Source organism: Microtus pennsylvanicus, chromosome 2 (genome assembly GCF_037038515.1).
Source record: "Microtus pennsylvanicus isolate mMicPen1 chromosome 2, mMicPen1.hap1, whole genome shotgun sequence".
In the NCBI taxonomy this organism is placed as follows: domain Eukaryota; kingdom Metazoa; phylum Chordata; class Mammalia; order Rodentia; family Cricetidae; genus Microtus; species Microtus pennsylvanicus.
Genome location: NC_134580.1, coordinates 129,722,910 through 129,866,045, shown reverse-complemented (window position 1 = coordinate 129,866,045; position 143,136 = coordinate 129,722,910). Strand labels below are relative to the sequence as shown.

General features: G+C 44.8%; 5 protein-coding genes across 9 annotated transcripts; 2 read left to right on the top strand and 3 right to left on the bottom strand.

Moving 5' to 3' along the window:
- The first annotated feature begins 12,360 nt into the window (after positions 1–12,360).
- On the top strand, positions 12,361–23,016 carry E2f1 (E2F transcription factor 1). Its single transcript, XM_075962624.1, has 7 exons — positions 12,361–12,742; positions 17,811–17,901; positions 18,221–18,440; positions 19,131–19,283; positions 20,968–21,082; positions 21,177–21,396; positions 21,496–23,016. Exons 1-7 carry the CDS (start codon positions 12,488–12,490, stop codon positions 21,738–21,740), a joined length of 1,299 nt encoding a protein of 432 aa, XP_075818739.1. The 5' UTR covers positions 12,361–12,487; the 3' UTR covers positions 21,741–23,016.
- Positions 23,017–23,418: 402 nt separating this feature from the next.
- Necab3 (N-terminal EF-hand calcium binding protein 3) lies at positions 23,419–37,922 on the top strand. 2 transcript variants are annotated; one of them, XM_075962590.1, is made up of 13 exons: positions 23,419–23,655; positions 25,283–25,307; positions 26,415–26,523; positions 27,135–27,160; positions 27,306–27,403; positions 34,768–34,904; positions 35,161–35,279; positions 35,440–35,519; positions 35,605–35,655; positions 36,002–36,114; positions 36,273–36,350; positions 36,994–37,085; positions 37,173–37,922. In XM_075962590.1, the coding sequence occupies exons 1-13, from the start codon at positions 23,554–23,556 to the stop codon at positions 37,199–37,201; spliced, it is 1,059 nt and encodes a 352-aa protein (XP_075818705.1). In that variant the 5' UTR covers positions 23,419–23,553; the 3' UTR covers positions 37,202–37,922. The 2 variants fall into 2 exon arrangements, with proteins under 2 accessions (XP_075818705.1, XP_075818706.1); XM_075962591.1 differs by lacking the exon at positions 23,419–23,655 and adding an exon at positions 24,869–25,040.
- Actl10 (actin like 10) lies at positions 28,487–29,944 on the bottom strand. Its single transcript, XM_075962592.1, has one exon. It carries the CDS (start codon positions 29,780–29,782, stop codon positions 28,778–28,780), a length of 1,005 nt encoding a protein of 334 aa, XP_075818707.1. The 5' UTR covers positions 29,783–29,944; the 3' UTR covers positions 28,487–28,777.
- Positions 32,041–34,793, bottom strand: C2H20orf144 (chromosome 2 C20orf144 homolog). 3 transcript variants are annotated; one of them, XM_075962595.1, is made up of 3 exons: positions 32,990–34,793; positions 32,652–32,750; positions 32,041–32,471 (listed from the first exon to the last, which is right to left on the bottom strand). In XM_075962595.1, exons 1-3 carry the CDS (start codon positions 33,113–33,115, stop codon positions 32,064–32,066), a joined length of 633 nt encoding a protein of 210 aa, XP_075818710.1. In that variant the 5' UTR covers positions 33,116–34,793; the 3' UTR covers positions 32,041–32,063. The 3 variants fall into 3 exon arrangements, with proteins under 3 accessions (XP_075818710.1, XP_075818709.1, XP_075818711.1); XM_075962594.1 differs by having other exon boundaries at positions 32,041–32,750; XM_075962596.1 differs by lacking the exon at positions 32,652–32,750.
- Positions 37,923–45,217: 7,295 nt separating the features above from the next.
- Positions 45,218–142,923, bottom strand: Cbfa2t2 (CBFA2/RUNX1 partner transcriptional co-repressor 2). Of its 2 annotated transcripts, none has more exons than XM_075962622.1 (11): positions 142,754–142,923; positions 83,378–83,521; positions 79,720–79,961; positions 74,844–74,933; positions 68,544–68,725; positions 67,200–67,453; positions 63,868–63,953; positions 61,294–61,489; positions 56,654–56,722; positions 53,813–54,003; positions 45,218–49,583 (listed from the first exon to the last, which is right to left on the bottom strand). In XM_075962622.1, the coding sequence occupies exons 1-11, from the start codon at positions 142,785–142,787 to the stop codon at positions 49,287–49,289; spliced, it is 1,785 nt and encodes a 594-aa protein (XP_075818737.1). In that variant the 5' UTR covers positions 142,788–142,923; the 3' UTR covers positions 45,218–49,286. The 2 variants fall into 2 exon arrangements, with proteins under 2 accessions (XP_075818737.1, XP_075818738.1); XM_075962623.1 differs by having other exon boundaries at positions 53,813–54,000.
- Between the last annotated feature and the right edge of the window lie 213 nt (positions 142,924–143,136).

Below are 143,136 nucleotides of genomic sequence, written 5' to 3'. Positions count from 1 at the left end.
AAAGAAAAGTGTTTCCCCCCTTCCCTTGTCTTGTTTCAGATTCCTAGGGGGAAAATGTCTTACTTCAGCCTTGAAGGCCATTTTAGAGCAATGGTTCTGACCTTAAGCAGAGGCAGAAGAGGCCAAACACGCCCAGGAGAGGACAAAGGAAAGCTGAGCTCTCTTGTGAATGTCAGACTAGAAATCTCATCTAAACACAAGGCATGGGGACCTGGCTGCTTTGTTTTGTTTTTTTTCCTTTCACCAGAGACTCTGCTCAAGCGCTCCCATGGAAGTCGTGACTTAGACAGAAAGCAGGCAGAACTGCATGCCAGTTTTGGCGTGAATGTCACAATCTTCTCTTTACTCTTCCAGGCTTCTCCCTGTGGGCTGGGTGTCAGCTGAGAGTCAGGACCAGGGCCAGGCCACATCAGCTCTTTAGATGCTTCTTTTGGAGTGCCTTTGTTTATGTCATGAATTCCTCTGGCATCCGTGGGAGCCTGTCATCCCCTCTGACGGTGTTGTTTCCAAAATCCATGCAGTCAAGTTCATAGAGCCAGACTTGACAGAGGAGGCCGGTCTCAAAACAAACAAACAAACCAAAACAACAGAACTTAAGAACTAATGGAATATCCAAAAACTGTGACTTTAAAGATGTATTAATCTCAAGCAGTGTCTTAGAAAAAGCATGCAAGCAGGGCACGCGTAGGCGGAGCTGTGAGCGCCTTTATGTGTGTATGCAATGCTGGGGTTTGTACCTGTACAAACCCTCCTATCTGTTAGACAAGAGTCATCAACTGAGCTATATCCCCAGCCCTGGAAGAACTGTAATTTCTGTTGCTCGTGTGATTTCAGCATTCAGGAGGCAAAGCAAGGTGAACCATGAGTTCACACTCATCCTCTGCTTCGTGCAGTGAATTTGAAGCTAGTGGCTTAGATTTTTATTTCAGTGATAAAGCACCACAACCAAAAGCAACTCGGGAGGGAAGTTTTTATTTCATCTTCTGACTACTCAGGTCACACCCAGTCACTGAGGAAGTCAGGCAGGAGTGAAAGGAGAAACTAAAGGGGAAGCCATGAAGGAACGCTGCCCTGGCTTGCTCCCCTGGGCTTCCCCACCACCACCACCGCTAGCTTGCTCAGTTTGTTATCTTGTATACCCAGGACCACCTGTCCAAGGATGGCACTGTCCCCTCCCAGGTCAGTCATTAATCAAGACGTGCCCTATGGACACGCGCCCACAGGCCAATCTGATGGAGGCATTTTCTCAATTGAGCTTCTTCTTCCCAGAAATTTGAGTTTGTGTCAAGTTGACAAACAAAGAAAAACACACACAAAAAAACTAACCAGAATAGCCAGTCTGGCCTATATATGGCTGTCTCAAAATCCAAAATCAAAACCAAGGGGTTTAGTAGTTAAGAGCTTGTAGTACTCTTGCAGAGGACTGAGTTCGATTCCCAGCACCCACACCTGATGCCATGAGCACCCGCACTCACAGACACACCTTCCCCTAGATATACACAAAATTAAAAACAAAGTATTTTGAAGGATGGGTATCATGCATACATATGCCTTTAATACCAGCATTGGGGGATGGGCAGGAAGTTGTGAATTCAAGGCCAGCTTGGTCTGCATAGTGAGTTCCAGGACAACCTGTCTCAAAAACAACAACAACAACAACAAAAAATTCTCTTTGGGGTTAAGGGTGTAGCTCAGTGGTACAGAATTTGTTATCTGCCTAACCAGTTGTTGTAAGTTGAGACTGTTTGTTTGTTTCTCAGCTGCCCAGACCCGAATAATCACACAGAAACTGTTTTAATTACAACACTGTTTGGCCAATGACTCATGCATACTCCTAGCTAGCTCTTATATCTTAAATTAACCCGTTTCTATTCATCTGTGTATCACCACGAGGCTGTGACTTACCTATAAAGTTCTGTTCTTGTGTCTGTCTCCTTCGGCAGCTACATGGCATCTTCTTTACTCCGCCTACTCTCTTTCTATATCTCTGTTTGGATTTCCCACCGGGCTTTGCTCTGCTAAGCCATTGGCCTAAACAGCTTTATTCATTAACCAATGGTAATAAAACATATTCACAGCATACAGAGGGGAATCCCACATCGAGTTGTGACTTATGGATATTTATTCCTTTTATTGTTTTAGTTTATTATCATTGTTGTTGATATTTTGAGATAAGCTCTCACTATATAAACCTAATTTAATTATTTTAATTAATATAATTTAATATGTAATTGATCTAAAACTTTGTTAGACCAGACTGTCTCTGCATTCAGACATCCTTTTGCTTCTGCCTCCCAAGTGCTGGGTTATAGTCAAACACAATACACCCTCTTCTTCCTCCTCCTGCTCCTCCTTTACATTAAATAACAAAATCCAGCTGGTTGCTGTCATACACATCTATAATCTCAGGGTTCAAGACTAAAGAGATGGCTCAGCTGCTAGAAGCATGTATTGCTCTTGCAGAGGACCCAAGTTCAGTTCCCAGCACCTACATCAGGTGATTCCCAAGGACCTCTAACTCCAGCTCCAGAGGATCTGGTGCTTTGACTTCTATGACCACCTATATTTATATGCACATACCATCCTAACACACGTACACATAACTGAAAATAATGGATGATCAGTCATGGAGGTGGTGGCCCATATCTTTAGGAAGGGAGATCTCTGTGAATTTGAGACCAACCAGGACTATATAGCAAGTTCCAGTCCAGCCAAAGTTACATAATAAGACGCCATCTCAAAAAGTACAAATATAAAACAAAACAAGAGGGTCAGTGGTGGCATACGCCTTTGTCCCAGCACTCAAGGAGGCAGAGGCAGGCGAATCTCTGTGACTTTGAGGCCAGCCTGGTCTACAAAGCAGGTTCCAGGACAGCCAGAGCTACACAGAGAAACCCTATCTCAAAAAACAAAACAGAAACAAAAAAGAAAAGCAAAACAAAATAAGCAAACAAAATGTATATATAATCCCAGGACCTCCAGGTGAGGCCGGAAGATCACAAATTTGAAGCTAGAGCATCAGTAGCAAGATCCTATCTCTTTTTCTTTCCTTTTTTTTCAGATTATGTTTTTGTTTTTGTTTTTGTTTTTTTGAGACAGAGTTTCTCTGTGTAACAGCCCCAGCTCTTCTGGAACTCACTCTGTAGGCCAGGCTGGCCTCGAACTCACAGAGATCCACCTGCCTCTGCTTCCCAAGTGCTGGGATTAAAGGTGTGTGCAAGCACTACCCAGCACAAGATCCTAGCTCAAAACACAAAAACAACCAATAAACTAAAAAACTAACAAAAGAAAGAAAAAAGCCCAGGCATGGTGGTATGCCCTTGTAACCCCAACACTCAGGAGGCAGAGCCCACATGCTTGAGGCCAACCTGGAAGACATAATGAGTTCCAGGCCTGGACTACATAGGGAAACCCTTTCTTTTTTTTTTTTAAGATTTATTTGTTTGTTTGTTTGTTTGTTTGTTTATTTATTTATTTATTTATTTATTTATTATGTATACAGTATTCTCAGTACTCTGCTTGCAAGCCAGAAGAGGGCACAGATCTCATTACAGATGGTTGTGAGCCACCATGTGGTTGCTGGGAACTGAACTCAGGACCTTCGGAAGAGCAGGCGGTGCTCTTAACCACTGAGCCATCTCTCCAGCCCGGGAAACCCTTTCTTAGCACAACAAAAATCCAAACCAAAAATAAAATCCTCTGTGACTTAAAGGCCTGATGAGCCTAGCCGTCACCCTGGATACCTGCAGCGCGCATGACGTGCCTAGGGAAAGCACCGGGCCTGCGCCAGGGAATACCAGTGCCGTGTGAGTAGCTTTGGCAAAGACTTTTCTGCCTTCACAGGAGGAACAGAGCACAGGAGCTCGGGGTGCCCGCCAGAAGCCCTGTGGTCCAGGGTGTCCACAGCTTGTGAAGGAAGAGTGGGTGGGTCTGGGGTGTCCTTGGAGAAGGGCACAGAAGGGTGAGAGAGATGAGGGGGCAGTGAGTAGCCCCCATGTCTCTCTGCTTTGGAGTTTGCCTCTGGCCAAGAGAGAGGCCCTGGACCTAGTGCCCCTCCCCTGTTCCTCTTCAATCCTCCCCTGCCCTTCATGGCCCTTCTGAGGCCAGCCGCCTACCAGACCCCTGGCATGCCAGGCTTCGCAGCTGGCCCTGATTGTCATTGCTCCCCAGGGAGTCATGGGAACACACTCCCCCTGCCCTCTTCACCCCCCTCTTCCCAGACGAGGCCAGGCCCTAACAATGCCCCCTCAGCCAGCCAGTGGCCTGGACACAATGCCCCTGTTTCGGTTCATTGCCAGCCCCAGGAGCCCTGCTGGGTTTCCTGGCCTGTTTGGCATATATATAACTCTGGCTTCCAGAGGAGATTTTTTTTTTTATTTAAAAATAGTGTGTGGGCGGGCATGGGGGTGCTGGATGGCTCTGGCTTTTCCAGTGAATATCTTAATATATTCTAAAACGTCTTTCTTCCCGGCGCTTTGCCCTCTCCACTCTCCTTCATAGCTGCAATTGTCCTTCACCTGTCGACCCAACACAGGTGTCAGCTACAAAATGGTGGCCAGCATCTGCTGACGCTGAAGACCATGGTGGTAAACTGAGGGCTTACGACATGGCAAGGGCTGGGCCCTGCACATATGTGTCCAAGGAATAGAAACCAGAGTCCTGCAGGGAGCGAGCTTGGCTTCTCCCACCATTATCACTCCCAGCCCCAACAGGCATGTGCTGTAGACGGTAGCTCACCACCTCTAAGAAGCCACTCAGGACCTGAGAAACGTGATCATTCTGATTCCCTAACAAGGAAAACAGGGCTGGGGTCTAGCTGAGTACCAGAGCACTGCCTAGCATCCAGCGTGCACGGGCTTCCGATTCTCAGCACCAGAAAAGAGAGGAAGGGGAGGGTGGGAGTATGAGAGAGAGCGAGAGAGCGAGAGAGAGAGAGAAAGGAGGAGACATAAATAAGTTCAGAGATGATAAAATATGAAAATGTCTCAGGACCCAGGTATGGTGTGCACACCTACAATCCTAGCACTTAGAAGCCGGGAGACTAGAGAGTCAGGAGATCGAGGTCATGCTCGGCTACACGAAATCCCTTGTCTCTTTCCTCCCTGCCCCCAGAAAAGGTCCAGGATCAGTGGGATAGAGGATTGTCTCCGTAGCACACTCCATTGTCCTCCAAACATATGTCCCCTCCCTGTCTCTGGGCCTGTCTATGACTCACAGGACCGGGCTATTCTGAACAGCTCTCCTGTTCTCCAGGTGAGCAGGACTAGTTTTTCTTTTTGGAAATCTCAAAATGAAAAGGTAGAGAAACTGCCTCCCTTTCCATCAAGTGTGTATGTGTGCATGTGTGTGTATGTGCGTGCGTGCATACCTGTATGTGCTTGCCTGTGTGTGTACATGTGTGCGTGTGTGTGCACACACATGAGTGCATGTTTGAATGAGGGTCTCATACAGCCCATGCTGGTCTTGAATTCACCATGCAGCTAATATTGTTCTTGACCTCCTGACCTTCCTACCTCTATCTCTCAAGAACTGGGATGGTAGGTGTGTCCCCTCTTGCACACTTCTATTGAGAGTGTCTCATTCCTATTTTATACACCTATATCTCTATATCTAAATCTCTATCTATCCGTTTTTTAGAAAGAGCCTCACTGTGTAGCCGTGGTTGGCCTGGAACCTGTTATGTAGACAAAGCTGGCCTTGAGTCCGTAGAGATCCTTCTGCCATTACGCCCAAAGACAATACATTTTTAACATTTATTTATGTGGGGAGGGTGTGTATGTGGGTTAACAGTCTCTTCTCCTTCCTTGATATAAATTCTAGGGGCCCTTGGGCTAACTGAACTCCAGTCCTCAGGCTTGTTGGCAGGCCAGCTCACTGTCCTTTTATTACTTTTAAAGATTTTTAAGATTTATTTTATGTGTATGAATATTTTGATACCCCATCTTAAATTTTTTATTTTATTTGTGTGTGTGTGCATGCACGCATGAGTGTGCATGTGTGAAGGTGCTCATAGATGCTGGATCCCTGGAGCTGGAGTTATGTAGGACTGTGAGCAGACCTAAATGAGTACTGAGAACCAAGTTTGAGTCCTCTGGAAGAGTAGTACGTACTCATTTTGTTTTGTTTGGTTTGGTTTTTCCAGACAGGGTTTCTCTGTGCAGCCCTGGCTATCCTGGAACTCGCTCTGTAGACCAGGCTGGCCTCGAACTCAGAGACCCGCCTACCTCTGCCTCTGGAGTGTTGGGATTAAAGGCGTGCGCCACCACCACCTGGCTTCATCTCCATACTTAATAGCAGCTGACATTGCATTGAGCGCTCTTGGCACATTAGGTACTGCTCTAAGCACCCGGCAGCTCGTTCACTATAGCAACAGCCTCCCTATCAGACAAACATTGTTATTATCATGATTTTATTACTCCCGTTTACAGATGAGGAATCAGAGCCATTGGCTCTAAGAATCTCCAGCCTCATCCCCTAGTCAGGGCAAGCATGACGTCACTCTGCATGGTTTGCCCTCTTTCCCTCAGACGTTTATCCCACTGAGCCTATGGGCTGACTGAGGGCCAGAGCTGCACAGTGACCCCAGGAATGTCTACTTTCCCTATACTCCCACGTCTGTATCTCATCCCTCATGGCCTGCCAAGGGAGCAGCTGTGCTGGAACCAATCAGTGCCCGTGCAGTATCTTATCAATAGTGTTGTGACATTTACTCTGTGCCCTCCTGGAACATCAGAGCAAGTACGGTCACAGTAAGGGAACAAGGCAAGCCAGGAAGTGAGTATGGGGATGGGGGTGGGGGACAGGACATGACAATGTCACAGGAACTGCTCAGTGCCTTGATGGCCTGGTTAGTATTGCCACCTATGATAGGTTTTGTTTTTGCTTCACGTTGAGACAGGGACAAGTGTAGCCCAGGCTAGCCCTGAACTTGCTGTATTGTCAAGGGTATCTTTACACTTTTGATCCTTCTGCCTCCATCTCCCTAGTGCCGGGATTACAGGTGTGCACCACCACAAGTTTTTAGCAGAGCTGGAGATGGATCCCAGGGCTTTGGCGTGCTAGACAAGCAGTCTCAGCCACGGGGTTACAGCCCCAGACTCTATGGCTGGTTTTATCAGGAAGCCAGGTGCTTGCAGTTCCACAGTAAGCCATTCTGTGGGCCAGTTTGAAGACTCCTTGCCATGTTCCCTTCATCTGACCCTGGCACCCATCTCAGAACAGTTACCCCACATTCCGGGGCTGGGGAACACACAACCCTTCCAGAAATACCTCACTGCTCCTTGTCACCCAGCCAGGATGAGCTGGGGTCTGCGGCTCTGAAGGCTTGCCTTTGTCTAAGACCACCTCTCCAGCAGGCAGGAGGCCTACTCAACCAGAGCTGGCGTGGTGACAGACCATCTCTAGGGACAGTAAACTGCCAGTCAGTGTAGCATCCCGGGATCACTCAAGGGGAAGGAGGAACCGCAGATGCAGAACTCCTCTGTGCCTTCTGCCAGGACTCAACAATGGATGTCTCTGTGTCTCTTAATAACGTGAAGTCCCCATAGAGACATTTCTCCCAATTATGTATTCCTTGTAATGATGGGACACTCGTGTTTAGAATTTTTCTTTCAAGCTAAGATGTATAAGTACGGGAGGTTGGTGTGGAATAAATAGCTTTCAATTATCTCCGTCACTTGTCAAACTTTTTAATGAGCGTACTGTGCCGGTCCATGGAAGCCATTCGATTCTTCAGCCTTGCCCTGGCCTGCAGGCTCCAGGTGGCTCCCAAGACCCGACAACGGCAAACACACACTAGGTGTTCCATAGACGCCGTGGCACAGAAGAGAGCGCCTCAGGGGAAATGCGAGGCGTGGGCTGAGAGGTCTAGCCTCTGCTGCGTGGGCTGAGAGGTCTAGCCTCTGCTGCGTGGGCTGAGAGGTCTAGCCTCTGCTGCGTGGACTGAGAGGTCTAGCCTCTGCTGCGTGGGCTGAGAGGTCTAGCCTCTGCCACACCGCTCTGCCTCTTTTTTGTTTGTTTTGTGCTTTTCGAGACTGGGTTTCTCGGTATAGCCCTGACTGTCTTGGAACTCACTCTGTAGACCAGGCTGGCCTTGAACCCAGAGATCCATCTGCCTCTGCTCCCTAGTGTTGGGATTAAAGGTGCGAGTCACCACTGCACAGCCCGTTCTGCATCTCAGAAAGGACCAAAGGCAAGACGTCTCCAGGTACATGGCACAGGGCCAGGAGCTACTACCTCCACGGACTCCTTTAGAGAGGAAGTTGGTGTAGATGGTGGGAGGTGTAGGTACTAACCTAGCCAGAGTCCATCCTAATACCCTTTGAAAAGAGCACATTATATCCTGACCTTGGTTCCTGGAACATTAACAGAGACTGGCAACTATCAAGGGCAGCCCTGGATTTTTCAGAGGAACAGGCTAAGTTTCTACCTCAGTTTGCTGTGTGACCTTGAGTTGTGAGGGACCCTCTCTGAGCCTCTTCCTTTCTGCATCCTACAGATAAGTAAGCTTCACTTAAGGGATTATGAGGTTGAGAGGAGACGAGCAATTGAAGTGGCGGCTGCCCAGTGATGGTGGATTAGTTCTTGGACGCTGGTCCGCCTCGCCTCTGGGGAACTGCTGACGTTGAGACAGCCTTATCAGGATCTTCCAGGCTTGGGGCCAAGGGGCCTATCTCTCCGGCCCTTTTCAGCCGTCCACTATTAACAGATCCAAAAGCCCTTATCTCATCCTCCTTTTCCCTTGGGGAATTCTGGTCTTCACCTCACACTCCTTTCTGCTGCTCAGCACCTGAGAGTTGGTGGGAATGAAGAACCCTCTGTCTCCTCGGAGGTGGACTTGAGATTTTTTGTTTTTTTAAAGAAAGGGTCTCACTAACTGTGACTGGCTTGGAACTCATTACGTAGACCAGGCTGAGCTTGACTTCACAGAAGTCCACCTACCTTTACCTCTTGTGTGTTGGGATTAAAGGCATGCAACACCTTGTCTAACATAAGCTCGACCCCTGTTTTAATGATGGATTAAGATTTTCCCTCTGTGGCCCAGCTTGTCCTTGAATCTGTATATTCAGGGGATCTTCCCGCTGCAGCCTCCTGAGTACCCAGGACTGCAGGCTTGTGCAGGATGTATAGTTGAATATTTTGGGAGGATGAGCCTTGGCCTCTACAACCCTGGGTAGTATAATCTTTTAACCTACTAGGTAAACACAGTTTAATCATCCTAAAATGGGGCAATATTATGTGTCCCCCCCCCAGCAACCATCTTGATCCTTGACATATAACAGATGCTCAGTCAGTGTTTGTCGAATGACTATCGAGCAGCTTTTCAAAAGCAAGTGTCATTGCTAATGGGTCCCCTGGGAAAGCCCAGAGAAAGGAAGTGCTCCATCTGGAACCAGACTGTGTCAACCTCTCTCGCCCTCCCCGCCCCCCGTCAGTCAGTGTCTGCCCTGGTGGTGTTGAATGAGATCTAGCCCTCAGCTTTTCTACTGTGGTGTTGGGGGTGAGCAGCACAGGCGTGGGGACAGGCAGACCCCAGGGCTAGGGATCCAGTGTGGGCCAGCTTCTGTCACTAGCTGGGCTCATGAGCACCATTCCTGAATGAGCCTCATTTCCCCATCTGTGCAGAGGCTCGTGTGCTCTCTTGGTCCTTTCCAGTTCTGACACATCCCAGGATTGGCAATGAGTAATTTCACAAACTGTTCTCGAGAAAGACACTCTTGGTATCTTCCAAAGCACCTCAGAGTCTATAGAAGACTGTCTAGTCCCTTATGCCTCCATCTCTGGAGAACTTGAGGAGACTGAAGCAAGGTCTAGGTGCCCGCCTTTTACAGGAAACTGAGCTGAAACCCACCCTTGAGAGCTTCAGTGTGATTGTTTTCAGACAGGATCTCATGTAGCCCTGGCTGCCTATGTAGCCGAGGATGGTCTGGAACTTCTGGTCTTCCTGCATCAACCTGCTGGGGTTACAGGTGTGTGCAGCTATACCCAGCTGTGGGAACTGTAATTTTTGGCTCCCTCCACATGTTTATTATAAAGATATATCAATTCGTTGTCAAAGATTCTCTGTCAAACACATTCTCTGGAATGGGCACAAGTGTCCCTTACGTTTATTTATTTATTAAAGATTTCTGTCTCTTCCCCGCCACCGCCTCCTATTTCCCTCCCCCTCCCCCGATCAAGTCCCCCTCCCTCATCAGCCCGAAGAGCAATCAGGGTTCCCTGACCTGTGGGAAGCCCAAGGACCGCCCACCTCTATCCAGGTCTCCTAAGGTGAGCATCCAAACTGCCTAGGCTCCCCCAAAGCCAGTACGTGCAGTAGGGTCAAAAACCCACTGCGATTGTTCTTGAGTTCTCAGTAGTCCTCACTGTCCACTGTGTTCAGCAAGTCCGGTTTTATCCCAGGCTTTTTCAGACCCAGGCCAGCTTGTGTAATATTTATTTATTTTTCTGTATATAGCCCAGGCTATCCTGGGACTTAAGCTTTTCCGGCCTCGGCCCTCTAAATGCTGGAGATACAAGTGTATTTCTCGAGAAGCTGCTTGCAAAATGCACATTCCTGAGCTCTCGGAGATTCTAAATTGGATCTGGGTGTGGAGGCACAAACCTGTGCGCAAGCACTCAGGAAGCCAAGGCAGGAAGAATACCTTGATTCAGTTTGGGCAACATAGTAAGATTCTGTCTCTTCAAAAACAAAACAAAACAAAAACAAAAGGTGAGCCAGCATAGTTGGGCACCCCTATAATCTCAGCTTTTGGGAGACAGAAACAAATGGGTCTGAGTTCAAGGCCAGCCTGGTCTACTTAGGGAGTTCCAGCGCAGTCAGAGCTACAGAGCTACAGAGCTACAGGTTGTTATTGTTTCGAGCCCTGTCTCGAAACAATAACAACCAAAATATAACGAAACAAACCCCCAAAATAAAAGACCCAAGAGGTGGTGCGGAGGGCTGGAGAAGGGTGGGAGGTAGGGGTCGATTCTAAATTGGCCAGGTTGGGGTAGCCCAAAGTTAAGAGATGCCCTATCATTTCGAAAGCCTTGGGAAATCACAGCCTGCTCATTGCTTCCTTGCTCACCTTCGCTCCCCAGCCTCCATTTCTCTCGTGAGAAATGGGTATGACAAGCAGCCCCTGCTAGGTCATCCCAAAGCAGAGTGGTCAGAGCTGGGACAGAGAAAAAGTAGCATGGAGCAATGGAGCAAGGAACCCTGGGCTGAGAGTCCTCTGGAGGACGCCATGCTTACAGAGGACTTGCTGTCGTCAGTTACTCTGCTTGTGGCCACCCCAGTGCAGGAAGCTAGTAGGTCTTGTTAAACCTTTCACATCTCTGTTCCCAGTGTTGGACGATGTCTAGCAGAGAGGACAATACTGGTCAGATGGGCTGACCTAAGCAATGAGAAACGGTGGAGATAGCCCGGGGCCTCAGGATTAAATGTGTACACTCTCACCCCCTTGCGCTGCCCTGCCGCCCTAAGTGAGGTCTCATGTGGAGATAATTTAATGGCCGATTCTCTTCACGTTGCAAGCTTTCGCTGTTTCTCTTTCCGTCTTTCCTTTCCACTGAGTCAGGAGGTCTGCACTGAAGATGGGGCACTGAGCAAGCTCTCAGACATTTCTGACTTTTTAAGACAGGGTCTCACTGTGTAGTCCTGGCTGGCCTGAAGGTATGCTTGCCTCTGCCTAACAAGTGCGGGGATTAAAGGCAGGCGCCAGTGTGGAGTGGGCAAATGAATGAACGCAAACTGGGCGCTAGCTACTGAAGGAATTTCAACTAAAATCAGACTGACATCAAAGCCAAACGTCCCTGCCCACTTCCTGGCACCCCTCTTGTGTTTGGCTTATAGGTGACAGGGTTAGGGAAGAGCACAGAGCTGTAAGCAAAAGGTTTTTAGAAGTGGAGATGTGGCGGAAGCGAGCTTCGGAGGTGAGCCTGAGCGTGCGGAAGAGACAGTTTCTGGCATCTGAGCTGAGGGGGTGGAGGCCACAGGTTGAGAGTCTAGGGGTCATGTGTCATGGGGGGACGATGCCTGCGGGACGTGCAGAAGCGAGTACGAAGTTTGTTCCGTTCTCCAGTCCCAGCCACCCACGAGTGGGCGGTGGAGGGGGCGGGGTCCCGGCGCCCACGCCTCCAGCAGGGCACGGCTGGAGGCAGAAGGGAGACGGCGCCCCGCACCGCCCGGACAAAGCCTGCGCGCGCCCCGCCCCGGGATTGGCCGCCCCGCCCCGGGTCCCGCCCTCCACCGCCGGCCCCGAACGCTGCACCCAATGTCCTTCACCGGCGCCACTGCCGTCACAGCCGCCCCAGCCAATGGAGATGGCGCTCGGCGGCGCGTGGCTCTTTCGCGGCAAAAAGGATTTGGCGCGTAAAAGTGGCCCGGACTTTGCAGGCAGCGGCGGCCGGGGCGGAGCGGGATCGAGCCCTCGCCGCGGCCTGCAGCCATGGGCCCGCGCCGCCGCCGCCGCCTGCCTCCCGGGCCACGCGGGCCGTGAGCGCCATGGCCGTGGCCCCCGCGGGCGGCCAGCACGCGCCGGCGCTGGAGGCCCTGCTCGGGGCGGGCGCGCTGCGGCTGCTCGACTCCTCGCAGATCGTCATCATCTCCGCCGCGCCCGATGTTGGCGTCCCGCAGGTCCCCGCCGGCCCCGCCGCGCCGCCCGCCGGCCCCCGCGACCCCGACGTGCTGCTCTTCGCCACACCGCAGGCGCCCCGCCCCGCGCCTAGTGCACCGCGTCCCGCTCTCGGCCGCCCGCCGGTAGGGACCCTAGGCGCGGGCGGGGGAGGGGCGGGCTGCAGCGCTGGGCGGTGCGGAGCCTGGGCTGGGCCTCCGGGCTCCGCCCCGGGGCGCGCGGTGACAGACTGCCGGTCCCTGTTTGCTGTGCCTTGCTCTGGGCCTCAGCGCCCTCACCGGAGCGTCGGCGTCGTTGATGATAATGGTTCACGTGTAGGCAGCTGGTGCTTGCTTAGTGCACGCCCAGCCTTTGGCACACTTAGAATTTCGGCCACAGTTCTCAACTCTGCTGTGAGCTGGGTGTTGTCACGTGCCCATCTGCCAGAGGGAGGAACTGAGGCCCAGACAGGGAAGTGCTTCACGCAGCTGCAGGTGGTGGGACAAGGATTTTAACTAATGTCTGCTGGCTTGCAGCAGGACTTAGGGCTGGGTGGTGAGCACGGTTGCTTGTGGGAGGTGAAGGAGCGTGACTGTTGGCGACCCCCTGGGGAGACCCCTCCTTAGTGCCTCGATGTTGGATTGCCAGGTGCAGGCCTAGCCTTCCAGGCCTCTGGGGATAGGCCTCCTGACTGGGAGGCCTTCTCTGCAGGGGCGGGGCGCTGGGCCAGCTGCTGCAACCCTTCCTCTGCCTGTCCTTCCATCTGCCACCCTTCCAGCCCCTGGTTGCCATGGAACTTTATTAATCAGGCGGGCAGACCCTCGAGCCTCTGGAAGACTGGGTGGGCTGGGCCCCTGAGATCTATGGAAGGGGCCTCCAGTGCCTGGAGACGTGGGAGGGAGATCCCTGGATAAAGTCTCCACTTATCCCTGAACAGCAAGAAGCTCAAGACCAGTTTAGGCTGGGGGCCTAGAAAAGGCAGCTGAGTCAGTGGAGAGTGGAAGCTTGGAACGTGGATCCAAGCAGGGGCAGGCACAGGGTGTGGGCCACCAACTTTATTGTGGGGGTGGAGCAGACAGGAGGGGGGTTCTCAGCAGGGGGCTTGGAGCAAATGGGAGGGGCAGGGCCCAGAGTAGAAGCTGTTCAACTGCTGATGGGGGTGTGGGTGGCAGCTGGTCCCTGAGGCATCTTGGGAAGGCCCATAGCCCCCTTGGCCCTGTGCCCAGTGCTGCCTTCCTTCCGGAATCACCAAGATGCTAATAATAATAACAATAGCAGCTCGGATCGTTCCGAGGATGTTTTGTGTGCCAGGCCCCGTGCTAAGCACTTCATCCACTTATCCCTGTGGGCAGCCTTACTTTCTGATCCTTCTTAGAGATGGGGAGCCTGAGGCCCAGAAATGGTGGGACTTCCCCCAACCATTCAGCCAGGGAGTGGTATTTCCTGATTGTTACTGGCCCTTCCTCCCAGTGAGATCTGGCTTGTTACTTGGTGGGTCAGCTAGCTTGCCTTACACTCTGGGGGCCTGTGCTTGTAAATAGGAGCTTGAGGCCTGGCCAGGTAGTCTGCATTGGACGAAACATTCCCTTTACTCAAGCTGACTTCCTGAGTCCCACCATCGCATGCTTGGTGCAGAGGTATTTAAGGGCCCCCTGCCCCCATGGTACTTAAGGGCCAGCCCACATTTTCTGTGGGAGAGGCTGACAACATCCTGGAGCCAAAGGCCGAGAATGCAAATCTGGATTTTGGCCTCTACTGACTTTGCTCTGGCATTTTGGGGGCAGTCCTTGAAATAAGCTACAGGCTTGGCTTCCACCCAGTAAGCACTTGCTGAATGCTTCCTGTGTACAGAACTCCATGCAATTCAGACATTCCTCTCTGCCCTGCCTACCTCTACCTTGTTATAGCTCTCGTGTGTGTGTGTGTGTGTGTGTGTGTGTGTGTGTGTGTGTGTGTGTGTGTGTAGATCCTGTAGGGGGAAGCGAAGACAACAGAATTGCCTCACGTTCAAGGCCAGCCAGGGTTACATAGTGAAACATTGCCTTAAAAGTAAATTAATTTTTAAAGATAAATGTGTTCGGGGGTTGGAGAGATGGCTTAGGGCATCCAGAGGACCCAGGTTCAGTTCCCAGCATCCACATGGCAGCTCACAACTGTCTGCAACTCCAAGATCTGACACCCTCACACAGACACATGCAGGCCAAACACCAATGCAAATAAATAAAAACAAACTAGCATGCTCCGCTGTGACAGCTAGAGTTTGCATCCCGGCACCTACACTGAGGTCACAGATGCCTGTATAACTCCAGCTTCAAGGGATTTGATGGTGCTTTTTGCCCCATGCCCAGATTTTCATATACACTCAAACAAACACACAAATATCTTAAAGGGTAGATTAATTAAATAAAAATATATCAAAATGCCAAGTCTATCTTGGTTTATTGGCATATCTTATAATCCAGGCAGGCAAGGGTACTGACTCCTGTCCAGTGCCAGCCTACACTGAAAGACCTTACAAAGCTGGTAGCAAGAGGCTGTTTCCCATTATACACATAATACCCGTGTGCTGTAGGACGTACACAGTACCGTGCATTAGGTCTGTGGAAAACAGTAGAAAGCCATTTATGGCCCAGGACACTTGTTTATCCCTGGCTGGTCACTGCCTGTTGCTGAGTGCTGTTGGGGATGGAACCCAGGATTTACGGTATGCTGAACAAGTCCGCCAGTCCTCAGAATTTTTTTTAAATAGTTCTAAAAATTGCTGTGAGCCAGGTGTAATGACAGTTCCTACAGAGTAGAGGGGTAAGGTCAGGAGTTCAAGGCTTTCCTCGGCTGCCTGTCGTGCTTGAGGCCAGCCTGGGCTATTTGAAACCCATCCGTGGCCGGGCGGTGGTGGCGCACGCCTTTAATCCCAGCACTCGGGAGGCAGAGGCAGGCGGATCTTTGTGAGTTCGAGGCCAGCCTGGTCTACAAGAGCTAGTTCCAGGACAGGCTCCAAAACCACAGAGAAGCCCTGTCTCGAAAAACTAAATAAATAAATGAAACCCATCCGTGTTCACACAGTACGTCATCCTCATTGCCCTGGCTCTCCCAAAGGAGTTGCTGTTTCTGAAACACGCTGTTAGAAGCTCAACTAGAGAACAGTCCCTGAGATTTTTAATTTGGGAAGGGACCGTCTATATTAACCTGCCACAGTGGTCCCTTGTGTGTCTGTGAGCAATCTGCGTTGGCCTGGGCCTGCTCAGTATTTCACTGAGACTGCCTGCTGTCCGAGGGTTTGCTAAGTGTGCAGTGTCTGTGACCCTTCTGTGGATAGCTGTTGGAGTCATGCAGCTGTGTTCACCAGTGAGCATCTTCAATGTCCTTTTAGGATCTCGGTGTTCGGGTTGTCTGTCTAGAGGGAGCGACAGAAACGGGCATCTGTTTGGCAAGGGCCAGCATGCTGGGAGAAGGCATTCCCGGCTAGCTTGTATATGGGGGTCTTGCTCCTGGGTGGGGCTCATGCAGCCCATTGGGGTGTATATCTTGAATTTCTCCCTGGCTACAGGCCCATCCCAAAGTGGAGACCACCATAGGCTCTGCTATCAGGCGTGTGTTTGGTGAGGAGATGCAGGGAAATGCCCTGCACAGACAGCATAGGCCATCTCTGCCTCCACGCGTTCCTCTCTCTTCCTTGTGTGCCGACCTAGTCCTTGGCTCCCAGGAGTCAGTGGCAGCATGAGAGGGTGGGAAGTCTAGTCAGCACCTGTTGACTGGCATTGAGACACTGTCTGAGGTGGAGGGATAGGCAGGAAAGACAGATGCCTCTGCAGCACTTCCTGGATGTGGGAAAAGGCTGGGTTTGAGGCAGTCCAGACAGAAGGGTAACTTCTCTCTGAAGTGATTGTTACAGGGGTCCTGCAGGAGGGCGCTCCAGGTGTGAGGAGGGGGGCAGAGGGTAAGCCTGAGAGGCAGAGATGTGGAGGGAGACCAGGACGGGGACAGCTGGACCGCCGGGTGTGTGTGTGTGTGTGTGACAATGGCTGTGGGTAGCATTCTTGGCAAATGGAGGTGACAGGTGGTGAGCCAGGTTGAAAGTGGGTTCAGCTGAGAAAGGCCTGTGGCTGGTGAGAGGACAGCAGGCCTGGTCCCGTTAGGGTCTCCTGTCTGTTGGAGGGATTTCAGGATCCTTTTCCATCTCTGCGTGTCTAGCCTAAACTGGAGGGCATGGGGAGTAGCAGCTTGGGGTCCTTCTCCGACAGACCTGGGTAGCAATTGTGGCTCTGTCACTTCCTGACTGATCTTGAATATGGGTTGTTTGTGTCTGCAAAGTGGAGCCATTGCCGTGTTGCCGGTCCAAAGGCATCAGCTGCTGCCATGGTTATAGATAGATGTGCAAATGAGTTAAAAGTTAGAGACGTGCCTTATTTGCCCTAGGGACCTTACCCTTCCTTGGTGGCTTATGTGGTCTCTGTGGCCAGGACTTGAGGGAGATTCAGCTGGCGCTTCTGGCCTGGAATGGAAGCTGCTGCAGACAGAAAACAGCCTGGCTGTAATAGGGAGGCAGGACTAAGGCTGAAGGATTGACTTCCAAGCTTGTGGTCCTCCTCACCTAGGGGAGCTCCCGGCTCTTGGCCTGCGGGGCTTATCTTTGGGGCTGGATGGGCATATGACACAGCAGCTTTTCTCCTGTCCCTTTCTGCCTTGTGGAAGGTCCAGGGCCTCAGTGACCGGTCTCAGAAGTGACACCATCACTTCTGGCTAGCATTTAAGAGGAAGGAAGTTAGCACTTGTCTTTGAAAGAGGTATCGGAAGTAGCAAGTCCTGGTGGCGTGTGCCTGTAAGCCTATTATTCGAGAGGTAGAGGCAGGAAGAAGAGTGGTTTGAGGTCAGCCTGGGCTACACAGTAAATTTGAGGTCAGCCTGGGCTAAATAGTTGTAGGAACTGAGACGACTAAATGGTAGATTGTGTTAGTTTATGCAGGGCTCTCGTTTTAATCTCTAGCATCACAGCGATGCCTTGTTCTTGGCTGGTGTACTGTGATAAACACCTGTTGAACCTAAAACTTGAACTCAGTCTTCAGTCTTGCGCTTGAATGATTTGTGTGGTAGGATAACGAATGCTTAGGATCTGTCTCTGCTCGCATACCTAGGCATCCTGATAGAGAATGGACTGGAGTGCCAAGCCCTTAGCTAAGCCTTTTGTGTGGTCTCACTCCTGGTTTTCTGCTACAGGTGAAACGGAGACTGGATCTGGAAACTGACCATCAGTATCTGGCTGGGAGCAGTGGGCCGTTCCGGGGCAGAGGCCGCCACCCAGGGAAAGGTGCTGGTTGACTCTTAGCTTCTCAGGCTCAGATTCGGGGGTGGGCATGCTCGTAGACTCGGGGGGGCCCCAGCAGGCAGCTGGAATGGCTGGCTGACATGACTTCCTCAGGCTTTGGAGGTGGGGAGTTCCCCAGCCACAGAGGAATGCTTTGGTTGGCAGACAGCAGCCACAGGGCCTTTCTGCTTGGCCTGACTAAGAGGAAGGAGCCCTCTGCCTCCCAGCTCATCTTGCCACTCTACAGTGCTAGGGAGACAGGACTGTTGGGGGCAGGCTGCGTGTTTGAGAAGCCCTGCCTAGCCTAACCCCTGCCCCCCAGGTGTGAAATCTCCAGGGGAGAAGTCACGCTATGAGACATCGTTAAATCTGACCACCAAACGTTTCTTGGAGCTGCTCAGCTGCTCAGCTGATGGTGTTGTTGACCTGAACTGGGCGGCTGAGGTGCTGAAAGTGCAGAAACGGCGCATCTATGACATCACCAATGTCCTTGAGGGCATCCAGCTCATTGCCAAGAAGTCCAAGAATCAGATCCAATGGCTGTAAGTACTGACCAGTCAGGTGGGCTGGTGGCAGCCAGACCAGGCCTGCAGTGACTTCCTGTATTCGTAACAACTGGGAAATCAATGTCCGAGGAGAGGTGTCTTCCCTGGGTGATAGACGGGGAGGGACATACAGATCTCACAGATCTAGCTCCCTATGGCTGTACAAGGTGTCCTATCTAGTAAACACACACACACCCGGTGAAGGTTCCCTATTCCCTTTCCCAGTGGTGCCCATTTTTGGGCCACTGTGCAACCATCATTCCAGCTTTTGCTGTCAACACGGAGGTCGGCCTTACAGCTGTTTTAGTTTTGTTACCACTTCTCCCTTGTGCCTCCCTCTCTACCCAGGCGTCCTACTGGCCTCTGTGGCACATCTGCCTTCTTGGTGTTTGGTGGATCATTCTTCATTCTGTGTTATCTTGTCATTCTGTGGCATGTCTGTGCTGTTGTTTTCTTCCCAGGCTCCTTGGTGGGGCTATGTAGGTATCTGCCGACAGGCTAGGCATTTTACTAAGCCCATGCCAGTCTAACTTGGAGCCAAGCTGGGGAGCCAGGGAGCGGAGCCAGAGAGGGGAAAGAGCTCACCCACTTCTCACAGAACAGTGGCGGCGGCAGACTGCCTTGGGTGCCAGGACTGGTGGATGGGGTCCCGAGGGCAGCTGCTAACTCTTCTCTGGCTTCCTGCAGAGGCAGCCACACCATGGTGGGAATCAGCAAGCGACTTGAAAGCCTGACCCAGGACCTACAGCAGCTGCAGGAGAGCGAGCAGCAGCTGGATCACCTGATGCACATCTGTACCACACAGCTGCAGCTGCTTTCTGAGGACTCAGACAGCCAGCGATATCCTTGAGTTGGCAGGGGGTGTGGAGGACAGGCTTGGCCGGTGGCGGCACCACACTGAGACGCAGAGGTTACCCAGGGCTCTGGATTCTAGGATTCTGGCTTTGGAAACAATGCCTGCCTCAGCATTTACTCACCATAGCACACTGAACAAGTGACTTGGCTTTCATGGGCCTAAGTTTCATCTGTAAAAGAGGATAGTAACCATTTCCAAAATTATGCATATTAAAAAAAGAAAACAACTGGGTGGTGGTGACACGTACCTTTAATCCCAGCACCTGAGGGGGGGTGCTCACTGTGAATTTGAGGCCAGCCTGGTCTCTAGAGTAGGTTCCAGGACAGCCAGGACTACACACAGAAGCCCTGTCTTGAAATACAACAACAACAAAAAAAAAAATAAGAAAAAAGAAAGAAAGAAAAGAAGGGCTGACAAGATGGCTTGATGAGTAAAGGTGCTTTTGGCCAATCTTGACCGTCTGAGTTTACGTCCCAGTGAAGGAGAGAACTGACTCCTGTGAGCTGTCCTCCGACCTGCACGTGTGCATGTGTGTGCGTGGACACAAAGACACAAAATAAGTAATAAGTTTTAAAATAAGTAATACATATTTAAAGAAGCCCAGAATTGGAGAGTTGGCTCAGCACTTAAGAGCACTTTTGTTTTCGCAGAGGACCCAAGTTCAATTCCTTGCATCCACACGGTGGCTCACAGCTGTTTGTAACTCTAGTCCTAGTGCATCTGATGCCCTCTTCTGACCTCTGAAGGCAGCAGGTACACGCGTGGTACACAGACACAGAAAAGTCCAGGCTGGGTGTGGTGGTACACGCCTTTAAAATCCCAGCACTTGAGAGGCAGAAGCAAGTAGACACCTGAACTCAAGGCCAGCCTGATTTACATATTTCCAGGCTAGCCAGGGATACACAATGAGACCCTTTCTCAACAAAACAAAGATGTGTCCAGTATGATGGTGTGTGCTTGTAATCCCAGGGCCAGGTATGAGGCAGAAACTGCCACATATTCAAGGCGCGTCAAGGCTATGTAGTGAGGCTGTCAATAAAAATAATCACAGGCCACTGGACTACACGGTGAGACCCTGTCATCAGAGAAAAGGTAGTACCAGTAATTACAAGCCTTTTATTTTTTGGTTTTTCAAGACAGGGTTTCTCTGTGGCTTTGGAGCCTGTCCTGGAACTAGGTCTGTAGACCAGGCTGGTCTCGAACTCACAGAGATCTGCCTGCCTCTGCCTCCCGAGTGCTGGGATTAAAGGCCTGCGCCACCATCGCCCGGCAACAAGCCTTTTCCTAGTCATTGATTTAGTGCCTGATTGTAGCTTCAAAGTTAAGACCTTTTAATTCACAAAAAGAAACTTCATTTGAATATGTATCTTTTTAGTAAATACCATTGATTAACAGCAAGATTGTCAAAAACAATTTCCACCTCCCAGCCTGGAGACTTGTTGAGCACTTTATGTGGAATTATTGCAGGCAGCCATTAGTTTAGAACTGGATGGGTAGACCTCTGTACAGATGTGGCAGTTGAGCTTAGGAGTGAGGCTCTGAGCACCTACTATGTGCCAGGCTGTGGGATGAAGGAATAAAAACAGGAGTGACTAGATAGGGGTGAAACTTCATATGTGGGCTGAGTCCTGGGTTCCTCAAAGGTCAGTGGCCCTTGACTCCCCCAACCCTGGCCTATGTGACCTGCCAGGACCTTCGTAGCATAGCGGACCCTGCAGAACAGATGGTCATAGTGATCAAGGCCCCTCCTGAGACCCAACTACAAGCTGTGGACTCTGCAGAGGTGAGACTCGGGACCCCAGGCCTGATCAAGACAGGGTGGGCAGGGCTGATGGCCACCTGGACCTCAGTTTACCCTGCCTGCTGCCTCCGTGCAGACATTTCAGGTCTCTCTTAAGAGCAAACAAGGCCCCATCGATGTTTTCCTGTGCCCTGAGGAGAGTTCAGGAGGCATCAGCCCTGGGAGGACCCCATGCCAAGAGACATCATCTGGGGAGGACCGGACCTCTGACTCTGGCACTGCAGGACCTCCACCATCAACTCCTTCCACATCCCCGACCTTGGATCCCAGCCAATCCCTGCTAGGCCTGGAGCAAGGTAGGTAGGGGCAGGTTTTGATCTCCTGTTTGGGCAGTCAGTCATGGCAGCCCCTTTGCTGCTGAGCTAGCTCTAACCTGTAATGCCTGCTTTCCCCAGAACCAGTATTGTCACGGATGGGCAGCCTGAGGACCCCCACGGAAGACCATCTGTCACCGCTGGTGGCTGCTGACTCACTCCTGGAGCATGGTCGAGAAGACTTCTCTGCGCTCCTCCCTGGGGAGTTCATCAGCCTTTCCCCACCCCATGAGGCCCTTGACTACCACTTTGGCCTTGAGGAGGGTGAAGGCATCAGAGATCTCTTTGACTGTGACTTTGGGGATCTGACCCCTCTGGATTTCTGACGGAAGCCTAGGCAGCCAGGGCATCTGAAAATACCTACCCTGTCTGCAGCTTTGGAGCCTCCTGCCCTGGGCCATCCTTCCTGCCTCATTGGAAAAGCACGATTCATACCCTCTTCTCTTTGCAGTAGCTTCTAGCTCTGGGGTTTGGCTGCTTCAAGACGAGCAGACCAAAAGGGGAAGGATTTTGTATGGTGTGTGTGTGCATGTGCACGCGCATATACACCCCACACTGCGCAGTGTACTATACACCCCACACTGCGCAGTGTACATGGGGTATATTCTGTGTGTATGCGTGCGTGTGCATGTGTGTGTGTACCGGGGAATGAAGGTGAACACATCTGTATGTGTGCTGCAGACACATCCTGGTGTGTCCACATGTGTGCATGAATCCATGTGTGCGCATTGGGGTGGGGGTGGGGCTCTAACTGCACTTTTGGTGTCCTTGCTGCAAAGGCCCTGTGAGGCCCAGGGTGGCTGCCTGCTCCCAGAATTCTGTGTCAGCCAGGCCAGGTGGGACAGCTAGCTTGGCTAGCTGGGATTGCAGAGCAGCAAGAGCACTGCTTAAAGGTTTTCCGATCGAAGCTTTAACGGAGCGTTTATTTATTTATCGAGGCCTCTGGCAAGCCCGGGGAATAAGCTAAGGGTGGGAGGGATATGGGGCTGATACCCCTACTTCCTATACTCTGAAGCAAGGGCAGTGTCCCATAGCTTTTTTTTTTCTTTGCCCAACCCCAAAGGAGCTGAGGCCCAAGTAGTTTATTTATTGGGAAAGTGGGAGGCGGGAAACAGACTGACAGCCATGGATGGGGAGGTGGTTCCCTTTTAGAAGGTTGTGCCAGCACCCTAGCTGCACCCGTGTGGATTTGAGGTGGGACAAGCGAATGAGGGCCTTCACTGACAGGGTGGACAGGAGGGTGGGTGTGGGGTTCCTCCTGTGTTTGGAGTGCCCCTCCATTATCCTCCCCACCCTCCAATCTGCACTTTGATTTGTTTCTTAACAGTTCTGTTCCCTCCTGCTTTGATTTTAATAAATATTTTGATGGTGTTAGGGCTGGGTTTGGGACTCTACACTGGTGTGAGGCTAGGGTCGGAGGGATTACTCATTCCCTGTTCCTATTAAGTTCCTCTCCAAATGTGACCACTTGAGAGGAAGAAAACTGACCCAGTGACTAGTAGGAAGCCATACATATTTCCTAAGTGCAGAAAGGGAGTGTTAAGAGTCGGCTTGCTGTTCGCCTTCCGGACATTTCTGAGCATTAGTAAAGATGCAACAACACGGTGAACTGTATTGTGTCAGATGCTTTTGCATGCGTGCGAGTGTGTGTGTGTGTGTGTGTGTGTGTGTGTGTGTGTGTGTGTGTGTGTATACTTGCAGCATGTGTTCCTCTAGGCCTGTCTTACAAGTGAGAACACCCAAAGTTTCCTGGAAGAGATGCTGGGGCTGAGATCTGGGAGAAGAGTGGTGACTTGGGAATCCATGACGTGTTAATTCTTAAATGGAAGTCCTTTGAGCAGAGCATCTATAATCTTGAAAGGCACCTGTTATCCTCAGATACCCAGAGATAAGAGCTTGTGGGCTTGACCTGTTAAGGCTCCTGCCCACACCAGACTGTGGAGCTGCTGGTCCTGAAGAACTGGCAGGCTGTCGTTGCTAGTGACCCCTTACCCCACCCCTTTTGGAAGCCTCTTCCAGGCAGGGAAACCGAGGCCAGATGGGGCGGGGCCGCGCTTGGGCCAATGGGCGCACGCCCCGCCCCCAGCCAACCTAGGCGGCCTGGGAACCGCAACCCGCAGCCTTGCGAGCCTCCGAGCCATGGCGTGCGCCGGGTTGCTCGCTGTGTGCTTGCTCCGGCCACCCGCGCCCCAGCCGCCGCGACACCCCGCGCCTGCCGCGGGACACGCGCTTTTCCAGGATGTGAGTAGGGCACCGGTGGGCGGGCACAGGGCTCCCCAGGTCTCGGTCTTCCGTGGTCCTGTCTCTCCCTCCACATTCAGTTGGTTATGCTTCGGTCCCTCTCCCAGATTATCTGTGACCCTGGTGTTATCCCCCTGCCTTTGTGTTCCTTATACTGTCTGTGCCGCTCCGTGTCTCTCCTTGTCTCCGCAATAGTGTTACTGTCCTCCACCCCAAATATGCCCAGTGGGGCTGGGGCTCTAAATACTCAGTCACAGTAGCCATCACCAACCTGCTGGGCTGATGGGACTTGGTAGCCTGGACCTAGAAGGAATCTCTGTCCTGCCCCAGAAGCCTCAGGCTCACAGAGGGTGGCAGAGTCCTGCAGTTGGTAAGGGACTCCCCTCATGGGCAGCAGGTGGCATTAAAACCCCCTTATATGGCTTTAGAGCATCCTGACTGCCTCAGCCATTGCTCTAAGCCCCCTATACCCTCCCCCTTCTTTTTTTTTTTTAACCTCTCACTGATATGCTCAGCTGGTCCTGGCCCTCTCCTGCCCCTACTCCAGAGGTCCTTGCTAGTGGGAGAGGCTGTCGTGCCCCTTCCCCAATGTCCTAGTGACTCAGCACGTTGACCATAGTCCTTCAGGCCTAAGGAGATACATTCCAGGTCACAGATGGAGTCAGTGGGCACACTAGGATGTAGATGAACGTGTCTTCATTCCAAGCTTAGCTCTCCTGTCCCAGCCCATCCCAAAGACCCCAGCTAGGCCACACTGAAAGTGCTGTGTGACCCCAGTCTAGCAGTGGGCCTTCTCTGAGGCAGCCTGAGGGTTACATTGGCTGTTTAGACCAGTGACCCTGGGTGGAAGAGTTTAGCTTCCAGGACCTTGGCCTAGAGGGTTTTGTCCAGGCCATGAATTTGGTGCCCTTTGTTAAGCTGTTTTGGAGGACTGGTTCCTAGTAGGGCAGGCACTGGAGAATGCTGCTGTCTGCTTCATCACTGCCTCTGCAAATAAAGTCTGCTGACCCTTGCCATCTTCCTTGCTCCTCATGCAAATGTGTATGCACAGATCCCAGCCTTTGAGATGGTCTCTTCCCCAGTCCTGAAAGGGTTAAATTCAGGCTACTCCCTCACTACTAGTGGGAAAACCAAAGCGCCCACAGAGGGCTAGCCAGTGGCTGCCAGTCTTCCACAGGCACAGGAAAAGCCTACTCAGTGAGGGTGGATGGAGAATGGACTACAGGAGGGCACGCAGAAGAGCCAGGGTGTAGGTCTGGTAAAGCTTTCACGGCTCCTCAGGACGGATCTTGGGCCATCTGTTCAAGCTTCCTCAAGCTGGGACCATGCCAAAGGCTGATCCATTAGAGGGAACTCAGGCTAGACTCCAGCTGTGGGAAGTGGAGGTACAGAGAGCTGGCCAGGAACACCCACCCACCGTGAAGTTGCCCTGCAGCAGGAGGGAGTCCGCCTTAGGGCTTGCTGTGCGGATCTTCCTGTGGTACCTTGCTAGAGACTCTGGCAGTACTGCCCTAAGCCGGCGATGCAGGGGAGCTGGCTGTCCAGCTGGGGCCCCATTGGCTTGGGAGGGGACTCCTACCTCTCTGGCTCCACTCACAGCACCCTCTTATTTCCCTTTGGCCCTTAGGTTTTCCGCAGAGCAGACAAGAATGGTGAGTGTGGCTTCTTCCCCTCTGGTCCCACAGCCTATGTGTGCGGCGGGGCGTGGGGGTGGGGGAGTGGGGTGGTAGGAGAGCTAGGGAGTTATAGCCTAGAGTGAAGTCTTGAGACTCCCAAGTGAGAGATAAAGCTAGGGACACTGCCTGGAGAACAGATGGTATGCAGAACAGGGAACAGAGAAATATGCTTTGACCTGAAGCTGGAGCTGGGGGCTTATGTTTGACCCGAGGCTGGAGCTGGGGGCTTATGTTAAGCAGTACTTTAGCTCCATGATGGGTGCTTGTATAAGACCTTGTAAAGCCCGTACAACAGCTTGCGAGGTGGGGATTCCTCACTCCATTTCACAGGGAAGGAACAGAGGCTCAGAGGAGGACATCAGTTGTCTAACCCTTTAAGTAGTGGCCCTGAGACCCAGATCACCCTAGGCTCCCTGGATGAGGTGGTGGAGCGCCCCATTCAGCCTTCACTTTTTTTCCCCATGGGGCTGCAGATTCCTATGTTTCAGCTTCCTGGTGTCCCCAAGTGCTTGTCCTTTTATGAGCCTCTTCAGATTGATTTAAGACACATGCTCTCAGTGTATTCTGTGGCAGAGGCCCAGGCCCCACCCCCCATCTTTGCTTATCACTCAGACCAAACCCCATCATCTTTAACCATCTTGTTCTGTTCTCTGCCTCTGCTTCCATCCCCCTATGCCAGAAAGCTCATTCTCACCAGAGCCAGTCTGCTGCTTTGTAGAGTCTGTCAGAAGGCTTCGCCTCCTCCTCTGTGACCCTGGAGCAAGGCTAGTTTATGGGACCAGGGACTGTGCCCCTAAGTCCTGAGCCATGCTCTGGTGTGTTCCAGGCGGTTCTCTCATACTTCCATTTGACAGATACCGAGTCCCTACCAAATGTATCCTGTACGAGGTGTCTCCTTCAGCATATACTTTTGGGTACTCTTGTCCTTTTGTCCAAAACAGTCAGGGCCACCACTAAGGCCACCACTCTAGGCTATCTGGCTGAGTGATTGTGAATGCTGCCAGGCCTTTGGGGAACCTGAATTTGGGGGCAGGATACAGCCAGGACTCAAGGATACCAACTCCAGGCCCTGCCTCTCCCCAGACGATGGGAAGCTCTCCTTTGAAGAATTCCAGAATTACTTTGCTGATGGGGTTCTCAGCTCAGTGGAGCTGCGGGAACTGTTCAGTGGAATCGATGGGCATCTCACCGAGTGAGTCTAACCTGGCCAGGTTGTCCCTGTGTCCCCTGCTATCACGGCTCCTTCTGGAGGCAAGGGGGTGGGGAAAGACGTCAGGGCCCGGCGCCAATTTTATCCACCCACCTACACCCTCTTCAGCTCCAGCCTTGTTGCTACACTGCTTCCAGCTGGGACCCCAGAATAACTAGGCTTGACTCACCACCCGTGCTCAGCGCCTTCATTCCCATGCAGAGGATGTCTGAGGACAGCTGGGTCCTGCCTGCCTCCGCCTGTGGATGCAGGTGCAGGAATACACATCTTCCCTCATGTCCACATACACACATCTGCTTCAAGTAGACACTCCTTCCCTGCCTCTTCACTTGGGGACACACACGCCATGAATGTGCAGAGCCACTCCCCTCCCCTCCCTTCCTTCCTCTTCTCCTTAGTGTGTATGTCCCAGACTAGATCAGCATTCAAGGCTTCAGAGGCTTGGACTGACCCCTTTGAAGTGCTTATGCCCCTCCCCTACCAAACAGATGCCATGCCAGGCTATGTAAATGGGCTGGGGACACTGGCACCTACCTTCAGTTCACAGGCCCAGGTTCTAAGAGTCTGAAGAATGTTTTCTCTTTCCCTCACAGCAATTTAGAGACAGAGAAACTGTGTGGTGAGTAGAGGCCTGTGCTGGCCCCTGTGTCCCAGCCCCTGGGCAGGCGGGTGTGGTGAGGGTACCATGGGGTAGGAAGCCGGGGGCAGCTGAGGAGTTCCAGGCTGGAGAGATGGTGTGGCTGGAGCCCCTTTTCTGCCTACAGACTATTTCTCCAAACACCTGGGCGTCTATCGGCCTGTGCTGGCGGCGCTGGAGTCACTGAACCGTGCGGTGCTCACTGCCATGGACACGACAAAGTTGGTAAGTGCAGGGAAGAGCCCGTGGGGAACCTGCAATGATGGCTCGCTGCACTGGGACTCTTCCCTGTCATAGCTCAGGGCTGTGGAAAGGAGCTGGGATTCAGACTCGGGTATTCCCACTTAACTGCCCTTTACTGCCTGATCCAGTTTCGTCATCTAAAAGCTAGAGGTGATAATGAATTAAGTGGGTCATGGTGGCTCACACCTGTAATCTCAATACTCAGGAGACAGAGGGAGGAAGATTTGCTGTCAGTTTCAGGCCAGCCTGGCTAGAGTTAGACCCTGTTGGGGGAGGAAGAGGCAGAGAGCTAGTGTTTTGTTCTCTGTTCTATTCCCAGTACCTAAAACAATTCAGGCAACATAGTAAGTTTTTGTTGACCTGATGTAATTGCTGGGGGCTGTCAAGCCAGGACCTAGCAGGCATGGGCTAGGACGTAGGAGATGAGGTGATACATGTCCACAGGTACATGGAGCCTATGAGGCAGGGCCTAACCCCAGGACATGTGAGAAGGCAGGCGTCTATAGATATGTGTACCTGTTTGTTGACCTATATTATAACCTGTGTAGACAAGTGTTGACAGCCAGGGCTCCAGACCCTTAGTGATCAAAACCAAAACAAAACAAAAAACCACCCCCTTTATGTGTTAAGCTAGGTGGTAGCTTACACTTTTTCTTTTTGGAGACGATTTCCCTCCACTGTCCTGGAACTTGCTCTGTAGACCAGGCTGGCCTTGAACTCACAGAGAGCTGCCTGCCTCTGCCTCCTGAATTCTGGGATTAAAGGTGTGCACCTCCACTGCCTGGTGGTGGTTCACACTTCTAACCCCAGCACTTGGAAGAGGCTGGAAAGCTTGAGACGAAACCCAGCCTGGGCATATAGCTGAGATCCTGTCTTAATAGAGAAAAACTCTCCCTTTCCCCACGTCCACGTCTCTTCTGGAGGTGGGTTGAGCAGGCCTGGGCATTTCCCAACTATCCTTTTTTTGATACTCTAGGATAGACCCTAAGGCTTTGCACATGCTAGTCACTGCTGCTCCCTCCCCCCCAGAAAAGGGAATGCTGAGAGCTTCAAGTGAGGGGCAGGGCTTCTAGGTCCCTCATATTAAGAGGTTTTTTTCAAATGTTCTTTGAGCCTGGCCAAGCTGGGGGGAGGGGGTGCTGACATTCTCTAAACATGTGGTTTGGGTTTTCAAATGAAAGCAAAATGAGGGTCAGGGTTAGCCCAGAAAGGGAAAAGGGCAGTCCACCCACATATAACCCTGCCAGCTACAAACACTTCAATCTGTTTATCTGGTTCTCCACGCTAGGCCAGAGTTGCCTCCTCTGTTCCTGCAGTGCCCCTGGTGTCACCAGTCATTCTGCGTCCATATAAAACTCAATCGAACACTTCTTGCACCAGAAAAGGGCCATACTCCTCGTACATGGCCCGAGTCATCCAACGGCACTGAAAAGAGTTCAGGGAGGCCATCATGGAACCTCCAGTCCACACAGCTGTGCCCCGCCCAGGCTGAGCCACCAGACAGGGCCGCAGGGCCGGGTACCCATGCCTCCGGCACTGTGCCTCTAGCTCCAGGTTCATGCGCTCCACAAAGCCCGGGAAAAGGGTGGAACCACCAGCCAGTACCACCGTACTGGCCAGGCGTGTCCGCAGTGTTGAGGGAATCTTCTGCAGTGCCTGGAAGGCCAATGTGGGCAGTCCTGGCTCAGGGTGGCCTAGGAGACTTGGCTGGAAGAGGGGTTCAGGGCAGCGGAAGCGCTCGCTGCCGAGGTACACGTAGCAGCCATCCCTCAGGCAAAAGCAGGCCCTCTGGTGGCGGGCAGGGTCAGAGATATCACCCTGGAAATCTAGGGACACATAGCAGCAGCGCTTCTTGAGCTGTGTAACGGTCTTGCGGGGCAGAGCCTGCAGCTGAAGATCAGGGCACGCCGCCACCAGCAGGTCTCGAAAGTAGCGCGACAGGGTGCTACCTGCCACATTCAGACGGAAGGTGGCCTTGTGCCACGAGTGACCTGCGTAGACGGGTGTGGCGTGGCACACGCCTGCTCCCGCCTCTACAGCCAGCCCACTGAACGCTCCGGTGGAGCAGAGTGCCAGCAGTGCCGTGCTGGCCATGTGGCACGCGGGCACAGTCAGGGCCTCGAACAGCAGCTCGGCCACCTTTTCTCGGCCCTCCGGTGGTGCTGATGGCGAGTAGCTCACGAGCACGGGCCACTGCTCGGGGCGGACCTGCAGGCCTCCCACCATTAGACGCTCCCACAGTCCCTCCAGTGCGTCCCAGTCCACCACCACGCCGTGCTTGATAGGGTGCGCACGCGCCACGCCGCCTGACAGCTCGCAGCCCGGTGCTCCAGGCAGCACTGGCCGGTCCCAACTTGGCATCAGACTTGAGCTCTTCAGCACAATGCGCGGCTGGAGCTCCCCGGCGAAGCCTGCCTTAGTGAAGGCGGAACCTTGGTCTACCACCACCGCAATGTGATCCAAAGAAGGGAGCCTGTGGACGCGGCGGGTCCTGGGCACCGACGCCACCTTCTGGGCTCAGGGTGCCCCGAAGCCCTGTGGGCCTTCTGGGCGATAACCAGCCCTCAGTTCTCAGCTCCGCCTCTGGCTACGAGGTCCCGCCTGTTAGGGCGGCGGTTCCTTTTTTGGCTCCACCCCAAAGGGGGGTGTGGCCCTGCTGTTAGTCAGTACTTAATTCCTCCTTAGGGTCCTAGAGTCCGGGCACGTCACCCAGCTTGACTAGAGAGTTACCTCGCTGTGGAGGTGGGAAGGAATGGTTCGAGAAGAAAGGAACTTAGATTGGGCTCATTGTGACCTCAGTCTGGCCGCGTAACCCCCACCCGCTTCCTCCTGCACAGGGCTGATGGCAGCCATTTGGGAGCCCATAATAGGGGCCTGGCTGACCAGCACAGCCGATTCTTTTCCCAAACGCTTGGAGTATCTGTGTACTCCGGCCACAGTTCCAAAGAGAAAGCTCTCAACCATATATCTAGTTACAGTGAGAACTTCCCCGTGCTCAACCTTATAGCCACACGGAGGTCTAGTCTGACCCCTTCAGCTCTGAGGCCCACATAACCACCTAAGCAAGCCCAAATCTTTGTAGTGTTTCTTGCTCCTAAAGGTAGCCACAAGCCTGCCTCCTGGATAGACTATTCTCTTTAAGATCATTTTGGTTATAAATAGAAGATTCAGATGCACTTGAGCTAAAAATAAGGACTATATGGATACTGGATGTTTTCTGGATCACAAGGGCGGGAAAAGTCTTAGGAACAGCATGTGACCATAGGGTTGTGGTTAACTGGTAAGGTCTCTTAAAGTTCCCATTACAGTCCTGGAGAAGAGCATGATAGAGCCAATTTGGGGCAAGTGCACAGGTGCTGAGAACTGTGTGACTGGGCAATTAACTCTCAGTAGGTACTATGCTGTGGAGGGGGGGGGGCACACGTTCTTGACATGTCCACAGTCTGTCCACAACTTATGGTTCCAGTGGCTTGAGACCTTCATCCTGCTACCTCTGGTCCCAAGGGAGCATCAATGTGTGACAGGAAAGGCGACTCAGAGTTTTTGTTTCCTGAAGCAATCTGCTGCACTGAACTCAAGATCCTCCTGCCTCATCCTCTTGAGTGCTGGTATTACCCCAGCTGCCTACAACTGGAGATGGTAGCTTTAGGGTCTGTTCTGGAAGCTGGGTGTGGGATCCAAGAAAGCCAGCAGCTGGCTTCTCCCCTAACGTGCTGCTTCTCTCAGGAATGATACAAGGAGTAAGAATGAAGCCCACTGGTGCCACGAAAGTACGGAAAAAGCAGGTGGCAGGAACTGAGGGCAGACAGGCGGGGGAGATGGGCAAGCACGTCCCAATTTTAGCCTTGGGCTTTAGTGGGTCTAGTGGAGAAACACTGGGCAGTGGTGGCAGAGGAAATAAACTGCCTTAGAATCGCGGTTTGGAAGAAGCTTTGGCTACATGTGGGGTAGAGGATGAAACTTGGTACCTTGGGAGAAAAGTGCTTCGACTTGAAAATTTGGAGAATTAAAAGCTTGGGAGTTACTGATCACTCGCAGGCAGGAGACAGAACAGAGAGGCTCAAGCCCTTTTTCTTTTGTGTTTTGTTTTTCGAGACAAGGTTTCTCTGTAGCTTTGAAGCCTATTCTAGAACTAACTCTTGTAGACCAGGCTGGTCTCGAACTAGCAGAGATCCGCCTGCCTCTGCCTCCCGAGTGCTGGGATTAAAGGCGTGTGCCACCACTGCCCAGCTCTCAAACCCTTCTTGAGTGGACTCTGTAGTTCCACACCACCATGGCTGGCCAGCCTCTCTGTTCTTCCTGGTATTATGTCTGCTAGGAGCCTGGGACCCTCCCTCCGCCTATGAGGGATTTCTGAACGTTGAGGACTCTAGAGAACCTCAAGCCTTTGGTGAAAACAGGTTATCCCAAGCGTAGCCAAGTATAGATTGCTCAAGCCCAACTTGAGCCTGTGGGTCTGGCATGAGCTGACTTTTGTGCCACAAAGATAGGTTAGGTGCAGCTCTAGCTCCAGGTCGTGGTGATGGCTCTGCTTCATTCTTACTCACCGGGGGCCTCAGCAGGGACAGAAGTGGAAGACACCCAGGTTGCTATGTGCTCTTTATTGAGCGGAGTCCTAGCGCGGAGGAGCCGTGCCAAGCACTCAGGGCCGCGGGCGAGGGCAGCGGCGCCGCTTGCGCGGCTGCTCCTCGCGGGGGTCGCCTTCGCTGCAGACCTCGTGGTGGGTCAGCAGATGCGCGTACAGCGGCTGCCAGCCCTGCTGGGCCTTGGCCCCGCCCCCCCGCCTGCCAGCCTCGCGCCGCCCTTCCTCCTGCAGCCGTGCTTCCAGCTGCAGCAACAGCACCAGGATCCTTTTCATCTCCCCGGAGCGAGCGCCTTCGCGCCTGTCCACGCCGTCGCCTGCGCCACGCAGCATGGGGGCCACCGCTGGGAAGCACGTCGGGGCGCCGAGCGCATCCTCAACCGGCCGCCCGGGCCGCGCACACGGGCACGCTGCTGCCTCGGCCAGCTGCTGCCGCTTGTCCAGCGGGAAAAGCAGTACGATCTTGGTCTGGGGGTGGGCGGGTTGTGACGGGAAGAACGCGCCAGGGCAGGGCCTGAAGCCACTCCCGTGCCTCTGAGGACCCAACCTCCCGAACCCCATGGTGCCATCAGGGCCGTCACCCCGCACCCCGGGACCCTGCCTCCTCACAGGAACCCATCGTCCACCCTTGGCCCATCCACTGCGTACTTTCCCAGCCTTGATGCGGAGGTTCTCACCCACCCGGGCGGAGTCAGGGGCCTCACGCCATTGAAAGAAGGGGAAAGTGATGTGCTGTGAGGCTGTGGGCTGGAGAGAGGGAGTAAAGGATAATCCATGTCTGTGACCCCAGCGACACCTATGCCTTTGGCCTCACCCCTGGATAGAGAGCCCCACTTTCTGCCCTTGCTTCTAGGGCCCCTATACCACCTATGTGGGCTTCAGAGACTCTCCACCTCTAAACAGATTCTCTGAGCCCTCTCATGCCCCTGGGTCTAAAGGCGCAGACTCCAGCACCCGGTATCCCATCGGGCCGCCTCCCTACTCACACTTGGCTTCTTCCGCTTGAGGTGGCCGAAGAACAGCTTGTGACGGGCCTTGTCCATGTCAGGCGGCCTGTCCTTGCTGGCCTGACTGGATGCTTTGGTTCTCTTGTGGGAATTGCTGTTTCCCATGGTAGGACTGGTCACTGGAGGCCACTTCCCATGCTGCCTCGGCCCTGCCCTCTACCCAGGGGTCCCGTTTGGCCCCGCCCCACCAAGTGAACTGCATTGTGAGCTCACAAGTGACCTCATTACACCAAAGCTCCGTTCTTCCCCTGGACCGCTCCAGCCCCGGAGAATCTGGCCTCTATTCATTTTCATGACCTCTTCTGGGCTCAGCTTCCCAGCTGCAAAACAGGGCTAGTGCTTTACCCAAAGAATGCTTAGAAGGTGCTTAAAGGTGCACAGAGAGGAAATTTGAATCTTGGCCTGCCACTAATTAGGTGCTTAATCTTGGCCAAGGTTCAACCAACCTCTCAAGGCCTCAGACACGGAGTAGAGTCAACTATGGTTCCTACAAATTATGACGGGTAAATGAGATTCTTGGGATGAGTCTGGTATGGGGTGGGTGGTTCTACCAACCAGGCTTTTTTGGTTGCACATAGAAAATTCATCAGTCCTTGTATACCTCCAAAGGGAAGTTACTGAAAAGGGTGGCACCGAAACAGGTCCCACAGACTTCAGGACAGGAATCGGGCACTAGTCCAGCCCTTTTGTTGTAAGCCTGGTCCACAAGGTACCATCTGGGCTGAGCCAAGGCAGGTGGTAGGCAAGCAAAGCCCGTGATAGATGTTGCTGTGGAGCACGGCTCTCCATGGCTCCCCAGGACTCCCACCTTAGGTTCGGGTGTGTGGTGGGGGTGAGGGCTTCTCAGGGCATCCTGACTGGTCAGGTATGTAGCTGGCCAGATTACTAACAGTACGGCACAACAGTGGGGGCGTTTTCAGATTGAGAACTCCGACTGCGGGCACTAGGCTCAGCCCTTTGTAGTAAGTAACGGAGGGGAGCCTCATTCAGTCCTGTGGGAGAGATGGAGGCACACGGTGAAAGCAGTTGAGGAGAGTGGGTATCCCAAGATGGTTGGCAAGGGGCCTGAGGCATGGGCAGCCTCTCTGTCTCTGCCTACCTTCAGGGAACTGAGGGAAGGCTGGTAGTAGGGGCTGGGGTCAGTGCAGGCAAGTGTGTTTGTGTCTCTTCAGGGACCTGGATGTCTTGTATATGTAGCGTCTAGAAAAATCCATGCAGCAAACGTTGGTCCCAGAGATTGGTGAATGGAATAACAGAAGAGCAAACACACACAGCACACGCAGACTGTGAGTGGGTCCAACAGGCCCGTAAGAGGCCCAAGTGTAAAAGTGGCCTTACTGCCCTGCACCTTTACCCTGCCTGGCTGTGCCCAGGAACATCACTGGCTGTGGCAAAGATGAGATTAACAGAGAAGAGAAACTGAGATCCAGGAAAAGCAGTATAGTAGTGGGCTGTGATCCTTAGGCGGCAGCTCCGTACCTGCCAGGATGAAAATACCCCAGCCTGGACCAGGAAAGGGGCCCTCAGAAGCTGGGCACACTGGTGCCCATTTTTAACTCTAGCACCGGGAAGGTGTAGGCAGGAGGATCATGAAGCTAAAAAAGACCCTATCTCCAAACCAAACTTGAAAGTGAGTGACTGCCTGTGCCGGGCCTGCATGCCCTGAACCTGACTTCCCCTGCTACTCCCGTGAGTAAGACATAGGCAGACAGCAAGGTAAGCTCCTTCTTCAACCACACCTCTCTCCCTGCCCACAGGAATACGAACAGGCCTCCAAGGTGGACCAGTTTGTCACACGGTTCCTGCTTCGAGAAACTGTGAGTCAGCTACAAGCCCTGCAGAGCTCCCTGGAGGGGGCATCAGACACCCTGGAGGCCCAGGCCCGAGGTCAGCGGTACGTGAGAGGGCTGTTGGCCTGTGGTCTGGTGTGTGCCTTTTGTTCTTGCATTCCAAACTCCTCAGTTCCATGGTCTACCCAACCTCTTGGACAGGAAGGCCATGAGCTGGTCAGAAGGGATAAATTTTTGGGGACTGGGATTCAAAGACCCAGGTGATCTGCCTTGCCCCACCCAAGCTTGGTCCTGTGCTGGAATCCTGGTCTTGACCCTGTTGTGGCTCTGGGGATAGCAGGCTGACCTTCTACTTTCTAGGTTGAATGAAGAACACATTCAAGTGCAGAGCAGGTCCCGTAGCAGCCGGCGGGCGGGGCGCAGAGCCCTGAAGAGCATCAGCTGGTCACCAGCCTGGTCTCCTGGATCCTCTGATACAGGTGTGCTACGGCAGGGTAGGATCTGGCTGCACAGGGTCCAGGGAAGATGTGCCATCTCCTATTCTCTTAGGGCTTTGCTCCGCCACTGTTCCCAGTTTGCCCTGAGAGGACTCCCAGCTTCGGGGGCCCCTGGCTGATATCCTCCTGGTCCCCCCATCAGGGTGGACTTCAGAGGCTGAACTGCAGTGGCGGCTGCAGGTCAATCGCCTCCAGGAGCTCATAGACCAGCTTGAATGCAAGGTAAGTGGCTGGGTGGCCGGTGCCCCTTGAGGACCTGCCCATGCCAAACATGTGAGGTTCGACCTACATTCTTTGCCCTTTGCAGGCACCCCGTCTGGAACCCCTGCAAGAGGACCTTGCCAAGGGGCCTGACTCGGTGAGCTTGGGAAGGAGTGCTCATGAAGAAGGGTAATGGCTGTCTACTCGGACCTGGGAGGCAGGTGCTGGGTTCTGGTTCTTGCTCTATGACCCCCTTAGGTTTTCTGCTCTCTCATCTGTATCTCTGAAAGTCAGGCCTAAGGTAGGAATGGAAGCGAGAGGGCACAGTGGGAGGTGGTACCACAGACAGGGTCAGTGGCTTGGAGGATGGAGTCAGAGATGCTGGGAGGTCCTGTCGGTTGTGGGAACCTGACCCCACAGGGTGCAGATCTGAACCATATTAGGAAGGGTGAGGTCATACTCTGAGCCTAGCTGACCCCAGTGACTAGCTGCTCTCTTGCCAGCACATCCTTGTGGCGCAGAGACAGGTCCAGGTGGCAGAGGATGCCCTGCAGGATTTTCACCGTGCCCTGTGCTGCTACATGAACTTCACAGGGGCCCAGAGCCATTGTCTACAGTGAGTCGCCGGCTAGCTAGTGGGATGTTTGAGGCGGGGAGGGGTAAGCAGGAGGGATGGTGAGCTGGGTAATCTGGGCAAGGCTCCCATGAGATCCTTGTCAGGTAGTCAGTGGTGGTCATAGCCCTGGTCCAGCCTAGCTACCTCTGACTCTGCAGTGTGTCTGCCCAGAAGATGCTAGACCATGCTGCCTTCACCCTCTATGAGTTCTGGCAGGATGAAGCCTCCTGGAGAAGGTGAGTGGTGGTTTAACAGCTGACACTGACTATGGGTTCTGGAGGGGTTCTGACTAGGTCCAAGTCCTACCTTCCTGTTCTCTGGCTGTGTGACTTCAGATCACTTACCTAACACATCTGGGTCCCAGATGAGATGATGTATAAAGAATGAATGCAAATTAGGTATTGAGTGCATGCCTGTTATATCAACACTGAAGGCAAAGGTAAGAGAGCTCGGAGTTCAAGGCTAGCCTGGGTTACACAGCAAATTCAGCAAAGCCCTGTTTCAAAACAAAACAAACAGACAAACAAAAACAACAGATAGTTAACACAAGTTGGCCATGGTGGCACAAACCTAAACTCCCAGCACTTGGAAGGCAGAGGCAGGAGGATCAATGATTTAAGGCCAGTCTGGACTATATAACAAGACCCTATAAAACAAACTCAAAGAACTCAAGACAATGCCAGGTGAAGAGCAGGCACTCCGTGAATGTACACTGTTGTCAGTGTGTGCCCCTGTGCTGGCAGTAGTCTAGTGATGTAGGTACCTTGTTCCCATTTTACCCAGGGGGAAACTGGAAGCTAGAACAGCAGAGGAAGGGTTGGTGCTTGAGTCCAGGCAGCAGGATGGCTGCAGACTCTGTCTCTTCCATGGCCCTCCCAGGCACCAGCAGTCGCCCTGCAGCAAGGCCTTCCAACGCACTCTCATCGATCACCTGCAGGCCCCGGACACCCTCACCACTGTGTTCTTCCCAGGTGTGTTGTACCCTGTGCTCCAAACAGCTCTAGGACCAGGGGGCAGCCCCTCCCCCAGCTCCTGACCTCCCAACCTCTCACCCACAGCCTCCTGGTGGATTATGAATAATAACTGAGTCGGGTCTGCTTAAGCTGGTGACTGCAGCATGGCCCATCACTCTAGAGCCTTCTGCACTGGTCAACTCTACACTAAGACCAAGAAGCCTGCCTGTTCTCAGGCTGAGGCCCTGATCAGCTGGTAGAGGGGCTTAGCACAGGGATCAGGGACTGGGTTGCCTGCTTATTTATTTTGCTGTTTGTAGCTTCCAAGCACCTGGGCTTCTGCCTGACTCGGGAAGCCCAGATCCTGGTTCCCTTGTCCTCTGCCTTGGTGTGTAACCCAGGCAGATCCCTTCCCTCTCTGGCTGCCTAGGAGTGTCCTGCTTTCTGTTTGTTGTTTTGGGGTTAGGTTTCTGTTCTTCCTCAACCAGTGGCAGAACCAGGGCTGATGCTCAGGGACCCCCCTCAAACCCTGGGACCTTGACCCCTGAGGCTAGGCCAACTCAGTCTGTAGTGTAGAAACCCAGGATGTCTATCACTCTTCTGGGTTAGATCTAGAATTTCTAGCATCAGTTTGTTGTACAAGAGACCTCTGGAGTATCCTGGGTTGGTTTGCATGTCATTTGCATACCATTTGCATGTTCTGCCCCACCCATTCTCAGGGCACTATGAGAAGCCCCAAGAAGACCTTGCAGAGTAGCAATAATTTGGGCCTAGAGTTGCCTGTTGCCCCTAGAGATCTCTGAATCCAAGTTTAGGACCCTGGCACAGAGGCAATAAAGTTGGTGGTTACCTGTGGTGCTGCCTCTGTCTGTCTGTCTGTCTTCCTGGCCACCCTGATGTGAAACTCAGGGAAGAAAGCTGCAGTTGGTACTCAGCTGAAGCTGCCTCATGGGCAGAGGGAGCTTTTTCACTGCTCTCAGCTCAAGGCTGCACCCCAGACCCTGCCTCCTGAGCTCTGCCTGGGAAAGAGGACGGACAAGGTCCAAGCTCAGCTTCACCCTACAGAGTCTTCTCGGTGTTACAAAGAACCTGCTTGACTGAATTCCTGAGTGCACCTATCTCATGCCAGAACCTGCCAAGATAGACTATCCTCACCACTGTCTCTTAACAGCATATTCAAGAGTCCTAACAGCCATAACAGGGCAAGGGGACTCCTACAGGACAAGGCTGAGAAGTAACTAATGGGGATACCTTAAGTGATGCGCCACATGAAGGGGCATGGTACCCCAAGAGCACACAACAGATGGCACCTGTCTCATATGTGGGAACCACAAGTTCTGGGTGGCAGGAATGCTCAACTCCAGCTAACCAAGGGAAGCCAACAGAGGGATGCCGAGACCAGGGGGAAGAAAGAAGACTGGGGACGCAGCTGGGGAGGCAGGGCCCTCAAAGGAGCTTCATTCTGGAAGCTTTAGTAGGTGTGAAGCCAAGGCTGGTGGCCAGGGTCTGAGTGCCTGACTGCCAGATCCCTGCTGGTTCCTGGGGTGTGGCCAGAAAAGCATCTCTGCTGGCAGGAGTACAGATCTGGCCTCCAGGCAGGGTCTTTTCTGTAGGTCTCCCTAGAGGCTTCAGCAGAGGCCTGGGTGCCTTGGGGCCAGCACCTGAACCCAGCAGGCTCCAGAATGTGCTGCCAGTATCTGATCCACATGGGCCCTGGGACTCTTTGGAGAGGTTTGTTACACACAGTGTCGTTTCAGTGTCCCCTTAGAGAGGGAGCCAGTCCGGGAGGAATAATCCCTGCTCTCAGTCCTGTGTTGCAGCCTCCCCCCGTAACAATAAGACTCCCACAACCAAAGGCATGAGCTGCAGCAGACATGCTTGCAGTGGACAAGCCTTGGACTCCAAGAACAAAGGCAAAAAATACATCACCGTCTGTGTGTTGTGTGTATTGGCCAGAGGGCAACCTCAGGTACTAATTTAATTTGTTTTGTTTTTAAAGACAATGTCTCAAAGACCTGGAACTTGCTGAGGCTTTTCTGGCTGACCAAGAAGCCCCAGGAATCCACCTGTCTCTACCTCCCTACCACTGAGAGCTCAACCTCACCTGGCTTCTTAAAAATAAGGATTCTGGGGACTGAACTCAGGTTTTCTATCTTGCCAGTCCCTTGCTTTGTTTTTGAGACAAGATCTTTTTTTTTTTAAAAAAAGATTTATTTATTATGTATACAGTATTCTATCTGCACGTATAATTGCAGGCCAGTAGAGGGCACCAGATCTCACTACAGATAGTTATGAGCCACCATATGGTTGCTGGGAATTGAACTCAGGACCTCAGGAAGAGCAGCCTGTGCTCTTAACCTCTGAGCCATCTCCCTAGCATCTTGAGACAAGATCTTACTATGTAGCCCAGGTTGGCCTGGAAGTTGTGCCCTTCCTATCACCACACCTGGCCCCATCAATATAAAGATGCTTAAAACCTCAGCCAGTTCCTCTGAAGGAGAACATTTTTAATCTGATGTCTCATGTTTACTGTTCAGTATTCTGAGTTAACTTTTGAGACAAGGTCCTCAGATAAGCCTTGAATTTGCTAAGATTGTCCTGCCTCAACTTCCTAAGTGCTGGGTCCTATACCTAGGCCTGGCTTCAGGTTTGTTTTTTTTTTTAGGCAGGGTTTTCACTATATAGCTGAAACTCAGGGATCCACCTGCCTCTGCCTTTCAAGTGTTGGGGGTTATTGATTATTTTTACTATTTTGAAGTACTGGTGATTGAACCCACATTACATGAGGGCTGTTCTACAGAGCTACAGCTTCAACCTCATTTTTTATCTTAGTTTGGAGAGAGTGTGAAACTTGGGTAATCCTCCTGCCTCACTGTAGACTGCCATGTCTAACTTCTGTTTTAACTTTTAGTTAGGTAGTAGGATCTCAGTAAGTTTCCAATGCAGGCCTTGAGCTTTTGATTCCCCTCAGTCTCCTGCGATGCCGAGATCAGAGGCCTCTGCTACCAGGTCCAACTCTTATTTAATAAGCTACTTGTATGCTTGCTCCCTTGATGAAGGTTCAGAGCTGTTAGGGAGGAGTATCTATCCTGCTGGGAGTCCTCTATGAGAGTGACTTGGTTTGAGTTTTCCAAGTTTATTTTTTTAATTAAATTATTTATTTTTATTTTATGTACACTGATGTTTTGCCAGGGGGCTGGAGAGATGGCTCAGTGGTTAAGAGCATCGCCTGCTCTTCCAAAGGTCCTGAGTTCAATTCCCGGCAACCACATGGTGGCTCACAACCATCTGGAATGAGGTCTGGTGCCCTCTTCTGGCCTGCAGACATACACACAGACAGAATATTGTATACATAATAAATAAATAAATATTTTAAAAAAAAGAATGATGTTTTGCCAGCATGCATCTGTGTGAGGGTATGGGATCCCTGGGAACTGGAGTTACAGGTAGTCGTAAGTTGCCATGTTGGTGCTGGGAATTGAACCAGGGTCCCTCTGGAAGAGCACACAGTGCTCTTAAGCACTGAGCCATCTCTCCAGCCCTGAGTTTTCCAAGTTTAAGCAGGGGACCTTAGTGGATGGAGAGGTGGTGGGGTAGAAGAGCTGCAGACAGGTACAAAAGGGACTAAGTGAAGAGCAGGTATTGGAGGCCAGGCCCCAGGCAGCTGCAATGCTGTCTTGGAGTAACGAGGTCCAAAAGGTGCAGTTGTGAATCTGGAGTCTCAACAGTAGGAGTGTGAGGCTTGGGTAGTGGGGACACATGGGGTCTTTTATGATGTGTACTCCCAGAGTCCACCTCATCTCTGTCTGCATCTTCATCAATCGCACAGAGCTCAGGACAGTGACACACACCTTCAGTAGAAGGGGCCTCACAATGCTCGCTCCTGTGCTCACCACATCCCTTTAGTCGAGACCTTCAATGGCTCCTATCACCTTTTCTGCTGATATCCTTGTTTGATATTCAAGGCCTTTCCCACTCCCAGTTCAAGCGGTCCCCTCTTCCTTAAATGACACGTGGGCTGACGGGCCACGCCCAGCCTCAGTCACCCTTCCTTGGCCTCACACTGATGTCCAGAGAGACACTGCCTCAGCCTTTCGGTAGCAGGCCAAAGCCATGGACTCAGAGTCCCCTCAGAGCCTGCTAAGACATGCTCTGTGATAGGTACTAGGGACAATGAAATGTTGGTAACCAGGGGATGGCAGGCTGAGTACTGAAGCCAGTGTTCTGGCTCCTCACCTAGCTGCCACTCCACCCTGAACTGCCGACACCTGTTACTGGGGCTTGGCTTAGGTCAGGCCAGGTGCAGCAACCTAGACAGTGCCCACTGTTTATAGCGCCTTAGCTCCTTGTGCACCAGCTTCTGTTGATGCAGCCTTTGTAAAGAGAAAACCAGGGGATTGTAAAGTAGGGTTGCCAAGATGTCATTCTTAACAAGGTCTCTCTGTGTAGCCCTGGTTAGGCTGAAACTCACAGAAATCCACCTGCCTTTGCCTCCCAAGAGTTGGGAAAGTCATTCTTGAAATAGATGTTACTTGAGTAAATCCTGTAGGTTCCATGTCGAGGGCTAAAGACAGGTGAACCTTCAAGGAATCACACTGGCTGGAGAAAGTGTGAGAACAGCCATTCTAACAGCAGCACCCTGGACAGAGCTAGGGTAGTAAGGGGTTGAATCAGCTTACTAGGGAGACCCTACTGGCTGAGAACTTGCTATGTAGATCCACACTGACCTTAAATTTGTGGCAGTCCTGCCTCTGCCTCATAACCACCACGGCCAGCTTAAAATCCTATAAACATTTTCTTTTTATTCATGTGTGCGAGGGTTTGTCATGTGTATCAGGTGCTGGAGGAAGGAGGTCATCAGATCCCCTGATGCTGGAGTTACAGGCTGTGAGCCACCTGACCTGGGAACTCAACTCAGGTCTTCTGGCACAGCCCTCTAGCCCCAAAGAATTTTTTTTTTACATTTAACTGTTTGTATGTGTGTTTTATGTATGCGCAAGTACCCTTGGAAGCTAGAATCTTTGGTTCTCATGGAGCTTGTGAGCTGAGTGCTGGGACTTGAACCTGGGTCCTCTTCAAGAGCAGTACTCTGAATCAGTGAGCCATCTCCAAATAGTTTTTGCTGTCTTTTTTTGGAGGGGGGTGTCTGTATGTATATCTGTGCACCACATGCCTGGTGTCTGGGCACCGGATCCCTAGAACTGTGGTTCCTGACAGTTGTGCGCCACCATGTGGGTGCTAGGAATTGAACTCAGGAACTTTGGAAAAGCATCTCTCTAATCTCTGGTTTGAGGCAAGATCTCATGTAGCTCAGTTTGGCCTCAAATTCACTATAAGCTTGAACTCTAAATCTTCCTGTGGTCACTTCTAAGTGCTGGGATTAGAGGCACGTGCCACCATACCTGTTTGGCTCTCTCCCAACCCCCAGCTCCTCCTCCCCTTTTATTGAAAGGAGGCCCTTCCCACATAATACATACTGATTACTATTTCCCCTCCTAATCTTCCCAGTTCCTTTCACCTCCCCTCCCCTCCTGATCCACTTCCTTTCTGCATACTGTTAGAAAACAAAACTAGTTAGGCAGCAGTGGCACACACCTTTAACCCCAGTATTCAGGGGGTAGAGGCAGGCGGATCTCCCTGAGTCGAGGCCAGCCTGGTCTACAGAGTGAGTTCCATGAAAGGCTCCAAAGCTTCAGAGAAACTGCCTCAAAACAAAAACTATCACATCAGAATTAGACAGGACAAACAGCAGGAACGAGCCCAGGAGAAGCCCAGGACTCAGACACCTGTTCATGCACACGCTCGGGAATCCCATGAAAACTAAACTGGAAGCTACAACAGACCCGCAGAGGACCTGGTGCTGCCCTGTGCCTGCTGCCTCTGAGTTCATACGAGCTTGGATCAAGTTGACTTACTCCTTAAGTTCCTGGTGTCCTCCATCCCTCTGGCCTTTGTGCTCTTTCCACCTTCTCTTCATGGGATTCTTTGAGCCCTGAGGGGAGACATCCTGTTTAGGGCTGAGTGTTCCAAGGTGTTTTACTTTCTGCATAATGTTTGCCTGTGGGTCTCTGCATTTGTTCCCATTTGCTGTAGACACAGCTTCTCTTGATAATAGCTGAATAAGGCACTGATCTTTGAGTATAGTAGAAGGTCATTAGGAATCATGTTGATGCTTTTTTTCTTAGAACAGTAATATTTGGTTTTACTCTAGGTCCCTGTGTTATCTAGTCTTGGATTCTTGGTCATCAAAGTAATGCTGGATATGGGTTTCATCTTGCCGAGTTGGCCTTAAGTCAAGTCAGGTATTAGTTGGTACCTGCTACAAGTTTTGTGCCACCAATGCCCTAGCACATCTTGCAGGTAAGACACCATTGTAGACCAAGGATTGCTGGCCAACTCGCTGTTTATGTTCCTTTTGTTAGCATGCAGAGTACTTTGCTATATCAAAGATGTTAGCACTGACAGTAGGGGTGAAGGCTCTATGTAGCCATCAGTTCCGACTTCTCCCTGTTGAATGATTTGTGTAGGTGTTATTTTCAGCAATGGGGCCTTGCCATCAATTTATGGAGGGCAACCTGTAGTCTTGGCAACAGCCTGGGTGGTTTGGAGATTCCTTTGGACAACAGCTCAATTAGATGCAACACAATCCCAGTACTGGAAGTTTTACTTGGTTATGAGATAGCCATTTGGGGTTCTGTCTCCATTATTTGATTTTATTTAGATCACTTTGGTGTATGTATGTATTTTAGAAAGTTCCTACTGTATTAGGTTCATACCACCGCTCAAATGGCTCTTAATTTTAGCCCCCCTCTCCCTTTGATCCTTCTGTTCCAGCCACCCCCTCTCCACCATCCATCCATAACTATTCTAATTTCCCTTTCCCGGTGGTATCTATCTGCTCTCCCACCCCATCCTAACTGCGATGGGTCTACAACTGTAGCTATGTTATCTTTGATTCAACAGCTAATACCAACAATATGGCTTGGCTCTCTCATGACCACATTCCCCCCTCACAATCCAGGGGAAAAGTACTGCTAGCACCCCGAGTTACAGGAGCGATACATACATCTTGGCTCTGGTACCTCTGATATCAATGCTGTCAAGTTTGGAAATGCATATCCTTGGGTGGCAGAATCCTAGCTACAGAAGCAGGGACAGTGATAAAGGGTTCTACTCAGTCCCACAATGTGCCAAGCCTTTAGGTTAAGGGGATATCAAGCAACATCCAGCACAAGAAAAAGGCTGAATCTTAAGTTCTTCTAGAACTTCCTAATATACCCAGAAAACATCATCTGAACTCATAAGATAGAGAGAGCCTCAGAAATACCAGGTGTGGTGGTACACAACTTTAGTTCTAGCACTTGGGAGGCGGAGGCAGGCAAATTTCTGAGTTTGAGGTAGCCTGCTCTACAAAGTTCCAGAAGAGCTGGGCTGCTATACAGAGAAACCCTGTCTAGGAAGGGGGGTGGGCAGGGAGACAGAGACAGATTCAGAAAAGGTTGAAGCCCAGAAAAAGCAAAAGCAGCTAGAGGATCACCCTGGATAGGAATTAACTCAGGCAGAAGCAGCAGGCACCATTTTGTCCTCCAGAGGGCACCTGACACCAAACAATGAAGCCGAGTGAGACTTAGTTAAGTATTGCCACAAATTAGTTATCAGTGAGATTAAGAATTAACACTAGTACAGAAAAAATAAAAAAATTTCACAAGTCCAGGCTGAAATTTTGTAAGGAAATAACAAAAGTTACTAGGAAAAAATACATCCTAAGTCCCTTCCATGGCTGAATGTTCTTAGTAAAATCCTCAGTGGAGAAGAGCGTAGAGAAGCAAGAATATCTGTACACTGTACTCTATGACTGACACTCAAGTGCAACCAGCATGGCCACTTAGGCCTCCCTGGAACAGAGAAGGTGGCTGTAGCTGGCTCATGGATCTAACTGCAAGTCCTTAAAGACTTCTGTGCTAGAGCCCCTTCCTGATTGCCCAACCCCATGCTCTTTTGTCCACAGCCCCACTGCTCTTCATCAAAGACCTGGGGTTGGGAAGGGAAGAGAGAATGTGTGTGGTACGTGATGATACCAAAGCCCGCAGCAAGCCACTGTGCCCTATGCGCTGTTACCAATATACTATCTTGCCCAGACCTAGTCCAGCTTGAGTCAGAAAAGGAATATAGCATTTTTATTAACTACTTTAAGTAGAACAAACTAAATACGTATTTAACAGTTTTGGTTCATTTATACAGTACATTAAATAAGTTATGAACAGAGTTAAGTAACAAAAGTTCCTATTGAGTCAAATGACAAAGCACAGGAAAACCAGACTCAAATGTGTCCTGCGGGTGGCTTCACATTCATCACCCACCTCTGCAAACCATGCTTACAAGCTTGGCTCTCTATTTACATTATTGGTTTTCTGTAGGGATGGAGCCTTTGTAGCCTCATCGGGAACTTGGAATGCCACAGGAGTGGGATGAAGGTCTTCTAACAAGCAGCCCTTTAAGCCATTCACTGAACAAGTGTTGCAGCTTCTCCCTGGCAAAGCAGGGACTGGGCTGTCCCTGACAAGACACCAGCTGCACATGCCCTATTTGGTATAAGCATTGACAGTTTACACTGGGCAGTTGGAGGCCTGACAAGATGGGGTCTGAGTGGGAAGCAGCACCTCTTGGGCTATGGAAGGAGATGGGAGGGACAAATCATCACCCACCACCTCAACTTCCTCCTGGCTCACACGTACTCCATCATCTTTGGAAATGGGTGTCAACACATGAGGCAGAAGCAGGTAATTCGGCATTTTGGCTTTACAAGGAATATACTCGAGTGGGCAGGTCCTGCCAAGCAGCTGCTGGGTCAACGATCTTCCACAGCTGGCCACCTGGCCCACACTGGCCAGCTCAGCTCCTTCTGGCTTTTCTCACATTTGGTTCAAACACGTCACCACCCAGTTCTCTGCAAACATTCATCAAGGCATACTGGCTTGGTCTCCTGAGCCAGGAGCCTGGAAACCTTGGTTCTAGTCCAGTCCTGAAGAAAGCCAAGATGTGTCCTATTTGTAATGGTTTATTCAGCCCACAATCCCGTCTGCAGTTTCCAGGACGATGGCCATCTGCTCATTCTTTATGCTCCGGAGAGAACCCACTACATACACTTGTAGTTCTGTTGAGTCCACACATACTTGCTGAGACAGCTTCCAGAACCACTCAGAAAAATGTCTTCACCCTCTATTGAGTAGGTATGGGTCACTTCATCTTTTAGGGCTAGGACTAACACAAACTAAAATGCAGATATCCCCTCTGGAAGATGTTGGAGTTGACATCAAGACGTGAAGCACTTCCTGGGGCCCACACTGCAGAAGATAACAGCTAACGCCCTGAGTAGACCTGAGGGGGGCAGATGGGGCAGGTGTTTCCATACAGATCCACGGCAGCATGTGACTTAGTGCCTTGGCCTGTGCCCTCACCACCACTTGTCAGCATGAGTCAATCTGATGGAGCTGCAGGGCCCTTAGATGTGTCTTTTCGTCAAGATAGGTCTTATGGAACTGAGGTGGACTTCAGAATTGCTACGTAGCTGAGGATGATCTTAAATTTCTGATCCTCCTGCTTCCACCTCCCAAGTGCTCAGATTATAGATATTTACCACCATGGCTGGATTATGTCACTCTGGAAATCAAATCCAGGACTTCTGTATGCTAGCCACACCACTAAGTAAGTCACACCTCAACCTAGCTTCCACAGCGTCCTACCTACCAAATCTTCACCGTTTGCTGGAGGGATGGTTGTATAACTCCAGTTTGGCTACCTTCGGTCTTGTCTGGTTCTTCCAATTTTATCTCTCACTTGGTAGAGGATGATAAAGCCCTGATCTTTTTTGTTCCCCAAATAGTTACTACGGAGGCCAAGCCTCTGAGCAGCCTGGCTCAGTTGTTTCTTCTTTTCTATTAAGATAGAAAGGTGGGAATGAATGGAAGGTTATGTTCACGTCCAGCCTAGCAATAGGTCATATTAGCAGACTAGAAATGAAGGGGAGCTGGGACTCACTCATCTAATTCCAGCTCCTACCCAGATGCTGCTGCTTCTCCTAGGGATGAGTTGGAGAATGCAGAAAGGAACTCCTTGAATCTGAAAAGCAAGCTGTATGCAGATGCCGCTTAAGAGTCAGACAGCAACAGGTCTGAGAACTGAGCTATACAGTGTGAAGTACTGTCCAGGTTTATAGACAAATCTGCAGGGCATAGAAACTAAGCAGGCCCCAAACAGGAATATGGACTCAGAATCTGACAGGGCAACCATGTAGCCCACAAAGTAGACCTTTAGGCCAGACTTTTGCTGTAGAAACTTATCTCCAACCTGGTAAGAAGCAGTGTGCTGATTCCAGCTCTTTATTCTAACTACCTTGAATATCTGCAAGATTTTAACAGGTAGGTGTTAATCCAATAGACTAATGAAAAATGGATCCAGGGTACACCAGGAGACATTCTCAGACTCCCAGAAACCTGTGGTCTTCTTGTAGCACAGAAGTCTTGTGTCTGAGGTTATGGGGTAAGTACTGTCTGTACTGACTCTACCTAGTAAAGTAGAGCTGTCCTCAGTGGCTAGGACACTACAACAGCAGTCTGATGGGGATGTCAGCAGGGAGGCCAGGCTGCACTTACTTGGCTGTCTGACAAGCAGTGAGTCTTGGGTGTTCTATGCTGACACATGATTTTAATTGTCTAAGTTTCTAAGACTGAAAATCCTTGTTCAAATAAGGTAGGGCCTCAAAAATCTTAAAATTAGCTGTGACTATATGCAAGGAAAATGACATCCATGCTTTTATGGCGCAAGGGCTAGTATTCAGACTTGGTCATTGTATAGAAGGTGACCACAGCTTCCAAAGGCTAGGATCAAAGTCAGTGACTCATTCCAATTGACTACATAAAGCAAGAGGATGCTGGGAGATACTAAGTGGTAGGGGCAAGGCCCTGGGACTCCTCACAGACCTCACACAGCAGTAGAAAAGGTGTGGGGCAGAACTCAGCCTGACAAACAGGGTACAGATGGTATTCTATTTGGAGACTGGAAAAGTCCCTGAAGACGGGAAGAATAACCGCTCAGGCTTTTCAAAACTGTTCCCACACTTCACAAACTCCGAGCTGTGAGGAATGCTATCACAGATAAAACACAGAAAAGAGGCTAAGAACGTCCAGCTGATAATGAACCCATGAAGTGGCATAATGCCACAAAACCAGGTCCCATCAGAGTCAGGAACACTGCTCAAACTGTAGCCTGAGAGGTGCCAAACAAAACCTATGGGCAAGAGACACCCCCAGTGATTCAGACATGCACAGTCTGAGCGAGAAAAGGACACACAGAACAAGACGACTGTTTAAACAGTCAAGCAGCAGCAGAGGGTTTTGCATTTTCAAGAGGTGATGCACTCAATATTTTAGTTTGGCCAACATGCTAAGAGAAAAGACTAGCACAATGGTTTCATCCTCTCTCAGACCAATCCATGCGATGGATGTTATTTTTTGCACAAGCAAAATCAAGTAAAACACTGGAGTTGGGGGAGGGGTGTTCCAAACTAATGGAGCTGGGCAAGCTGGAAAATCTTGTCCAGAATGATCTGTGATGCTTGGGGAAGACTGCTTTCATTTTTTTTTTTTAACCATTTCTAGAGACTTTACTGAAGTGGTAGCTTCTTTCTGGCATGTCTGGGTGTCTTAGCAGGCCTGAGTGGCTCAGAAGTCCTGAGGACTGCTTTGTGGTCTGTTAGACCCTTCACTGTCTTTTGAGGGTGGAGATGAGGTTCAAGAAACTGGTGGCAGGGGGAGGAAAGGTCTCCTTCAGTAGCCTGCTACCAGCCTTTAGACCTCTCCTATGGATGGTTTGTGGCACAGGTACCTGGTGGGACACTACTGACATCTGCTGATGCGAGGAGTCAGGGGAGCTGGTGGTCTACACTGAGAAGCGGCCAGATATACCTGTTCTGGCTGGAAGAGAAACATCAGGAAAGCCATGGAGGATGCAGCTCAAGCTACTTCCTATGTGGAGAGAATGACACACTAGTTCTCCAAGGGACAAGTGGCAATCTTAGAGAAACTATGGAGTGCCTCTTGGATGCTTTCTGCCAATTCGCTTCTTGCTGATGACTCAACAGCCACTTGTTCTAATTGCCAGCTCCCTGGTGCAAGCATTCGGCCATGTGGAGTGGTCATCAGGGTGGGTGGAGTCTGTGGCTCAGAGTCCATTGGCATCGATGGCTGTCACAGAGGCAGGTGTTGAGGAACGTGAGGTGGTGGCTGAGGTCTTGTCCAGGGCTGGGCTGGGCACACTGCAGTCAGCAGACCTGGCTGAACCCCGCCCTCCAGGGAGCAGTGGCCGGCTCTGGCTGTGGGGACTGTGGCCATGCAGACTCTGGCCACAGAGGCGGTGGTGCCGCTCCCAGTCCTTATGCTGGCAGAAGGAACCACAGTAGCGAGCAATATTGCAACCACTGCACGTCTCACTGGCTTTTCGGCCACAGTTCCAGCAGTTCTGCAAGACACAGGCGTCAGTTAGTGGCTGGTGATATCCTGAGGGTCAGGCTTGCCACTTCTCATCTGCATGGTAGAGCAAGGGTCGTGGAGCTACACCCTGTGGGTGAGTCCTCTGGGGATGACCTTTGACTCCTGATCCTCCTATCCCCCCCCACCCCCAAACACTGGGATCATGGGCACATGTTACCTGGCCCAGGTCTCACAATTCTCTTCTGAAGAAAGACCAGAAATCTACATGAGGCTCGAACAAACATTTTCTATAGCAACCAATGGAGGAACCATCTTTACCATTTTTACTGACAATATTTGATCTTTTGTTCCCCCTGAGATAGGGCTTCTCTGTGTAGCCCCGGCTGGCCTCAAACTCACAGACATTCACCTACCTCTGCCTCCCGAGTACTAGGATTAAAGGTATGAGCCACTACCACCTGGCTAATATTTGATCCTTTAACAGACTTTTAAAGGAATATAGGAAAACAGATTCCCCCCCACCCCCAAGTACCTGCCAGGGAACCAGGATGGATGAAAGGGAGATGGCTAGACTACTGCTCCCTTTGTCCTCTATGCCTATTCCCATTGCTGTCATGCCATATTGATGAGGGTCAACTTGTCAAGGCCACTGAACACTGAGGTACCTGAAGTAGAGCTCGGGGAGTTTTCTTACTGCTTGCTACATTTATTCAGAGCGGGTTAAATACTCCTGAGGCTCAGCAGAAAGCACCAGTTAAGAACAGTAATTCTACCATAGAACATAAGAGCTAAACAAGGTTTGGTGAGAGCTCAAGTAGCAGCCATGAAAGCAGCAGGACAGCCACTATGTCACTAAATATATAACTGACCACCATACCTCTAGATAGCTGGGAGCAAAGGCAGCATTAAAGATAAAACAAAACAAACAAAAAACCTACTCCTGTGTAGCTCCATCATTGACTCCCAAGTCCTTTGCTACCTCTGGGAGGAATGCAGCAATGACATATGGATGCTCTACACAGGAAGACTCCCAGCCCCACTGCAAAAACAAAGTGTTTGTTTGCTTTAAAGATTCTAGTCTGGTAAAGCCATCAAGGACTTAGCAATTAGCCTTCTTGCCTGCAAGGCCACCAGAATGGCAGAAGTCCACCTCAAAGACTGGCTACAACATTAGCTAAGGAACAAGGCAGCTTTCTCCCTAAAATCAGGATGCTTGACCAGAATACAAAACAGGTCTACTGGTTCTTTCCCAGCATTGTAAGATGGGAAAACTGAGGCCCAGATGTGCTAAGGCTAAATGTCATCAAAGGGTTGGCTATTTAAAGCCTAGAGTCTGGTCTACTTAGGCCCTGATACTCCAGAAATAAACTTACTTCAAAGCACATCAGAAAAGACTACAGATCTCTTCTAACTCAGGCTTCTCAGGAAATATACTATAAGGACAGTAAAACCTTGCTAGAGGACAGAATTAGAGAACAGACATAATTGTTAACATTACATTCATACATTTTCAGGCAAAATGTGTTCCAGAGTCTCTGGAACACTATGAGTCTGATGGGTTGCCGAGGAGCAATACCTCAACAAATTGATGGCACTTGTGAGGAACAAGCCAGGAGCCCTGCTATATGGCTGCCTCTCCCTTCAGGTGTCTGCAAGGACATCTAAAAACCAGGTCGGAGCACCAAGCCACCATCATTTTCATCTTGGTTGTCATTAACGATATCTTCATGCTGTATGAAATGTAGGATAAAGTAGCAGTCTCCACCCAGAGATAGGCTCATAATGTGCAGGTATAATACAGTTAGTGTCAGGAGAACTTGGGCAAAGGAGTGGCACTGGCTTGTAGTTCCAGCTACTTGGGAGGCTAAGATTTAATTTGAGACCAGCCTGGGTAATAGGTGAGACAACTTCTTGAAACCAAACAAAGGGTTTAAGCCAGGCTTGGTGGTGCCTGACTATAATCCCTGCATTTGGGCAGCAGAAGCAGGTGAGGAAGCAGTTCAAAGTAAGTCTTGGCTATATAGTGAATTCAAGGCCAACCTAGACTGTAAGACCCCATCTCGAGAACAACACTTGGCCTCCCAAAAAGAAACTGTTTACTCTTTGATCACCCCCTCAAATTAGCATTTCTCAAAACCTGAGCCCCAGATTTGGCTCTTCTGTGGTTCTTGTGGGAAGGTCAGAAAGCTCCCGAGTCAGGAGTCACATGAGGCAGGATTGTGATTCTAGGATCTCCTTTGCTAAGCAGAAGCCACTGGTTATGTCAGCATCTCACGTAAGCTCTATCAGAATTACCTGGGGCTTGTCAAAACCTTGGATCCCAACTCAGAACTCTTGGCAGCCCTGGCCCGCAGGAGAAAAAGACTCTCTACTTCATAGTCAATTGCTAATTTATTATATTTGCCAGAAAAGTTGGAGAGATAAGGTCTTTCTGTCCCTCTACCCTAGGCAAGGTGCTGGGCAGTGGTGGCACATGCCTTTGATCTCAGCACTCAGAAGGCAGAAGACAGGTGGATCTCTGTGAGTTTAAGGCCAGCCTGGTTTACAGAGTGAGTTCTAGGACAGTCATGCTACAGAAAGAAACCCTGTCTCGGGAAAAACAGACAAACAAAATCATCCCAGGCAGAAAAGAAGCCCAGGCTGACAAAAGTAGGAGGTGCTATAGTTTGTTTACACACCACTGAATACTATAACACTGTACACTCAGTTTATCTTCACAAAAGCTACCAGGTCAAAAGAACAGGGCAGTTGTACCCTCTATACAGAAAACTGATTCCTTAATGATGAGAGGTCATTGTGAAGAGAAGGCAGGGGTAGCATGCTTCTCCTGTTTTGCACAGCTTCGCATGAAATGGAGAAACTGCTATTTATTCAGCAGGATTTTCTTGATGAAATGCAAGACAATCAGCCTTTCCTTTCTGGTCCACTGCCAATTCACCAAATGCTGAAGATGTCTGTTCTTCCTTTTGAAATGTAAACTTGCCAGGATCCATGCTGGCACACATCTCACCTATAGGCTACTTTTAGTTTGCTGCTTAAAATTATAGCTACTATAGTCTTATTCCTTATGTTCTAAGCCTAAAAAATGACTAAAATGAGAAGGTTGGCATGATGCTGCACACCTGTAAATCTACTGCACTGAGGAGACTGAGACAGAAGGATTGCCTTTATTTCAAGAACAACCTGGATTACACAGTAACCAGGCCAGACTAGGCTATATAGAAAGATCAGGTCTCAAAAATCCACTACCCTTAAAAAAGACTAAAGACTAAAATGAAAGTTATAGGCTGGGAGTAGTGGTGTACATCTCTGATCCCAACACTTAAAGGCAGGTAGATCTCTGTGAATTTGAGGCCAGCCCAATCTACATAGCAAGTTCCAGAACAGTCAGGGCTACATAGAGACCCTGCCTCAAAAAAAATAATTACACAGAGAAATTTCATTGATTTCAAATACACTAGTGCTAGGGCTGAATGCATGCATCTCCTCTAGAGCCTGAGGCAGGTGGACGCTGACTTCAAAGGCAGTTTTATAAACTCAGCATGACCATGTCTCAAAATAAAAACAATAAAAAGACTGGGATGCAATTAAGAGGTAGCACATTTGCCAAATAAAGGCCATAAATGTAATACCTAGTACGGGGGGATAGGCGGCAGGCAGGGGTATGACTGAACTGTCACAATGTTTCTGCCTTTCCATCTTTTTTTCTTCTTTGTGACCTGTTTTCCCCTATGTGTACCAGGCTCACTTGAACTCTTAAACTCTCTGGCCTCAGCCTCCCAAATGCTAGGATTACAGGTGTGTAACATCATGCCCAGTTGCAATTTTTCATTGTATTGAAGCATCACTGAGTCTTGGGCCCTGGATAGGGCATTGGACGGGCTATCTTATCTGCCACTCCTGCAAATTGAGAATCAACATCTCCATAATTAGATTACTGTGAGGTTTAAAAAGAGGTGCACACACATAGTTAGGTTTCACTGCACACAGTGAAACCACTACAGCTGTAACTGGGACAAACTCCGCCTTCATGGAAGCTAAAGCAATATACTGTGTGTATGTGATAGACTATAATGAATCTAAAAGAATTATTATTTTGGTTTATCTTAAAGCAAGGAAAAAGTCTCCTGGTATCGGCTTAAAAAAAAAAAATCCCATCATCTAGTGAACTCTTCCTCCCCAGCACCTCAGTGGCAAGCAGTGGGCTTGCTCCCCTTCAGCCACCCAGCCCAGCCTATAGCCCAGCATAGCTCTGACCTCTGTGGATTCTTCTTGCTCATTGATGACCAGGAAAGCATCTTCTGCAGCCTGCCTTTTGACATCCGCTATGGTTTGCTCCATTCGAGCTCTCTCAGTTGCAATCACTTCAAAGGCTTTTTGCTCCGCCTCAGCTACAGCCTTTTGTACTTCTGTCATGGCCTGAATTTTCACCTTATTCACAGCTTCTTCTGGAAGAAAGCAACAGTAAAATCAACTGGCAGAGAGATCTTTTCCCTCCCAATCCACAACACTGGATGTAAGGGGGTTAAAGGAGGTAGGGTTTAATAAATTCTCACTATATATAGCCTAGGCTAGTCTCAAGCTTGTGGCAATCCTCCTGCTTCTGCTTCCCAAGCAGTGAGATTACAGGCACGTGCCAACACGCTCAGCTAAGCACAGTATTTCTAAGGAAAACAGTGAAAATAGGATGTGCAGGAGTGAATATGAACACACATTTATATTCTATTCTTACACAGCCTCACCTAGTGAAGCGACTGTTAGGTATACACATCAAAGTGGATGCTGTGTTAGGCTGGGAACACACAAGTATGTAAACACCATTCCTTTTCCTGTACCCCAGTGGCTGAGGTGCCATCTCATATGTCAAAATTAGAGACTAGTCTTTCAAGAGACAAGAGAGGATCAAAATATGTTTTGTTTTGAATATTGTATTTTCTAAGAGAATGTGAACTTCTGGAGTTCTATACAAGATAGATGTATATCTTGCATCTTATATATGTATGTATCTTATGGAGGTAAGAAAGCAACTGGGAAGCTGCTATGGCTCAGCTGAGACAAGAGGCTCTGAATTTGGAAAAGGCACCTAGGAGGTGAGGATCAGCGAGGTCTGGGCATGTGGTAAAGGACATCAGCAGCTTTGTGCAGTGATATGGGCATACAAAAAGAGCAGGCACGTGCCTAGAGCATCCAGGTAAAAATGGAGGGGACATTTGGAGAAACAAGATTCCTCCCTCCTCTGACCCACCTTGCTTGATTTCCTTAAGTGAAGACACTACTACATGGGACTTAGCCAAAAGAGATTATGAATGCGAAATCTCTTTTAGGAGTCCACAGGAAATAAAACCCAGGCACTAAGGGGATCCCTAACAGCTGGGCTCTTTCATAAAGCATGGGCTCAAAGGAGCATTAAACTGTTCTGCTGCTACAACTTCCTATAAAACTGACCCAGCCTTAATGTCCTCATGCAGAGGTCAAGGACTCCAGATTTCCCTATCTTAGATCACTGCACTGCCTGGGCTATATAGAGAAACCCTGTTTTGAAAAACTAAACTCAGGTTGGAGAGATGGCTCAGTGGTTAAGAGCACTGTCTGATCTTCCAGAGGTCCTGGGTTCAATTCCCAGCACCCATATGGTGGCTCACAACCATCTGTAATGAGACCTGGTGCCCTCTTCTGCCCTGCAGGCACACATGCAGGCAGAACACTGTATATATAATAAATAAAATCTGACAGAAATAAAGAACCCAAACCCAATTGTAGTTTGAACTAGATTGTCTAAGGTCACAGGGAATACTGTAGCAAAATGAGGCCTAGCTGGCCCAAAAGCAATTTAGGCACTTAGCAGTTAACAAAGGTACCTCTCAAGTAGCCAGAGTCATTAAGAAATCTTTATCTTAGTGTGAATTTTTACTAATCTACCTAATTTTTTAATCAATATAAAATACATTTTTCTCATCAGGCAGTGGTGGCACGTGTGTTTAATCCCAGCACTTGAGAGGCAGAAGCAGGCAGATCTCTCTAAGCTAGCCTGGTCTACAGAGTCAGTTCCAGGACAGCCAGTGCTATACAGTGAAACACTGCCCTGAAAAACCAAAACCAAAACAAAAAAGATTTACTTTTCTCATTCTAAAAGTAATTTCAAACTGTTTTACATGGTAAAAATAACTAATAAATAAACATGCCTATAATTGTAGCTACTCTGGAATTAAGGAAGGACGATGCTGACTTCAAGGCCAGCATCAACTGGTATAAATTGGGATACAACCTGCCAACTACACTCAAGAACCTGCATGTACTCACTCTTGGGTAACTATGTGCTGCTAGTGTACCTGACAGATAGTAAACGCACACTTAGCCACAGAGCTGACTTTTTTTTAGCTCTAAAATAGTCTTGGGTAAACTAAAAGCAGGAAAAGGAGCTGGAAAGATGGCTGAGTGATTATGAGCCCTCACTATTCTTGCAGAGATCTCTGGAGATGCTCAGTGAATAAAGTGCCTACCATGTAAGTGCAAGACATGAGTTTTGATCTGCAGAACCCACAGAGAGTCTGGTGTAAAAGCATGCATCCAACAATCCCAGTATTCCCACAGGGAGATGGTCAGTTAGCCTGGTGTTCAGAGCAGGAAACGAGACAGGTTCAAAACAAGGTAGATCAAAGATTAATATTAAAATTGCCTTCTGGCTTCCACACTGTGCTACCACAAACACAAGAAAACTTAAAAAGAAAAAGAGAACTCAGTAAATGTGGTGGCAATGTGAATATAGTATGATACTAGCAAAGAAACTAAGCAGAAAATAAATTCAACTTCTGTCAAAATGGAGAAATAACTAGGTACTTCCTGCTTCAATGGCAGCCAGTAGAAAGCCATGAAAAGGCCTAGAGGGTCCATTCCAAACCCCTGGCCTGCCAAGGATCAGGCAGCCAGTTCAGTCCAGGAAACGTACAGATCAGCCAGAAGGAGGCTAGGAGAAGCCACAATTCAATAAAAAAAGACACTATGGACAAATAAAGGCTGTGCAAACTTTCCTTAGTATATGAGTTTTTGGCTTGCATAAACTAGTGAGTACAGACAGCCTACCAACAGACAGATACACACCTGTTTTCTTCCAAAACTCCACAGGCACATATCCTGTTCCTGGCCTACTGGTGAATTCCCGCTGAGAATCTATACAAGAGAGATAAAGAGCAAGGAGTCAGAAGCTGTCTTTAGTCGTATTCAAAACCCAAATTCTCATATATGCTAGGCAAATGCTCTAATAATAATCCCTAACCCTGACACAAAATTTCTTTTTATCAGACTTCTCATTACCACCTAGATCCAAACATCTATGCTTCGTTCATGGCAAGTGCTTCACCAATGGGTCACACAAAACTTGGGACATCAAATAAATAAATTCATTGTGCCTTGACTAAGAATCAAGCCCCAGGCTCCCTTTTGTTACTTTTAGTCAAAATGTCCCTATGTAAATCAGGCTATCCTTGAATTTTGTAGCTCAGGCAAGCCTTGAATTCATTCTCTTTCTTCTCAAGTAGCTGGGATTATGGGCCTGTGCCAAGAAGTTCAGACCGAAAATGACAAAACAAAGAACTGGGGGAACTCTCTTTAAATATGAACACAGAAATATTCGTAAGACAACACTAATTTGTTACTAAGTGTTGCTATGAGAAATTAAACAAGGAGAAAGTACTTCTACAATTTTATCTTTCTGTATTATAATCTGGGCTTTGCTGGGGTGGGAGACGTTTCAGTATGTCACAACTCTGGAGGTCCTCAAACATAAACTCCTCCTGCCTCAGCTTCTAGAGAGCTGTTGCATATGGCCTTCACACAGTCCAGTTACTTGTAAAATAGCACTTAACTAGGCACGCTTTTAATCCCAGCATGAAGGAGGGAGAGGAAGGCGGATCAATTTGAGCTTGAAGCCAGCCAGGGTTACATAACAAATTCCAGACTAACTAGAGCTACAGGGTGAAACATGTCTCAAAACCAAAACAAACAAAAATAGCACTTAAAAAAAAAAATATCGCCTAGTCTACATAGCGAGTTCTAAGTCGACCAAAGCTATACAAGGAGGCTCTGTCATAAAAGGTGCTGAACAGATGGCTCAGGGGTAACCGCCTGCCATGCAAGCTTGATAAACAAGTTACATCACTGGAGCCCCAAAATTTTGAGAAAATCAGCTCTCAAAAATTGTCCTTTGACCTCCACAGGTACACTATGGCACTTGTGCCTACATATACACCAGATAGGCATTTAAGCATGCACCCATATGATTTTTAAAATAATGAAAAACAAATTTTTTTTTCAGACAAGGTCTATGTAACCCTGAATATCCTAGAACTCTCTAATAGGCTGTTCTCTGATGCCTCTAAAATTTTGCAATTAAAGTTGTGCACCATGTTAGTAAGAGACTTTCTTAAAGAAAACAATGCCCATCATACTCCAATATAACAGTTTAGTCCACATTGTGAATTCTGCTTTCCTTCTAAAACTGACACACAGTGAAAAAATAAACAAACCCTATTTATCTAGAAACACATTATTTAGTGTGTTTAATACTGTAGGACAGAAATGCCCATTCCTTCATTTAGGAGAGGCATTGCCACTCATTACCTATCCTGCCCTTTTTCTTTTTCTTTAAAAGCTGTGTATTTAGCCTGGTGGTGGCTCACACCTTTAATCCTAGTGGTCAGGAGGCAGAGGCAGGAGGATCTCTGTAAATTCGAGGTCAGCCTATCCTACACAGTGTGTTCCAGGACAACCAGGGCTACATAAAAAACCCTGTCTAAAAAACCCAAACCAACCAAACAAAGATTTATAATTGACTTTTACTATGTATACGTTGTAGAATACTCCTTTATGACATGTGAAGATGTATGTGTCACTGTGACTGGTCTAGTAAGAAGCTAGGCGGCCAGTAGCTAGGGAGGAGGTATAGTATGGTCTTTTGGACAGAGAAGAGTGCTGGGAAAAAGAAAGATGGAGTTGCCAGCAAGATGGAGTGGGAGCAAGACATGAGAGAGGACAGGTAAAAGCCACAAGTCATGTGGCAATACAAAGATGAATAAAAATGGGTTAAGTTGTAAGAGCTAGTGAGAAAAGGCTAAGTAACAGGTCAAACTTTTATAATTAATAATAAGTCTCCATTTCATTATTGGGGAGACAACTGTCCCAACGAAAAATTCCGACTACATGTCTTTGAGTGTGAATCTGTATGAGTGCAGGTGTTTGCTTAAGTGAGATTCCCTGAGGCTGAAGGTACAAGTGGTTGTGAGCCACCTAAAGTCCCGTCCTCTGGAAGAGCATTTAGTGTTCTTAACTGTTGAGCCATGTCTCTAGCCCCTACTGTACCACTTTTTTCTCTTCTCTCACTCCCCTTCTTTTCAGACAGGGTTTCATGAAGCTCAGGCTAGGAATTAACTTCTGAAATTCTTGTCTCAACTTAACAAATGTTGCAATCACAGGTGACAAATGTTGCAATCACAGGTGTACTCTAAAACCATACCCAGTTTTTGTGGTGCTAGGGACAAAACCCAGGGCTTAGTGCATGTTAAGTAAACACCAGGTCAACTAACTAAGCTGTAGCCCAGACAAATGATACAACTGAAGTCACACAGGTTGGCAATGTTCTCAGAATCTAAATAGGAGACACCAGGATCCAGGAAGTACTAAATCTAGAGTGACTAGAATTTACCAAATTGTCTTCATTTTGAAAGGGAGGTGCTAGTGATGACTTGGATAGGTCATAAAAATAGTAAGGACTGTTCCAGGCACAGTAAACAATATGGTCATTTCAGGTAGACCCTCAAGTCAGGACAGTCTGTACAGAGCAGTGACAGCACACAGTGGTGTTCTAGCCTGCACTCTGTCCCCTCGGCTGCACACATGTATCTCAAGGGAGAAACGTACATGACTGTGGGTGTCCATCTTTAGCCAGGATCTCTAAATTGCTGCAGGGAATATTTGCTACGGGCTCAGATTTGTAAGGATGACCCAAGATTTCGCCTCATTTGTTTTTTGAAGTTTTAAATCAAAGGTGTGTGCACACGTGTAAGTTGTTTGTTTCTTGATACACCAAATATCCCATATAAAATATAAGTTGTTTGTTTCTTGATATACCAGATATCCCATATAAAATGGTGCTGATTGATGGCTGGCTCAAGAGCCATGCCTGTCAAAGAAGAGAGAAAGTGGCAGTCCTTAGCTATTTAGGATAGGACACACATTATTAATGCTGGCAACTCCTCAAATTTTCTTCCAGTCCTTTGAGACTAACGGCTGTCTTCTACGGAAAATGCTAGCACTGTCATAAGAAGAAATTCATTCTCTTTGATGAACATTTGGGAACTTTAGGTGGGTGGGTGGAGAAAGAGTGTGATCACAGATGGCCTGTCATTCATCTGTGCCTTTGGATAGGGCACCTTTTCAGAGTCTGGGGGAAAGTGATGGAACATTTTGGGGGATAACTAACTCAAGCTTCCTGGATGTACCCTCGGGAAGAGTTACTCATCTCTCCTGCATTAAGATGAACAACCCAGCTTTGCTTGAGCTAATCTTTGGAAGGCAGCCACCAGGAAGTGGAGGGTAATTGAGGAAAGAAAGAGAAGTGGGGTGAATAGCATCAAGAAGGAATATGCTGAGTGCAACCATCAAAGTACCTAGTCGTGATGTGACATAAGTAACTGGTACTCTTTTCTTTCTCCCTCGCTGATCTCTTGTACTGCTGAGCTGAACCCAGGTCACTGCTCAGACTAGGCAAATGCTCATCATTAAGTTATATTCCAGTCAAAGTTTAGATGTCACCCAAGTTTCTGGCTAATAACTCCTTCTCCATTGGAGGCCACAGAATCCTGAATTTCTCTTCTTGCTCTTACCTTACCCTCTAGCAAACCTTTCTACATTGGGACTGGACATAACAAATCATAGGAGTGGCTGGTGCAGTTGTTCATGATGTAGTCTCAGGAAAGGCAGGGCTTAAAAGCAAGTTTGGGGTCAGCCTACTACAAAATGAGAACATATCTTAAAAACCAAACAAAGTAACAAAAGCAAACCTAACAATAACAAAACTGAGAGCTGGGCAGTAGTGGCACAGGTCTTTAATCCCAGCACTCGGGAGGCAGATGCAGGCGGATCTGTGAATTTGAGGCCAGCCTAGTCTACAGAGTGAGTTCCAGGATAGGTTCCAAAACTACGCATGAGAAACCCTGTCTTGAAAAACCAAAACAAACAAACAAAATTAAAAAAGCAATGGGGGGGACGTTGGCAAGATAGCTTGTTAACCTTGCTACCAAGCCTGAAGTACTAAATTCAATCCCTAGAACCAATATGGTGTGGTAGGAGGAAATAACCAACACTCCACAAACATGGCACACAAACACACACATACACAACTAAATAAACACAGTTAGGCATGGTGACACACACCTTTAATCCCAGCACTTGGGAAGTTGAAGCAAGAGAACTGCGTCCACCTAAGGTACATACTAAGGTGCTGGGGAACCTCCTTGAAGTCTGAGCTAATAAGCCAACCAGTTTATAATTAATGCAGGCTTCTGTGTTTTTATTTTGAACTAAATGGCTGCAGGGCTGGGCAGGACAAAAACCTGTCAACAGTAAGATTCTCAAAAACAAACCAAACAAATGCTACAGAACAAACAAACCAATGAGCTCAGATTTGACGTTTTAAGTGCAGTGAAAGGTGCTGCTCTTTCCAGGCTCCTGCTCTCGGTCCTTACCGCTGCTGAGAGAATCTGTGCTCCCGGGGCTGTGCTGTCTGGAGACCAGGTCAGTCCCAGTTTTCCTCATCTCTGTGTTCTCATTAAATCGCCTTTTCCAATAGTTGAGTTCTTCACGATCAGATTCCTGACAACGCCTCAGAACTGCCATAGAGCGCCTTGTCTTCTCTACCATTTCCATAATGCAATTCAGGGCCTGAGCCAGACAGAAAGTGAGGCATAGATGATAAACTTTAACAAGGAACAGTGAAAATCAAGGATGGACAAACAACTCACAGATTTCAAACCTTAGGAATAAAGTTTACATTGGAAAGTCAATTCTTATACCTTATTGGTTTTTTGGGTTTTTTTTTACATTTTTTTCTTTTTATACCTTGGTTTTTTTTTTTAATAATTTATTTTACGCATAGGAGTGTATGCGCTTATGTGTTGCCCTCAGAGATCAGGGAGGGAATATGGAACTAGAGTTACTGATGGTTGTAAGCTGCCATGGGGATGCTGAGCAGCAGATCTGGGTCCTCTGCAAGGGCAGCGAGTGCTCTTAACCACTGAATCATCTCTATGTCCCTCTTACACCTTGTTATTCTCTATACACAGCTATCTTTTCCTGCCCATGGAGGTATTGGTTCTAGAACCCTCCAGGAACACTAGAAGTGCTCTAATTCCCTCATAAATAACGTGTGGCATTTGAATACAACCTGTGCACATCTACCCACATACTTATGTTACTTCTAAATTATAGTACCCAATGATTAAAAAGGGGGGGTCTTTATACAGGTCAGCAAGATGATAGCTCAGAAGGTAAGGGATACTTGCTGCCCTTGGAACTCACAGGATGGAAGGAGAGAACTGACTCCTGAAGGTAGTCCTCTGACCATCTCATATCATGACAATTTTTTTTTAAAGAAGCCCAGGTTTAATGGATGTCAGCACTCCCACCCCAGGTGGGGGGGAACAGAGAGGGAAAAGGGGAGACCACTTGTTCGTTCTCTGGGGGGGTGGCAGTTTAAATAGCCAATGGGAGTGGTCTTGAACAATTTTTTATTTAAAAAAAAAAAACTGCTGATCTGTAAGCTAATAGCTCAGTGAGTAAAGGAACTTTTCACCAAGCCTGAGTTCCTGGTATTATCAGACAAATCTAGATGTTTCATAAAATTCCAATCTGGGGCTGTCTCTGTGACAGACACATGCATATACACGAATGCAATACTCCCTAGGTAAGGAACCAGGGTCAGATGATTGACAATGATGCTGATGGTGATAGTAACAATAATAATCATACATATCTTAGATAAGCCACAATGTGCAATTTTAAAGAAGACACTGACTATTTTCAGGGAGAGCGGATGCTCTCCTCTGATGGGAAAGAGAACGTGAGTACATATCAGCATGTTAATTCTAATTTGGATATATATTACAAATAATTATACAATTTTTTAAGGAGACAGATTACATACTTTTAGTGTGTGAGTGGATTTGTGTGTCTTCACGTGCACATTCCATGGCCCATGAGTGAGGTCAGAGGACAACTTGTGAGAGTTGGTTCTTCCCCTCCACCATATGGGTCTTGGGAATCAAACTCAAGTTTGACATAAGCACCTTTGCCTACAGAGGCATCTCACTGAACCTTATTTTTATTTTTTTAAATATTTATTTATTTATTATGGATATAATATTCTGTCTGTGTGTCTGCCTGTAGGCCAGAAGAGGGCACCAGACCTCATTACAGATGGTTGTTAGCCACCAAGTGGTTGCTGGGAATCAAACTCAGGACCTTTGGAAGAACAGGCAATGCTCTTAACCTCTGAGCCATCTCTCCAGCCCTGAACCTTATTTTTAAAGGAGAAAAAAAAAATCAAAGCTAAAAGAGGTATGAAGCTCAAAAAGGCAGTAAGTAGCAAAGCTGGAACCTTTGCTTAACTATCTATTACATGATTACTTGCGATAGGAACTGGAGAGGTCAGCCTAACACAAAGATTTGAGAATGACTCTGCAGCCCTTCACTGGGCAAGTGGTTAAAAGTCATGTCCACTTTAAACATGCATGAACTACTGGTAGCATTAAAAATGAAAAGAGCTGGGGGCTGGAGAGATGGCTCAGTGGTTAAGAGCATTGCCTGCTCTTCCAAAGATCCTGAGTTCAATTCCCGGCAACCACATGGTGGCTCACAACCATCTGTAATGAGGTCTGGTGCCCTCTTCTGGCCTGCACACATATACACAGAATATTGTATACATAATAAATAAATATTTTTTAAAAAAAATGAAAAGAGATGGACGCAGTGGTGCATGCCCAAATAGGAAAGTGAAAAACAAAAGTGGGCGGGCAAAATGGTAAGGCATGTAACGGTAAAGGGTGTTTGCTGCCAAGTCAGAAGACCAAATAGCTGTCCTCTGACTCTCCATACTCAAGTCTTAGCATGTACACAAAGTGCACTCATGACAGCGTTCATGCACACACCAATCCATACCAAATCCACAAACAAACAGATTAAAAAGGAGCAAAACAAACTATAAAGATTTAAAAGCAATATGGTCTGAGGAAAACAAAGAAAGCACGCTGAGAGATTCTTACATGGTCAAGATGTTTCCACTCATCAGCCCATTCCCTCTCTGTCAGACGGTGGTCCACCAGCTCATCTTGGTAGCCTCCATTCAGACCTATCAGAAAAAAGAGATTACATTTAAAGAATACAGAGCAACTGAATAATATCAAGGGTACAAACAGTTGTGTCAACTTGGAGCACACTACTAAGAGTAAGTTAACATATCTGGTGTGAGACCCACAAAATGACACAAGCATTAATGCTAGCCAATAAAGAGTTAGTATTCAGATCAAATGACAACAGGGACTGGAAGTACAGCTCAGTGACAGACTGTTTAACTAGCATACAGTAGGCCCAGGGTTCCATTCCCAGCATTTTTGGGGTGTTGACTCCCAAACTCTTCAATTGTAAAGACAAATACCCCAGAAGAAAAACAATCACAAGACACAACAGGTTATATCAGAAAAGGAAGTACAGATAGATTTTATAAACATCTTCTAAGGTCAACAAATAAACAAGCCCTATTTATCTAGAAACACATTATTTAGTGTGTTTAATACTGTAGGACAGAAATGCCCATTCCTTCATTTAGGAGAGGCATTGCCACTCATTACCTATCCTGCCATTTTTCTTTTTCTTTAAAAGCTGTGTATTTAGCCTGGTAGTGGCTCACACCTTTAATCCTAGTAGTAAGAAGGCAGAGGCAGGAGGATCTCTGTAAGTTCGAGGTTAGCCTGTCCTACACAGGAAGCTACGTTATTAGGGGCTGTGTCCTTTTCCATTGTTCACATAAGCATTTATTCATAATCAACTTTCTGGGAAATAAAGTATCAGAAATAGTCTGTTGAGTTGGATATCTATGGTGGCTTGAATCAGAATGGGCCCTGTAGGCTTCCATAGCTGAATGCTTAGTGACCAGAAAGGCACTACTTGAAAGGATTAAAAGGTATGTTACTAGGGGTGGGCTTTGAGGTTTCAAAAGTCCAAGGCAGGCCCAATGGTTCTCCCATCCTCTAGAGCCTTCAGATCCCGATCCAGACCTCTCCAGCACCATGCTTGCACCATGCTGCATGCTGCCATGCTGATAATGGACTAAACCTCTGAAACTATAAGCCAGTCCCAATTAAATACTTTGTTTTATAAGAGTTGCTGTGGTCATGGCCTCTTGACAGCAACAGAACACTGACTAAGTCAGTCAGTTAAAGCACACATCTTTAACTCCATTACATGCAAAGTATGGAGAAAGACAATTGGAGTTTGCTCTTCCACTAAGAATTGCTATCTTCTAATGCCTAAGCACTTGTACATTTTATTGTAAATACGTTTTTATATATTGTATAGAACATATATCCTAAAATTACAGCTCTACGGTAGGCTATAGTGTCCACAGAGTTCATTCTAGGAGAGAAAAGGGGAGTGGACCAGTATTAAGAGGGCAGACAAGGAAAGGTCAAAGGAAAACAAAGGAATTTTTTTTGGTGAACCTGGTGGATTCGTCATGGTAGGGGAGCAACAATTTCAAATTACACTTCCAGATGTAAATATACAGTTTTTCCTAAATTAGTAAAAATCTAACAAAATACAGTTATATCTAGAGTCTTAGGGTTTTTATAGCTGTGAAGAAATACCATGACCACAGCAACTCTATAAGAAATTATTTGATTAGGGTGGCTCACTTACAATCTCAAAAGTTCACTCCATTATCATCATGGTAAGAAGCATGGCTGCATGCATGGAAGTCAACTGACAGTCATGTTAAGGAAATCTTGAGCAAAAGAGATCTCAATGTCCACCCCCACCATGACACACTTCCTACAACAAGGCCACACTTCCTAATAGTGCCACTCCCTTTGGGGGTCATTTTCTTTCAGACCCCACATCTAGCTTTTACCACTCTTCTCTCCCAAATGGGCACTGCGTATGAAGAGAAACAAAAAGTCAATAGCAAGCCTAGTTCTTAAAACAAATCTGATATTAATATTGTTTGTGTCTGTGTATGCTCACAATGATGATGACGGCGCATGGAGAACAGAGAACAACTTTCTGGAGTTAATTCTCTCCAGGAATCAGACTCAGGGCCAGGCTTACATGGCAAGTGCTTTATTCACTGAGCCTGCTTGCTGACCCCCATGTCTAGTTTTTTAACAGTTAAACAAAGAGGCATGGGAGAGTAAGAATTGGATACCAACAAAGACAACTTCAACATCAGGCAGTTTAAGAGCTGAATCTTGTCAAAGTCACTAGCTATGTTACACTGGCCACAGTTGCTTTGATCTTCTCTGTATGAAGAAATCAATGACTGCCTAGATCTTCTGGAATCAAATAATGTTACAGTAGCTTAGACTCCATAAACGCACGGAGCCAATGCTCTCATGGCCTTCACCATTCAGTAATAACTGCGTGAAGCATGAGGCCCTTGTGAGAAGATGCCAGTCAGCCTAGGCTAGAGTGGGAATGAGTCAATGTGGTCTCCACAAGGTATCCCTAACAAATGGAATGCAAGAGAAACTCTACAAGATGGCAGCTTTTTTTCCCCCTGCCCAATAGATGCTGAGGAGTTAAACTCCAAAGATTCATCTATAAAAGAGAACGTGACAAAAAAACTCTTTTCAAAACTGATTTCAAATTAGGACTCGGCTTTTTTTTTTAATTTAAGATTGTATTTGTTTATTGTAAGTACAGTTTTCTACCTGCATGTATACCTACAGGCAATAAAGAGGGCACCAGATCTCATTACAGATGGTTGTGAGCCATCATGTGGTTCTGAGAATTGAACCCAGGACCTTTGGAAGAGCAGTCAATGCTCTTAACCTCTGAGCCATCTCTCCAGCCCAGGACTTGACTTTTTAAATGGGAATGTTCATTCCTAAATTTAATAGTTACATAGGCCTGTGCTTCAGGCATTTCAAACCTTTAAAAAAAAAAGAGAGAGAGAGAGATGACAATGTTATCTTCATTCATTTCAGAAGCTGTTGCTCTCAGGCTCCATCAGATTCTACATGCAGAGTCAAAGCAGCTCTGACTGGCCTGAGATTCATGTAAATCAAGCTAGCCTCAAACTTGGGGTGACTCTAACACTACAGACAGATGTCACCATGCCCAGCCCTCTATTTTTTTGTCTATAGCACAGGTTAGCCTCAAACTCCTTATGTAGATGAGAATGGCCCTGAGCTGATCATCCTACCTCAGTCTCCATAGTATTGCAATTACAGACATGTGCCACTATGTCCAGCTGCACAACATCATCTTATCAACAGAAAAAAGGGCAATGATGATATTATTTGGCTTTATCACTGAATAGGAAAACAATCCATGGATTTCCTCCAGATTAAAGCATTGCCATGCTGCTGAGGTCACTTACTAAGATTGTGGTGCCTCTCACGAACTTCTCGGTGTTCTAGCATCTTGTTGGGTTCCCGATACAGGTGAGAAGTTGCAATATCTTCTAAAGTATAGTGCTGAAGAGGTGGTGGAGTAGGATGGAACTGGCCCCCGGGATTCATGAGGGGCACAGTGAGGGCAGGGCTGTGCCGGGGAGCAGGGCTGATAGTACACACTCTCTTGGCAGGTGGTTCAGGAGGAACTGTATCTCTTTCAAAACTATTCTCTTCCCTCCTGTAGAGGAATCAGAAGTGCTTATAGGAGCCTGTCAAGAAGAGCTCATGGTAACATCACTACCAAGTCTCAGGACAGATGCTTCTTCCCAGCAACACACCTGTTATAAAATCCAACCTTTAGATACTATGCACTTTCCAAAGCAGGAAGACTGTAAGGAATAGTTACTTATTTTTGGTGCTGTATACTGCTAAGCACATGCTTAATACTGCTACACTCCCAACCTACCAGCCCTTATCTCAGTATGTTACCCAGGCTGGCCTTAGCCAAATTCTAGAGACCTGACTTTATTGTCTCTGCAGTAGCTGTGACTTCTGCTGTGTGTTCCCATACCCAGTTCAGGAACCATTTAACAAGAGGCATGAACTGAACTGTCTTCAGGGGCCAGACACAATGTGTAAATGATTGTTTATTCCAGTGTGAAGAAGAGAGGCTCAATAAGCAGAACTATAATTATGACACAGGACAGAAGAAACCAAACAGGACTAGGTTTGATGAAGTTTATAAATGCTGAAAGTCAAATCTGACATTCTAGAGGTGAGTTGCTGGGAAGAAAATGTCTTAGTAACTTCGTAGGGGTTTCCACTACTCAAATTCAACTGTAGTAAGCTTTCTATTGTTCATAATACTGCTTCCACCAACAACCCATGCACTATTGTGGCACTATTACTATATTATCCATAATTACGACCTGAGGCCAGTCATTGGCTTAAGGAACTGAACAATCCTAAGAGCTGAGGCTTCATTTAACCTGTGGAGTTGGCTATATCTTGAGATAGAGAACAACAGTAAAGGACAGGCTAACACCTGCTGTAGTTCTGGCTGCTTACCAGATATGAGGGCCCCACATATTTATTAAAAAAAAAAACAAAAACAAAACATTATTTTTGCTGGTGGCTGAATGAAAAAGAGTGAGGGACTGAGGTTCCATTTCTGGAACAGTTAATCATCTGGAGAGTTGTTGGGTCAAAGGAATACTAATCTTGGAAATTCTATGACATTATCTGTCTACAAACCAGCATCCAAACCCTCTTTCTTTTAAAGCAAAGAATAACTCTAGAAAAACAGAACAGATCTCTTCTCTGCTCACCTTTCCGGACTGGGCCTCTTTCCATTTCCATGAACCTCCATAAGCAGTTCAGAAGAGTCAGCAGGAGATGCGATACTGGTGTTGAGCAGAAGGTGCTCGTGCTGGGCCAAGTACTGGGATGGGGTCTGCTTGGCAGCCCGGGCACAGTGCAGCAGTTCTCGCTGCAGCAGGGGCAGGTTGGCCTTGAAAAGAAAGAGGCAGTTTTCCCATCTGCTGAGCTCTACCTACCAAGATTAGCATCTCAATGAGCTTTCCCAGACCAAAAACCCCCTTGGATTTCTCCCTCTAACACTCGCTAGTAAAGTAACATCAAAATAGTACAGGGGCATTTTTATTTGAGTCACTGGTTGGTCTGTTTCTTCACTGAGGAAGATGTCAATCTTCTTAAAACGACTGTATCGTAGTTAACTTCTATGGCCTGATACAGAGTACAATAAAGGTTTGTCGAACACAGAATTTAAAAACATTCTCTCTCTCTCTCTCTCTCTCTCTCTCTCTCTCTCTCTCTCTCTCTCTCTCTCTCTCTCTCTCTCTCTCTCTCGTGTTTGTTTATGTGAATGCAGATGCCCTGGAGCTGGAGTTACAAGGGGTCGTGGGCCACTGCACTATAGGTGCTGTACATTAAACTGAGATCCTCCACAAGAGAAACAAGGACTCTAAGCACTAGGCTGTCCCTCTACCCCTAAAACAGACATTTTCAGCAAGGACTGTTCAGTCTGGGAAATAGGACTAGGGCCAAATGCAGACATGGCAAACACTCTATTACTAAACCACATCTCCAGCACCTAACATACATATTTTCTTGAAGACGAGCCAGTTAGAGAATTACCTACTGCCTAAAAAGGAGAATTACAAGCCCTGGTTTGTCTCTTCTGAATCACAACCCTTCTCTGATGGTGGCACTCAACTTTCTCTTAGGGCTCTCCAGAGAGATTTTGGAATCCTGAAAAGCAGGATTACTGTGGAAATACAGTTTGAAGAGGAATGCTGGGAATAAGATAATTTGGAAAAGGAAAATATGTTCTGCTATTTTTCCTTCTCATACTAAGAAAACTATTGGTAGATAAAAAACAAAATAGGTGAGGAGATGGTTCATCACTTAAGAGCACTGACTCTTCTTTCAGAGGACCCAGGTTCAATCCCCAGCACCCACATGGCAGTTCACAACTATCTGTCACTCCAATGTAACTCCAAGATCTGACAATGTAACACAGAAATACATGCAGGCAAAATGCCAATGCACATAAAAATAAATTATAAAAAACAAACAAAACCACAAGAATTCCCTATACTTTTAAACTTCAGAATCCTAATTCTCTCTATGTATATATATATATATATATATATAAATGTGTAAATTATATACATATATATGTGTATGTATATATATACAACATACACACACATATATAAAAGATTCCCCCCAAATTTAAACATAATTCACGGAGAGCCTATAATGAATGCCTTTACTTCAAGGGACAAATGAGCAAATGAGAAGTTTTAATACATGCAAGTAGTCACCCCTCACTGAGGGTTAATTTAGCAGGCACCATAATTAGTGGCTGTTTAAAGCAGAAATAAATTGACAAAAACGAAAATGCTAGCCAAAAAGCTGCCGTAACAACCTACCTCATGCTGTTTTCCAAATAACACAGTTAAGAATAGAGAATCTGACAATATGAAACACTTCTTAAGTCTGGTCTAGAATTTCAATCTTACAATTGTAAAAACTTAATTAAAAAAGAAAGCATATCAGATCTTTACATTTGTGACATGTGTCCTTTGGTAAATACAGAAAAACATAGATAATTATGTACAATTACCACAAATTTCATAAACTGTTTCTTGATTCTAAAGTCTCAGTAAATAACTGTCTAAAGATTCAGATATAAAGAAAAGACAAGCCTGGCAGTGGTGGTGCACGTCTTTAATCCCAGCTCTAGGAAGGCCGAGGCTGGCGGATCTATGTGAGATCGAGGCCAGCCTGGTCTATAGAGTGAGTTTCAGGACAACTAGGGCTATGCAGAGAAACTGTGTCTCAAAGAGACAGACAGACAGACAGGGTCCATGCAGCTTAGCTGCTCCATGGCTGGAGTGCTTTCAGCTACCGAGATTTTCATGCTGTCAAGAACTGTCAAATTCAGGCATGCACAGTCCAGACCAGAACCTCTTCCTGGCCGACCTGCTCTGGCTACAGTCCAAAATGGTTCTATGAACAGGTAATAGGCCTGGCAAGATATCCTACACCTCTAGTTTGAGCACTCAGGAGGCTGAAACTGGAGGACCACAAATTCCAGGCCAGTCTGGGCTATATAAAGAAGCTGAGTATCAATGAACAAAAACAAACTAATATCAGTATTTTGGAAAGGGATATATTATTTTGATGCTTTAACATTTTCTTGGGGTTGGATGGTTCAGTGGGTGAAGGCACTTGCTGCCGAGACTAATAATCTGAGTTTAATACTAGGGATCCATATGGTAGAAGCCAAGAACCAACTCCTGCAAATTATCCTTTGATCTCCATATATGTGCTGTGATAGCCCACCAATTCAAATTAAAAAAGAACATTTTCTTAGGAAATGAAAGTAAGTTAAAGGAGAGCAAAAGGGGCATTACTTGTTTGGCCAAAATAATAGCAGACTTTGTTACCTTTGTTAGCTAAGACACAGAATTCTAAGTATTTATCTCATACATGAAAATATAAAATCCAAAATATCTTAACTGAACATAATAAATTTGTAGTACAAATTTACTAATAAAAGTAACAGCATGTTTTTTCAGGGAGAAGGGGTATTATTTAGTTTATCTGGATTTCAAGTGGTATTCCTCACACTAAATCAACGGCAAATGTTCATCTGTGTAAAGCATTCTTAGTGTTAGAAAACCACATGGTGGGCTAGATTTGTTCAAACTAGTTGACAACAAAACTCTAATCTTTCCTTTTCATTTTCGCTGTGTAAAAAAGAATAACTGATGTAAGTAAAAATAACTGTTGTATTTGATATGAATTGTTTCTGGGAGAGTCACCTTAGAATGAGTTTTGTGTTTACATTTTCAGTAACTGATCTGTGGGGCTGGAGAGATGGCTCAGCAACTAGGGTATCTGCTGTTCTTACAGAAGATTGAGATTAGATTGCCAAAAATGTCTGAAACTCCAGCTCCACAAGATATAACACTTCTTCTGGTATATGTACAGAAAAGTACAACACACACACACACCCTTAAAATTATTTTAAAGAGTAATAATTGTGACCTATAAATGTTATCTATTTTGTTACCTATTCGGGAAAATAATCTTTATTGTTTTCAAGACAGGATTTCTTTGTGTAGACCTAGATGTCCTGGAACTAACTGCAGACCAGTTTGGCCTTGAACGCACAGAGATCCCCCTGCCTCTGCCTCCCGAGTGCTAAGATTAAAGGCATGTGCCACTACAGCCTGGATGGGAAAATAATCTTTATTGTTATTAGTTTTTTTTGGGGGGGGGACATCGGTATTTTACCTGCCTATATGTTTGTGTGAAGGTGTCGGATCCCCTGGAACAGGAGTTATAGACAGTTATAAGCTGCCATGTGGGTGCTGGGAATTGACGCTGGCTCTTAACCTCTGAGCCATCTCTCCAGCCCGTTATTAGTTTTAAATTAGCAATGCCACTCAGAGCTTTGTGCATGAGAGCGAAATTCCAAGTCCTGGTAGTACTTCTCTGTTCGTTTTTTGAGAAAGGACCTCTGTAGCCCAGGTTGAACTACAACCTGTGATCCTCCTGCCTCAAGCCACCCAAGTACTACGACTGTGTGTCACCATGCCACATAGGAAAACAATTATTTAACTAGAGAAAATAGTAACTTTATACAAAAGTCATGACAACCATGGGAAGAAAAGGCAGCAGTGGATGAAGCAATTGCACCTGTATCCTATGTACTATGCAGCGCTACCACTTACTGCAATTCTTTTAATTTTTTATTTTTTTTGGTGGTGATAATTATTTACACAGATATATTGTTTTTGGTTTTTTAGATGATCTTGCTGTGTAGCATTAGTTAGCTAGGAATTTGCTACATGGACAGGCTGGTCTTGAACTAGAGACAGTATTCTTGCCTCTGCCTCTTGGGATGCCAGGATTATAGGCATGCAGCACCATACACTAACCTATCTGCAATCCTTAACTAAAATTTATCAAATGACTTTAAGTTTGAAGGAGAGAAAGTTCCAGAAAAAAGCAAGCTGAGCTTCTTTGCAATCAATGCCCTTTAAACCATGAAGCTCTTGGGGCTGGAAAGATGGCTCACAATAAAGAGCACTGTTCTTGAAGAGGACTCAAGTTAAATTCCCAGCACCCAGCTGGTTGGAAACTAGCAGTAAAGCCGGGTCCAGGGGATCCAACAACTTCCTCTGGCCTTCAAAGGCACCAACAATCACATGTACATATACACATTAAAAATAAAAAGTAATACTCATTAAAAGTTGAGAAATTGTTCCTGATTAATACTGCATGCAATGTGTAACCGTGATTAACTACAGACCCAGGATCATGCTACGCACGTTCAACAAAAAACACAGTTCTTCACTAGGGAAGCAGATGCATAATGGTGCACACCTTTAATCCCAGCACCAGGGAAGCAGAGGCAGGTGGATCTCTGTGAGTTTGAGGCTAGCTAGTCTGATCTACAGAGTGAGTTCAAGGGTAGCCAAGGCTACACAGAAGAAACCCTGTCCCAAAAAACAAAACAGAACAACAACAAGTCTTTTAGAATGCATCTGCACGGCAGAAGCATTACTAATGGTGCCAAGTCTTCCGAACAAAAGCTCTTGTCTTCTAAGGGCATCAAGCGCAGATATCACTATAGAACCGGTGTTCTGGGCAGACAAGAATCTTGAATTTGTGTGTTTTGGTGCCATGCCACATTTATTCCTTATGCTCCTTATCAGTGACTACTTGTCTGTTCAGCCTTTTTCAGATACTTCATGTTAGCAGAGTAAAAAAAAAGCAAGAGCAAAAAGCACATAGACTAGTCTGTGATCCACAGTGGGAGGTCATAAGGGCCTCCCCATGCCGACCACAGTTGTGTGAGAGAGGCCAGTAGGGAAGAGGAAAAACAGCAGCCCTTAAATAGCACCTGTGGCAGAAACTGATGAGCCATGTAACAAGCTCTTTTCTCCTACAATCTAGCCTAGATTTTCTATTCTCTGCTGTAATTAAGTGTACCATGTGACTGAGTCCTGTACAATGAGGGGGCAGAGACACAGAGTCATAAACAGACACTGGCTTCTTCAAAACCCTTTATGCAAGCATTCTCTCTAGCTCTCTCCCTCTACCTCACCCCTCAGCCATCAGCAATCTGGATTTGTACTCAATCATTTATTAAGCCACAGATTAAAGATTTTGGACTTTTCCCCAGTCTCTGGTCTTGAATGATATGGGAAGAGAGGTCCCCACTCCAAACTCCCTTTACTAGACTGATAATATGATGGAGGAATATATCAATTTATTAAACCACACACAAAAAGGCTTAATTTTGCTGTGAAGAACATTAGTGGGATACTAGAAAACATAAATAAAGTCTGTACACGAGACAGCAAATGTTGTCTAAATGTCAACATCTTGATTTAAGGACTCTGGACACAACTCCTGGAGAAAGCACTTATTTGGCAGGCTTGAAGCCCAAAGCTGGATCTCTAGTACCAAGAAAAAAAGAAAATTCTTAATATGGAAATTTAGGAAAACTAGTTTGAAATTATATCCTTTTACAGCTTCTGTGAGCATAAAATTACTTCCAAAATGAAAACACTTTTAAGAAAGTAAGCATGGTAATTTAGAACCGGGTGCCCAAAAGGTATGTAGGAAATACTAATTCTAGATAACATTAATTAGACTGTATTATCTGGGGTTTGAGGAAACACTGTCTTCCTGACACAACTACCAAGCCTCTCTTTGTAAAGGGCAGGGGGTCTCCTCCTCTCAGCTATGAACACGGACTTTCCATCCTCAGACCACACCCAGAGGATTTAGTGGTATTTCCTCCACTTTCACACACTTACATATTTCAGTCATCTTTGTTTTCTTTATTCCTTTACTTGCTCCTGTATGCTAACTACAGTGTTTGCAAACAGAAATCATTCAGAGAACTGCAATTCTCATCATGTATGAAGCTAATTTACATGCTGTTTGCCTACCAGCCCAAATAAAACAAAGATATGAACTGTAGCAAGCTGTTCTGAGATCACAGGGCAGAGGTCAGCAGATCTTGAGGAAATGCTGAGGACAAATTGAAATGAATGCTTCTCAGAATTAAGAATTACCTTGAGAAATGGAATCACAAATGGACGAAGAGGAAAGTTTGTAGCCTCTTGGAGCTTGCAATGGAATTCTTCAATTGTCACTGTTGAGTTCTGAAAAGACAAATAATATTCAACATCCAAAACTGGTACAACAGCAAAAAGAAGGAGATTAAATGTATGGACAGACCAAAGGAATGATCTAAAATTTCCCTATGCACCGGTGAACAAATAATACAGATTGGAGCAGAGAATAAATGACTCATGCCAGAGGAACAGACTCAAGGCCACATGTTTGGACAAAAGAGGGCAGACTGGATTTCAGAGGAATGAGCTGTCATACCAGACTGACTGCCTTCAAGTCAACTGTTACAGCACAAAGAGCATAACTATTTACTTTTTGTTTAGTTTAGTTGTTTTCCCCCCTCTAAAGAATGCACAGTTCAGCAGGAAAGCAGACAACAAAGTTGTTTGTATTTGTAATAGTAAGATGACTCAGTGGGTAAAGATGCTTGCTGCCAAACCAGCCATCTCCTGCAGCTGTCCTCTGACTTCCATGCGTTCACAGTGGCACAAAGTGTACACATACTCACATTAGATAAATGTACTGTTTTCAACTATCTGTTAGTTTTGATTTTTGAGACAGGGCCTCACTATGTAGCCTTGGCTGACTGAAACTCAAGAGATCCTCCTGACTCTGCCTCCAGAGTGGAAGGAGTAAAGGCGTGCACTACTACATCTGGCTTTACATGTAGTAATTTGTTTAAAGGTTCAGAACTTGTTATTTTGGGGAGACAGAAAATCCAAAGGGTAGGATGTTAGGAGATTTAGTCTCAAGGAAGTATCTACAATGGATTTAGAAGATAAAGTGCAGGGACAGAGATAGTCCCCCACACTTTGTTTGGTGGGAAGGCACTAAGGCTGGTCTGGAACAGCTAACTGAATGCTGGAATAATAGACATAAAAAAAATAGGCATAGCGTTACATTTTTTTTTGTGATTAAAATTAGAGTCTAACAAAGTTGCAAAAACCAATTAGAGGGGATGGATACATGGCTAATCAGTTAAGACACTGGTTCAATTCCCAGCACACATGGTGGCTCACAATCAGCTAAAATTCCAGTCTTAAGGGGATCTAGTGCCTTTCTCTAATCTCTGAAAGAACCAGACATGCATGTGGTACACAGACCTACAAGGAAGCAAAGCACTCATTCACATAAAATTATAGCTAACTATAACTTTATAACCTTTTTAAGATAAACAAAAACTTAGAAAGGTTATATATATATATATATATATATATATATATATATATATTTAATATTTATTTATTATGTGTACAGCATTCCTTCCATGTATGCCCACAAGCCAGAAGGGGGCGCCAGGTCTCATCACAGATGGTTGTGAGCCACTATATGGTTGCTGGGAATTGAACTCAGGACCTCTGGAAGAGCAGTCAGTGCTCTTAACCACTGAGCCATCTCTCCAGCCCTAGAAAGGTTATATTCAATGGGCCATTCCTTAAATCTTCACTGCTAACATCTCATTGTAAACCGAAAGATTTTAGTTTAGTGTATATGCGTCCTGACTGTATGTATGTACATGTAAAGTACGTAGAGGCCAGAAGAGGGCATCAGAACTCTGGAACACACCCATACCCACACATACACTAATGAATAAAAATTAAAATAGAGCCGGGCGGTGGTGGCGCACACCTTTAATCCCAGCACTTGGGAGGCAGAGGCAGGCGGATCTCTGTGAGTTCGAGACCAGCCTGGTATACGAGAGCTAGTTCCAGGACAGGCTCAAAAACCACAGAGAAACCCTGTCTCAAAAAACCAAAAAAAAAAAAAAAAATATGTAGAAAGAAAAGGGACAAGAAAAGCTAGGCCTTTCTGGATGAGCGGACTATAAGCTGATCTGAGAATGTGGATGGCAAAACTTGTACAATGATATAAAACTTTCCCTTACTGAAAAGGTAGAAGCAACAACCTAGTGTTCCTCATACAGGACAGATAGATAAATAAAATGTTGTATACACAGATAGTAGAAAATGCCTTAACCTTTAGAAATGCATTTTAAGCCTGGTGCGAAGCTCTTAATTTCAGCACTTAGGAGGCAGAGGCAAGGGATCTCTGTGAGTTCTAGGTCAACCTGGTCTACAAATTGAGTTCCAAGACAGCCAGGACTGTTACACTGAGAAACCTTGACTCAGAAAACAAAATACAAAACAACAACACATTCATTACATCACTGTTGAACCTTGAAAAGGTTTGGGGTGTAGCTCTGTTGGTAGAGTGTTTGCCTGGCATACATGAAGACTTGAATATGATCCCTAGTCCTACATAAGCTGAACATGGTGGTGCATGATTATAATCCCAGCACTGGAAAGGTAGAGGCAGAAAAATATGTAGTTAAAAGTCACCTTCAGCTACACAGTAAAGTTAGCTGGGGTTATGAAACATAACCTAGAAAAAAAAATTAGATGAAAATAGCTCTGAAGTTGAATGGTGGTAGTGGTACTGGTGATAGTAATGGCACAACAATGCCAATTTACTGCACCACAACCCTCAAAGTGACAAAACGGGCTCTCACAACCACTAAGCTCCACAGATACAGCACCAGAGCAAGTGAGAGCTGGAAAGGCTGAAGAAAACCAACTAAACACGAGCAAAGGAGACCCTGAGGATACAACACACTCTTCTAGCTCTTCGAGCATTACACACTTGTGGTGCACATCCACACATGCAGGTGGAACACCCACATATATAACATAGAAATAAATATATCTTGGAGCTGAAGAGATGGCTCAATGGTATGAGTATTGGCTGCTCTTCCTGAACACAATTCCCAGCACTCACATAGCAGCTTACAATGATCTGTAACTTCAGTCCCAGGGGACACAACACACATGCTTTCTGACATCCTCTGACACTGAACACACATGGTGTGCATAGATATATACAAGCAGAACACTCATATACATACAACAAAAATAAACTTAAAAAAAGGTTCACTTAGTCTCACTTTAATAATGTTAACTATTTCATCATAGTTTAAATTTTGACTAATAAGTAGGTTTCCTCTGAATAAATAAATGTATAGAAAAAAACTTCATACTTTCTCCAAGTGATAGAAATGGATCACTGTTACACTGGATTCCATAAGATGAGCTAGGCATAGATGATTAACAAGACCCAGCCACATTCAGAGTTTTTACAGGATTCTTTGGGCAGAAGCACTGCATACATTTTCTTTGTTTGGGGGAGAGTATATTCTGTGTGATGATGAGATGGGGAGAATATTAAGGAAGGCAGCATATGGATTCCTCCAGAATCTGCCTATCTATTTTTATTATGTCTCTGGAATGAATGTTAGCTGTGAGCACCACCATATGTCAAGTCTGGAAAAAGGAATCAATCTACAAATAGGGCGACAATAGGGACCCTTGACACACTGCCCCAATGCATAAATAATTCAAATGTTTATCAAAAGCCAAAATACATAAAGTGTGGTATAATAAAGCAGTACAACAAAATAACGGTAGCTCATGCCTGAAATCTTTGCACTAAGGAGGTAGAGGAAGGAGATCAAGAGTTCAAGGTCCTGGAATACACAGAGTTCAAGACCAGCTATCTTATACCAGACCCTGTTTGGTTTTCGTTGGAGAGAGGGTCTCATACACTGCCTTGCTGGACTGAAACTACGTAACTCAGAATGATTTTGAACTTCTGATCTTTCTGTGTAAATATCCAGAGTAGTGGGACTGTCCCCAGGGCTGTGGATACTGGGCAAGTAGTCTGCCAACTGTGTTCCATGTCCTGCACTCCATTATACTGGAGAACCCCAGGGGTTTTGCTAAATTATATTTTGAGAGGAAATCCACTTTAAGGACTAGCACTAGTGGAAAAGAAAACAGAATTTTTTTTGTTTTTTTTTTTTGTTGTTGTTGTTTTTTTTTTTTTTTTTTTTTTGGTTTTTCGAGACAGGGTTTCTCTGTGGTTTTGGAGCCTGTCCTGGAACTAGCTCTGTAGACTAGGCTGGTCTCGAACTCACAGAGATCCGCCTGCCTCTGCCTCCCAAGTGCTGGGATTAAAGGCGTGAGCCACCACCGCCCGGATCAGGATGTTTTTATCAGGAGTGAATCTTAAGAGTATTTCATTTGGAAACACAAGAACTGGCAGCACTTCCCTTATAAATTGAGATTATTCAGTCTCATCAGATGGCAATACAGAAAATTAACCCTTTAGAGCAGGCTCACTATGATCAGTACAGGAAAACGAAAGAAACCATGCACATGGAGCTCAACAACAGTAACTGCATAGAAACTATTTATTTAGAACATTGAACTTCTAATTTGACAAAATACTGTTTTGAAAACTAAAATTGGTTCGCAAATAATGTCCCAGCTCCTGAATATGCTGACACACAGAGAAGCTTCTATTAACTTGGCGTGACTGCAGCAGGCCTGCTGAAAGCTGCTTAGGTCAAATCCAAAGCCACTGACTGGAATTAAAACTGTACCTTAGCTAATAAGACACATTATAGATTCTTTGGCAAATAAATACTTCTATGAAATCTGTAATTCAAGCCGGGCGGTGGTGGCGCACGCCTTTAATCCCAGCACTCGGGAGGCAGAGGCAGGCGGATCTCTGTGAGTGAGACCAGCCTGGTCTACAGAGCTAGTTCCAGGACAGGCTCCAAAACCACAGAGAAACCCTGTCTCGAAAAACCAAAAAAAGTAAAAAAAAAAAATAAAATAAAATAAAAAAGAAATCTGTAATTCAACAATTTTTAAAAATTTTGTAAAACTAATGTAGTCCATAATACCTACATGGTTTGGGAATAAGCAGGAATATCATAACTTCTTAGGCAGTGGGTGAAGGTAAAGCCACACTTACCACCAATGCTAGAACAAGAGTCCGAACCTTCTCGCCAATCTCAGGTGAGATGTCATTGCCAAACTGTTGCAGAGTCGTAAGAAAACGTTTCAACTTGCTAAGCTGCCGAGCACCACAAGTAGCTGGCAACTGTTGATTTGTTAGGGTAGATGATGTGGAAGAGGCAGGGCCATTGCTAAATCTCTGTGGTGGTGATGGAGCACCATTCAGGGTAGGAGGGGAATGGTTGATGCCATTGCTTACTAGAAGAAAGCCAGAATAAGATCAGTTGAGTACAGAACATAAGAGCCTTTGCTGACTTCTTCACCTTCATGATCTCTTTTAATACTCATTTGAATTCTGTAAGGCATTATAGTATAAAAAACTCAAAAAACTCATTTTTACCCTCAATGAGATTGTTGTGTACCAAGACAGACTGTCAGGAAATTCTTAAAGAATAAATAAAAACATTTACAAAGCAAACAAGCAGATACAACACACACACAATTACTATAGAGTACTATGAATAAGAAAAAGCAATCTACAGGGGCTGGAGAGATGGCTCAGCAGTTAGGAGCATTGGCTGCTCTTCTAGAAGTCCTGAGTTCAATTCCCAGCAACCATATGGTGGCTCACAACCATCCATACTAAGATCTGGTGTCCTCTTCTGGCATGCAGGCAGACATACAAGTAGAATATTAGATACATAATGAATAAATAAAATCTTTCCTTTTTTTTAAAAAAAAAAGCAAGCTACAGTAATGCCCCCATGTAAACCCAGCACTTGGGTGAGGGAAGATATTGGGCTCAAGAACAGTTGGCTATTGTGAACCCCTTTTGGAAAAAAAAATTATAGGCACAGAAAGAGCTATAGTTATATTATAGACACAACAGTGCTTAAGGTGGGCTAGAGACTGACTGGAAATTCCTATGTTTACTTTTTTCCCCTAAAGATCTCATTTTTATGTGTATGAATGTCTTGCCTGCATGTTTATCTGTGCATCACATGTGTGTCTGGTGCACATGGAGGTCAGAAGAGGACGTTGGATCTCTTGGTACTGAATTAACAGACAGTTGTCAGCTGCCATGTGAGGGCTGAGAAACAAACCCCGGTCCTCTGTAAGACCAAAAAGAGCACTTAATCCCTGAGTCATCTCCCTCAGAACCTCCTTTTCTTTCTTTTTCTTAGACAGGGTCTTGCACAGTAGCCTTCAACTTGCTACAATTCTCCTGCACTGGTCTCCAGATTGCCATTATTGTAGGTGTGACCCACCACATCCAGCTTTCTGTTCACTTCACAAATGTTCCAAGAATCTCAAAGAAACCAAGCAACCAGTCACAAGTTAGCACGTGAGAAATACCATTAGAGAAAAAGAATTATACTAATGTCAAAGACATTTTCAGGTTCTATCTTTATGACCTAATTCTCATAAAAATATATAACTCTTTGACCATTCAAAATACTAATGTCCTTTAGTTTTCCCCTTGTCTTGACACAGATTGGTAAACAATGCAAAATTCTTGGTCATTCAGAGAAAATACCTTCTAAAATTAGAATGTTCCTAGCTACTCTACAGATTGAGTCAGAAGAGTCACTTGGGCCCAAGAGGTTAAAACCAGCATATCAAGACCCCCACATACCCAAAAAAGAAGAAAAAGGACCAGGGGGGGGCACTATTTAAACTCTACGAAGGATCTCCAATTCTTTACTTTTGATCAAATTTTGATAAACACAATCAGTATTCCTGTTTTCTGAGGGGAGGGAAGGATAAATTGTTATAAAAAAAAAACCACAAATATGGTGGGTGTAGTGGGCTCAAACCAGTGATGCCACCAGTACTTAGGAGACAGACTTACGAGAATTCCAGTTTGGAAGCCAGCCTGAGCTATAGAGTGAGACCCTATCTTAGAAAAACATCAAAACAAAAGCAGGGCATGGGGGCACATTTCTATGATCCCACCAGTACTTGGAAGGTAGAGGCAGAAACATCAAGAGTTCAAGATCACGCTGGGCTGTAAAGAGTTCAATACCAGTCTGAACTACATGAGACTACACATCAAAACAAATATAAAGCAAGCAACAATTAAAGACTTCAGCTGTGTTTTAAAAGACCAACCCTTTAACCTCTGAGTTAATAAAACTATCATAAACTCGGTCATACATCCCTCCTCAAACAGTCGCTTCTCCATCTCTGCTCCTTCTTCCTGGACAGACCAGCAGTCAAATATGAACCAGCAAACACTTTTCTATCTTATACAGCTCAGCTATTATCTGTAAGAAGAGTTTTCTTTGGTATAGGATGGTGCTGCTTTATTTCAAGGTAAACCCTAACAGAGTTAATCAAGCTGTGCTGGATGTAGTATTGTTAATCCCAACACTCAGAGGCAAAGTAAAGTGGATCTCTAAATTTGAGGTCAGCCTGGTCCACACAGTGAGTTCCAGAAATCCGCACACACACGACCACTATTTTACTTCTTTTCTGTGTATATTTGCGATCACGTAGTAGACTGGTCTTCCTCGTTTCGTTTTTGCTTTCTGAGACAGGCCTAGAACTAGAGTTCTTTCTGCCTCAGCCTTCCATTTCTCTTCTCCCTCAAGCACTACTAACATATGTTACCACAAAAGGTGAGACTGCTTGATGCGTTCCCTTACCACATACATATGCATAGATATTACTAGGTTTCTGCAAACTATCAATACATTTATATTGTGTGCAGGTACACACAAGTGTGTATATCTGTCATAGTGAATGTGGAGGTCAGAAGACAATTTGCAGGAGTTGGTTCTCTTCCTCCTACAACATGGGTCCTGGGGACCAAACTCAAGTCGTCAGTCTTGGTAACAGGCACCTTCACCTGCTGAGCTATCTGCTGTATATTCTTTTGCTTTATTCATCATCCCCTAACAAGTGGTAGGTTTTCAAGAAAACTAACGGGCTGAGGAAAAAGGGGAGGATAATTCTATTTTCCATTCAAGGAGATTACAAAAACTCCTAGAAAGGAGAGCTCCACACTTACCCTCACCAGTCTAGAAAATAAGCTGCAATCACCTTTCATTTCTGTTTCCACAGAAAGATCCATCCTGATCAGGGCTGCCCTCTTTGAAGCACCCCACAAAAACCAGAATATTACTACACTTGTACCACCCTGACAATATAGATATGCTTTACACAGTATATATATGCTTTTCACAGTGTTTAAATGAAATTGTATGATCACATTCTCACCTTTTTTCAAGTTATAATATAGCCAGCTACATAGTGAGACTCTGTCACAAATAAATAAAAATCATGCCGATCTTTATTATTTTTGGAGGTTACATTAAAACAGCCCCCTCCCTTACTTTTTTGGAGATAGGGTGTTACTAAGTAGCTCAATGGGCCTGGAATTCACTCTATAGACCAGACTGGCCTCAAACTCACTGAGAGCCACTTGTTTCTGTCTCCCACGGGCCAGGATCAAAGGCACATGCAACACCAAGGGGTGGCCTAGAGCGCTTGATCCTCTGAGTGTGGCGATTAGAGACTGAGATAATTAATAAGAATGCATTACTATATCACGCCCTTATTTATATTTTAGTCATGTTGAATGATGTATATTGAAGGTTTAATGCAAATCAGTTACTCAGATCTAAATTATGACTCTGAATCATAAGGTCAACTTAATTAAAAGGTCTCACATGCTGTAGGAGTAAAGGACACTGGCCTCGGTCCTCCAGGATTTATTGGTGGGAGGGGTGGCATGATGGGAGGTGAGGATCTTGACTGTATCTTCACTTCCACAGGCGATCCAGGCATTGCTGGCACCCTTTTCTCACAACCAACTGCAAAGAATAGAAAAAAGGAAGGTCAAAGCTCTCTATAAATAATAAATAGCAACAACAACTGGAAATGAACCTATTTCCCTAGAGGACTCAGAAGTTAAGATGATACTTATAACAAAGGGTAAAACATAGACTCCCTGGAGAGATGTTCATATCCTAACATCTAGCTCTGTAAATGCTGCTTTATTTGGGGAAAGAACCTTTTAAAAATCTAACTACATATTTACTTATTTGTTTGTTGGTTGGTGTGAGTGTGTGAGAGACACAAGTTCATGAGCATGCGTACATGCGCCATGATATGTGTGGCGGTCAGAACTTGCCAGAGTCAGTTCTCTCCTTTCTACAATATGTCCAGGAGATCAAATTCAGGTTGTCAGGCTCAGTATTTTACACATATGTACTAGCTGAGCCACCTTGAAGACCTTGGAAATGACCTTTAAAAATGGGGGAGAGGAACACTGGAGAGATGGCTCAGCAGTTAAGGGCACTCTACCAGTGGGTTGGCTGCTCTTCAATATGGTCTAGGTTCAATTCCCAGCACCCACATGGCAGCTAACAACTCTCTGTAACTCCAGTTCCAGAGGCCCCAACATACCCCCACAGATATAAATGCTAGCAAAATACCAGTGCACATGAAGAAAAAAAAAAGTAAGGGCATTGGAGAGATGGCTCAGAGGTTACAGAAGAGAGAAAAAGGAAGGGAATTGGAGAGACAGCTCAGAGGTTACAGAGGACAGAGGTTCAGTTCCTAACTCACAGCCATCTCTAATATCAGTTTCAGACAATCTCAGAGCTTTTTCTGAACTCTCACACATGGAGGCAAAACACATAAGAAAAATCCAAAGTATTATAAATAAGTAAAACCTGGCACGGTGGCATACTGCCTGTGAATGCAGCTCTGGGGAGGTAGAAACAGGAGGATCAGAAGCTCAAAGCCAGACTCTAGCTATAAAATATTCTGGGTTAAATGAGGCAAAACCATGACTCAAAAACATTTAAAATGAACTATTTTTCATAAAAAAGAACCTATTAATACCTGGATAACAGGCTCACCTTTATCGAACTATATGCCCCTTAGTAATTAACTGTTGCTTTGTTTTGTTTTACTTAAATACAGTAGTAGCAACTGACTTCGATTTCAACTGCAAAGACCACAGAAAAGGTTTAAATGAGAAAGTAAAAAGGAAAGTTTTCTTGTAGAATCACAATTATAAAGATGACATATTCTGGCATGCTCATGCAAACCACAAGGAACATCTTAGCATATTCACTACACTTTCTGATGGGAAAGATGTCCCCAAATACTATTCTATGTTCCAGTTTGCAGTGGCTTTATTTTGGAAAGGGATATATCAATAAAAAGTATCAAGGAAGTCAAGCACCCATGTTACAAACCCCTAACAAAACCTACAGCATTTTGAGAAGTAAAACTGCCCACTGTCCCTGGTCAGGATGCTGTCTTTGTGAAACATGGTTGTCCTATCTGATTAGTGGACTAATGAACTGTTGCGCTTGCCTTTTTCTTCCTGCCAGTGTTTTCTCAATGCCCTTCAGAGAACAGTTGACATGTTTCCAGCTCTTCCATCTGGGACCCAGCTTTCTGGAGGGTGTAGGGGAAAAGAGAAGGAAGGGACTGACAGTTGTCTCACACTGTTATGTTATGTACAGTGTGCATCAACCTGGAGGGCATCTTTTTCAGACCACCTGTCTTTACAGCAAGGGTGCCAAAGGCTGGAGGAGATAACGTTGTAATATTCAGCACTTGTCCAGGGCTACAAAGATAGGTGAGCCAACTCAGGAACAATGAGCTGCATGCTCCACCTTCTGAAAACTCAGCTTAAAGAACAGTTACTCATTTCTTGTTTACCCCACTGTCCACAGACCAGCACCCTTACTGTCATTCCTAGTTTCAAATAGTAATGAAGATAAGGAAAGTGAAAGGGCTGGTTTGATGTCATCTTCTGTTACTCATGACCTACATGAAATTTTGCAAATAATTTCACCTTTCTAGGGCTTGTTTTTCAACACAAGTAAATGAAAGACAATAAAAACCATGTAAAAGGAAAGCTATGAAAATCAAAGAAAGGCTAGAGAGATGGCTCAGAGGTTAAGCACACTTTAGCTGCTCTTTCAGGACCTGGGTTTGAATTCCCAGCCCAGGGATCCAATGCACTCTTCTGGTCTCCACAGGTATCAAGCAAACATGTGGTGCACAAATGTACATACAAGCAAAACCTAGACATATACAATAAAAACTAGTAGAGGCTGGAAAGCTGGCTGTGCAGTTAAAAGCACAATACTTGGTATTGGCGTAAGAACAGACAGGAGGGAGGACCAACGGAACCAAATACAAGACTCGGATAGCAATCCACACATCTTCGAATACCTGATCTTTGATAAAAAAAAAAAGTAAAAAATATAAAATGGAAAAAAAAGAAAGAATATTTAACAAGTGGTGCTGGCATAATTGGATAGCAACATGTAGAAAAATGTAGATAGACCCATATCTATCATCATGAACAAAACTCAAATCCAAATGGATCAAAGAACTCAACATAGAGAAAGTGGGAAGTACACTTGAACGCATTGGCACAGGGAACCACTTCCTAAATATAACCCCAGCAGCACAGACACTGAGAGAAACAATTAATAAATGGGACCTCCTGAAACTGAAAAGCTTCTGTAAAGAAAAGGACACAGTCAACAAGACAAAATGACAGCCTACAGAATGGGAAAAGATCTTCACTAACCCCACATCAGACAGAGGTCTGAACTCCAAAATATACAAAGAACTCAATAAATTGATCATCAAAAGATCAAATAATCCAATAAAAAAATGGATTACAGACCTAAACAGAGAACTCTCAACAGAGGAATCTAAAATGGATGAAAGACACTTAAAGAAATGGTCAACATCCTTAGTCATAGAGAAATGCAAATCAAAACAACTCTGAGATTCCATCTTACACCTGTAAGAATGGCCAAGATCAAAAACACTGATGATAATTTATGCTGGAGAGGTTGTGGGGAAAAGGGAACACTTCTGCTGGTGGGAATATAAACTGGTACAACCCCTTTGAATGTCAGTGTGGCAATTTCTCAGAAAATTAGGAAACAACCCAGTAATACTACTTTTGGGTATATATCCAAAGGATGCTCAATCATGCCACAAGGACATGTGCTCAACTATGTTCATAACAGCTTTGTTTGTCATAGCCAGAACGTGGAAACAACCTAAATGCCCCTCGACTGAAAAAATGGATGAGGAAAATGTGGTACATTTACACAATGGTACATTTCTACACAGCAGAAAAAAATAACGACAGCTTGAATTTTGCAGGAAAATGGATGGAGCTAGAAAGCATTATTTTGAATGGGGTAACCCAGACACAGAAAGACAATTATCACATGTACTCACTCATAGGTGGTTTTTAAACATAAAGCAAAGAAAGTCAGCCTACAAACCACAATCCCAGAGAACTTAGACAACAATGCGGACACTAAGAGAGACTTACATAGATCTAATCTACATGGGAAATAGAAACTAGAAAAACACAAGATCTCCTGAGTAAATTGGGACCATAGGACCTTGGGAAAGGATTGAAGGGGGGAGGGGAGAGACAGGGATGGGAGCAGAGAAAATGTAGAGCTCAATAAATATCAATAAAATAAAAAAAAAACCACAATACTTGTTGCTTTTTCAGGGGACCAGGGTTTGGTTCCAGCACCTACACGATGGTTCACAACCATCCAAAACTGCACTTCCAGGGGATCTGACACCCTCTTCTGAACTCTGTGGACACAAGGCATGCAATGCATACACATACATGCAAGCAAAAATAATACACACAAAATAATAAATTACTCTAAAAAAACAAATGGGGAGACTCTGTCTAAAGAAGGAAGGAAGGAATCTAAAACAAAGGAAAAGAAAACATCACTGTTTCTGATGGGGAGATGATAAGCCTGTGATGCAAGATGGCCATGTGTGAGTTTCACGTTGTGACGTACAGCAATTCCTGAGAAAGTGCGACAATACGAATGGATTGGGAGGGTGAATTTAAAAAATTCTTAAAATTAGAATATAGAGAATTTGATAATTGATAAGATGATTGGGGGGGAGGGGGAATGTACATCAATGTGGAATTATTGACCAAGACAGAGAACACTAGTAGTAAAGTATATTTGAGGAAAGAAAGTATGTATTCAGTATGGGACCTTTTTTTCTTCTTTTTTTGTCCAGGGACTCATTCTGTAGATCAAGCTGGCCTCAAACTCACAGAGATGCCCTCTGCCTTCTGAGTGCTGAGATTAAAGATGTGTGCCACTCTGCCTGTAGGATATTAAATTTTTATGCTCACTCTAAACCAGTATGCTCCCAGTAGATAGTTCAATTCAGAAGTTTGGAAATAAAAGAACACTTCAGCTTAGAACTGGAAGTTACCAGCATCAAGGATATAAAAGAAATTACTAATTTTTTAAAGAATTTATTACTTTATTTTTACACTTATGTGTGTATAGGTATATGCTCCTCTGCCCAAAGAGGCCTTAGAACCAGAATGACAGGCAGTTGTGAGCGGCTTGATGTGGGTGCTGTGAGCTGTGATTGTCTGCAAGGGCACTGTGCACTCTTAACCTTATTGAGCCATGTCTCCAGGCCCAACTGAATTTTAATTAATTAAGTTTTATTTTATTTTATTTTTGAGAGAGCATCCTGTGGGTCCCAGGCTGGTCTGGAACATACTATCTAAAAGGAAGCTTTAAACTTCTGATCCGCCTGAGTTAAACATAAACTCATAAGGTCCCAGGCTGGCCTGAGTGCTGACATAAAAAGGTGTGTACCGGGGCTAGAGAGATGGCTCAGTGGTTAAGAGCATTGCCTGCTCTTCCAAAGGTCCTGAGTTCAATTCCTGGCAACCACATGGTGGCTCACAACCATCTGTAATGGGGTCTGGTGCCCTCTTCTGGCCTGCAGGGATATGCACAGACAGAATATTGTATACATAATAAATAAATAAGTATTTTAAAAAAAAGGTGTGTACCGTTATACCCAGCTTCTTCTGTTTTGGTTTTTTTTTTCCTGCTTTTACTTTATGCTCAATGAAAAATAGATGGTATTATATACTAAGTACCCTTTTTCAAGCCACTAACCTATTCCTTTGTATATGTCACAAAGCCAAAGATGAAAAAATAACATTTTCACAAACATCCAGATTCCAGATTTCATCATTTTGCAAGTTCTGCAATCTGTCTATAACTATCCCATGGAAAACTTGGCTTTATACTTCTTTGCTGTCATTTGCAGCTCCTAGTTCTGGAGATTCACATTTAACCACCTCTAGCCAAGTCTTCAATCTAAACCAGTGGTTCTCAACTTGTAAGTCGTGATCCATTTCAGGGTCTTGCATATCAGATATTTACATTACCATTCACTACAGTAGCAAGATCACAGTTATGAAGCAGTAATGAAATAATTTTATGGTTGGGGTCACCACAACATGAAGAACTGTAAAGGGAAGCTTGAGAACCACTGGTCTAAAGCAAAGCCCTTTAAGACAGCCAATTCACAAGGAAAGGATGAGTAAAACAGAAAAGGGAGAGGGGGAGAGGGAAAGGGGGGATGTGGAAGCTAGGAGATGGTTCAGAAGTTAAGAATGCTTGTTGGTTTTTTTTTTTAAGAGGTCCCAGGTTCAATTCCCAGCACCCACATGGTGGCTAACAATTCTCTCTAACTCTATCTAGTTCAGGGGATGATACTCTCTTTTAGCTTCCTCAGATACCAGGTACAATCAAAGTGCCCACACAGACATGTAGGTAAAACGCTCATACACAGAAAATAAAAATAAAAATAAAGGTCATCATCATCATCAACATTATTATTATTGAAAGGAAAGAAAGGCCAGGTGTGGTGGTGCAGGCCTTTAATCCCACCCAACACTTGGTGAGTGTGAGGCCAGCCAGGTCTACAGAGTGAGTTCTAGGATAGCCAGAGCTATACAGAGAAACTCTATCTAAACAAGCAAGGTCTTTTGTGGCCTTCTCTGTGGATTTCAGCCAGCCAGCCAGCGTTTCCTGTGCTTTTACATGGTTTTCTTGGGTACCTAAAAATATTAATTTTCATTACAGTGTAGACTGACCTGGGATAGGAGTCTGAGCTTTGGATTAAGGGCTGTCAACTGATGATAAGTATACAGATAATTTTTAAAGCTTGAGAGCAGGTATTTTGGATGGAGTGAGCAAAGAATAGGTCTGAGGACTGAGCTCCAGGATTCGAATTTAAGATGACAAAGAAGATGCTAAAGAAGTACATGAAAAACAGCAGCCAGGGACATATATGGGGAAGGGGAGGGAAGGAACACATGGGAACCAAGCTAACAGGATTGTTTGCTGGCCTATAAGCACTGGAAATGTAAATAATAGAAAGCACCACAACAATTTATGCCATCTGTTTACATTATTATAAGGACCAGACATATTAGTAATAAATACCTTAGAAAACTTCTGTGCAATCCTTCTAGCTGCCTGGCAAAGGAGACATTCTTTCTGGCCTTGGGTTTTTCTAGAAAAGTGGAGGTGGACCAGAGCTTACTGGTTGCTCTTCCAAAATTCCTGAGTTCAATTCCCAGCACTGACATGACAGATCACAACAGTCCATGAGATCCAAGGCTCTCTTCTACTGTGCAGATGTACATGCAGATAAATAAATCTTTTTTTTAAAAAAAAAATCTTAGGGGCTGGAGAGATGACTCAGCGGTTAAGAGCATTGCGTGCTCTTCCAAAGGACCCGAGTTCGATTCCCAGCAACCACATGGTATCTCACAACCATCTATAATGAGGTATGGTGTCCTCTTCTAGCCTGCAGGCATATACATAAACAGAATATTGTACCCATAATAAATAAATTAAAAAAAAATTTAGTTTAGGAGCAGGCAGATCACTCTGAGTTCCAGGACAGCCAGGAATACATAGTAAGACTGTCTGAAAATACATGAAAACCCCTCACTTTGTGTGCGTATAGGTCAGAGGAGAACACAGGGAATCCATTTTCTTTTTCTACCAGGTAGGTTCAAGAAATTGAATTCAGACTATTAGACTTAATACACAGCAGTTTTTAACCTGCTGAGCAATCTTTCCAGCTCTAAAGTACCTTTTAAAACTTATATACTTTTAAAAAAAATTTATTTTATTTGTATCTATGTACGTGTATGTGTGTGCGCGCGCGTATGCGCACGCGCGCGCGCACACACACACACACACCTGGATGTTCACATGAGGAAGCCAAGGGGGCATCCAAAATCCTTTATTTTATTCCTTTGGGACAGGGCGTCCCACTGAACCTAGAATCAGGCTAGTGGCTAGAAACCACACACAGTGATCTTCCTGTCTCTATTCCCCCACACTCCTAACTATTACACATTTACTTGTTGCTCTTCCAGAGGTCCTGAGTTCAATTTCCAGCACTCACACTTTGGAAGAATTACAAGTGAGTGTGGCCACACCCAGGTTTCCCCATTGGTGCTGAGATAGAGATCCCAAAAAGTCCTCATTCTTCAGCAGCAAGCATTCTTACCCACGCAGACATTTCTGAAGGTGTGGTAATGAAGACCTATACCTGTAGTGATACTTTGCTGTGCTTTACTAAATAAAGCGTGCCTGGAGACCAGAGGGTGGAGCTACCCCACATTAGCCAGCCACACAAGCCAGGCAGTGGTGGCACACACCTTTAATCCCAGCACTTGGGAGGACGAAGCAAAAAGGATCAGCAGTTCAAGGCAACCCTGGGCTACACAAGATTGAATCCATCTAAAAGAGAAACAGAGCGGGGCGGTAGTGGCTCACACCTTTAATACTGCACTAGGGAGGTAGAGATGGGAAGTGATGTGGCTGGGGAAGAGAGGAATATAAGGCGGGAAGAGACAGACTACCCTATTGAGTCTGAGGATCTTGTAAAGGTAAGAACTAGAGGCTGGCTGCTCTGCTTCTCTAACCTTTCAGCTTTTACCCCCCAATATCTAACTCCAGGTTTTTATTATTAAGACCAATTAAATTAGTGCTTATTAGTTAAACAGTAAAAACAGGAGTTCAAGAGCATCCTTGGCTATGTTCAGAGTTGAAAGCCATCGTGGTCTACAATGAGACCTTGTCTAAAACTCTACCCCACATGTGCCAAAGCATTAAAAAAAAAAAAGCACAGGAACAAGGATGGAAAAATGTTCTCTTTTACAAACGATTAAAACCATGAAAGACTACACACAAATCTTACTCTACAACGATATGGACAAGCACAATAGCAATAGTAATTTCAGGCCAGATAAAAGAGTTAATTTACCTCCGGGTGGTGGCGCAAACCTTTCATTCCAGCACTCGAGAGGCAGAGACAGGCGGATCTCTTTGAGTAAACAGCCTGATCTACAGAGTAAGTTCCAGGACAGTTAAGACTGTTAAACAGAGAAACCCTATCTTGAAAAACCAGCCGGGCGATGGTGGCGCACGCCTGTAATCCCAGCACTCGGGAGGCAGAGGCAGGTGGATCTCTGTGAGTTCGAGGCCAGCCTGGTCTACAAAGGGCAGGCTCCAAAGCTACAGAGAAACCCTGTCTCGAAAAAACCAAAAAAAAAAAAGAAAAGAAAAAGAAAAAAAGAAAGAAAAACCAAAAGAGTTCATTTGCAACTTGGGATATTGCTCAGTAGAAACCTCATCTAACATACACAAAAGTACACACATATACTGCCCTCTATCCCCAGGATTTAGAAGGAAGCAAGAAAATTAGAAGTTCAAAGTCCTCAACTACAATGGGTATTTGAGCTAATAATCTGGACTACATGAGATGAAAACCATGAAATTTTCCTTTTTTCCTCAATTTAAAAGTACCTCTTAGCCAAAACAGAATAATAATATAAGTAAAAGGTTTGTTGGTTGCCCAGATGAAAGGGCAAGTGTCACCTGGGCATGGTGGGGCATACGTATAATGCTACTAGGAGGGCTGAGGATTCCGGGTTTTAGGTCACTCTTTCAGAGCAGACAAGGCTCCCATGGAAGACAACACTGATCTGGAATATGGAAGATGTGCCTGCCTGATTTTAATGCTTGCTGATTAGCTATAACAGAACCTGAGAAGTCATTCCAGTGTGCAGGCGTTTAACATTAACAGATGACAAAGTGTTGTTTGACCATCCACACACAGAACTCTTAGCTAGTGCTCAGGTAAGAATGTGTTGACAGTCATTATGTTACTGAGTGCGGAGGATAGGAAACTAAAGGGTTTCTTCCAGTGGTGATCATTTTAATATTTAAAGACATGTTGTAATCAGCCTGCCAACATCAAAGCCTGTTGATAACCTTAATGCAAGTAAAAGCAGCAGCAACACAGCTAACCTGATAATGTAAATAGGGAAAAGTGAAATATGGATTGCTGTACCCCAGTTCCAGCAAATGTTTATTTGGAATAACAGAATCTACTCCAACTGTACACCATCTGTTTCAAGTCTCCATCAAGGTAATATTTTTCACATGGAGAGAAATGACAAATACCCTGCCTTCTTAGAGAGGCTACCTCTGCCACAGTGTAACTGATCTCAAGCTTTTAACATTATATAGTATTAGCATCCTGGCCGAACATTTATTACCACAGTCAGAATCCATATAAGTCCAAGACTGTCATGAAATAAGTTAGCTCTAATCTTCTTACTCATATATAATCCTCCTCACTTTGTTTGCGTGTACGTGCATGCATGCATGCATGCATGCCTGTCTGTCTGAGACAGAGCACTGTCAACTTTTCATACTCCTAATAATGGTTCTCCTAAGATGGAAACTCAGGTCTCTCTAGCTCCAGCCACTGACACAACTGTACTATGGTGTCTCTACAATCAACACATAACCTTCTGAAACAAAACACATCAGAGTAAATGCTGACAGTCCAACTCCAAAATATTTCACAAGACATCCATATCCCTCCCCCACTGGTGATATCGTAGACATTGTCATGAACGGCAACAACTAGTCCCTAACTATTCTTCCTGCTTCATTCAGAACTGACCCCTTCCAATCTAGCTGATTTAAACTTTAAAATGGGTCCTCTCAGAAATTAATTTAAAACTCTTAATGGCCTCTTCCTGTTCTTAACAATAAAACATCAACTCTTTACCTTGAGGGGAGATTGGACAAGGTTTCACTATGTATCCCAGGATAGTCTTGAACTTACTATGTTGCCCAGGTTGATCTGGAGCTTGCGCCAATCTGCCTTCCTCAGTCTCCAGAATGCTGGGATTAGAGTACTATATCCATGGTCTTTTAAATAGGTCTCAAAGTTTGGTCTAAAACTGCTAAACATTCTGGAGACCCTTTGTGGTAAAAAATGGGCAAGTGGGGAGAAGAAGAGAGAAAAAAATTTTCAAAATCATGTTAGGAGCTCAATTGCCTTATTATTTATTTGAAAACAAGGTCTCACATATAACAAGCTGACCCATGAACTATTGTCTCCACTTGCTGAGTCCTGGGATTACGGGTGTGCTATCACGTCTAGCTACAGCTGTTTTTCTACCACTAACCAGCTACATAACACCTGGGACAAATGACTATTTTCTCACTTATAAAATTATCTGTCACCTGACTGAAAGACAGCCTCTAGAAATGATATTTATATTACTATAGTCATCCCCGTTAACAGCATTATTCACAACAGCTAAAACAGAAGCAGAAACAGGCACAGCAGCAAGTGCTTGCAAGGTAGAAGCTGGAAAATCAAGAGTTCAGGTCAGGCGGGCAGAGATGGCACAGTCCTATTTCAGCACTCGGGAAGCAGATCTGACTTTGAAGCCAGCCTGGTCTACATAGGAGGGTTCCAGGACAGGCAGGACTACTCAGAAAAACTCTGTCCCGAAAACAAGACAAAACAAAAAGAGTTAAAGACCAGCCTCAGTTATTTCCCATGTTTTAGGCCAGTGGATGGCAGAAGAGAGTGGTAGGTTCCCTGGAACTAGAGTTACATGAAGTTGTAAGTCACCTTATGAGTGCTGGGAATTGAACTCAATTACTCTATGAGAACATGTGCTATCAACTGCTGAGCCATCTCTCCAGCCCTTAAATATTTATTTTTTATTATGTATACAGCACTCTGCCTAGCCCTTTAATTTTTTAAAGTAACATTTACTTAAATGTGCGCATGCATACATGCATGAATGTGCACACACAGGCATATGTAGCGGTGCTCCCATCGCCTCTGCCTCCAGAGTGCTGGGATTAAACCACACATCCTCGTGCCTGATGAGAAACAGGATTTTAGGGTCAGCCTTGCTACATAATGAGTTCTAGACCAGCCTGGCTAGATGTAAGTCCCTGTTCCTTCAAAACTGTGGACTGGAGAGGTGGTTCAATGGTCAAGAGCACTTGCTACTCTGGTTCTCAAGTTCAGTTCATAGCATCCACACTGGGCAGCTCACAACTGCCCGTAACTTCAGCGTTAAGGAATCTAATATCCTCTTTTGTCTCCTAGGATGTACAGAAGCAATGGGGGGAGAACACCATAAATAAATAAACTACATGGCTTGTGATACATATCTGGCTCCAAAACTCTAGTCTATGTGACCATGTGATTGCTTTTTATTTTGGCTTTTTTTAGTACTACAAGAAAATGGGTTGTGTGTATGCTAGGCGTTCTGAGCTACATCCTCGGCTCCAAGAAGAAGTTTTAACTCACTCTACCATATTCAGTCAGTTTGTATGATACAGATATTCTTTAATTTATATATATGTATGTCAAACTCTGAAAGAGCTTGCCAATGCTAGGGTTCCACCTGTTTGTATGCCCCTTAATCTTTGAAAAATTAAGTCCCTGTGCTCCCAAGAATACACAGCTTCTATTTAGGGTGGAGAAAAACAACCAAACAAACAAAACTTGAGATTCAGAAGCGGTGGAGACTAAAGATCAAGTTTTCTATGAGGAGAAGCTTCTGGACAATACTTATAACTGCCCAACAACATCTGGACAATACCCCTAACTGCCCAACAACATCTGATCAGGAACTTCTGACATAGAACACTGCAATAATGTAAAGACAGCACTGTCAGTTAAGTGGAAGAGGGTCTAGGCAACAGTACCACATCTAATCAAACAAACCAAGAACCCTCATTGTCCTGCCTACATGCCTTCAAGCTCTAGCAAACCAGAGGCAAAACAAACTCAACTCTATCTGATTTCTAGGATTAATTAATAAGAAACCAGTATGAGATTACATACCTATAATCTCAGCACGTGCACACGTGGAGGCCAGAGGACAACATGCAGGAGTGTGTTCTTTCTTTCCAACACTTGAGACCCAGGGAGCAAACTCCTATCATCAGATATAGCAGCATCTTTACACACTGAACTATCACCAGCTCCTTAAAAAATTTAAACTATTTGAATGAAACAATGTCTGTGGCAAAATATGCAGACATGAAATCTGATTCTCATTTGCTTGAAGACAGAAATCCTGTGAGTTAGAATTAATGGCTTTAAATACCAAAACAGCTCGGCCACAGAGTTCAAATGAACTGCACGTGACATGATTCAAAGTTTGTCTTGGAAATATCCAAGACTTTTTCTATAAAGGTCCACTTAAGAAAATATAATTAAGGCTGATGTCAATAAACAAAAGCAGGAGTATTACATTTCAGAAGGAAGGCATAAATTTGAAGAGAGATAATACCTTTTCTGAGATAAGGGCCATCTACTCCTGGGCTTAAGGAAATCCTTCCTCCTTAGACTCCAGAGTAGCTAGAAGATCTCATGTAGCCCAGGCTGATCTTAAACCATGTGTAGCTAGTAAGGATCTTGAACTTGTGGTCATTCTTCCTCTACCTCCCAGTACATTGCCATTCCCACTTTTCAGTGGGTACAGGAGAGAGAACCAAGTCCTTTCGCAAATTAGGCAAGTATTTTATCGACTGAGTTGCGACCCAAGACCCCCTAATTGGGTGTTTTCCCAGGCCTTCCTCCTGCTCTGGAACGGCCTTCCTACCAACATTTTCCCTCCCTGAGTTTCCCTGGCCCTTTACATTCCAGTTCCATTGTGCTTGAGTCTGGAGTATAGTGCAGGGGATCAAACCTAAGGACTTGAAAATACTAAGCAAGTGCTCTACCACCCAACACAGACCCCAAGCCTACAAGAGTCAACTTTGGGGCCCTGGAGATGGTTTAGTAGACACAGGTGATTGACTACTTTAGTTTGATCCTTGGAACCCAAAATCGAAGGCAAAAAGACTCATGAAAGTTGTTCTCTGACTTAGCAAGACTCATTCTAAAAATAATTTTTTAAAAAATGGGTGAGGGTACTGGTGTGGCTTACTGTTAGAATGCTTGACCAGATAAATCAAGTCCAGGATAGTTTCCAATTTTGTGGGACTCTGAGGAAAACCTCAAGGGATAGGTAGGAGAGCAGATTCGGGGGGGGGGGGCAGCAGCTCATTATCAAGAAGAACCCCAGTTTTCGTCATTTCAGTAATAGAGGCAACAATTATTAACGGCAATGCTGATCGGGCTGCAGGCAAAGGACAAAGGATTAAACTTGGGTTAGTGGTAATCCAGCACTCAACAGGCGGATCTCTATGAGTTCGAGACCAGCCTGGTCTACAAGAGCTAGTTCCAGGATAGGCTCCAAAGCTGCGGAAAAACCCTGTCTCGAAAAACAAAAAACAAAAACAAAAAAAAGAATTGAAAATAGACCCATATCTATCATCATGAACAAAACTCAAGTCCAAATGGATCAAAGACCTCAAAATAAAGCCAGCCACACTGAACCTTGAAGAAGAGAAAGTGGGAAATACACTTGAACTCATTGGCACGGGAGACCACTTCCTAAATAGAACCCCAGCAGCATAGACACTGAGAGAAACAATTAATAAATGGGACCTCCTGAAACTGAAAAGCTTCTGTAAAGCAAAGGACACAGTCAACAAGACAAAACGACAGCCTACAGCCTACAGAATGGGAAAAGATCTTCACTAACCCCACATCAGACAGAGGTCTGATCTTCAAAATATACAAAGAACTCAAGAAATTGGACACCAAAAGAATATGTAATCCAATTAAAAAAATGGATTACAGACCTAAACAGAGAACTCTCAACAGAGGAATCTAAAATGGATGAAAGACACTTAAAGAAATGGTCAACATCCTTAATCATTAGAGAAATGCAAATCAAAACAACTCTGAGATTCCATCTTACACCTGTAAGAATGGCCAAGATCAAAAACACTGACGACAATTTATGCTGGAGAGGTTGTGGGGAAAAGGGAACACTTCTGCATTGCTGGTGGGAATGCAAACTGGTGCAACCCCTTTGGATGTCAGTGTGGCGACATAACTGAGGCTGGCTTCAAACTCTCTAGGTCTAGCCACAGATGTGTGTTTTATCATTCCAATACTGTTTTAGATTACAACTACCCTTGAAAACTAAGATTCCTTTCTATTAAAAGAAGAGAATGTCTATATATTTTATACCTCAACACAGCTCACCTTCCTGTACACATCTTAACTGATAGGTTTGCAAATGCTATGTCTAACTTTTCATTCTGGATTTGAGAGTAAAGAGCAGGTGGCCTACCCAGCATAAACTCTTTCAAGAAATATTTTTTTCCAGATCACATGTAGTTAAAAATCCAGATTTATACCTACAGATTAGTGAGCAACAATAATTTTCATAATGAAGTGACAATTATGCAGTGTGACAGCTGTTGGTGCCACTACCAAATGTAAGTTCTAAAACACAGGTTAACACCTCTAGTTCCTTGAGATTAAAGCAAAACAAAGAAAACAACAACATAAAGAATCTATCCACATGCTTTATAATACCAATCACAAGCATAAAACCCCCGTAGAAAGAACTACTTAGAAGTGATTTTGTGATGCTAAGGGTTGAAAACAAAACCTCCTGTTAGGCAAGCATTACCACAAAGCTAACATCACAAGCCTTCCTCCCCGCTCCCTTTTTTGGTTTTTCAAATCAGGTTTCTCTGTGTAGCTCTTACTGCGCCACCTCCGCCTGGCCCTCAACCCGTTTTAATTTATTTGAAACCAGGTCTTACTAAATTGCCTGTGCTAGCTTAGGAATTTCAATTCTCCTGCCTCAACTTCTTACATACCTAGAATTACTGTCTACCGCCTGGGCACAATTTTTTTTTATTTGGTGAGAGGAAGTGAGGGCATCCTGGATGACTTCAAATTCACAGAGGTCTATATGCCTGTTTTCTGATCGCTGGACTATGCCTGGATCTGAAAAGACTTTTTTCCCCCGGTTCTAGACAGGGCTTATCTGTGTAACCCTGGCTGTCCTGGAACTTGCTCTGTACACCAGATTGGTCTCGAACTCAGAAATCTGTTTCCTATTCTTGAGTGCTGGGATTAAAGGCATGCAGCACCACCATGTTCAGCTTCTTTACTTTTTAAAGTGAATTTAGGACTTATTAGATAATCTTTAAACCCTCTTTTTATTTTATTTTAATGTTTTTGGAGACAAGAGTCTCACATAGCCCAGGCTGGCCTCAAGGTCAGTTCTGCCCCAGACACTGGAGCTCTGAATTAAAAGGCTGTGCCTCCATAACATGTCGTGGGATGTTATCCTAAGATGTGTTACATTCATTTATGATATGAAATGTTAGTTTAATGATGCAAATATTTGCTGCTTTTCTTTTCTTTTTTCCCCACAATAGGGTTTCTCTGTGTAGCCTTGGCTGTCCTAGAATTCACTCTGTAGACCAAACTGGTCTTGAATTTACAGAAATCTGCCTGCCTCTGCCTTCTGAGTGCTGGAATTAAAGGCTTGCACCACATTTGCCCGGTGTATTGCAATTGTTTCTGTGTCTTCCTAAAACACTTGAATGATGTAATAAAGAGCTGAGCAGCTAATAGCTAGACAAGAGAGGGTTAGGCAGAACTACCAGGCAGAGAAAAAAAATAGAAGACAGGAGGTGAGAATGCCAGGGTCCAGCCACCCAGTCATAGAACCAGCCATGCAGTAAGAAGGAAAAAAAGATATATAGAATAGAGAAAGCCCAAAGGCTAAAGGTAGATGGGATAATTTAAGAAAAGCTAGCTAGAAATAAGTCAAGCTAAGTACAATGACTGACCTCTTACACACCCAACTTAAACTAGAAAATTTAAAACTTTGGAACTTCTTCACTATAACTACCTAAAATATATAACCCCAGTTATGTTATTAAAAAGAGAAAAGAAAAAAATTAAAATTCAAGAGCAGCTCTATATTTTAGGGATGGGAATGATATACACCAAGATGTTTATATTAATGTGAAAAATACTCTATAAACATACACAAAATGATTTACTGACTAACATCCAGAACCACAAAAACATTAAAAAACAAAAAAAAACTAAACAGGAAAGTTGGGCATGGTTCATGCCTATAGCCTTTGTATTAAAGGGGCTGAGGCAGAAGAATCTCAAGTTCAAAGCCCAACTGGTGCTAAACTCTGTAGCCCTTAAAAACAAACAATTACAACAATCACACACATACACACAAACCAAGAGATTATCTTCAAGAATTCACAGTAAGCGAAATATTCAGGTCTTATAACAGCCAAACCAGGACCATTTATGTGGCAAACAGGTACAAGAAGCACCTACTGTGCAAGCTTAATCAACCTGAGTATGAGTCCCAGAATGCACTCAGATATGTAAATCAAATAATATTCATAATAACTTCTAGGGGCTGGAGAGAAGAAGGCTCAATGGTTTAGAGCACTTATTGTTCTTGCAGGGGACTGGGTTTTGATTATTAGCATCTACATGGTAGCTCACAACCATCAGTAACTTCAGTTCTAGGAGATCCAACACTCTCTTCTGACTTCTCTGGGTACCAGGCATGAAAGTGGTGTGCATACACACATGCAGGCAAAACATTCATACATATAAATATATCTTTAAAAATTATAATTTTAGCTGGGTGGTGGTGGTGACGCATACCTATAATTCCAGCATTTAGGGGATAGAGACAGGCAGATCTCTGTGAGTTAAAGGCCAGCCTGGTCTACAAACTGAGTTCCAGGACAGCCAGAGCTACACAGAGAAACCCTATCTTGAAAATAATAATAATACCTTTAAACAAACTCAAAAATTTAAATGGCCAAACCAAACTATAAAAATGAAAGCTTTCTTTTTTGTGTGGGGTGTGGGAAAAATTTAAACTCACTATGGAATACAAGCTGGCCCTAAACGCAATCCTCCTGCATCCACTGGAACTATAAGTATGTGCTTTCATGCCTGTCTAAAACAGTTTTCTACTTTCAAAATATATCATTAAGAAAACAAACCAGCTGGGCAGTGATGGTGCACGCCTTTCATCCCAGCACTCGGGAAGCAGAGGCAGGTGGCTCTTTGAGAGTTCGAGGTCAACCTGGACTAGAGTTCCAGGGCAGTCAGGGCGACACAGAAAAACCCTGTCTCAAAAAAACCAACAAACAAATAAAATAGTGATGCTGGAGGGATGTCTCACCCAGGCTCAGGTGCCAGTACCCTTTCAACATGGCAGCTTTCAACAGTCTGTAACTCCAGTTCCAGGACATTCAATGCCCCTGTCTGGCATACACTGGCACTACACACATGATACAATAACATACATACAGGCAAAACACACACATAAAATAAACTTTTAAAAAATAAATGTTAAAAAATAACAAAAACCCTGTCTTATAAAACCAAAAAGAAAAAAAAGCCCGTATTTGGACATATGATGCCTGTGCATTTTAATGATGTATTTCTAAACACAAGGTTTCCACCGCAGTCCCCTGCCTTCCTTTCTAAGGACAGTTTCTATGTGCAGACATTTTGATTAATCCATGGAAAGCACCCAGGCTATCTGCACCACTGAATGAAAGGGTCTTCTTTCAGATTTTCTTCAGCGTTCGCTAAGCCACCCTTTAGCTTTGCTGCCCTATTTCATCTTGAAGGCTGGCCTGATAATCAGACCAGCACTCTGACATCCTGACTGACCAGCATTCACTTCTAATCAACAGCAGATGTGGGAGAGATGCCAGGATGGGCCTTATGCCAGAGGAACATTTTTTTCTCCTATTCAAGAGCAAACACCCTCTCTTAGCTCCAAGTCACCCAAACAGAGGGAAGGACATCTGGAAATGCAGTGCAGCACCATGTGTTTGGCCTCGCTGGATGACAAGCAGCTCTAGGCATTACAAGCAGGAGTTGTTACAGCCTGTGGAACATTGCACACTACAGCAGCTCTGAAAGCTGGCGGGACGGACTACACATGCTGGGGAGAGGGGGCAGGACTTTAAGAAACGCCATTGTCAGCAATGGTTCTTCCAACAAATATGTGGAAACACTTCATCTCATTTTCACATTAAACTTTAGGCTCGAAATGTCTTTTTCCATAGATTTGACTGCAATGTTACTACTGGGGGTGAAGCTATTTAAAAAAATTTAAAATACTACCACCAAAACAAAAACAAAACTGACTCCACCACTCGATGAAAAAATGGCTCAATCATACAGAAATTGCCCTAAAAAATATTTTTTGGTGATGCATGTTTTTTTAATCTCAACACTCAGGAAGCATAGGCAGCAGATCTCTGAATTCCAACACCAGCTTCCATCTATAGAATTCCTTCCAGGACGGTCTGTCTTAAAAACAAAAAAACAAAACAAAACAAAAAAAATGGCTGGGCAGTGGAGGCGCACGTCTTTAATCCCAGCACTCAGGAGGCAGAAGTAGGCAGATCTCTGTGAGTTCGAGGCTAGCCTAGTCTACAGAGTGAATTCTAGGACACACTCCAAAACTAGAGAAACCCTGTCTTAAAAAAAATATATATCGTTTTCCTTTCCTTTCTCCTTTATTTATTGGTTCTTATATGCTAACCTATATACCTGAGCCCAGCCTTGAACCCCTGATCAGTAAGTATACTGCCTCTGCCCACCAAGTGCTGGAATAACAGGTGTACAGCACTGTATCCAATTCTTTACAACTTAACTAAAGCACAGAAATGGTAAGTTATATTCAGCATTATATGACTGAGTGATAGTTTGCTGTACTTAGAGCCTACAACTGTAACAAAAGACATCTAAGTTGAGAGGTATAAATAAGCCTTTAATCCTAGCACTTGGGAAGCTGACTCAGGAAGAGCTTTCTGAGTACTAGACCAGCCTGATCTACAGATTGAATTCCAGGACAAGCAAGACTACGTAGTGAGAACCTGTCTCAAAAACAAAACAACAATAAGGAGAAAATTATTCTAAGACTCAATGAAGTTTGTACACTTTGACTAAGACTTTAAGGAAAATAACACTGGTGACAGCACAAAGGGACAAACGTGACGATAAGTGCAGTCTACAGCTGACACAGACCCTAGAAAGATAGAAAGATAGAAGTAGAAGTTATGGGAAAAGAGGCCGGTTATGTCTTCACTGACAATAAAAAAGGCTTCTCACCCTTAACAAATTAACGGGCTTTAGAATCAGCAACAGATGTGCCTAAAGGCATAGTTAACAAACTCTGGTAGCTATGTAGTTAAACATAGTTAACTACACCCGGAATATCATCGGTTGGTACAGTACTTGCTTAGTTTGGTATGCACAAAGTCCCAGGTTCAATTTCTAGGGCTGCATAAACCCAATGTAGTGGCACAAGCCAGGAACCCCAGAACCAGAAAGAAACACTGCTTGCCTAGAGCTCAATACGACTACATAGTTGCTTGGTTACCAAGCTACCAGAGGTATACAAGGCACAATCTTGTCTCCAAAGTATAAATAAACAAACCACACAGCCTAGAATGATGGTTTGCACCTCTAATCATGGCACTTGGTAGAATGAAGCAGGACAAATGTTACCACGAACAGGAGATCAGGACCCAGGACGGGTTAGTTATTGAGAGCCTGTCTTAAGTGAGAATGCAAAGGTCAACAGGCAACCCTGCTCAATAAAACACCAAAATATAAGCAGGTATTATAAACACCGAAATATAAGCAGGTATTATATGTTTACCAGAACAGGGTAAAGAATAGAAGAACAAAACCAGATAGAGAAAATTGTCTTTGGCAGACACTTCAGTGGCACAATTAGCACCCACTCAATTCATCTATCATGATAGCTCAATCTTATTTTGACATTAAACTAAAATTGGCATAGGAATGATAAACTAAAGATTGCAATAAATGAACTGAGAGAACAGTACCAACTATGAGATTTCATGGACAGCTCTCCAAAGTACAGAATACTCCCACACACAGAGCAAACTTCCAAGTTTGGAGTGGTTAACTTACAGTCTTCCAGATTCTGTGATTCTTCACAAATGCAAGCAGAAATATAGATAGATTGTAGCAAGAGTACAGATGCAGCTTGCAGATGTCAGGCTGTTAGCTCTGTGATCAGCAACCATGCTACCTGCCTTGCCAGGTACTCCTGGCAAAGCTGCCTCAGGTGGCACTCAGGGCTCTTCCTACTGGAGAGAACTCTTAGCGGTCACACTACGGAAAAAGACCTTATCTAAGAACTAAAATGATGATAGGATAAGGATGTCTCAGTTTCTCCTCTATAAAAATATTACAACCTGGCTTTACTTCCTGCCCCTGAGGGGCCTTTATGGGATAAAAAGCTTTGCCAGATTAAAAGCACAATGTAAATATGAGGCTATAATATAGCAGGGACTGAATCCAAACAACATAAATGGAAGGTAGATGGGCACTTTGGCAGATCAAATAGCCACCTATCCTATCAGAGTAAACATGTAAGTACCAATACCTACTATTAGTTTAAAAGGAGATCTTTGTGAGCTTGAGAGATGGCTCATTGATTAAGAACATTTGCTGTTCCTGCAGAGGATCCATCCAAGTTTGGTTCCCAGCACCCACATGGTGACTCAATTGGTGTTATACCAATTCACCAGGCATGCACAACTACACAGACATAAAGGCAGGCAAAACTCATACACACAAAATTAAATACAAAAACTCTGCTATATAAAAAAAAAGTTGTGCTCTCTATGCCTTGCCTTCCCTGTCTCAGCACTTCAAAAATCCCTGCTTTAAGATCCAATCCAAACAGCACCTCTTTCATTAATCCTGCGTGTTCCAGCTGCACCTTAAACTAAATCTGTCCACACGTGCGCTTCCAACACCTCTTAAGAACCCCTGTGTGGGGGCCGGAGAGATGGCTGAGAGAACTGGCGGTTTCCGGAGGTCCTGAGTTCAAGTGCAAAATAAATAAATAAATAAATAAATAAATAAATAAATAAATAAATAAATAAATAAATAAATAAATAAATAAATAAAAAATAAATCTATCTATCTATCTATCTATCTATCTATCTATCTATCTATCTATCTATCTATCTTAAGGACCCCTGTGGGGCCAGAGAGACGGCTGGGAGCACTGGCTGTTCTTCCAGAGGTCCTGAGTTCAAGTCCCAGCAACCACACAGTGACTCATAACCATCTATGATAAGATCTGGTGCCCTCTTCTGGCCTGCAGGCAGAACACTGCATAATAAATAAATAAATAAATAAATAAATAAATAAATAAATAAATAAATAAATAAATAAATAAAATCTATCTATCTGTCTGTCTGTCTATCTATCTATCTATCTATCTATCTATCTATCTATCTATCTATCTATCTATCTATCTATCTGTAAGGACCCCTGTGTGGTGATACTTTGTTTCTGACAAATAAAGCTCGTCTGAAGATCAAGAGGGTGGAGCTAGTCACTAGTTAACCATAGAGGCCAAGCAGTGGCGGCACGCACCTTTGATTCCAGCAAGCACTCCAAAGTGTGAAGCAGAAAAGATCAGGAGTTCAAGGCCATCCTGGGCTACACAATTCCCCTGGGTGGGCAATCAGTCTGAAAGAGAAACAGAGAAGGGCAGTGGTGGCTTACACCTTTAATCCTACCTGCACTAGACGTCCCATCTCTAATAAAAATTAGTAAATGAAGAAAAACTTTAAAAGCTCATATAAAATTAAGGTTAAGCACTACTACTATTTCAAAAGAATTCAGGAAAAAAAATACAAGTTAGAGTGATACAGCATGTCTTGCCCTTAATCCAATCCCAGCATTCAAGAGGGTAAGGAAGGTCAATCTCTAGTCCAAGGTCAACTTGGTCCACTTAGTGAGTTCCAGGTCAGTCCTGGACGTGTAGTAAGACGTCTCAAAACAAGAACAGCCAACAGCTTTGGCAGGGGTGGGGAGGGTGGTTTATCTGGTGGAGTGTTAGGCCTAAAATACACGAAGCCCTGGGTTACACACTTAGTAATTCATAAAATTATGTGTGTGATAGATAACTGTAATCCCAGCACTCAAAAACAGAAAGAGGAAAGTCAGAAGTTCAAGATCATTTTAAGCTTGAGAAAGTTCTAGGCTAACCTAGAATACATGACACCCCGAGGAGGTGTGGGGGAAGCAAAGAAAAAATAGAATGATTAGAATAATACTGCACATTCTGATGACTAGAAAATCAATGTTCCAGAACACTGGCATCAGGTAAAACATTTTATCCTGAAAGAAAAATAACACAGCTACCTCACATAGCAGTCTGTGCAAACACCATATGGTCTGCTGAAAGAAAAGAAGTTTACTTTTTTTGTCCTACAGATAAAAATGAAAATGAGGTTGCCAGAAATATTTCAGAAATAATTTTGCCATCCCCAGTGTCTAATAAAACACGTACAGTATCCAAGTTTATTTGTCTAACTTCATTTTGAAAGCTCAAAGAGCCCACCACACTTAAAATCATGGGCAAGGAATGGTGGCGTCTTTAATCCCAACTCTCAGGAGGCAGAGGCAGCAGATTTCTGTGAATACCACACCAGCCAAGGCTATATACAGTGAGAACCTCAAAAAAATGAAGTAAGACAAGAAATAAAAGCTAGTGGTGGTAGCGCACACCTTTAATCACAGTCCTTAGGAGGCAGAGGCAAGGAGATCTCCATGAGTTCCAGGTTAGCCTGATCTATAGAGCTAGTCCAGGATAGCCATGGCTACACAAAGAAACCCTGTCTCGAAAAACCAAAGATTAGCCGGGCGGTGGTGGCACACGCCTTTAATCCCAGCACTCAGGAGGCAGAGGCAAGCAGATCCCTGGGAGTTCGAGGCCAGCCTGGTCTGCAAGAGCTAGTTCCGGGACAGGCACCAAAAGCTACAGAGAAACCCTGTCTCGAAAAAAACCAAAAAAAAAAAAAAAAAAGAAAGAAAGAAAGACCAAAGATTAATTAACTAACTGATTGACTAGGAGCTGGAGAGACAGTTTAGCAGTCAAGGGTTAAGGCTGCTCTTCCAGATGTCTAGAGTTAAATTCCCAGCACCCATATGGTAGAGCTCACAACTGTAGTCCCATGAGATCTGATGACCTTTTCTCGGTATTCATAAATGCAGACAAAATACCCATAAGATACATAAATTAATTACATTTTAAAAATTTATAAGGGGTTGGAGAGATGGCTCAGCAGTTAAGAGCACTAGCTGCTCTCTCCAGAGGACCTGGGTTCAATTCCCAGTTCCAGGATTAAATGACTGTTTTCTGACAGGTGTGTATGTGTGTTACTAAGATATCATTCTTTTTTTTTTTTTTGTGCTATATATTTTTCTCCACTCCCTGCTTCTGACAGTTTTTAAGGTTGTCTTTTTAGGCCAACGATATGGCTCAGTGGGTAAGAGCAACTTCCATACCTGACAACCTCAGATCAATCCCTGGGATCTACAGGCTGGAAAGAAAGGGAGTATCAATACCTAGTGTTGTCTTCAGATCTCCAAATGCAGGTGGTGACATGCATGCACCCACACAAACACAACAAAATGTTTCACTAATGTAAAAGAAAAACTTTTTAAAAAGAAATGCCTTTTTAGTCCTACTTTTTATTTTATGTTCCTCAAAACCCTTGAATATGGTGGCAAACATTGAAAGCAGAAAGATCTTGTAATAAATTGTTTTTTATGAAGAACCAGTTTTTGTTATCAAATTAGTCCACCTACTAAGAAAGTGTGGTATTGCCCACATATAATTTTAGTGCACGGAATGCTGACCTGAGTTTGAGGCCAGCCTGGGCTATATGGTAAAGCTCAATTCGGTATTCTACTTTGTACAAATGTTTTACAGGCTTCTTTCCACCGGCTTAACCAACATCTGTCTGCTTCTTTAAACCTTGGTCCAAATCCTATTGCCATTTGCTGGTGACTGCCTGGCTATGCTCTAACAGATGAACACTATCACCTTCAATCTGCAAATGTCGTCAAAGGTAAGAAGCACAAGTGCCACATTATACTCAGCATCCTCCAACCTGAGTCAAAAGTTCCCAGAACAACCCTCTACACCTTCTAGAACTTACCTTGACTTTTCCTTAACTCCTTTCTCCTTAGCACTTTCATTTTTATAACTTTATAAACAGAAACCACATTAAACATGGGCATTTTTTAGAATATGTATATTATGTATGTTCATTGTCTGTGTCTCACCCATTAGGATTGAACTCCTACAAGGCAAGAACTTTGTTCTGTCTACTAATTTAGTCCAAAATCTAGAATAATGCCTGGCACAAAGTGAACACGTATGATATATAAGTGACTGAGTGAATAAAACCAAGGACAAACCTGCCCATTATGGGATGCTCAAAAAAAAAGAGAGAGAGATACCAACCCCACTCTGGTATCTTTCACTGATGTGAATTGAGTGCAAGCCTAACTTCTTCTAGTCAGGCTTTTCCACAGTTCTTTCCCCAAACCACAGGGGCAGAGAGCTCCATATACATAAGCCAGACCCTACCATTCCCACACGTATCACTCTTTCACCGTTTATCCAGCACTCAGAAAAAGAATTCAGATTCCTCATCCCAGCTTACAAAGCTTCTCAAGAGAATTAGGTAGACTGCCATGAACTAAGGGCTATCCATGTCATCCAGCGTGGGTTCAGTTAGGACTTATCTAAAAATAATACAAAGAAATAAAGAAACAAAGTTCTTTTAAGATCTATCTTCCCTGGGCTGGAGAAATGGCTCAGCGGTTAAGAGCACTGACTGCTCTTCCAGAGGACCCAGGTTCATTTCCCAGCACCCACATGGCAGCTCACAACTGTCTGAAAATCCAGTTCCAGGGGATCTGACACCTTCACACCAATGCACATAAAATAAAGATAAATTAAAAAAAAAAAGATCTATCTTCCCGCCGGGCGGTGGTGGCACACGCCTTTAATCCCAGCACTTGGGAGGCAGAGGCAGGCGGATCTCTGGGAGTTCGAGGCCAGCCTGGTCTACAAGAGCTAGTTCCAGGACAGGAACCAAAAGCTACGTAGAAACCCTGTCTCAAAAAAAAAAAAAAAAAAAATCAAAAAAATATATTATCTTCCCTTTATATTCATTTTTACTCTCATTTCTTCACTACAACATTGTAACTATACTGGACATTTTCTTTTCTTTGAACATACCAAACTTATTCCCATAATTTACCCTCTGCCCTGGAATAGTCGTCCTTCTGATACCTACTAGATTTCTTCAATGAAATTTAGAATAACAGACAGCTATAAACTGACCTCTGAGTATCACACCCTGGTTTTGCTATTATTGCTGATAGCCATCTATTGATCTACACTTTTTTTTTTTTTTTGGTTTTTCAAGACAGGGTTTCTCTGTGGCTTTGGAGCCTGTCCTGGAACTAGCTCTTGTAGACCAGGCTGGTCTCAAACTACACTGTTTATTTTTAAAGGAAGGACACCTCATGGTATTCCAGGCTGGTCTCCATCTTCCTATGCAGTTAGCTATGGTAAATCTGGAACTGATCCTCCTCCTACCTTCATCTCCAAAATGCTAGAATTATAGACATGCTCCTGTAATGCCAGTTTATAAACCGACGGAAACTGAACCTTGGGCTTTGTGCATGCTATCAACTTCACCATTTCTTTATTTGTTTGTTTGTTTGTTTATGGGGGGCAGGTTTCTCTATATAACCCTGGCTGTCCTGGACCTCATGTAGACCAGGCTAGCCTCAAACTCAGATCCACCTCCCATTGCCTCCTCTGTGCTAGGATTAAAGGTATGCACCACCACTAGCTTATACTCCAACTTAAAAGCAATTTTACAAGCTGTTTTGAGACAAAAAAAAAAATCTCATTATGTATCCCAGGTTGGCATAAAGTTACACTCTTGTCACCAAGTGCTAGTGTTAGCAGGGTACACTATCACTCCTGGCTTAAGAGCATTTTCCACTTTGAAATGGCCTTGGAATTCCAAAAACAGTTCAAAGAGCACTCTTTAAAAAAAAAAAGATTTGCTATTTTTATTTTATGTACGAGAATGTTTTGCCTATATGTATGTCTGTACACCACATGCATGTCTGATGCCCATGGAGGCCAGGAGAGAGTATTAGATCCCTTGGAACTAGAATCACAAAAAGTTATGAGCCAGCATGGAGAGTACTGGGAACTGAATCCAGGTCTTCTGAAAGAGCAGCATATTATATTTGTGACTGGTAGGTATTTCGTTGATCAGGCCCCTCACCATCTAGCTCTTGCTAATCTGGAACTTGTCAAAATCAGACCTGCCTCTGTCTCCCAGGTACTGTAGCTACTAGTACCATTCGTTCATGTTGTCTGTATGACACTCTGTCTGACTAGGTGTAGTATACCACTTTTAGTAGGATGGCCAGCTGTCTTGCTTTGCATCAATCCTAGAGAAATTTTTAGTTTCCTGCTTTTCTGTGTAAACTTTACAGTAAGATCTTTCAGTCTGATGGTACAGTATCAGACATTCTGATTAATTTGTTTATCTACAAGCAAATTTTGTAGCTCTTAACAATTACACACTGAATATTTACAGGTATGGTTACACTTAGTTGTTTTAGATAGAAAGGTTGAAAAAAGGAAAGCAAAGGCGCTGGAGAAATGGCTTAAGGGTTAAGAGCACTAGCTGATCTTACAGAGGGCCTGGGTTCAATTCCCAGCCCCACATGATGGCTAACAACCATCTGTAACCCAAGTTCCAGTGAATCTGACAACCTTTTCTGGTCTCTGAGGGCTTCAGGCAAGCAAGTAGTACACAGGCATGCATGCAAGCAAAAACATTTATTGTATTGGCATTTCATTTGTATTTTAATAAACAAAGATTGCCTGAAGATAAGAAAAGTAAAAAACAGCCACACTGGCCAGCCTTACAGACCAGGCAGCAATACTAGACACCTTTAATGCCAGTAGCATTTATCTCAATTTTAAAAACAAAAACCTCTCATTCAAGTTTTTTAATTAAAATACACACCTAAGCCTGAAAGTTGAAATAGCTACACCTATACTATACTTACAACTGTCCCAACTTGTTCCAGTACCAAACTGCAAAGCAATGTAGACCAACTCTATGAGCAGAAGACCCAGCTTCAAACCCACTGATGTGGTGGTCAGAGTAAGAATGCTGCCCCAGACTCAGATTTGAATGATTAGTCATCAGGGAGTGGAACTACTTGAAAAAGTTTGGGAGGTGTAGCCTTGTTAGAGGAAGTGTGCACTTTAAAGTCCACACCAGATCCTGCATCTTTCTCTGCCTGCAGATCTTACAGCTCTGGCACCCACGCTCCCCAACACGGTGACAATGAATAATCCTGAAACTGTAAGCCAGTCCCAATTAAATGTTTTCCTTTCTAAGAGTTGCCAAGGTCATGGTGTATCTTCACAATAACAGAACATTGACTAAGACGCGTGATTTCTCTAAATCTTTCCATTTCTCTTATGCTTACAATGAATGAAAAATCAGGCATGGGGGTTCATGCCTTAATCCCAACATTCCAGAAGAGGCAGAGGCAGAAGGATTTCTGTGAGTTAGCTTACATTCCAGGTTCCAGGACAGCCAGAGCGACATAGTTGAGACCCTGTCTCAAAATAAACTAAGCAAAATCCCAAAATGATGAAGCAGATTTCAAAGCTCTCAAAACACTAACCTATTCTAAGTGTAATCAGTCCACGTTACCTGGAGGGTTCCCAGGTAAAGTGCTGGTTGCCAAGAGTTTTTCAAATCTTAAACCTCTTTAAACTCCAAAAGAAACAGAACAGAAAGGTAAAAAGATATATCCTCCAGCCAGGACTGTTACTCAGAGAAACCCTGTCTCAAAAAACAAACAAACTGTACACACACACACACACACACACACACACACACACACACTTGTCAAGAGAAATGGTCCTATATTCCATATTTTCGCATACTAACTTTAAAGTAATAGAGCTGTCACTTTAAATGTTAGACTTATTAAATAATCTGATTTATAATATTATAAACTAAGGATTTTGTAGTAAAATCTGAGCTGCAAAACTAAACACTCACCAGTCAAATCAGCCAACTCCTTGACTTTAAAGGCTTTGAAACTGTACAGGCTATTAGAATACTCTTCATTGGTGTGGTATTAGCTTTGCCAAAAACATAATCATTGGAAGCCAAAAGCAACTTCAAACTGTCCTTAAACTTGGATTTGGGGTTTTTAATCTCCAATTCACCCAGCTCTTGTTCTGACAGGCAGGCTAGCCTTGGACTTACTGTGAGGCTGACCTCAAGCTGCCTGGCATCCTTTTGCCTCCTAAAATCTAGGATCTCAAGCACATGTCACCATTCCACTACAATCAATTTGTAACAAGACTCAAAATGAAACACACAGATTTAACAATAAAGAAAGAAGTCTAAGACATTAACCACCTTGCTGTAGTAATTGAGGTAAACTAGACCCAGAGTACAAACAAGGAAATAATACACAAATCCAAGGATTTAGCTAATACGGTTTGCATATAGTTTTCAATCAACCATTTAAACTAGCCCTCCCACGTTTTTCTTTAACATACTGAACACTCCAAATAATTTTATAAAGCAGGGGATAAAAAAAAATTGTGCCTCTTTCCATCTCTACCCTAAGAACTTATTATGCTATGGCTTGATTGGACACTATAGGTGTGATTGAAGTATAGAAAATAGTGGCTATAAGTCCATCCAAACTCTTAAAGCTCCACTACTCATACGCAGAAAGCTCAAATTACTACTTCACTATGACAATGAAGGTTTTTCTCCGCCTGACATTTAGGAAGGAGGTGGCTAAGAAGAAAGAAAAAGGGCATAATTAATTTTGCTTGTAAAATGTTCAACACAGTTGTAGTTGCCAATTGAGCTACAGCCTATTGGGGGCCTAATAGATTTCAGGTTACTATGGTTTGAGGCGGGGGCTTGTGGCAGAAATCAATAAATGACTACTACGCCTTTGCACAGCCCCATATGGAAGTAATCAAGCGCAAGGGTGGCAGCTGGGGCCAGTAACAGTCACCTGCAGTTGAGGGACATGGGGGTTTCAGATGGATTTAATGCTAATTTCCTTCAGAAACAATGAGCTACAAAGAGCAGAGTAACAGACAGGAGGGATGAAGAGACCAGCCAGAACAATGGCTGCACCTGGTGCTGGGAGCAGAGGACACATCTGTCACCCTCAAAGTGGCCCATCCCCCAGCTCTTCCAGCAAAGTAAGGCAAAGTCCCTAAGCAGCTTGCACACAGCAACAGGTCTGAGTTTTTAAGGCTACCACATTCTCTACTGAATCCCTCTCTCTTGTGACTAAGAATTAATTAGGGAAACAGAGCTAGTTCCATCAGCCTGAAATGAGACATATTTAAAAAAAAAAACATACATATTTTAATTAAACTTCTTCATTACTGTGATTTACCAATGTTGGGAGGGCAAAGAAAAATTACACAGAAAAATAAACTTTATTAAGTATTCATGTAGCAAATATTAATGCTTAAAACTCATTTTACTACAGCTTTACAGCTGAAGAAACAGGCTTAGAAGATGTTAGAATCAATGTTCACGTTACAGAACCTAACCTAATGCTAAAGCCTACACATAATCCCATTTTCCTTCTTCCATCTTTCTTCACACAATCAAGGGAAAATATATGTTCTGAGTCCATGCATTATGCTACATGCTTGCAATCCCAGCACTTGGGAGGTAGAAGCAGAAGGATCAGAAGATGAAAGTTATCCTTAGCTACACAAGTTCAAGGCAGTCTGGGCTACATGAGAACCTATTTCCACTGAACAAAAAGAAAAAGAAGACACATACTCCACTTGCATTTTAGTTCCAGCTATGAAACATCACTGCAGTAGCACGAATCCAGGTTCACACAGAACTGTAGCCCACCTTCCTAACACACTGCTCAGGATGGAAAAAAAACAGGATTTTTTTAAACCAAGCACAGAAAGTTACTAGGGGTGAGGAAGTATGGGCTTTAGAAAAGTAGACCTATATACACTTTCAATTCCCACAAATCTGTCACTATATAATGTGTGAGTGTATACACCTGAGGACTTTATGATCACTGGGTACTGAACACAGGACCTTTACATACTCGTGACTGTGGTTGTTTCCTGGGGCTGTGGACCTGAACCTGGAATCCAATGCAAGCATTTTCACTACAGTCTCCATAGACACTCTTTTTACTTAGTTTGAGACAAAGTCTTACTAAATTGCCCAGGTTGACCTTGAACCCACTATAGAGTCCTGGCAGGCCTTAAACTTTTGATTCTCCTGAGAAGCCAGTATTATAGGCCTGCACTATCAGGCTCAGCTGCTAATCACACAGTTCTTAGAAGTTAACTGTCCGGGAAGTCCATCAGCCAGTAACAACCCATTTCGCAGAGTTTTTTTTTCCCTGTAAGACACAACCACTACATGAAAAAAAAAAAAAAAAGACACAACCACTACTAATTCCTTTATTTACTGATTTGAACTTGGACAAGAAATAAATACACTTATTTTCAATATAGCAAGACCTTTTAAACTGAATTTGCTACAATATAAACCACAAATTGAAGGGGAAAATATGTCTGTATATTGGTAAATGCCTTACAAGCAAACAACTGTGCTTGGATCTGAAAGACAGCAATAGAAAGGCATATATTTTAAACACAGCAAAAGGGGCTGGAGAGCACTAGCAGTTAAGAGTCTTCCAGAAGACCAAGTTCAGTTCTTTAGACACATTTGGTGGCTCACAACCACCTGTAACACCAGCTGCCGGGAACCAATACCTCTGGCATCCTTGGGCACCTGCACTCACATCCTGATACTAGCACACAGATACACACACATAATTTAAAAAATAAAATTCTTGGAGCTGGAGAGATGGCTCAGCAGGTTAGGAGCACTGACCAACCTTCCAGAGGATCCAAGTTCAGTTCCTAGTACCCCCACAGGGCAGCTCACAACTGTCTGTAACTCCAAAATCCAACAGCCTCACATAAGACATACATGCAAGCAAAACACCAATGCACATCAAAATCATAATAAAACTAAAAGAAAGAGCCAGGCGGTGGTAGAGCACACCTTTAATCCCAGCACTTGGGAGGCAGGGGCTGGAGAATCTCTGAGTTTGAGGCCTATCTGGTGTGCAAAGTGAGTTCCAGGACAACCAAGGCTACACAGAGAAACTCTGTCTTGAAAAAACAAAATGAATGAATGACTAAATGAACAAATGAATAAAAACAGCAAAAGTCCACACCATACTACCAAGCATGGTGGCACATACTTGTAATCCCAGCACCTGGGAGTAGAGTCAAGATTAGGAGTTAAAGCCCAGTCTTAGTTACATAGTGGGTTCACGATCATTCTAGGTCATATGAGGCCTCCATCTCAATAAAAAATATGGCAGAAACTAATTCAGTGTAACTATATAGTTGACAAAATTTAAGGTACTGAGATCTGGGCCCAGGGAGAAATTTCTCCCCATTCCCTGGCAAGCACTTTGCTGGGGACTGAAACTAGTATTTCTATCTGCCCATTATCCCCCAACAAAATACAGGCTTCCAAATCAAATGTCACTTCCTCTCCAAAGGATTTGATTCCTTCTGCTGGTAGTGATTTCCAGAAGTTTTTGATTTTGCACATTCATTAATGTATATTTTATCTCTTTTATGACATCTCATCTTTAAATTTAAAAAGTCTGGGCTGGAGATTCAGCTGTTAAAGGCTGAATAACCAAATATAAATATGTATATATATATATATATATATATATATATATATATATATATATATAGAGAGAGAGAGAGAGAGAGAGAGAGAGAGAGAGAGAGAGAGAGAGACTGAGACTAAACTGGGCATCATGTTTCACATCACATCTACAATCACAGCACTGAAAGGTGGGGTCATGAACATCATCCAAATCCATTCAAGGCCATCCGCAGCTACCTGGAAAGGAATTCAAAGACTGGCAGTAAGTTCCTTTCTCAGTATCTACCCCTGTCCCCCCAAAATCTCAAAAGTAGGTGTGGTGGCTCACATTGGAAATCCTAAGACCTGTAAAATCACAGCCAGCTTGGACAAATCAGCAAAACCTTATCAGAAAATACTAAGAAAAAAATCTAAAGAACTTCTAGATACCATGAATACATACAATCAAAAAAAATTGTAAAATTCTGGGTGTTGTGGGATACACCTTTTAATCCTAGCAATCAGGATTAATGGCAAGAGGGTCTCTGTAAATTCTAGGCTAGCCCGGGCTATACAGTGAGGCCCTGAAAATAAATAAAATAGGTAGATAAATAAGGTAGACAGTAAGATGAATATTCTGGAAATTCAGAATACCATTTCAAGCTCAATCAATGGATACTAAAAACTATGGGCCAGGAAGTACTCTCCTCCCTTCCCCATACATGCACCTTGCTGGAGACTGAAACTAGCACACGATTGGGCAGTGCTCTACTGTTGACCCATTCCCTCGGTTTATATATAATAATGCATTTAATGAGATTATATAAAAATAAAGAACCTTTTTGGGGGAGGTTGCAACAGTAGAAGTCAAATTCAAGGAGACAGGGAGATAAGTGGGGTCAGAATGCATGATGTGAAACCCACAAAGAATCGGTAAAAGTTAAAAATAAATAGAGAACCTTCCCTGGGCCCAGCAATATGACTAGGAGGTAAAGAGCCTAGCAATCTGAGCTCAATCTCTGAAACTCACACGGTGGAAGGAGAAACTGCCTCCTGCAAGCTGTCCTCTAATTTCCACAGAAGCGGCTTTCTCAGTCTTCAGAAAGTACAATGACTTTTCTCAGTTATGGGTTGGAAACATGGCTTAGTAGTTAAGAGTGCTACTGCTCCAGCAAAGAACCCTGCACCCCACTAGGCAGCTCACAAACAACTCTAACTCCTGTTCCAAGGGACAGGCCCCCACTACACTTCCATGGGGCCTGTGCAAGTGCACAGCTGATTTACTCATGCGCGCGCACATAAAACAACAAATCTTTTTTTAAAATTGGTTATAATCTTGTTGGTTTATTTGTTTGAAACAGTCTTTCTTTTCAAAGGGTGTCCTGGAACTTGATATGTAAACCTGGGTTTCCTCAAACTTCTCTTGTAGATCAAGCTGGCCTCAAACTCACAAAAATCATCCTGTCTGCTTCCTGGAGTGCTAAGATTGACAGCAAGTGCCACTGAGCCTGGTTTTGGTTTTGACTGCTGAGCCCTAGCTGGGACCCCACCCACAACTGAATTCAGGGCCCTCATCTCACCCCACCAGGGCTGTTAACTGAGCACTTTTATTTAGGGTCAATGGATTATCTATCATCTAAGCTGGGTGTGGTGACATATACCTGTTACCCCAGCCTGCTGTTAGTTTAGACAGGAGCAGCCTAGGCTATATACACAGTTCTATGCTTTAGTTAGGACCAGACCAGCCTAGGCTACATACACAGTTCTATGCCAAACCTGAGTCACAGTATTCTTGAAGGCTAGGGACTTAGACACTAATAGCTGAGAGAACACATGCTTTCTAGCATGCACAAGATCTTGGATGCAATCCTAAGCCCCAAAATATGAAACAGTATCGCTTTTCTTTTCAGGCTCTCCCTCATCAGACTACAGCCTATAGCACACGTTAAGTTCTTTTCTCCCTACTCATCCTTGGGAACATAAGTCCTAAAGGTACAATATTGCTCTCACTGAAGGAGGACCATGTAAATTCAATGTAACACTATAGCTTCTCAAATAGTCAAACAAGTCCCAGCTGCTGTCCACTGCACCTATCAAAATGCCTAAAATTTGTTCTACTAATTTGGTCAATTTAGCATAAAAGTAATTCCTAAAAAGTTTCATTTTAAAAGTTCCCACTAGTTGAGGGAAATGGAGATAAAAACTGAAAGAATTTGAACAGTATACAGGACTGCAGTCAGGTGCATACCTGTTATCCTAACCCAGGAGGCAAGAGGTGTTGTTGTAAGTTTCAGGTCAAGAGGGTCTACATAGCAAACTCCAGCCAGTTGGGGATACTGAGTGAGACCCAGTCTTTAATAAACAAACAAAAAGGCACTACAGTTTTCTTAAAACACTCAGGTGATATAAAATTGAAGAACTTTACAAAATAAAATTTACTGGGGGGCCATTGGGATGGCTTAGAAGTTAAGAATTCTGGATACTCTTCTGGAAGATCCAGCAACCACAGAATGGCACGCAGTCACCCACAACTCCAATTCCAGGGGATCCAATGTCCTCTTCTGACCTCCATGAACACCAGGCTTATATGCGGTACACATACATGCAGCCAAAACACTCATATACCTAAAACGCCAAAAACTACTTTAAAAGAAATAAAACTTTTCCGGGGGGGGGGGGGGGTGTTTCACAGCAGGGTTTTGCTGTGTAAAAGCCCTGGGTGTCCTGTAACTCTCAGTAGACCTGGCTGGCCTTGAACTTACAGAGATCAGCCTGCCTCTGCCTCCCGAGTGCTGGGATTTAAAGGCATGCGCCACCACCGCCCAGCTTAAAACTTGTTTTTAAAAGTTCCCATTTGTCCAATTTAAACTGTGCTGATCAGTGAGATGGCTCAGTGATAAAGGCCCTTGTAGTCAAGTTTGATATGACCTAAATTTGACTCCTGAAACCCACTCAATAAAAAAATTAGCAAGAGACAAATAAACATAAAAATGTTTTTTAAATAACCATGCTCTTTCAAAGTAATACAATCAATACTTCACTTGGGCCAGCTGACTTTTCAAACTTCGTCCATTCTGGTACAGTAAAAGAGAATTACATTTGCATTTTATATTCACAATGCTTTCCAAACTCTGTAGTCATGGAGAGGTTTAGCAAAGATGACATGCAGAACAACAAATACAAAGGATCTAAAAGGTGGGTGCAGGGTCTGGAGAGATGGCTCAGTGGTTAGGAGCACTGGTTGACAACCATCTGTAACTCCAGTTCTAGGGGATCTTTTCTGGTCCCTTTAGGCATCAGGCAGTCATGTGGTACAGATGATATACATATAGGCAAAATATCCATATACATAAAAACTTAAATAAAAATAAAAAGTGGGTGCAACAAGAAAAATAATACCCTGAAAACATGAGTTAGACCAGATACAGTTGTAGCTCAAGGTTTAGGAACCTACCACAAAGAAAAATAAATACCTAAACACTTTTTTAAACTGATCAGTGTGCCTTCTATGTACTGGAAAGGCTCTGGACATATTTCCCCAATACCAACACAAATCAGGAGTCAGCTGGCTGTGGTGGCACACGCCTTAAGGGAAGCAGAAAAGGGTAGATCTCTGTGAGCTGGAGCCTGGCCTGGTGTACCTAGATATATAGTAAGACTCAGTGAGAAAGAAAGGGGGTTGGGAGCAGGAAAGCAAACAAACCCGAGTGGGGTTCAGAACAGCAGTTGCTCAAGATGAGAAAACTATTTTAGGAAATAAAACCCATACAGTATTTACTAAACTCAGGTTCTGCCTACAGGGGGCTGATCTAGAAGTCTTTCAAAAATAGTAGTAACACTATATAAATAACCAACAAGCATCACAAACTGACAAAGACTCCAGGACACAGTAGGGGTTGAAGTGCTGTGCATGCATGTGCATTCGTGTGTGCAAGCGTATGTGTGTGTACACATGTCTCAAGCACACGCCCAAGCACTCCAATTCACAATTCAAGTCAGATTTGATGTTATTTCAGCCACAGAAAATAGCATAGGAGCAAAACATAGCAAGATCTAAAATGCAGAGACGACACTAGCTTTGCTGCGATCTCTTTTAGTGATAATGTGTCTTAGTACTTTCAAATAAAATCTGACAATGGGAAAGAGCACTATAGCAGTCTCTTTAACACTGGTTTCATATATACTTAAGAACAAAAGTTCCCTCGGAGTGTGCCAGAAGTATTCAATATGGAACAGCTTAAAGAACTATTTGTGGGACTACTTTTCTAACTATAGAATTTATGAACTACATCTGACTTTAACTAAACTTTCCATTCAAAAATACAAAGGTGGCAATGAAAAATTAAATAGAAACATAAAACCAAATGAAACATCAAAATGAAGCCAAGACTAAACTCACAGAATATCCATAAACACACAATGGGAAATAAGCAAAAGGCTTTGGAGAGGCAGAGAACTGTGCACTTTATCACCCAGGAGAGCTAAATTAAAACGTACACTTACCCTGGATGTCCAAATTATAAAATCCAGACTCGTAATATACCGAATCTATTTGAAATAGGTACTAAAAAGCTCTCGTCTCCCCCTAATCTTCAAAGCCCAATCCGAGACCAGCCTTCCTCCTCCTTTCATTAGCTGGACATGTGTCAGGTTCTCTCACATCTGCGATTTCTCACTGACTGGAGCTGCCTGTCCCATTCCAGGGAAACACAGATGGATCCCAGATGGGAAGGTCCTGCCAAACAGACCAGCTCTTCACCCTGCCAGAATCCCCAGATACAGTCAGTCTCTCTCTCACTCCCTCCTGCTTCCTCTCTCTCCACTACCCCTTCCACCCTCCCTGTTACCAGGGCGCTTTGCCAGCTGATGTCACTAAGCACACACCTCCTAGTGGCTCCTGGCCAATCTGACATTAACTTGTTAAATTCATGTAATCTGTTTATGGCTGAGAATAACGGCAAGAATATTGTGCAAAACCTATCTATTCGAGTCACTAATAGAATAAATGTACAGTTGTACATGAACACACAAAGACTCACATTTTGGGGTACATTCAAATGTTTAACAATCACCACCTAAAATCCTATATATTGTATAGTTTTGCTATTGTTTAATAACTTCTGCTCTTTGGACCAGTTTTTAAGCCCTATGAGACAAAAGCCTTCATAAAATAAATTGTAAACACATTTTGAGTGTATAATTGCATCAAAAATAAAAAGCTGCAAATTAGTTTTGGGACTATAAGCAGAAATCTATGTAAATGATTCACACAAGCTGCCTCCCAGATCCAGACTTGGTACTCTGCAAAACTGGCACGTGATTAAATTAAGACAATGCAGACAACACACGGTTCTGGTGCTGTAAAGATTGTAAATCAAAGATCAGGACACAATGCAAAAATCGCTTTAAAACCAAGCAAACACGAATGTAAGGCTTCCCATAATTAACATTTAGAATGTTAAGTCTAAGTTTCAACAGTGAAGAATTCAGTAAAATTGAGATAATTATTTTGAGAATCTAGACAGAAGATAGACCCACACGACTACCAAGTTGAATCCTTGGCACTTTCCAAGAACTAATACAAGATAATGTTTAATCAATTTCTGCTACATTGAAAACTGGTATCTGAAAGCTGATACTACCAATTATAAGATTTTACCCCTGTGTAAACTGGGTGAAGGGTCTTGAGCTTCTCTGTACATTTTTTAAATTTCATGTGAATCTTTTAAACTAAATATTAAAATGGAGGAGGGGCTTGTCTTCTTCCCAGGTCACATTACATAACATATATACTACATTAACATTTATAAGAACACGCCAGGCGGTGGTGGCTCACGCCTTTAATCCTAGCACTTGGGAGGCAGAGGCAGGCAGATCTCTGTAAGTTTGAGGCCAGCCTGGTCTACAAGAGCTAGTTCCAGGACAGGCTCCAAAGCTACAGAGAAAACTTGTCTTGAAAAACCACATACACACAAAAAAAATTTAGAAGAACACACATTAAGAGTGAAGATCCGAAGTTCAAGACCAGCCTGGTCTGCAAACAAGTTCCAGGACTGGCTCCATAGCTACAAAGAAACCCTGTCTCTAAAAACCAAAAAAAAAAAAAAATTAAAATTAGCCTTTAAAATTAAAATTATATGCCTTTAATCCCAGCACTCAGGAGGCAGAGGCAGGCAGGTCTCTGTGAGTTCAAAGCCAGCCTGGTCTACAAGAGCTAGTTGCAGGACAGGCTCCAAAGCTACAGAGAAACCCTGTCTCAAAAAAACAAACAAACAAACAAACAAAAACTGAGGATCCAGCTGGGCAGTGGTTGGGAAGTGAACCTGAGTCCTCTGAAAGTGCAACAAGTGCTCTTAACCACTAAGCAATCTCTCCAGACCCCAGTAAGCAATCCTGATGGCAGGCACTGAGCTACTAGAGCTAAGACAGTTTGCAGTTATGACCCATAAAAAGTACATAATATGATAAACATTTAGGGTTTTTATACATTTTTATTGGTATTTATTGAGCTCTACATTTTTCTCTGCTCCCCTCCCTGTCTCTCCCCTCCTCCCTTCAATCCTCCCCCAAGGTCCCCATACTCCCAATTTACTCAGGAGATCTTGTCTTTTTTTAATTTCTACTTCCCATGTAGATTAGATCTATGTAAGTCTCTCTTAGTGTCCGCATTGTTGTCTAAATTCTCTGGGATTGTAGTCTGTAGGCTGACTTTCTTTGCTTTATGTTTAAAAACCAACTATGAGTGAGTACATGTAATAATTGTCTTTCTATGTCTGGGTTACCTCACTCAAAATAATGCTTTCTAGCTCCATCCATTTTCCTGCAAAATTCAAGCTGTCGTTATTTTTTTTCTGCTGTGTAGTACACCACTGTGTAAATGTACTACATTTTTCTTATCCTTTCTTCAATTGAGGGGCATTTATGTAAACATTTAGTCTTTTACAAAGAAAAAAAGATGGTTCACCCAGCTGTGCCTGTAATCCCAGCAACAAGAGACCGCAGCAGGAAGACTGGTGCCAAGTTTTTTTGTTTGTTTTTCCAAGACAGGGTTTTTCGTGTAGCCTTGGCTGTCCTAGAACTCACTCTGTAAAGCAGGCTAGCCTCGAACTCAGAGACCCACCAGCCTCTGCCTTATTTGGAAGCAACTTATTTAGAAGAAAAGTGCCCTCCCCACAAGGGAAAGGAAAGGATCAAACTTCTCGTATCCAGAAAGCAAAAATGTTCCAAAGTCTTCTGAAAATTGTGTCCAAAAAGACTTAGACTTTGGCTGGTGACAGTCTAAGCTACATGGACAGCATCAAGGATCCCAAGCTCAAGCCATCCTGGAATATAAAGTGAGCTCAAGGCTAGTGTGAGGAGCGTAGTGAAACTATGTCTAAAGAAGTTAAACAGGGCTCAGTGGTTAAGAGCACTGGCTGCTCTTCCAGAGGTCTTGAGTTCAATTCCCAGTAACCACATGGTTGCTCACAACCATCTGTAATGAGATCTAGTGCCCTCTTCTGGCCTGCAGACACACATGCAGGCAGAACACTGTATATATAAATAAATAAAATCTTTCAAAAAAAGTTAAACAAACAAAAGGTTGGGATGAGAAACTGGGAGGGTGGAGTAACATACAACTATATGTAATTCCAGAACTCAAGAAGTGAAAGCAGAATAATAAGTAAATGAAGATCATCTTCAGACAAATAGTGAGTTCTAAAAGACAACCTTTAGAAGTCTCAAAACAAAAACAAACAAGAACAAAAATGAGAGCTGGTTTTGAGGTTAAGAGCATCTGTTCTTGCAGAATTTGGTTCCCAGCACCCACTCAGGCAGCTCAAAACAGCTTGTAACTCTAGCCTCAGGGGCTCCAACATTCTCTTCTGACCTCTGTGAGCACCGTACTTCCGCATAAACCCACTTCAAAGATACATACATATACACATAATTAGAAATAAAAATTAAGGCCGGGAGAAGTCGTGGTACATGCCTTTAATCCCATCACTAAAGAGGCAGAGGCAGGAGGATCTCTCTGAGTTTGAGGTCAGTCTAACCTACAGAGCAAGTTCCAAGACAGCTAGGACAATTACACAGAGAAACCCTGTCTCAAGAAAACAAACAAATAAATAATGAATAAATAAATAAATACATACATACATATATACATACATAAAATGTGGAACTGGACGGCCCTTGCCTTCAATCCCAGCACCTGGGAGATCTCTGAGTTGGAAGTCAGTCTGGTCTACAGAGTACCAGGCCAGCCAGAACTAAGAAAAACCCTGTGTCTATAAACTAACTAATAATAACAATAAATAAAAATTGAGGGAGAAAATTGAGTGTCTTTAAGAGTTAAGAGCACTGGCTACTCTTCCAAAGCACCTGGTTTCAATCCCCAGCACCCACATGGTAGCTAAAAACTGTCTAACTCCAGTCTTAAGGATACAACATTCTCTCCTGACCTCTTTGGGCACCGGGCACCAGGCACTCACGTGGTACAGACATACATGCAGGCAAAATAATCATACACACAATTTGTTTATCGTGTGTCTTATATTTATTTATTGAGGCTATTTTTGAAACAGAGTTTCTCTACAATGCCCTGGAACTCACTATGTAGACCATGCTAGACTCAAACTCAAATATCCTCCTGGCTGCTTCTCAAGTGCTGGAATTAAAGGGATAAACCATAATTCCTGGCCTAAAATAACTTTTTTTAATTAAAATAAATAAAAATTTAAAGCCAGGCATGGTAATAAATACCTTTAATCACAGCATGTGGGAAGCAGAGGCAAGTAGATCTATGAATTTGAGGCCAGCTTGTTCCACTTACCAAGTTACACGGTGAGACCCTGATTCAAAATACAAGAACCCCCAAAACAATTAAAAAATATGTTAAGACAGGAGAGGGCTGGAAGAAGAAGCATCAGTGATTAAGAACACTGGCTGCTCTTCCAGAGGACCTGGTTCAAGTTCCAGCACTCACAAACCATCTGCAACTCCAGTTCCAGAAGGATGCAATGCCCTCTTCTGGTTTCCAAGGATGAAATGCATGAAAGTGACGCACAGAAACACAAACACCCATAAACGATGCAGACAGTGGGGAGGGGAGTCAGCTTAAACAACAGAGCTAAATCCAAGCCAGCTAGAGCTACACAGTGAGACCTTTAACCACTGAGGCATCTCTCTAGACCCACTTTGCACCTTAAATATATAGTTTACTCTAAGTCAATCACAAGTTTTATTGAGACATGAGACCTTTAACCTGTCCTCAGAATATGACTGCAGGCACACGATACCTCTCAACCAGTTTAGGTGGTGATGGTGAGCAGGCATTCTACCAACTTAGCTACATCCCTGGCCATTATCTCGTTTTTTCTTTAAGACAAAGAACATAAGAGTGTATGCAAGAGGGGAAGGAACTCAGAAGAAAGCACCATCCCTGAGGAGTCTGAAACACCTGGATCTGAAAAGACTGGAAAACAAGCCAAATGGACATCATCTGTGGGCAGTGAAAATAATGGGTTTAAAAACTGAAAGGAATCACTCCTTGAAAAAAAGAGCATAAATCAGAAAGTGTTATCAGGTAGCTCACCATCTTGGTAACCTATACCACACTGCTTACAGTACCCACCCACCATCTCCACCCTGCCTGTCGGCTTCTATAAAAGCTAAGACTGTTCTCCTGGCTCATTTCACTGAAAACCACAATCAAAATATGTGACAGACACAGCCTCTATCTTCTCATAGGTCTTCTCACAGATAATCAAAATGGATTCAACATGGTTTGAAATGGTGTTTTCAAAAGAATCAAATATACCCCGTATGATTGATTCATCTCAGTATATAAAAGACACACATACTTTAATAGAAACATCTAGATAATTGGCATGTTTGCAAATTGATCAAGAAAGAAAGAACATATATAAAGCATATTCTATTTTAAGATTAACAGCATGCACTCACTCAATGAAAAAGAGCTAAAAGATGGCTTACAGTGCTTTGAATGGGTGCCCTCCTGATAGAATTACTTTTTTTCTGGCCCCAAAACTGAACTTGAATAACTTTTCTCAAACTGTTTAAGTAACAAAGCCAGATGGTGTACGCCTTTACTCCCAGTATTCCAGAGGCAGAGGCTGGTGAGTCTCTGAATTAGAGGACAGCCAGGACTAGATAACCCTGTCTCAAACCCTACCCCCCAAAAGGAGAGTTTAAGTAACATACCACTTATTAAAAGGCCTAAATGTGGTACTCTGTAGAGTAAACAGGAAACAGGGGTGTCTGAGAACAAAGGTGACAAGACCTGGAGAAGTATGGAGCCCACATCCAACGCTCAGAGATCTAGTTTCTCTTCTTTAAGTGATAACTGCCACTCACTGTGGCTGGATTGTAGACTCCTGGGCATTCAGTACACTATTCTACTTTTTGGGTTCAAAATTTTCCACAGGGGGGAACTGGAGAGATGGCTCAGAGGTTAAGAGCACTGACTACTCTTCCAGAGGTCCTGAGTTCAATTCCCAGCAACCACATGGTGGCTCACGGCCGTCTATGAGATCTGGTGCCCTCTTCTGGCATGCAAGCATACATGGAAGGAATGTTGTATACATAATAAATAAATAAATCTTTTAAAAAAAATTTTTTTCCACAGGGAAAAAAAACAAAACAAAACCCAACAACTTTGCTGGGGGTAGTGACACATGCCTTTAATACCAGAATTTGGGAGGCAGAGTCAGGGGATCTATGTGAGTAGGAGAGCTGGAGGCCAGCCTGATCTACAAGTAGAGTTACAGGACAGCCAAAGCTACACTGAGAAACCCTGTTTCAAAAAACAACAAGAAAAAAATTCCCATAGGTTTGATTCACAGCCCTCCCCACAATTCACAAAAAAAAAAAAAAGAGAGAGAAAAAAATTTATTCTTTTTGAGGCAGGGTCTCTATACATAGCTCTAGCATTCTGGAACTATGTAGGTAGATCAAACCACCCTCGAACTCAAGAGATCCACCTGCCTCTGACTGCCAAGTGCTGGAATTAAAGACATGTATCACCAAGCCTAGCTTTCAGGAATGAAATTTCCGCATATTAAATAAGTAAATAATATACATAAGAAAAAAAAACAAACACTCAGGGGGGTTACCTTCACTGTTGATCCCAGAGAGGAGGCAGAGGCAGGCTGGATATCTCTTGAGTTCCAGGCCAGCCTAGTCTACACAGTCAGTACAGGCCAGCCAGGGCTACATAATGAGATCCTGTCTCCAAAGGGGAAGTGGAGGAGAAGGAGGTAAAGAGGTAAAGACATAACTAAAACCTTCGTCTTTTTCCTATCTTTGAACTTTTTCCCCCTTTTAACTTGATCTTTGCCAGTCTCCCCCCTTGTCAACAGGTCCACTGCCATTTAACAAATGGCGGTTTGGAGGATAAAAGACAGACCCTTACACAGGCAGTGGAATTCCAAATGCTAGACTCTTGGCTCCACAATGTCTGATTCAGAACTGCTGGGAGCTATTAGTGTAGCTCGCCCACCCAGGCATGTGAGGCTGGGAGAGCTCCTTTCACACCACCCGCACAAGCCTCTTATTTATGCTACGGCTTCAAGGCTCATGTGCTTTTGTTCTGCACAGGAACACATGAAGTCCAATGTAACTCCAGACATTATTAGGAAGATCCAGAAGGAATAACGAATGAAGCAGTTTTGATGTGGACCTACAACAGAATCTCTTTTTATAATGGGGCAACAGTCCAAGAAAAATAGCTTTTCAAAATACTCAAATACAAGGTGATCCTCTCTAACAATCTCAGATGCTTCTGGCTTAAATGACAACACTTGCTATTCTGCAGACATCTCTTGCTCTTTCCCACGTCCAGCCTTTGTTACAGACACTACACCTGGAACTGTGGCCCAATCAGTCTGCACACGCTTTCCATCATTCCCCATTTTTGACTGTCGAATCATATCCTTTCATCAAAACAAGTGTTATAACCTGAGAGTCCCTAAAACTCTTTGCTCTAAATTCCATCTTTTTAAAAGCAGTCCTAAGGACTAAACCAAGAGCGTCAGCACCCACACTAGTAAAGCCAGCTGTCTGTGAGTCTATATCCCAACCTTTAATTCATCCCTATTCATCCTGTTTATTTTTTTTATTTATTTATTTTTTGGTTTTTAGAGACAGGGTTTCTCTGTGGCTTTGGAGCCTGTCCTGGAACTAGCTCTTGTAGCCCAGGCTGGTCTCGAACTCACAGAGATCCACCTGCCTCTGCCTCCCAAGTGCTAGGATTAAAGGCGTGTGCCACCACTGCCCAGTCTGGTTTTTTTCTTGTTTTTTTTTTTTTTTAAATCCTTAAACCAGGCATGGTAATGAACAACTTCAGTTTCAGCACTTGGGAGATGGAGGCAGGTGATCTGAGTTCAAGGTCTGCCTGATCTACAGAACAAGTTCCTAGGCAGTCAGAGCTATAAAAAGCTATATAAAGAGAAACCCTGTCTCGAAAAAAAAAAAAATCTTTACTTTCCTGGAAAGCCAACAGAAATTGTTGATGCTTCCAACAATTGGGTCAAGAATAGGCATGATAAGCACGTAAGCACAGTGATTCTGCTTGTCCTTGACTACACTACTTGTGCAGCCTATTTCCAATGGGGGAGAAATAGGCATGAAATCTGTTGTCGTTGTACATATCGGCAATCCTAGTACTTGGAAGACTGAGAAAGGACTGTTGTAAATTCGAGGCAAAAAAAGGCAAGAGTAGGGAGAAGAAGGAAAAATACAGTAAAGAACAATAAAGCTAGACGTGGTATTGCATGCCTGTAACCCCAACACTTAGGAGACTCAGGCATGAGTATAGGTAATGCAAAATCCTCCCTGAAACAACCAAAGAGATTATAGAACCCGGAGAGGTAGCTCAGCAGTGAGAGCACTGGCTGCTCTTCCAGAGGACTAGAATTCAATCCCCACCACCCATACCTGTTTCTCAGGTTCCAGAGAATCCAATACCCTTCTTCTTCTACTTATGGGCATTGCACGAAGATGGTGCAGAGATATACACATACAGTCAGAACACCCATACACATTAAATAGTTTTAAAAACAAAACCAACAGACATGGTGGCTCAGACCTATACTCTGAACTCTAGAGCATGAGGCAAAAAAGACTGCTTGGGTCCAGCAGCTCCAGGCCTGCCTGGGCAACATAATGAAACACTATCTAAAAAAGTTTAAAAAATAAAGGGCTAGGGGGCTGGAGAGATGGCTCAGCAGTTAAGAGCATTGCCTGCTCTTCCAAAGGTCCTGAGTTCAATTCCCAGCAACCACTTGGTGGCTCACAACCATCTGTAATGAGATCTGATGCCCTCTTCTGGCCTGCAGGCAGACACACAGACAGAATATTGTATACATAATAAATAAATAATTTTTTTTTAAAAAAAAGGGCTAGGTAGAAGACTTACTGGGTAGGAAACCACATTTTTAAAAAAAGGCAGGGGAAGGGGGCTGGAGAGATGTCTCAGCAATTAAAAGCATTTGCAGCTCTTATAGAGAACCCAGGTTCTATTTTAAGCACCCACATTTTGGCTCACAACTACCTGTAACCCCACTTCCAAGGGATCTGACATTCTCTTCTGATCTCCGAGGGCATCAGACAGGCAACATAATAGCATGAAAGCAAAATACCCACACATAAAACGAATGAATCTTAAATAAAAGTCTGACTTTAAAAAGACCCATGCCTTTAATCCCAGCACTCGGGGCAGAGGAAGGCGACTGATTCTGAGTTCGAGACTAGCCTGGTTTAGGACAGTCAGGACCACACAGAGAAACTTTGTATCCACCCCAACCCAAAAAAAAACCTCAACAGTGAGATCCTCTCTCAACAAATCAAAGACCGGACATGTAACTTGGTTTTAGATCATCTTCACCATGAATAAAGCCTTAGATTTGATCCTGAGAACTGAAAGAGAAACGCTTAACTGTCACTCCCCCCCCCCCCCCCCCCAGTTTTCCGAGACAGGTTCTTCTGTGTGATAGCCCTGGCTGTCCTGGAACTTGCTCTGTAGACCAGAATAGCTCCGAACTCACAGAGATCCATCACTGCCTCTGCCTCCTGAGTCAGAGATGTGTTCCACCACTGCAGGGCATAGCTGTCGCTTCACATACGACTACACTGACACCAAAGGGATGGCACAACCATGACTATTTCAAGCACCAGATACATTTGCTAGGTTATTTTTAAGAATACAAAGAATTAAAAAATATAGTGCCTCAATGGACTTTGTGGTACACACCTTAAATCCCAGCACTTGAAGGCAGAGGCAGGCAGACATAGAGCTGTCACAAGAGATGAGTTCAAGACCAGCCTGGTCTACAAAGTGAGTTCCAAGCCTGCCAAGGCTACCCAGGGAAACAAAACAACAACAACAACAAAATGTTAGAAAATATTATTTTCAGGTGTATGACTTTTGTTTATGCTGCATTTGTTTAACTCTGTGAAGCTATGTTGCTGTGCCTGTCTAAAATACCTGCTGGTCCTAATAAAGCCAATAGGGAGGCAGAAGCAATGGAGGGGCTAGCAGGTAAAGAGTATAAACAGAGCCGGGCGGTGGTGGCGCACGCCTTTAATCCCAGCACTTGGGAGGCAGAGGCAGGTGGATCTCTGTGAGTTCGAGACCAGCCTGGTCTACAAGAGCTAGTTCCAGGACAGGCTCCAAAACCACAGAGAAACCTTGTCTCAAAAAACCAAAAAAAAAAAAAAAAAAAGAGTATAAACAGAAAGAAATCTAGGAGGAGAACAAGGAGAGGACATCAGGAGCCAGCCATCCAGCTACACAGCAAGCATTAAAGAAAGAAGTAAAGAAAGGTATACAGAAATAGAGGGGCTGGAGAGATAGCTCAGCGGTTAAGAGCATTGCGTGCTCTTCCCGAGGACCCAGGTTCAATTCCCAGCACCCACATGGCAGCTCACAACTGTCTGAAAATCCAGTTCCAGGGGATCTGACACCTTCACACCAATGCACATAAAATAAAGTTAAATAAACCATAAAAAGATTTTTAAAAAAAGAAATAGAGAAAGAAAAAAGCCCAGAGGCAAAAAGGTAGTTGGGATAATTTATGAAACACTGGCAAAAAAACAAAAAAAAAAACAAGCCAAGTTAAGGCCAGGCACTCACAACTAAGAATAAGTCTCTGTGCATGATTTATCTGAAAGCTGGGTGGTGGGCCCCCAAAGAGTCCAAGGAGCATAACATCATATCACAATACATACACACACACACACACACACACACACACACACACACAGAGAGAGAGAGAGAGAGAGAGAGAGAGAGAGAGAGAGAGAGAGAGAGAGAGACCCCCCATTAAGATTCAGGGGGCATGAAAATGAGGACAAAAGCAGGGCATGCTGGTACATGCCTTTAATCCTAGCTCTTAAAGGTTCCAGAAGCAGGTAGAACTCTGGAAGTTGGTCTACATATTATGTTCTAGGATTGTCAGGGCTCCAAAGCGAGACCCTGACTCAAAGCAAACAAACAAAACAAAAAGATAAGGTGTGGCAGTGCTGTTTGGGACAAAGAGGAGGGCCTAGCTCTGCGTTCAATGACTCAAGGGTTTCAGAAAAAGTGTGATTAAAGCAAGATACTTGATATTCTCTTCCAACCTCTGAAGCTACACACATGGGGGCACACATCCACCACCAGCACCCACACAACTCTTTTGAAAAGATAAATAAAGTTCTGGAGAGATGGCTCAGTTGGTAAAGCATTTGTCACACATGAGTAAGGACAGGTTTGACCTTTAACATCAACATAAAAAGCTGGTGTGGTGGTGTACTCTGAGAAGGCGGGGACAGACACACTCCCGGGATTTGATGACCAGCCAGTCTAGCCTATCACTGATTAGAGAGACACTTAAATGTCAAAGTGAATGGCTCCCCAGAAATGCATCTATCAATCTCCAAAGGCATAAGTACATACATGAATGTAAACACACAGTTAAATACAAATAAACTCTTAAATTATTTTTCTCAGTATCAATCCAAAAACACAGAGCAATCCCTGCAATCCCAGAATTTGGGAGGATGAGACAGGACAATACACAATAGCAGAAAATGTTTCAGTACATACTCACACCTTTTTACTTTCTTGTTCATTTTTGCTGTTAATGTTCTAACCAAAATCAACACACTGCTGAGGTAAACTGCATTCAGGTATCTGACTAGAAAGAGCTAGGAAAGCAACCAATTAGCTCTTCCAAGTCTCACCAGCTGTGTTTTCCTGGTGACAGAGGATCTGTCCACCTGCTCCCACAGATGGTACAGCTGAAGTAAAACACCTGGTTCAGTACAGCCACTCCATGCACACAGACATGCTAGCTATGAAGACAGCAAGCCCAAATCAGTATTTTCATCTTATTATCTACACAGAGACCAAAATCATCTCCCAAATACAAATACTCTAATTTCAAAGTATAATAATAATATCCAAATTGATAACTGATTACCTAGAGTTTTAGTTATTTACCTATCATAACTTTTGGTGGCCAGCCTGATCTACATAGCAAGCACCTGAGCCAGTCAGGGCAATATAGTCAGACCCTTTTTTAAAAAATTAAAAATATAGAAATAAAAATAAGACAAAATCTTTCTTTTAAGATTTATTTATTTATGCCGGGGCCTTTAATCCCAGCACTCAGGAGGCAGAGGCAGATGGGTCTCTGCAAATTCGAGACCAGCCTAGTCTACAGAGCAAGTTCTGGAACAGGCTTCAAAGCTACAGAGAAACCCTGCCTTAAAGAAAAAAAAAATTATTGTTTGATTAATTGATTGTGTATGCAGTGTTCTGCCTGTATGAATGACTGCAGGCCAGAAGAGGGTACAGATCTCATTATAGATGGTTGTAAGCCACCAAGTGGGTGTTGGGAATTGAACTCAGGACCTTTGGAAGATCAGGCAGTGCTCTTAACCTTAGCCATCTCTCCAGTCCCGACAAAATCATTTTTAAATGCCAGGCATAGGCTGGGTAGCACACCTTAAAACCCAGCTCTCAGCAGCAGAGTCAAGTCAATTTCTGTGACTAGTCTACACAGCCAAGCTATACAGAGAAACCCTGTCTCAACAAAACAAAATGACAGGCAGAGTGCCAGAAAGATTGCTCAGCAGTAAAGGTGCTTGTCATCAAGTCTGATGACCTGAATTCCATCCCCTGGAACCACATGGTAAGAAAGAACCAACTCACAGGAACTGTTCTTTGACCTCCACAGGTGGCATCACACCCACTTCAACAAACGTAAAAATGGTTTGAAAAGACTGATCACTACCAGCAAATTCAGGGGCTGGAGAGATGCCTCAGCAGTTAACAGAAATTACTGCTCAAGAGGACCCAAGTTCAGTTCCCAGCACCCATGTGGGGCAGCTCACACACCTGCACTCACATTGCACCTACCAACAGACACACTTAAAACTGCAATTACGGACTAGAGTGCTGAGATTAAACCTGTACACCACCATACCCAGTGATTTATTTCTTGTGCAAATTAAAAATTCATCAGCTGACAGATGATTTCATGTCAGTCACCAGCATATTAAACTGTCACAAATCCCATTCAGTCACAAAACTGAATATGAGATGGCAATATAGCTTTCTGAACTTGCAATACCCAAAAATTCAAATCAAATAGGGAAAACAGGTCCTAGAAAGAAAGATCAGCAGCTAAGAGCACTTACTGTGGGGTGCTGCTGTACACTGGTGAAGCAGTAATCAGAGGGAGCCTCCAAGGCCTGTGCCTGGAAGTGGGATATTGTTTTAGGTTATAGGAAAGAAATGCTTCCTTGTCTCTTAGGTTTACCAGAAACAATTTGAAGAGGATCAATGAATTTTGCACCAAGCCATGATAAAGTCCCAAAACTCCAACCCACTTTCATAACCACAGAGGGTTGTTAGAGAAGACATCGGTATTGTCAAAGCACTTCAAAAAGAAAGAAATCCTGGCACCATCTCGTTTGAGGTGGTTGATGACTGAAAAGAACAAGATCCAAGGGAAGATCCGTTATTTAGTGATTGCCCTGACAGTGGCAAGATGCATCTACACAGTTACTGAAGAAGTCTCTGAAGACCTGTCTTTAAAGACCAGTCTTTAACAAACTTGAACCTAAAAAGGAAAGCCCTTCTAAGAGAAGCAGTTATGAAAGCCAAAACAAAACAGAGCAGAAGTATTTGTGCCTATGCACACACATCACACACATTAAAAGGGGAAGGAGCAAGACGACTACGGATGGACGGATGGACACCTACAAACCACACCTCCAAAATACTCTGAATCTCAGCTGGGCAATGGTGGTGCACTCCTTTAAGGCTGACAGATCTCTGTGAGTTCAAGGGCAGCCTGGTCTACAAAGCTAGTTCCGGACAGTCATGGCAGTTACACAGAGAAATCCTGTCTCGAAAGAATAAAAAATTAAAAAAAAAATCTGAATCTCAAAAAAGGTAGATAGTTGTGAATGCAACTATTTCTAGACCCACTGCTAATATTCTGATCCAAAGCGGTCACCTCCCTCTCTTAGCCTAAATCAGCAATGTCTTACTTCATATTGCAGGTCCCATCCTTGACTCACAAAATGTTTTCTCCAGAAGCAGAGTGATCTCTTCAAGTATAAAATCGTTCAAAACATGTCACCCAACTAACATGTACAATTTTTATGTGTTTTTTTCCAGTCACTTAAAAAAATAAACTTGACGCTGGGCGGTGGTGGCGCACACCTTTATTCCCAGCACTTGGGAGGCAGAGGCAGGCAGATCTCTGTGAGTTCGAGACCAGCCTAGTCTACAAGAGCTAGTTCCAGGACAGGCTCCAAAACCACAGAGAAACCCTGTCTCGAAAAAGCAAAAAAATAAATAAATAAAAATAAATAAACTTGAGCTGGGTGGTGGTGGCGCACACCTTTATTCCCAGCACTGGCGGGGGGGGGGGGGGGAGGCAGGTGGATATCTGTGAGTTCGAGGCCAGCCTGATCTACAACAGCTAGTTCCAGGACAACTAGGACTGCCACACAGGGAAACCCTGTCTCAAAAAACCCAAAATAATAATAATAAATAAACTTGAGGGGGGCTGGAGAGATGTCTCAGAGGTTAAGTAAGAGCACTGACAGCTCTTCCAGAGGTCCTGTGTTCAATTCTCAGCAACTACATGGTGGTTCACAATCATCTATAATGAGATTTGGTGCCCTACATGCCAGAACACTCTATATATAATAAATAAGTCTATCTTTGGAAAAAAAACAATCAAATAAATTTGAGTATGCTGGAGAGATGGCCTAGCTGTTGTAAGTTCTTGGAGCTTTTCTCAGGACCCCAGCTCAGTTCCTAGCACTGAGGCACCTCACAACTCTCCCTAATTCTCAGCACCAGGGAATCCAATGCATCTGGCTTATTTGGGCATCTGCATGTGCATGCGCACACACACCCCTACACATAATTTCAAAACAATAAAAATAGTTGGGCATGGGCTGGAGAGATGGCTCAGTGGTTAAGAGCATTGCCTTGTCTTCCAAAGGTCCTGAGTTCAATTCCCAGCAACCACATGGTGACTCACAACCATCTGTAATGAGGTCTGGTGCCCTCTTCAGGCATGCACGCAGACAGAATATTGTATGCATAATAAATAAATAAACAAATAAATATTTAAAAAAAAAAACAGTTCGGCATGATGGTGCACACATTCGATCCTAGTGCTCAGGAGACAGAGGCGGGTAGATTTCTGTAAGCTGAAGAACAGTCTGGTCTACAGAGTGTGTTCCGGGACAGCAAAGCTACAAAGAAAGACCCTGATTATAAGACCAAAAACTGAAAACAAAAACTATATTTAAAAAACTAAATTTGGGCCAGGCAGTGGTAGCACACGCCTTCAACCCCAGCACTTGGGAGGCAGAGACAGGTGGGTCTCTGTGAGTTCACAGCCAGCCTGGTCTACAAGGGCTAGTTCCAGGACAGGAACCAAAAGCTACGGAGAAACCCTGTCTCAAAAAAATCCAAAAAAAAAAAAAAACAACCCTAAACTTGGGAACATTATGCATATACAAAGGATCAAATCCAGAATGTGTTTATCACTGAACTATATCCCCAACCAAATCGTGATGAATTTAACTTAAAAAGTAAAATAGAATAGAACCAGGAGCATACACACCTTTGATTCCACACTAGGGAAGCTGAGGAAGTGGAACTACCCTTCAGTTCCAGTTCTGGGATACAAGGAAGTCAAGGGTAGCCTGGGCTATATAGACTGTCTTTAAAAAAAAAAACCCTAATTAGGCCGGGCGATGGTGGCACAGGCCTTTAATCCCAGCACTCGGGAGGCAGAGACTGGCAGATCTCTGTGAGTTCGAGATTAGCCTGGTCTACAGAGCTAGTCCCAGGACAGGCTCCAAAGCCACAGAGAAACCCTGTCTCGAAAAACAAAAAACAAACAAACAAAAAAAAAACCTATTTAAAAAAAACAGTAATACAGATACAATCAGGAGCTGTGCACAGTGGTGTATACCTGCAGTGCCAGTATTTGGGTGGAGAACACTTTAATCCACAAATAGGAGACTAGTCCAAATCAGAGTGAACACTTGTCTCAAAAACTAAAATAAAGCCTGAGATTGTTGCACACAGTTGTAACTCATTACCTGGGAGGCAGAAGTGGGAAGATCATAGCACAGAGGCTACACAGCCACTTCCAGGCTAGCGTGGGTTACATAGGAAGGTCCTATCTCAAAAACAGTAAGATTCTGAGGCTATAGTTCAGTGATAAGAGTACTTAACAAACTCAAGGCCTATTAGCACTGTAAAAAAAAAAATTGGCAGGAAAAATGGCTCAGCTGTTAAAGAGTATTGTTGTTATCCCTGAGAAGACTCAGGTTGGTTTCTAGAACCCAAATGGTGGCTCACAACTCAATTGTCTGTAATTCTAGTCCCAAGGGCTAGAAACCAAGATCTTCTGGGCCCCAGGCAAATATATAGTACAAAGAAATACACATAGACTGAACACCATACACATAAACCAAATGATAAAAAAAAAACTAAGATAAGCAGAAGACAGTTGCTCTCTACTGTAACACCAGCATTTGAGAGATTAGAGCAGAAAAGTTGCTACCGAGTTCAGTCTGTGTACTATAGGATGAAACAGCAAACCAACCAACCACTAAAATAGAGAGGATTTGTTTTAGTGGTAGAACCTATTATCTAAGATCCATAAGTTTGACACGTAGCGCCACAATAAGTGTGTATGTGTGGTACGTGTGTGTGTATGCTGTGTGTACTTATATATACAGGTAGGGCTATAACTTTATAAATAAAGCCTTGTGGATGAATAGATGGATGGGGAAAGAGGTCAAACTGATGTTGCTCCTCAAGATCACTGCCTGTGCCAGGCAGCACTGGTACACACCTTTAATCCCTTGAACTCTGGGATCCAGAGGCAGGCTGGATCTCTGAGTTCAAGGCCAGCCTGGTCTACTCAGCTAGTTCTTATACAGCTAAGAGCTGTTACACAGAGAAACTTTGTCTCAAAAAAACAAAACAGTATCCGGCAGTAGTGGCACATGCCTTTAATCCCAGTACTTGGGAAGCAGAGAAAGGCTGATCTACAGAGTGAGTTCCAGGATAGCCAGGGCTGTTACACAGAGAAAAGCCTGTCTCAAAAAAAAAACAAAACAAAAAACTATAAAATAAAAAGTAAAAGGGACACAAGGTACAGCTCAGTGATAAAGTGCTTGCCCAGCATGGACATGGTCCTAGATTTAATTCCCAATACAGCTACTAAATAAATAAATAAACAAAAACATAATCTTAAAAAAACCTGTAGATCAAATCCAACTACAAGTTATTGTTTAATATCCACCCCCTCTTTTTCATTGTTTTTTGAGAGCCCAGGCTGAAATGGCACATGTAATAATCCTCATGCCTCAATATCCCAAATGTTGGGATTAAAGGCGTGTGCTTTTAAACAAATATTGCCTTTAATCCCAGCACTCAGGAGGCAGAGGCAGGCTGAATCTCTGGGTTAAGGCCAGCCTGGTCTACAAAGTGAGTTACAGAACAGCCAGGACTACACAGGAAACCCTTCCTCAAACAATAAAAAATAAAGATAGATAAGGAAGGAAGGAAGGAAGAAAGGAAGGAAGGAAGGAAGGAAGGAAGGAAGGAAGGAAGAAAGGAAGGAAGGAAAGAAAGATGGAAGGAAGGAAAGATGGAAGGAAGGAAAGAAGGAAGGAAGGAAAGATGGAAGGAAGGAAGGAAAGATGGATTAGAGAGGTTAAACTGAATGTGGTAGTTCACTCCTGTAACTTAATTCCTGCGTAAAACTAAAAGAAAAGGAGAAAAGAGGACTTGTTTCTGCCTGTCACTTCTGAAGGCTGACACCACTTTTCTAGAAAGAAACAAAGTACTGAAGACGAGGAAAACTTTTCTCATTTTCATTGTGCAGAAAAATACAACTGGTATATTAGCTTTTATGGGATGGGGGTGGCAGTGGTGGTCAGGAGTGTTGTGAATTCCAGGAAAATGTGGGCGTGTTTACTGTTGCTCTAGGGATATGAGATCTAAATGAATAAATCTGTGCTATGTGAATGTTTGTTCTCATGTGGTTTTTAAAAATTAAAAGCAGGCAAGACCTCTACATGATGATCAAAATAAAGGAATGAGGCAAAAAAAAATTTTTTTAAAGAGAAAAGGTCAAAATTGTGTGTCAAGGCATGTGTGCATGCCTGATAGTAACATTTCAGTTGAGCTGCTGGAGTTTAGATTACATATTTGTTGCCATCAGCTAATTTAATTTAAAGTCTGCCAATTCCAGAGCTATAAATTCAGAATTTTACATTGGTCATTGTGAATTTTGCTTTAATTTCTGCATTTAATTATAGCAATTCAAAACAGAAGGGAGAACCAAATCCTTTTAGTTCTTCATTTGGCTTCCCCCATCTTAAGACAGAGTCTGACTACACAGCACAGAGAGGCCTCAAAACCTCCATCCTACCTCAGCCTTCCAAAAAGTGGGATTACAGGCACCTATCACCATGCCCAGCAAGAGTCAAATCTTTGCTTTGTTTTTATTGATCCAGGGTTTCTCCTTGTAGCCCTGGCTGTCCTGGCACTCACTCTGTAAATCAGGCCTGGCTAAATTATTGTTTAATATCCACCACTACCGCCCTTTGTTATTTTTTTTTTGAGACAGAACCCAGGCTGGCCTGGCACTTACAATATTTCTCCTGCCTCAATGTCCCAAATGCTGGGATTACAGGTGTGTGCTATTATACAAATACTGCCTTTTCTTTCCCATTCATCTCTAGAGTAATTCTGGCAATCCTGTTCAGGCATGGGGGGCTTCTGTTTCTAAACTTGGCACCTGAAAAGTGAGTCGGGAAGATGAGGAGTTTGAAATCAGCATGAGTTATGCTGAAAGTAGGAGTTTAGGGTAATCCAGTCAGGGAGGAGGAATACCAATAAAAAGGAGTAGGAACATAATCTGACCATCTCAGAGGTAAAAAGTAACTAAATCAACCCGAAAATGGGTGCAAACCAGCAGTGGACCTGGAGTAGAGAACAGAAAGTACTTAGGTGTTCATCCTCATCAGGATCTCTTTGGGGCATTTTCATGTCTCTGTTATGCTGATAGCTCTATGCCACATAAGGGAAAGGTTTCTCAAGAGGACAAGTCTTGCCAGGCGGTGGTGGCACAGGCCTTTTATTTCAGCATTCGGGAGGCAGAGGCAGGTGGATCTCTGTGAGTTCAAGGCCAACCTGGTTTACAAGAGCTAGTTCTAAGACAGGCTCCAAAGCTACAGAGAAACCCTGTCTCGAAAAACCAAAGAGGACAAGTCTTATTCTTACACCCTTACATCTTTTTATAGTAATGAATGCCAGCCTGGTTTACAATGCAAATTCCATTTTTTTTTTGAGACAGGGTTTCTCTGTTTAATAGTTCTAGCTGTCCTAAAACCAGGTCTGTAGACTAAGCTGGCCTTGAACCCACAGGTATCTACCTTTCCCTGCCTCTCCAGTGCTGGGATTAAAGGCATTGTGCCAACCTAGTTGGTATACTTTTTTTCAAGTGTATGAGTCAAGGGGTAAGAACCACTATAAAATGATCTCCATCCCAATGGCACCAGGATTAAGAGGCCCTGGCTGCTGTTGTGGTTGTTTGACTAGCACTGCCAGGAAAAAAATAAAGCGTAAAATATTCATGCATTGTAGCCAAACTTAGCCATTCATCCCAATGGCATGAACACCAAAGGACAAAGTGTTACCTACAGTTATTTCCCTAGGGACTCTTGACTGAGGACTGAGTTCTTTCCTTCTTTCTTTCCCCAGGACTATAGTTAAAAACACTGGCCAGGGCCGGGAGGTGGTGGCGCATGCCTTTAATCCCAGCACTCAGGAAGCAGAGGCAGGCAGATCTCTTAATTCAAGGCCAGTCTGGTCTACAAGAGCTAGTCTCAGAACAGCCAAGGATGCAAAGAAAAATGCTGTCTTGAAATACGAAAGAAAGAAAGAAAGAAAGAAAGAAAGAAGGAAGGAAGGAAGGAAGGAAGGAAGGAAAGAAAGAAAGAAAGAAAGAAAGAAAGAAAGAAAGAAAGAAAGAAGAGAGAGAGAGAGAGAGAGAAGAAAACTGTAGGCAAACTTCTGGAGCAGCAGATGGTCAACATCGAGCCACTGAAAGGACACATGCCTGTAATGCCATAGCTCTGAAGAAGCTGAGCAGGAGGTAGGCCTGGCCTAGGCCATGGTTATTGTAAGATCCTATTTTAATGAAAGAAAGCACTCAAACAAACACATTTCAGTGTAATTTTTTAAAAAATTTATTTATTATATATACAGCATTCTGCCTGCACATATGCCTGTACTACAGGCAAGAAGAAGGCCCCAGATCTCATTGCAGATGGTTGTGAGCTACCATGTGGTTGCTGGGAATTGAACTCAGAAAGAGATGCCAGTGCTCCTAACCTCTGAGCCATCTCTCCAGCCCCAGCGTAATTTATTAAATGATTCTGAACTAAAGTAAAAGTCGAGTAGGATATGACAGTGAACATCTGTATTCCCAGTATTCAGGAACGAGGCAAGATTAAGAGTTGGAGGTCATGCCAGGCATAGAGTCACACATCACACGCCTTTGATCCCAGCACTTGGGGAGACGGAGGGAGGCAAATCTCTGTGAGTTCCAGGCCAGCCTGGTCTACAGAGCAAGTTCCAGAACAACTAAGGCTATTACACAGAGAAGCCCTGTCTCAAAAAGAGAAAAAGAAAAAAAAGAAAAAAGAAAGAAAGAACGAAAGAAAGAAAGAAACTTAGTTATATAACACACCAAAAAGTGGTACTTCTTGGCTTTTGTTGTTTTTCCAGACAGCCTCCCTGCATAGCTTGGGCTGACCTCAAACTCACATCTCCCTGCCTGAGCCTCCTGAGTGCTGGGATTACATAGGCTTTCACCATACTCAACATGGAAATTTCTTAGGTCAGCTGGACCAAGTGACACTTGCCTGTATTCTTAGCTACTGTACAACTGAGAGAGAATTATAAGTTGGCTGGGCAACTTAGTAAAATCCAATCTGAAAATAAAGAAGGCTGGGATACAATTCAGTATACAGCATAAAGTATAAGGCCCTAAATCCAATTCCCAATACTGCTAAGTAAATAAATTTAAATTCAGATAAAAGGTTGTTTCAGCCGAGCTGTGGTGACACATGCCTTTAATCCTAGAACTCAGGAGGCAGAGGCAGGTAGCTCTGAGTTCAAGGCCAGCCTGGTCTACAATAGCTAGTTCTAGGACAGGCTCCAAAGCTACAGAGAAACCCTGTTTCAAAAAACCAAAACAAACAAAGGATGTTCCACTTTCCAAATATAATGGAATCTTTGCCAGACCTAAGGTTTACCTGGTCTGCCTCCACCATACCATCATAAGCAGCAACAGTACAGGACTACGAAGGGATTATCGGGTGAATCTATCTTGTATTTCTTCAATGTGGATGAGTGCCCAAGAATGAGGCTGTATAAAAACCTCCCTTTTAAGTGCTCAAGAACAAGGCTCTGGGAGTAGGGCACAGAGTTCTCAATACCTCTCATTTTATCTCCTGCACAATGGACATGCTCAAATAACTCATTTTAGTCTTCATTTACTTCTTAGGTTTTTTTATGTTTTTTTTTTTTTTGAGACAGGGCCTCACTATATAGCCCTGACTGGCCTGGTACTGGCTGTGTAGATCAAACTCAGTGATCCACCTGCCCCAAAAGTGCCTCAAAAACCTCTTTTTAGGGTGTCATTCAGCATCAACAAAGGAAAATCCACAGAACAGTTTACGTGAGTCTCCTCTCAAACTCAAATCCAGAATCTACTTTGTTGCCATATCCTCCCGGCCTAGAGTGATACTTTGTACTTAAGAGATGATTTAATAAATATTAAATGAATCGAATGCAATACGCCTGCTGCTCAAGTAATGTTGACTATTACTGCTATTTTAATGACAATTAAGTTTTTATTGTTCTTATTAAATGATACAATCCCTCCTGCAAGGATCTTACAATTCTAGAAAAACATCGGATACATGAAAGGGCAAAACGGGGGTAAGAATAAAAACACAACTCGGTGACCCTGTAGGACTAGGCAAAGACATCTAAAAAAAATACACAACTAAATCCTAATTTCAGACTTTTCCGAGGTGCACACAGAATGGTTTATCACACTTCTGTGATGTGCAACTGTGTGTGGAGGGCAATCTACTGGGCTCACTAAACCCAACTACAGCAATTCACAGAACGTTCCTCACAACCCAATTTTCAGACAGAGCAACTGAGACTCCTCCAGGATCGCCAAGGTCACAGCCTGTACACGGGGGAAGCCGGGATGTGAACCCAAGCTGTCCGACCCCAGAGCCTGCACTCAACAGGCCCCTCCGGAACACCAGTCCCGCGTCTTCCAACATCTACCACACGTCGCTCCAAATCCAGCGTGCCTACGGTTTCCCCGGACCGGACTTTCGGCCCCAATGCCGCGAAAACAAAACAATACTTCTCTCGCGGCCAGTCCACAGGGCGCCCGCCAGGCCTGATATCCAAGGCCGCTCCGCACAGTCCCGCTAGCACCCGGAGCCCCGCGCCCCGCCGCGCCGCATGAAGCATCGGGGTGGTCCCGAGAGCCCGCGAAGGCCAGGAGAGTCGCGTGACCTTGGATATAGCACCCTACTCCCGGCCTCAGTTTCCCCGCGCGGGCCTCCCACCGGGGGCCTCTGCGGAGCCTAGCGCCTATGGAGCAGCAGGCCCCTCCACACACACCCCTCAGCCTCCCGCCTTCCCGCTCCACTTACGCTGGAAGGCGGCTGCTCCGGGGACGCCCACCATCGCGGAACGCAGCCTGCCGCGAGCGCCACCCGCTTCGACCCACCGCCCGAGTCCTCCGCAGGCGCAGGCCGGGACCTGCACCCGCCGAACTCGCCCGCACCAGCGCCGCCGCCGCCGTTAGGCCGCGCACCGCCCCGCCCCCCGGACGGCCCCGGCACGCCCCCGCCGCGCACTCCCGCGCCCCGACCAACGCACGCGGAAGCCCGGCCTGAGGGCGCTCACGCGAAGCACCGCCTCCCGGCCCGGCCCGCCCCTTCCGCACCAGGCTGCGTCCTATCCTGGAGCGGCCTGCACCTCAGACCCGCCTCCCGCGCGCAGCGAGCGGCCGGCACGTAATCACCGTCTCCGA

Excerpts from the sequence above, each read along its gene's own strand:
- Necab3 (XM_075962590.1), top strand. The coding sequence starts at position 23,554 with ATGGCGTGCGCCGGGTTGCTCGCTGTGTGCTTGCTCCGGCCACCCGCG. Across the intron at positions 25,308-26,414 it reads CCGCAGAGCAGACAAGAATG|ACGATGGGAAGCTCTCCTTT; the intron begins GTGAGTGTGGCT and ends GCCTCTCCCCAG. Across the intron at positions 27,404-34,767 it reads CCATGGACACGACAAAGTTG|GAATACGAACAGGCCTCCAA; the intron begins GTAAGTGCAGGG and ends CCCTGCCCACAG.
- C2H20orf144 (XM_075962594.1), bottom strand. The coding sequence starts at position 33,115 with ATGGGAAACAGCAATTCCCACAAGAGAACCAAAGCATCCAGTCAGGCC. Across the intron at positions 32,751-32,989 it reads TCAAGCGGAAGAAGCCAAGT|CCCACAGCCTCACAGCACAT; the intron begins GTGAGTAGGGAG and ends CCCTCTCTCCAG.
- Actl10 (XM_075962592.1), bottom strand. The coding sequence starts at position 29,782 with ATGCCAAGTTGGGACCGGCCAGTGCTGCCTGGAGCACCGGGCTGCGAG.
- Cbfa2t2 (XM_075962622.1), bottom strand. The coding sequence starts at position 142,787 with ATGGTGGGCGTCCCCGGAGCAGCCGCCTTCCAGC. Across the intron at positions 79,962-83,377 it reads GTCCTTTACTCCTACAGCAT|TAAGCAATGGCATCAACCAT; the intron begins GTGAGACCTTTT and ends GCTTTCTTCTAG. Across the intron at positions 49,584-53,812 it reads AGCAAGAAGAATCCACAGAG|AACTGCTGGAACTGTGGCCG; the intron begins GTCAGAGCTATG and ends TGTGTCTTGCAG.
- E2f1 (XM_075962624.1), top strand. The coding sequence starts at position 12,488 with ATGGCCGTGGCCCCCGCGGGCGGCCAGCACGCGCCGGCGCTGGAGGCC. Across the intron at positions 17,902-18,220 it reads AGGCCGCCACCCAGGGAAAG|GTGTGAAATCTCCAGGGGAG; the intron begins GTGCTGGTTGAC and ends CCTGCCCCCCAG. Across the intron at positions 19,284-20,967 it reads GAGGACTCAGACAGCCAGCG|CCTGGCCTATGTGACCTGCC; the intron begins ATATCCTTGAGT and ends GACTCCCCCAAC.